Raw genomic sequence first — 133,769 nt, forward strand, 5'->3', positions numbered from 1 at the left:
TCCTGGATCCTGTACCCCTCAACGGCCGTGAAGCTCTTGTTTTATGTTTTCACCTAAAAGTGTTATGATTTTGTCTTTCTGACCTCGGTTTTCAATCAATTGAAATGGATTTATGGGTATCATTTCCTTTTTATTTCATATGGAATAAAATATGCAACGTACAATTAACACAGTTCTTCCTGGTCAAATATGCACAGATACATTTTTTTTTTCCTGTTCCATAACTTCACTTGATGAAAATTAATTCTGCCAATTTTTGGTGTATGAATTTTCTGGTGCTTTTAGGTTATCTGAGTTCTCTGTGGTGCCGACCAAAATATCCGTAAGCGTCCACTTCCGTCTCTGGGTTTTCAAGACACCTGTCCAGGGTTCTCCGTGGCTCTGAGGGAATGATCAACAGCTGGATCAAGACAGAATCCTGGTACCCCCCACCGCACACACATAGTGTTTCTCTAGGCTGAATTCTATCTACAAATCAGAATTCTAGATGTGCACATTTCAAAGCACCTGCAGAGGCACTAATCAGTATCAATATATATATATATATTTTCTAGGTAATCTGTTGTAGAGATTAAATCCAGTTTCCCCCCTGCATCACACGTGCCTGGCTACATCCCTCCTCCAGCCCGCAGGAACTCCAGATGTCTCTGAATATTCGCAGAGCCAGGGAGGAGAGCTGAAGGAGCCGTAGGCCGTGGGAATTACGTGTGCTGCTGCCGCCAATACTTTTTCTATTTGTAAATGTCACGGAGGGGTGTGTGTGTGTGTGTGTGTGTGTGTGTGTGTGTGTGTGTTTGTGTGAGCATCTCTGTCATATTTTTTTATTTATGCAGAAACAGATTGGTATTTGGTTAAGATTTTAGGCTCTGGAGAAAAACTTCCTGGAATCAAATTCTGACTTGTCTACTATGTGCTTGTGACCTTGGGCAGGTAACCTAGCCTCCTCACCCTTCGTTTCTCTGCCGGAACGACAGACACCAAAATTGTTCCCATCCGCAGGGCTGTGGCTGGGCCTGGAGAATCCCCGAAAAGTCAGGAGGATGCCCCTTCTCCCTCTCAGCTTCCCCACATCGGCTGTCTGTATCCCCAGGCCCCATGTGATCCTCCCGCCAGAAAAGAACCTCGGCCTGGTCCCGTCTGATGCTGTGGGGCAGGCGAGTTGCTAATCTGTGTAATGGTGGGGCATGTTCATGGAGTTTAATTTCTGCCCAGTTAGGGTGGAAACTACTACGTGCCGTCCAGCGCTTGCGGCATATATATGCCCAGAACGTAGGTCATCTCGTGTACGGCACCGAGTGACTTCCTGTTTTCAGATCACACAGGACACGGGTCCCTGTGTCACATTCCTCTTCAGTGACCTTTGGTGGTTGGACTCTCAGTTCTGCAGGTCGCGTTTTCAGTGTTGACTGTTCAGCTTGGCTTAGGATGAGTAGTCACTTACGCTAGGTCTGAGTTCACTCACGTGCTCCCTCGGTGATGTGCCGGCAAGGGCGTCGCTGTGTTATGGCGCTTGCTCTCTCTTTTCCAGCACCTTTAAGTCACCGTAAGGTCCCGGCAAATCTAAGGACGTCACGTCGGTCGTGTCCTTCCTTCGTTTGTGAGCAGAATCAAGGCTCTCTCGAGAGGGTGTGTGTCTTTGGACACACACCCTCTTTGCCTCCTCTGCCCCCCGTTCCCTTGCGAAACTCCAAGGACACCATTCCCTCCTGTTCCCTGTGTCCCGTGTGCCCTTGAAACCCCCTTCGTGACAGAACGTCTTTGTAGATGACATGGGTTTAGATATCCACCCCTTTATGACGGGTTTTCCAATGGAGAGGGACAAAGACACTTCTTGTGGTTTGGTTTGGAAATTGCAGGCATTTTGATGAACACACACACACACACACACACACACACGGCACGTGGTAACACTTCATTGGCATTGCAGCCCTCCCGAGTGCAAAAGGACCAGAGAGGAAACCTTGAGCTGGTTGCCTTGATTCACGTTATCCTCCAGGCTGCTCCCGCGACAGAGATGATGAGGACGCACGGGACACCGGTATCTTCCATGGGTGCAGTGTTGTTCATTGTCCTCGGCGACACGCTGTTTGCCCCCAAACATACAGGGTGGTCTCGCGACTTGTGAGTCATCAGGGATCACGGGAGTTCCTCCTCCCCTTCCCCAGAGGGCACACGGGAAGGAACCCAACCTATAAAATGAAAATGGAAAGACAGGGTCCCCCAGGCCCGTGTGACAAGTGTGTCACTGTGTGCTGACTCAGCCCTGCTCTTTTCAGGGGCCTTCCAAGCATGCATGGTTATAATCCCATTGAAGTCCTGTCCTCCATGCTAGTGAGTAAAATTTATCTCACAAATTTTTTCAACTATGTTACTTACATTGCTTTATCTTTTCCTGAGTTTTTTTGTTTTGTTTTGTTTTGTTTTGTTTTGTTTTGTTTTTTCCCTGCTCTCCTAGGGCAGAAGAGGACCTCGCAAGCGGAGTTCTGCAAGGCTTCGGACTAAAATTTCTCACTCAGCTGATTCGTCTTTCCCACCGTTCCAGCCTGCGTTTCCATTTGAAGAAGCAGCTCAGGGAAGGAAGGTTGGTGGGAAGTTACCCCAGAAGAGCTTGAGTCTTTGTGGCCAAGACCCTTCCGGCTCACGTGGTTGAGCAGAGCGTTTCCTAGTGAACATCTTCAGCATCCTCTGGAAAGAGAGCTTTACCCCAGAAGGGGATCAAGACTCGCTGGCTCAGAGGTTTCCTCGAGCCGCTCCACGCCTTACCCACATCTGATGCAGGCGCTGGCGGAAAGACCCCAGACTCGCGTCACACCTGAGAGCATCAGATGCTCAGCTCAGGGCAAAAACAAAACAAAAGTAACCTTCATACGACCTCGTAGGAAAGACAGAGGTTTCATTAGGAAGATTTAAGATGAAGTTTTGGACTCAGCCTAGAGTGCGCGTAGAGAATATCTAACTAGTCTAGAGATGAGACACCTGGAGGTCAGGGAGTTCAAGGGGCACAAAGTGCTGAAACGTGAGGCCAGGCCCCCTCTGGTGGGACGAGGCAGGGGCAGGGCTCCTTGCCTGACTTCCAGTTCACGAGTTCTTTCTACCTCAGGCAGGTGCCCTTCTGGTAAAGACCTTCCCCGGGGCCCCTGGACTCCACATAAAGGGACAGCGTTTGTCACACGCCCGTTGTGGGGGCTGAGTGTTGTCTCAGGTTGGCCCCCCAAGAAACAGACGAGATTGGCCTGTGGGGTGGCTCTGGGAGGGTGCTCTCGGGAGCCCCTGAAAGGAGCCGGAGGCGGGGCAGACTGGGCAAAGGGTGAAGTGGACATAAGGTGCGGCGGGCCTCAGCCCATCTCCCGGGGTCTCTGGAGTCGGGGGGCCTGCAGTTGTCCCAGCCAGGTGAGCGGGCTGGGATTGTGAGCCTCTGCTAGACCCCTGGCGAGGGTGCACCCTCAAGTCGGCAGCCCTCTTCGGCTCTCCGGGCAGCCACTGCTCCAAGGGGCCTCCGGCACGCGTGGGGCACTCTGCAGCTTCCAGACAGGCGCAGTCAGGATTTGGGATTTGGAGGCTCGGGGAAATGCCTTTGGGCTGCTCCAGACCCTGAAGAACCAAGCTGAGTGGCCCTGCGCTTTGTGCAGCATTCCAGCTGCCCCAAGAGCAAAGGAATGAAACTGGGAGGTGTCTTTGTGAAGGAAGAACCAGAGAAAGAGACTGAGTAGGGAAGCCGGCTGCAGCTGGGCAGGACGAACAGCCCCAGACAGAAGCCTCCGGAACCTAGAGGCGCCTCTGGGTCTCCCACCTGCTCCTCCTGCCGTCTTGCCGGTTAGAGTGTAGTTGTGTGCGCTGCTGCCGGGCGCCAGTGTTGTGCCACCTGCAGGGGCCGGGGTTCGAAGGCTGGAGAGGACACTGCTTGCAGCGTCCTTCCAAGAACACCAATCTGCCTGACGGGGTTCCTAACCTCTGCTTCCTTATCTACAGGAGTGGGTAGAGCTCCTGCTCCCTTGGCACGGGTTAGCAGCCTTAACGGAAACATATGTGAAGCACCTGGGCAGGTGGCCGGTCACCCAGGCCGGGAGCTGCTGTGCAAACCTGTCCACCTCCCATGCGGGACGGTCCTTTCTTAGCAAGACCACTGTGCTTTCTCTGACTAAAAGACAGAGGAGGGGAGCGAGACTCAGTGGGTTGGATGATGACGAAAATCCAGCTGATAAATGGAGATAGCTCAGGCACAGGTACTCTGAGCCGTGCACACGGAGGGAACAGCACTGGGGCACGAGTGGAGCCCACAGTGTCCAGGCGTCTGGGCTCCATCGATGACCAGCAGTTGCCTCCTCAGGGGCGTGTGCTTTGGGATGTCCCTGGGAAAGCCAGCCCGAAGTTGTAGGTCGTGCCCAGACCCAGGCCTGCGTGACTCCCGGGGCTCCCGGAGTCTCCTCGCCTCCACCCAGGAAGCAAGGTCCTGGCCCTGTGGTCAGGAGAGGGACAATCCAGGCGTCCCAGACACAGCTTCCGAGTCTGCCCCACACGGCCGTGACGCCGTGCAGCCAATTCCATCACCCCCGACAGTCGGTGGACTGAGGACGATAATGTCAAAGTCTCCTGTGCTGTTCTGTCCCTCTGTTGCCCACCTGGTGTCCCCAATGTCCGGCTCTCCCAGCTGGTTACAGGCTGCCTTCCCGCTGGTAAATGAGAAACAGGTAAGTTTCCGATGATCCAGAAAGCCTGAGGGAGCCCAGAGCCCTTTGGCTCTGCGGGCATCTCCCCGACGGCGTGACTTGTCAAGATGAAATTCAGCACTGAGCCGCCTGGGGTGGTCTTTCATAGCACACATGGTGTGGCAGACGCTCATCATTAAAGATCCATTAACACACGATGGATACAGATGTTGAGATTTAAATGCCCACATCGCCGTCCTGGTCCCCCCTCCCCCCTTCTTAAGTCAGGGCTGCTCCCGTCGCTCCCTGCGCGGGTGGGTTCCTCCAGGGGGCTTCCTGGTGGGGGCGCTGGAAGGGTAACCTAGCTTCAAGTATGGGGGTCACCCTGAGTTTTCATCACAGCGTCGCCTGGCTGCTGTCATTCCTGCCCTCCTGCCGTCTCAGCCGAGTGGCTAGTTGTCTGAGGACGGACACTGGCCAGCGGTGGGGGCCCAGGCGGGGCGAGGCTGGGGGGTGGGAGACTTGCTCCCTGCGGGAAAGGAGGCTCCACCTGCAGGGTCAGGAGGCGAAGCCCGGGAGAGGCTCAGCCATGCTGCTTCAGGTGCACCGAGGCTGGGTTTGGTCCTCCACTGGAGGGAAATGGGCAGCGTGAGGTGGGCACGCACGCCCGGAGTTTCAGGCCAGCTGGGGAGGGGGGAATCGTGGTCATTTGGGCGAATCCTTCTTTACACGCAGCACGAGAGAATCGAGTACCTAACCCGTGGCAGTCTTGCTGCATTCCGGTCCCTGTGCTGAGATTTTACTCGTGTTTTTCAACACGATAGATTCAGCTTCTGCCCCTACAGAGTTTCCGTTTCAGCGGATGCGGCGGACAAGACATGGGGCTTTGTAAGTGGGTACATGACAGTCACGGTGCAGGTGTCCCTGAGTGCGTGGTGGCTGTGGGGTGCCGGCTCTCTCCGATCCTTCGCTTCGTGCTTTAAGCGCATCGACTCGTAATACCGTGTGGAGTCGGCGCTCGGCCCTGGACGGGTTAAGAAATGGGCCCCAGGTCACACGGTGGGTGGGGTGGGGCTTCGCACGCCTGCGGCAGGTGTCAGAGCCTGTGCCCATCTTGGCACAGGATCGGCCTTGAAGAAGTCCTGGGTGGGATGAGAATGAACCGTAGGAGCCCAGAACCTGGACTCAGGCTGGCAGGACTTGAAAATACTTTTGGAGAAAGTGAACTATGAAGAGTGAGCGGAAATTTGTGCAGTGCAGGAGGGCGAAGTGCCAGGGGTGCGGAGTGGCCTGGAGCTTAGCACCTGGGGCCAGAGGGAGGTGGGGAAAAGCCTGACCACGGCACTCGGAGAAGGTGGCGACCACACCCCCCAGCCAGGCCCTGCACTAGCCAGGAAGAGGCACCGAGAACTCACGCAAACATGTATGTGGTCCCGGGGCTGGGAAGCTTGAGGATCGGCTCAAGGGTCTACTCCGTCCTTCACTGGCTCTGCGTCAGTAGGTGGGGAGGCAGCGGCCGCAGAGCAAACCAGCCGGAATCCCAGGCCCGCCCCCTCCTTACTGGCGAGCCCTGTCCTGGTGCGCTCCCCTGCTCTACGCCATGGACACCATCTGTATTCTGATGGGACCCACGGCATTACCTGCAGTGTCACCCTTCATCTCAGCTCCAGGCTCCTGGAGGCCATGAAGCATTTGTTCCTTGTTACTCTTTTGCTTGAATGATTTATTCCATTTCAGTGAGGGGGGTGTTAAAGTCCCCTACTATTATTGTATTATTGTCAATGGATTTGTTTGATTTTGTTATTTGTTGGTTTATATAATTGGCTGCTCCCATGGTAGGGACAGAGATACTTGAAATTGTTAGACCTTCTTGTTGGACAGACCCCTTAAGTATGATATAGTGTCCTTCTTCATCTCTTATAATAGTCTTTGGTTTAAAATCTAATTTGTCTGATATAAGGATTGCCACCCCAGCTTTCTCTGCAGTTATGTCTGCTATTGATGTAATATTTCTACCATTGTATGTTATAGACCTTTCGTCCAAGTTGTTTTCAGGATTTTCTCTTTGTCATTAAAACTTGTAAGTTTTACCATTAGATGATGGGGTGTGGGCCTATTTTTTTATTGATTTTGAGGGGGGTTCTCTGTGCCTCCTGGATTTTGATGCTTGTTCCCTTTGCCATATTAGGGCAACAATTCTCTATTATAATTTGCTCCAATGTAACTTCTGCTCCCCTCTCTCTTTCTTCTTCTTCTGGGATCCCAATTATTCTAATATGGTTTCATCTTCTGGTGTCACTTATCTCTCGAATTCTCCCCTCGTGGTCCAGAGGTGGTTTGTCTCCCCTTAGCTCAGCTTCTTCACTCTCCATCATTTGGTCTGCTATATCACTAATTCTCTCTTCTGCCTCATTATCCCAGCAGTAAGAGCCTCCATTTTTAATTGTACCTCATTAATAGCTTTTTAAAATTTCAACTTGGTTAGATTTTAGTTCTTTTATTTCTCCAGAAAGGAATTTTATTTCTCCAGAGATGGATTCTCTAATATCTTCCATGCTTTTTTCAAGCCCAGCTAGCACCTTGATAACCATCATTCTGAACTCTAGTTCTGACATGTTACCAATGTCCGTATTGATTAGGTCCTAACGGTCAGTACTGCCTCTTGTTCTTTTTTTTTTTTTTTTTTTTTGTGTGAGTTTTCCCACCTTGTCATTTTATCCAGATAAGAATATATGAATGAGAGAGTAAAATACTAAAAGGTTGGAAAAGACCCCAGAAAACTATATGCTAACCAAATCAGAAGAGAACCAAAACTGGGGGGAAAAGAAAGGGGGAAAAAATAAAAAATTATATATATATATGTATATGTATATACACACACACATATATTAGACTGGTGAATAGAACATTGCCACCCACTTGATTTTGGGTGTATTCTGGTCTCTTAGAAGGAACTACCTCACAAAAATTATAACGAAAGAAAAACTTATATATATATACACAAAAATAAAGGTAAAAGTGATAAAGGGATGATATGACTGTAAAGATGAAAATTTTTAAAAATTCTAAAAAAGGAATTGATATGATAAGTTGGTTGGAAAAGAAAAAAAAAGAGGAGAGAATGTGATCAGGCTGGAGCTAGATTTAGGGTGTATTTTGATCTATTAGAAGATATTATACCTCAAAATTTTAAGGAAAAAAACCCTATATGTATACAAAAAATATGGTTAAATACAATGAAGGGATAAAATGTGACTATAACAATGAAAATTTTAAAAGATTTTTTTTAAATGGTATTGATAAGATAAAATAATTAAATAACATTAAAAGAGGAAAGACGAAAAGTTAAAAAATAGAATAAGAAAATAATAAAATTTAAAAAAAAACACCATTAACTTTGCAAGACTATAGGATCATGGGGAAAAAAGCCATGAGTTCTATGTGTTGCTTTCCCCTAGCTCTGGAGTTCCACAGTTCCCACCTATTAGTGAACTTGGTCTTGGCTGGATGCTCTTGCTGATCTTCTGGAGGCAGGCCCTGTTGTCCTGATTCTCAAATGTCTTTGCCTAAAGAGAAATTGCACCCCCCTTGCCAGGCGCCAGGCTAAGTAATCTGCACAGTTTTGGTCTCAGTATCTTTTGTTCCCTGAACACTTTCCATACAGCTTTGGAGGACAGAAATGAAGATTGCAGCCTCCCAGTCTCCAGCCCATAAGAGCTGAGAACTCAGGGCCGCACTCCTCAGTGCACCCTCAGAGAAAAGCAGTTAATCCCTCCTGTCTCCCTGATCTCTGGCTGCACTCTGAGCTCACCCGGCGTGTGATGCTAGTGGTTCTAGCTCTAGTGCACAGCCCCATTTGGAGTCTCCAAACCCAGCAGATATCTGCAGTGCACTCCTGTGCTGCTCATCCTCATGGAAGTTGAGTCTCCCCACAACTGCTACTTATGGAATCCCTGCTTGAAGACCAGTGGCCTGGCTGTGCCTTGGATCATGGTTTAAGGTAACCTTGAGCTGACAGCCCCTCCTTGGCTCCATCTCTGCCACTGGCTTCCCTGCTCTGATACCTGGCATTTCTGCCACACTCAGACATCCCTGATCTTTCTGTGACCACGCTGGTCCTGAGCCCACACTGTCCTGAGCCCACACCGTCCCCATGAGGGCTCCACACCCTGCTGAGCTCCCTCAGTGGAGCAGACTTCTAAAAGTTCTGATCTTCTGCTCCCTGCTCTACCGCTTGCCAGGAACCATCCCTCCCCCCGCCATGGTCTATCTTCCCTTCACTCAGATTCACTTCTCATGTCCTACCTTCCAGAAAGTGGTTGATTTTCTGTCCCTGGAATTGCTGCTCTTCTTCCTGTCTATCTCCGGCTGAGTCTGTAGGTGTTCAGAATGGTTTGATGACCAGCTGAACTCCTGGGACCTGATGCTATTTCAGAGTCCTACTCCTCTTCCATTTTGCTTCCTCCAAGAGGAGTGTTTTAACTTGCACATTTCCATCCAAGGTATTTTTATATCCTTGGACATGTGTTTATTTTCAGTTCCTCTTCCAGCAAAGAGACTGTAAGCAGAGATTCTCTTTTCTGCCTTTGCTTATTCACTTATTCACGGTGCCCCAAACGATATCATAGATATGGTATTTGTTAAATATTTGTTGAATTAAAAAAAAAAAAAGAAAAGAAAAGATGGAGAAAGGAGCCTCTCTTAGAAGCTTGCAGAAACAGGCAGTGATTGAATGTCTTGAGTGATGTGTGAGTAATAACAGTCGGACATCATGGTTGGAGAGAATATTTTTCAGCTCCATCACTGAGGGAAGCCTGACATTCACTTGCAAATTCTAGCCTTTGCTATTGTCATTTGCTCCAGATGCTAAAACCCACTGAATCTCTAAGCCCGTCCTGGCCTATGACATGAAGAGCCACGCTTGCAGAGGAGTCTAACATTTGTCTTGCTGCCACAGAGCCAGTAAGACGCATGTAACTGGACATTTTCTGTTCGCTCCCTTGACCTCCTGTCACCAAATTGCTTGGGTTTGCTGCCTCTGTTTCCCGATGGACAATTCATCCTCCTGAGAGTGAGATTCTCTGACGCTTAACTTGCTTGGCCAGTTCGACACTCCAAGCCCCTCGCCTACAGCCTGGATTCACATACACCTGCTGCTAAGTAAGGTCATTCCATGAAAGGTCAGATGGCTTGAAGCCTGGCCCCGATTTCCACCTGACCCTGAGTTCTCCATCCTGTGTAAAACTCTTGGTTTAAATCACCATGCCTTCCTGCCACATGGGAAGGTCTCAGTTACTGATATATCCTGAGCCAAACTCCTTTTCACTGAGGGGAGATTGAGCTTCGTGTGAGACAAGGGCCCTGAACACTAAATGGACTGAGTTGGCAGCCTGGGCAGATGTTCCAGGTGAGGAGAGGTAGATGGTTCAGGCAAAGAAAAGAATGGCCAGTAATGATCCCGGAGAGTGTAGGACCTATCCCTCGGGCCCCTGAGGGCACAGCCGTATTCTGTTGGCAAGACCACTCCAAAGCAGTTAGTCAGCCCAGTCTCACTAGATTCCCGGACCCCAGGAAATGGCGAGATCTCAAGGAAACGTCTTTTATTAAGTATGAGGTGAAAAGAGTAGCTGTTCTTTTCAAAGAAGTAACTTCACAAGTCAAACCTTCTATCTGAGTATTTTGACTCTTCTTTATATTTGTTATGTGTTTATGAGGATCAAAAACTGTCAAAAAGTGTTCATATATTTACTTTTGAATCACAGGGGTGTTTTCTAGAGACACACTGCATATTTGCAAACATAAGTCTCCTTAAATACAGGTTCATGTTTATGTAAATACATGTATGCAATCAGAAATTATTTTATTGGGTCATCTATTTATGACCCAACATATTGTCGTATATTGTGACAGTCTTACCAAGTCATTCTCCAACATACGACCATAATTTATATGCTGTTTATGAGTCCCATTTTGTCATCGCCTAACCTAAACTCCGTATTATAAAACCTTTATATGCAGTTTTTACGAATGAAAGGATGACAAGGCATGAACTCACTATTGTCTTACTTTGTATTTCTCTGAATGAGAATAAACACCTTGTACACATTTTTAAAAACGCCAGAATTTCAAGAGGGCTAGATGTTGCGTATGTGTGTCGGGGGGAGATGACAGGTTCCTTCCAAATCACAGCCAGTAGCACCAGCTTTTTAATGTATGTATGTATTTTACACAAGGAATCATTTGAAGTAGGAGAGGGAGGTTCTTGTCTCATGGAGTTGAAGAACAAATCTGTGAATCTTGTGGACGAAGGAGAGTGAGTAAAGCGGTAGTTTTAAGCAAGGATACAGAAAAAAATCCGGAGTGAGGGGGGTCCCGACAGGGTTGCCCCTGAGGGCTTTTAGGGTTGGTCTATTATTGAAGACAAGCAGGGAACATCTCTACTGATAAGTAGCATCTGTTGGTCAAGACCAGTGATAACACCTTTAATGGGTTGCTTCCTTTTTAGGGCCTGGTAATGCTTTGTTGGTCACAAGTGACTCTTAGAACAAGACCCCACCTCTGACACCTGGGGCAGGTGGTCTGGTTTGTTCCCTTTTCTCTGGTTTCTTTACTCCTCTGCCTTTTTGGGATTTCCCTGAACCTGATCCCATAGCTCCCTCCTATCTCTCCCGACCTAGCCCTGCCCATCCCTTATTCAGCTGGACACGTTTGCCCAATAAAAAAGCAGCTGCCGATAGAAAGCGCAGAGCGCCTGGATTCAGAAACCTGGGATGTTGTGAACTTGTACTTCCCTTTACTGTCTGTGTGGCCTTGGTCCGTCATTCCACTTCAGACACCGAATTTAATCTGTAGTAACTGGTGTAATCAATGAAACTGGGTACCAGGCACACAACGCTGAGTATTTATAGCCCCTGTTTTCCAAGCACCCCTGAAAGGTAGGAGTTAACATCCCCATCTCAGAGGGAAGCAGCAGGTTGTCCTCCTGCCCACCTGCCAGAAGCCGTGTGAAGGCTCTGGGGACGGAAGGGAGCCAGTGTGATCAGCCACATGCGGGGCGCGGTGCCAGCATGTGCCCCCTGCAGTCCCGGGGCTCTAAGAGAGAAGAGATCCGAATGCGTTTTCTTAGGGCATAAATATTACCATGCGACAAATACTTTAAAACATTTTTTAGGTCAACAAATCTTCTGCAGTAAAATGCAAATTTTACATTTACAAGATAAAAGCAGATCTTCAGAGAAGCAGCCAAGCCTTTATTTTCTTTTACGGTAGGTAAAATGTATCAAAACGCCATTGCCATTATGTAAGTGGCTTATACAAGAAGAAATTCTTACAAAGTGGTGGGAAGCATGCTGACCGGACGGCTTACATGTTGTAGATACTCAGCCAATGTCAGCTCCCCTTCCTCCTTCCCTAGACAGGACAGGGGGCACTTGGGTGACTTTGTTACTCCTAGAATTTCAGATGGATTTGTTAATTGGAAAATAGTTCTGATAATAGCTGGAGTTTTTACTCACGAACGTGATGCGTGGAGGTAGTTTTTCCCATCGTTACCAGTCTGCAGGAAAAACATCCCGAGGCTACGGTGATAGTGGTCTCTGGGGCCCATCGGCTCTGACCCCACTGACGGGGGCACTCGGGCTCCCACACATGCCCTCGGTGATTCTCAGCTCATGACTATTCTCTCTTGTTCTTTGGCTTATGTCTTCCATCCCACAGACTTGCTCTGAAAGTCACTAGCGCCTCGTGAGGACAGACATCCTCTTTTTAATGTTTATCAGACATGTGAATAAATTGCTTATCCAAATCTTTTGTGCACTTTTCAGACAGACTGATTATCTTTTTCCTTATTAATAGGCGGTTCAGCATGTGTTCTGAATTCGAAACTTCTACTCGTTCTACACATTGCGCACATTTTCTCCGCTTGAGCCTTGCACTTTCACTTTGAGCGTGTGTGTGCGGTTCTTCCCACAAAGAGCGTCAGAATTCACACACATGTAACCAAATATCTCTCTCTGGCCTGTCCTCTTGTACCTTGCTGGAGAAGTCCTCCCCACCCCAATGAGAGATTCCGCTGTGAGTTTCTCTGCAGCACACTTTCCTATTTAGGTAGTCGATAGATGTATTTCTGTATGATGTGGGGTATTATCTGTCTCCGCATGGATTGCCATTCGTCCCAACCTGCCTGTTCTTTCCGTGTGATGGGTACCGCCACCTCGTTAGAGACCATGTTCATGAACATGTGAGTCTAGACTCAGCTTCTCTATTCATTGGTTGATTTTTCTCTGTGCCACTATCAAATTACTTTAAGTGTCATGTATTCATCGAAAGTGCTGATATCTAGTAGGAATGGTCCTTCCTAACACATCTCTTCAACTTGGAGTGTTTTTGTCCTTATTTTCTTGTGGAGGTTTTAGGCTCAGCCTGAAGAGCACTCCAGAAAGCCCCTTGAGGCTCTGTGTGGAGTTTATAGGTTAATTTGACAAGTGGCCATTTTCATTGCATTGAATCTTTATTGATTAAAAATTCATAGATATCCTTGTTTGCTTACATCTTCTTATAAATCTTTCAATAAAGTTTTAAAATTTACTCTTTAAAGAACTTTCAGATCTTTTGGGAGGTGCTCTTAGGTATGTCGTAATTTATTTGTTACTGGAAATTGTACTTTTTTATTCAAATTTTTTTATTTTTTATGGAGTCTTCTTGAAATAATACAATTTTCATATGTTCATCTTAATATCTAGAAGCATTGCTGAGTTGTTATTTTTAATATTTTGTATTTGGGGTATCCCACATAGTAAAATTATGATAAAGGGGTATTGGCAACACGACAGAAAAATGCATGGCACAAAATAAAGAATCCAGAAATGGACCCACTTACATATGGACAACTGATTTTCAGCAAAGGGGCAAAGATGAGTGAGTGAAATCTGTTTTTAAAATACCTGTAGAAGGTGTGCTGTTCCCTGGGAATCACAGAGGTGTTGGGTGATCTCCGAAGACTTCCTTTCTTGGATGTGGAGTCCGTACATCACCACAAGTTCTTTTTTTTTTTTTTTTTTAATTTGACAGACAGAGATCACAAGTAGGCAGAGAGCCTGGCAGAGAGAGAGGGGAAAGCAGGCTCCCTGCCAAGCAGAGAGACCGATGCAGGGCTCGATCCCAGGACCCCAGGATCATGACCTGAGCTGAAGGCAGAGGCTTAACCCACTGAGTCACCCAGGTGTCCTTCACCACAAGTTCTTAAAGCACCATTTACACAAATATATAGTGTTCTGAACCTTTGCAACAGGCCTGACATAATAGCACGATGAGACGATAGCCCCAAATACCACAGCGTGGGTTGTCAACCCATTTCCCCTCCACATGCCCTGCCTGCCCCCTTCCTGGTCCCCAGCCTGTGTGTGACTTTTCCCTTCTGACTCAGGGGTTCCTTCTTCTATCTCTTGGCACTGATGACAATATCAATATCCCACAAGAGACTACCTTTTTAAAAAAAAAATTATTTATTTATTTGAGATAGCACAAGAGACAGTGAAAGCACAAGGAGGGGAGGGGCAGAGGGAGACAGAAGCAGGCTCTCCGCTGAGCAGGGAGCCCAGCTGGGGTTAGGACTCAATCTTGGGACCCTGGGATTCTCTCCTGAGCCGAAGGCAGATGCTTCGCCGGCTGAGCCCCCCAGGTGCCCAACACTTTTTATATCATTCAGAAAATCACGAACGTCTCCATCTCAAGTACCTACAGTTCTTTACATCCCTGATTTTGTTCCCTAAGAACAGTGGATACATCTGGCTTTATATCTGGATGAGGATGAGAGCCAGCAAAGGAGCATCTCACACAAAGACCTCTCCCAAGGAGAGTCTCCAAATGCAACAATTCTAGGATTCTACATACAATGTCCATAGCAAAAATCACAACAGCTTTTATATAATATTTGTGCATGTTCAGGATTCTCCAGTCGGTGCACGGCGAATTCAGATGACGATGTGAGCACATCGGGCTACCCAGGACACTTAACTGAAGTCTCCCTGTGTCCTGCGTGTTCTTCTCCCTGGCCCTGTGAGGGTAGAAGGTGTAGGTCTTACAGTTGGCCCCAAGAGGGCAGTAACTACACGTAATTGCTCCCAGAAGCGAGAGTGCTAGGTTTTTCTGATTCTGAGCTGGGAATCTAGAAGTTTGGACTGTCATCGGTTGACAACATTTAGAACTGTCTTTCACCTTTTCTCTCAAATCAAGAATTCCTTCTTCTCTCTGTCTGGGATAGCACCCAATTTCCCCTCCTGCAGCCTTTCTCAATTTTGCTGTGGTGATAAGGACCCTAGGATTTTATTACCCCAAGTAAGTAAAAGTGATCCACTTTGGGACCCGGTGGGAAACAGGGGTGACTGGTAACTCTGTAGCCCCTAGAAGAACTCAGCTAGGTTCCTGTTTTGTAACTCTAACATTCCTTCCTAGGTCATTCTTAGGCCAACTTTGGATGGGAACGTTTATCCAAGCTGCCCTGAACTATTCCGCTAGGAAACCAGGTTTTGTTCTGTTTCCTGTGGGTTTCACTTTTCCTTTGTGGAATGTTCTCCCTGCCTAGCCACTGCCTGTCCACACTCAGAGTGCTGCGCTCTGTTCTGCCCACGACCTCAACTCGTGGAAGGTGGAGGAGACCTGGGCGAACCGTGAGTGGAGTCGGAGTCCATAGTCAACAGAGGGGACAGACTGCTACGGGGAGGGAGCTGAAAAACAGGAGGGCGTGGAGCTCAGAGGAGGTGTGATCAGGGCTGAGAGAGCTCTGTAAGAGGAAAGCCGGAGGCTGGAATGATAAGGAGATCACACAGGGAAATGTGCCCCTGACTGATTGTCCGGGAGAGCGAGATCCTGGGTACACGAATGCTCCCTGGGTACCGCTGAGTGGGAGCTACAGTGGCTGCCGTGCTGGGGGTCACGTGGTGGTGATGCCCTCCTCTCTCTGGAGTCTGTGTCTCTCCCATGCTCTCAACACGGAAGGGAGACTTGACCTGCATACCTCCTGAGAACCCTGTTTCATGGACCTAACTTTCCTGGGGAGGGCGAGTTTCTCTTCTTCGGAGGGCAGAGATCTTTCTGTATTCTCCTGATAGACCGCCGACCACTTTCTGCTCTGAGAGGGAGTGTCAGAGAGCACACTGTCCCCTGAGACAGCTCATTCTACTCTGAACAGCTCTAATAACTAAATCATTCCTCTTTCTAGAAAATTCAAAGTTTAAATTCAAAGATTGTTATTTTTAGCTCAGAGCTACTCATTTAAAAAAATATATTTTATTTATTTACTGAGAGAGAAAGAGCGAGAGAGAGCATGAACGGGGAGAGGGTCAGAGGGACAAGCAGACTCCCTGCCGAGCAGGAAGCCCGATGTGGGACTCGATCCTGGGACTCCAGGGTCATGACCTGAGCCAAAGGCAGTCGCTTAACCAACTGAGTCACCCAGGGGCCCAGGACTACGCATTTCTAACAGAAACAACACTGAATAACTCTTCACCCCTTCTTCTGTGCGAGAGTATCTCAAATAATTGACGATGACCACCTTGGTATTTTAAAAATCATGATTGAACTTTGGTGTTTCATGATGAAGTAGAACTTGGCCATTGGCCTGGGGCACCCAAGCTGGATTTTACAACTGCATGATCGTGGCCTTGGTGAGAAGTCAGCACGTCACCCATCCACCTCTCCATGCGTCCTTTCAGTAAATACGCATTGAGCTCCTAAGAGACAACAGGAACTCTCTTCTGGTGATTCAACAGGGAATCAAAAAGAAATCCAAGTTTTGGAGAGCTTATACTCTAATGAAGGATGTAGATATTTTTCTGATTGATGGAGATTAATGAATTAATAAGCTGAGATACAGACTTGCATGAAGAAGATAGTCCTTTGCGAGCAAGTGTCAAGGGAACATAAAAAAATCCAGGACTGAGAAGTGGAGTCAGAGGAGGCTTCTTGGGACAGGTGAAACTTGAGCTCAACTCTGAGAAATGAATAGGAGTGGACAGTGCCTTCAGTCAGAGGGAACGCGGCGTGGCAAAGCCCTGTGGTAGACATCATTGACTTACTTAAGGACTTGAGAGAAAACCAGCATGGCTGGAGCACAGAGTATCACGAGGATGATGAAGATGCCCTTTGAGAGACACCCGCGGGCTGGCTGGGTGGAGCGTATCAGAATCTCTTTGGTTGAAGAGAAATCAGACCTGATCAAAAGGATTTAGGCATGGGAATGACAACAGGTTTGCTTTTTGAGGCCATGCTTCTGAGACTGTTGGGGAAAATGTGATGGGCCAGTTTGACTGTGGGAAGAGTAATTGTTAAGTCAGGAAGAGTAAGTCGTAGCTTTGATTAGGTTATAAAATGGAAACGGAGGAAAACACACCAAACTGAAGGAGATTTGGGACGAAGGATTAGGGTTCCTGACACACTGGGAGTGGGAGGCTAACAGACGCGCACTCTCAGAGAGGCTGCTTTGGTTTTCACGCAAACAATTTCGTTTCCCAGGGTGAAATGTACACGTGCCGCAAGAGGCTAAGGCAGTCAGATCTCTTTTGTGGACGGTTTTCGTAAGAGCTAAAAATAAATTCCCTCCCAAAATAATTATAATATCCAGATATTATTGACGCTGTCATTTCCTGGAAGAGAATGGTGCCTCATTTGTGTCTGATGCAGATCTGTGTCCCAAAGCACATTATCTGAGACGCTGGTGAAGCCCCAAAGATCAATGAGCTTCCAACCCAGCCCCGTGGAATAACTGCGAAGGGGCTGTTTGCAGTCCCGAAGGCACGTTTTTATGCATGATTTTATACTGCTTACTAAGACTAGCTTATTCTCCACTAGGAGCTTGCAGAGGATTTAGAAATCATTCATTTCCAAGTCTCTTTATATAAAATAAAACCAAAAGTAATAACCTCTCTTCCAGAACCAAGAGCTGCAGCGTGAATACGCTAGAAGAGTTTTTATTCTCAAGAGGCTGCCACAGTCCTCTTCCAACTTCCTCTCATCCTCGTAGCCTCTGAAAGAGGGATTACCTCCCACACAAGCAGTGTTTGCCCTCTGGGTGATTTCTGCCTCTTATCTATCCGATCTGTATTTTAGGTGACTTTTGTGAATACAAAGTCACGGTAGTGGAGTGATAAACCAGAGTAATTGACTGGGAAGACCAACAAGTAGAGCAGGCCACAGAGGTGGGGGGCGGGGGAGAAGGGGAAGGGGAAGGGAAGGAGAATGAAGAGGGGAAGGAGGGGAAGACAGTAGGGGGAGGGGGAGGAGGGGGAAGAGTAGGAGGAGGGGGAGGAGGGGACACTGTAGGGGGAGGGGGAGGAGGGGACACTGTAGGGGGAGGGGGAGGAGGGGGAAGAGTAGGGGGAGGGGGAGGAGGGGAAACAGGAGGAGGAGGGGGAGGAGGGGACACTGTAGGGGGAGGGGGAGGAGGGGGAAGAGTAGGGGGAGGGGGAGGAGGGGAAAGAGTAGGAGGAGGGGGAGGAGGGGACACTGTAGGGGGAGGGGGAGGAGGGGAAACTGTAGGGGGAGGGGGAGGAGGGGGAAGAGTAGGGGGAGGGGGAGGAGGGGACACTGTAGGGGGAGGGGGAGGAGGGGACACTGTAGGGGGAGGGGGAGGAGGGGGAAGAGTAGGGGGAGGGGGAGGAGGGGAAACAGGAGGAGGAGGGGGAGGAGGGGACACTGTAGGGGGAGGGGGAGGAGGGGGAAGAGTAGGGGGAGGGGGAGGAGGGGAAAGAGTAGGAGGAGGGGGAGGAGGGGACACTGTAGGGGGAGGGGGAGGAGGGGAAACTGTAGGGGGAGGGGGAGGAGGGGGAAGAGTAGGGGGAGGGGGAGGAGGGGAAACAGGAGGAGGAGGGGGAGGAGGGGACACTGTAGGGGGAGGGGGAGGAGGGGGAAGAGTAGGGGGAGGGGGAGGAGGGGAAAGAGTAGGAGGAGGGGGAGGAGGGGACACTGTAGGGGGAGGGGGAGGAGGGGACACTGTAGGGGGAGGGGGAGGAGGGGGAAGAGTAGGGGGAGGGGGAGGAGGGGAAAGAGTAGGAGGAGGGGGAGGAGGGGACACTGTAGGGGAGGGGGAGGAGGGAGAAGAGTAGGGGGAGGGGGAGGAGGGGAAAGAGTAGGAGGAGGGGGAGGAGGGGACACTGTAGGGGGAGGGGGAGGAGGGGAAACAGGAGGAGGAGGGGGAGGAGGGGACACTGTAGGGGGAGGGGGAGGAGGGGAAACAGGAGGAGGAGGGGGAGGAGGGGACACTGTAGGGGGAGGGGGAGGAGGGGAAACTGTAGGGGGAGGGGGAGGAGGGGGAAGAGTAGGGGGAGGGGGAGGAGGGGAAACAGGAGGAGGAGGGGGAGGAGGGGACACTGTAGGGGGAGGGGGAGGAGGGGAAAGAGTAGGAGGAGGGGGAGGAGGGGGAACAGTAGGAGGAGGGGGAGGAGGGGAAACTGTAGGGGGAGGGGGAGGAGGGGGAACAGTAGGAGGAGGGGGAGGAGGGGAAACTGTAGGGGGAGGGGGAGGAGGGGAAACTGTAGGGGGAGGGGGAGGAGGGGGAAGAGTAGGAGGACGGGGAGGAGGGGGAACAGTAGGAGGAGGGGGAGGAGGGGGAAGAAGAGGAGAGGAGGAAGAGCAGAAGAGCGAGGGCGAGGAGAGCCCTGGATGTGAGGACTCATCACCTATTGGCCTTGGAGCCTCAGAGGGACTGGCTGTGACTGCTTCCCTGGTCTGGGGTCAGACCTGAAGGACCACAGGGAGGGACCCCACTCACCCTGCCTCCAGGACCCTTAGATGAGCCCTGCTGTCTAGGGTTATTGGTAGAGGAACTGATAGGGTGAATCTGTCCTCCTGGAAAATTCAAGCCAAAAAGGACCTTGGATAAGAAGGCCATATTCTCCATCCCAGTTTTGAGCCTTCAATCTGGTCAGTCACTCTCAAACATACTCATTTAGCGCATTAAATTAAACCGACATACTAGGATCTTCTGCGTCAGTGATCAACACGCGGCTCCGCTTCGACTTGTGCTTCTCTTGTCGGCGATTCTGTAGGAGTGGCAGACTTTCCCCTTCTTCCCTTCTAGGTTCTTTGGCTGATCTAATAATTAAGTTGACATAAGACAGATAAATAGGAGAAAAACTTAATTTTGTATGAACTGGGGCCTCTTAAAAAACACAGAGATAGTCAGGCAGTTGAGGCTTATTTAGCATCGGGAGCTAAGGAGAAAGGGACAGGGCTCTGGAGCTCTGGAGAGGGGCAAGGTGGTTCACAGGAAGATGAGAAGATCAATGTTTGGTACACAGATGTTTCCCCTGCCATGCCACCAAGTCTGTCTTATATAAACAGCTGTTTTGGGTAATAGCTCTTTACTGGCTCACTGGCCATCTTGGCCTCCCAAAGGAAGGGATCTCTGGACTGGAAAGATGGACACAGGAGGGAATGTCTTCTAAGTAAGACAGTTCTGTCTATCTGAATTTGCTGACATCTGTTACGTATGTACCTGACTCTTTCAAAGCTGAATTTGTTCCCTTCTACAGACCTATGATGGTTTGACTTACCATTTTTAGACTTTATGATGGTGCAAAAACCATATGCATTCAGTAGAAACTGTACTTTGAGTTTTGAATTTGGATCTTTTCCTGGGCTAGTGGTGTGTGAATGGTCCTCTCTCATGATGCTGGGTAGCAGCCGTGACCCCTTGGGCAGCCCAGTGATCACCAGGGTCAATGATTGACAAATAACACTTCTGCCCATATAACCACCCCATTTTTCACTTTCAGGATGGGATTCAATAAATTACATGAGATACGCAACACTTTACTATCAAGCAGGCTTTATGTTTAATGATTTTACCCAACTGTAGGTTCTGAGCGTTCTGAGCACAATTAAGGTAAGTGTGGCTAAGCTGTGATATTTTGTAAGTGAGATGCATTCATGAAAATGAAATGCATTTTCAACCTATGATGTTTTCAACTTATGTTGGGTTTATCAGGATGTAAACCCCCATGATAAGCAGAGGAAGATCTAGATTTCCTTCTGGAGACTGTTGTTAGCACTTTTGGTATCTGACTGATGAATTTAATTAGACTCTCAGCGGTTGGGTGTTGATTTATTTTTGCTGCAGACAGAAAAACCATATGTTATTTGACCTAAATGACTACACAGGGAGCATGGAGGCATTGGTGTTTGGAAAACAGAACAAAGTCAATGTGAGGAAGGGGATATACTTTGGCTTACATTCTTCAGGCTGTCAAAAACTGGAGAAAAATTATAGTTGAAATCTGGGGATCAGTTTCATTGAGGTGGGTGTTCCATGGAGACAAGTCTCTCCTCTGAGGAGATAATATTTTGTCTTTATATTCAGAAAGTGGGACAGGTGCTCTAGAACAGGATATGTTGTGAAATTCCATGATATTTAGTACATCTGCATCTCACAGAACTTAGGAAACTCCCTTTTCTGAAACACGCATCCTACACACACAGTCAAGAGGACACGGGTTTCATAAGGCAGAGACATACATGAAGGTGCCCACACAGTCCCACAAAGTTTGTTGATGACACTGGAAGTCTAATGCAGACAGCTTGCCCAAATTTGGAAAAATTATTCTGAGTGATGTACATAAAAATAGGCAAAGTCCAAGACATCTTGAGGACATTTTTCAGAGTCAAGCCAGACATCCCTGCACTTACCATACTCTAGGGCAATTGAGTCAGGATAAAGGCCTTCCCTCTTCCTGTCCTTTGCCTCTTTTTCATACTGGTGCATGCTGCTGCCACCAGTTGGCGCTCTTCCCCATGCCCCAACAGTGTTTCCACTGGCTCCTGTCTTTGTAATGGGAGTGCAGACAGGAGACAGTGACATGGTCTTGTTAAGCAAGAGTGTGCATCTCAGTCCAAATATACCTTAAGGAGAGAGACTCAAGAGTGAAAAAACGTACTTGAAGGAAGGGAAGGAGAAAATTTTATAAGAAGTAAAAGAAAGACACACTTTACCAGGATGGAGTCCTACAGGCAGCAGAGGGCTTAAGGATCAGCTTCTTCTTAGAATATAGGTATTTTTTCTTAATGCAGGTTTTTAAGCCCAAAAACTGCAATGAAAGGAGCAATTCAGATCAACTGGTCTAAACAGCATTTAACTGAAGAATCTCTGATTTACCCTCTTCAGCCAAACTGAGCTGCCTGAGAACAGAAGTGTACAGACTCCCCCACATTTCCAGATTAGCCAGGAGGGGGTCATTGCTGAATAAATAACTACAAAATCACAACATATTGTCAATAAAAGTTTATTTCCCATTCACTGCAGCCCTGTGTCAGGTTTAGTTTGAGGTAAGGGTAGGACTCAACTCTAGGTGGACATTCTGGGAGATTGTTGCTCAATAAATACCCATTGAATGAATAAAATTGAAGCAAAAGTCTGCCATCTTTAGGACACAGATGAAAACCTATTAAAACAGAAGGAAGAAAAAGTTGTTCTACTTCTGTGGAAAGAGTAGAAATTCGTTCTGGGAACAGAATATAGTGGGTTCTTTTACATCTGAGGGAGGGACAAGATCAGGGGTGAAAATCTCATCCAGAAGACTAAGGATATAATACCTGCCAAAGGCCAATGCTGAGTGAGGAACTCCCCCATTGCTTCACAACCTGCTAATGACTCCAAGACTAAATAAGCTCCAGATAACAAGCCCATTATTAGGGGATGATCAAGAGCATGTAAAAAGTATATCTTCTTAGGTTTAGGTGTAAGGGAAGACCCAAAGCTAATGGTGTAGCACTGGGGGAAATTTAAACATGTGGTGTCCTCAGAGCAAATAGCACCAGTAAATCTCAAAGCCAGCTCTACTCCTGACCAGATTAATTCAACCACTATGGTAAAAGTCATAGCAAAAGATAATCTGTGCTCATTTCCAGGTAGAAATACTGTCTACCTTGGTCTCTACCATCATGGATAGCTTTTGATAAAATGTGTGAGACAAATAAAGAAGTAGAAGAAAAAAAGATCTGTCAAGAGACAAATCAGTTTTGGGGCACCTAGGTGGCTCAGTTGGTTAAGCCTCTGATTTCAGCCGAGGTCATGTTCTCAGGGTCCTGGGACTAGGTCCCATGTCAGTCTCCATGCTCAGTGGGGAGTCTGCTTCTCCCTCTCCCCTTCCCCCTGCTCTCTCTCTCTCTCTCTCCCCCTTCCACATAAGTAAATAATATCTTTTTTTTTTCTTTTAAAGACACAAATAAACCAAAACAAACAAAGACAGATAGGATTCAGATGTTGAAACAATCAGGTCGGGTATTTAAAATAGATGGAAAACATGAATCATTAGATGGACAATTTCAGTACAAAATGGAAAATAAGAAAAAGAATGAATTAGAAATACTAGAAATGAAAAAAAAAACAGTTATAGAGGTGATGAAAGTCTAGAATAGAATTATCAGTAAATTTGACACAGCACAAGAAAGAATCAATATCTTAGAGATGGATTAACAAAATACATGGAAACATCAAAAAGAAAAAAAGAAGAAAAAAAGGAAAAGATTAGAGTATCTAAAAGATGTGGGGGCAATATCAAGCGTTTAAAATACCAACAGCTAGAATCCCATAAAGAGAACAGAGATTGAGGCATAAGAAATACATGAAAATAGATAAAGGCAAAGAATTTTTTTTAAAATAATTACAGAAAAATCACCAGAGATCCAAGAATCTCAGAGAACATCAGGCAGAATAAACAATAATAGTGAGATACTAGTAACGAACCACGCACACTTAGGTATACTATATTCAAACGGTTAAAAGACAAAGCAAAAATCCTCAAGGCAGCACAGGCAAGGGAGAGAAACATAGACGCAGGCAGAAGAATGACAGCAGATTTTTCTTCAGAAATTATCAAAGCCAGAAGCCCATGTACTGACATCTTTAAGGTTCTGAAAGATAAAGACAACTTTCAAATCAGAATTCTAAACCAGCAAAAATATCCAAACATGGAGGAGAAATAGACATTTTCAGACCCATGACATTGAGGTAATTTATGCAGTGGGAGACTGAATTAAAGGAAACTTTAAGAAATGTTAGGCAAAGGAATTTACTTATTATTATTTTTAAAAGATTTATGAGAGAGAGAGCGAGCATAAGAGAGAGAATGAGAGACAGCATAATCGGGGGGAGGGGCAGAGGGAGAAGCAGACTGCCCACTGAGCAGGGAGACCAACACAGGACCCAATCCCAAGACCCCAGGATCTGAGCTGAAGGCAGACCCCTAACCACCTGAGCCACCCAGATGTCCCAGGCAAAGGAACTTGTGGAAGTTCTGTGGGAATTTAAATCTATACAAAGAAAAGTACCCTAAAGGTATTATAAAATTTGCTCTTCTTATTTTTAAGTACTCTAAAAGATAATGGATATTCAAAATGCGGAGTTCACAAAATGTTTCTGTAAAGGGCCAAACATTTATTTTAAACTATACATTCCCTACAGTCTCTGTCACAGCTGCTGACCTCTGCACTGGCCACAAAAGTATTCTTGGACAATTTGTTAATGAACAAACAAGCTTATGTTCCAGTAAAACTGTATTATGGATGCTGAAATTGGAATTTTTTAATAATCTTCATGTGTCATACGATCTTCTTTTGATCTCCCCGCAAACACCAAAAACATGTACAAACCATCCTTTGCTTAAGGGCTACCAAAAACAGGTGGATTCTCAACAAAACAGGCAATGGGTGGGGTGAAGCCTATGGGCCATCCTTTGTCAATTCCTAGTCTAACGCAAAAATATTAGCAAAGTATTATGTTCATAGGATCAATAAAAGTAAAGTATTTGGCATTAAAAGCACAAAATAGGAGAGGGAGGAATTAGGAGCATACTACTGGAAGACCCTTACACAACGTGCCAAGTAGCAAAATGATATTAGAAGAGACATTCTGATTGAAGACATGTTTTGTAAACTCTAAGGCACCGGATGAAGAAATATTTTTAAGAGACATAAATAATAAGACAGCTTGTCATATCAGAGAAAGGATAGGCACACAGACCCAATGGAAATGACAGTTCTGAAATAGACCCACACATACACAATCTGTTGATTTTCTACAAAAGTACAACCACAACTCAATGGAGAAAGGATCATTTTTGAACAAAGAGTACCAGAATGAAATATTTATATTTTTAAAAATGAGCCTGATTCATACCTTGCTCTCTGCATAAAAATTAATGCAAATGGATCCTAGACTTAAATGCAGAAATTAAAACTGTAAAACTAGATGAAACACAAGAGAAAATCAGTAATGTTAGTTTAGGCAAAGATTTCTTAGATATAACTCCAAAAGCACAGAGGATACCTTTGTTGATAACTTTATCAACATAAAAAAATTGTCTTGAAAAGATACCTTTAAGGCATAGAAAAGTATGTCATAATTTGAGGCTTAGTATTCAATAGTCACACAGCTGTTAACGACCCTGTTCCCAGAACTTATAAAGAACTCTCAAAACCCTGTAAGTAAGAACAAACAGCTGAACTTTTAAAAAGGAAAAAAAAAAAAAAAAGGTACACAGGTGGAAAATGAGCATCTAACAAACTGCTCAAAATAATTCGTCTTTAGGGAAATTCACATTAAAGTGTGGTGAGATGCCAGTATGCACCAACTCAATGGGCTGAAACTGAAAAAGATTGGCCACACCAAGGACTGACGGGGTCAGGAAAGAACTGGAACTGTGGGAGCGTCCAATGCCACAAACACTTAGCAAATCGTTCTGCAGGCTTGTTAAGAAGTTAACATGTGTGCAAGGCGGGGCCCGGGGAAGGTGCAGGGCCAGCGAGATGGTCAAACACAGCTGCTGGGAATGGACCATGTCACAGTCACCTTAGAAAACGGTGTGGAGATTTCGTGTAAATTTAAGCATATGCTTGTATAAAGCTGCGTCTTGACCCAAGCTTTTCCATGTGACATGCTAACCTGTGTCGACACAAGCATCTGAATGTGAATATTTATAGATGTTTGATGTGTATTAGGCCAAAATGTACACAACTCAGTGTTCCTTACCTGGGGAATGGATACACAAGCTTGGCAGATCCCCACAATCGAATTCCATACAACAGGACAAGAAAAAACTACAGATACCCACAACAGCAGATGAATCCTAAATGCATCCGACTAAGTGAAAGAAGCAGGCTTAGAATTCTACACATATTTTTATTTTATCTTATTTTTGAGAGAGAGAGAGAGAGAGAGAGAGAGCTCACAAGCCAGGGGTGGGGCAGAGAGAGAGAGAAAGGGAATCTCAAGCAGGTTTCATGACCCATGGGGAGCCCATCGCAGGACTCAGGCTCATGATGATGAGATCATGTCCTGAGCCAAAGTTAAGCATAGGCCGCTTAGCCAACTGAGCCACACAGGTGCCCCACGTATACATTTTTAGTTCCACTTTGTGAAATTCTGGAACAGGCAAAATTATGAATTAATAAGTCATGGAGATGGAAAGTGCAGTATAGGGAACATGGTTGATGATATTGTAACCACGAATGGTGACAGAGGCGGGCTGCACTTCTGGTGGGTACTGAATGATGGACAGAATCGCTGAGTCAGTGTATTGTACGCCTAAAACTAATATAACATCATACATCGATAAGACTTTAATAATAAACTTAAATTTAACTTAAAAAACAGAAATTGTATCAGTGGTTGTCAGGAGCCTGGAATGGGGAAAGGGTTAGTAATAAGGCTGCATGAAGGAAATTTTGGCTACAGTGGAACTGTTCTAGATCTTGCTCAAGATCTAGAACTGTTCAAAATCTAGATCTAGATCTTGACTGAGGCATGCATGTGTAAAAACTCAAAGAACTTTGGGTGTCTGGTGGCTCGGTTGGTTAAAACATCTGACTCTTGATTTGGGCTCAGGTCATGATCTCAGGGTCATGAGACTGAACCCCATGTCAGGCTCCTCAGTCAGTATGGAGTCTGCTTCAGATTCTTTCTCTTCCCCCCATCACTTTACCCCTTCCCCTGCTCATGCGTACTCTATAAATAAATCTTTAAAAAAAAAAAGCCTCAAAGAACTTTGCAGTAATAACAGTGAATTCTACTGTATGTGTATTAAACCTTAATTTAAAAAATGGAAAATATGTATACCATATAGGAAGAAAAATTGTAGCTGTTTTTAATACTCTTTTTAAAATTTAATTAAATTTAATTAATTTATTTATCAGAGAGAGAGAGAGGGAGAACACAAGTAGGCAGAGTGGCAGTCAAAGGCAGAGAGAGAAGCAGGCTCCCTGCTGAGCAAGGAGCCTAATGCGGGACTTGATCCCTGGACCCTGGGATCATGACCTGAGCTGAAGGCAGCTGCTTAACCAACTGAGCCACGCAGGTGTCCCTGTTTTTAATACTCTTGATTGTGCTTTTTGATCTCTGTAGAATAAACATCCATTGCTTCTGTAATTAATCAGATAAAACTATTTTTTAAAAGATTCACAAAAACTGGATCAAGGATTTTATTATGACTTTCATTATTATTATTTAAATGATCTCTATGCCCAGTGTGGGGTTTGAACTCATAGCTCCAAGATCAAGAAGTCACATGACTGAGGTAGCTAGGTTACCCTGGATCAAGGATTTTAAAACAATTAGTGTTTCTTATCCATTTGATTAATAATATTTAGTTTATAAATGTGATAATGATATAATTACTAGGAATAGTGTTCTTAGAAGTATTTAATTGGGACATCAATTTGGCAATATTATTAACACATATATTCATATTCCTTGATCCACTTATAGGTATTTAACCTAGAAAATCTTGACTTATGGCATTACATAAATATTGCTTTAAATAAAAAAAATCAAAATAATTGAAGTAAACAATGAATTAAATTAGTCATGATAAATTTATTATTGAATATGATTAGATTTATGACTATGTTCTGACACATAAAAATTTATAACACATACCATTAGATAAGAAATGTAAGTTACAAACAGCAGTGTAATATCTTTCTTTACTAAGTATTATAGGCTAGTTAATTATTAAGTGCTTTATATAGATGCCTTGTTTAATGGCCACCACAGATATAACTGTTATATTTCCACCATCATTAGCTCTGTTTTTATAAATGAAAAAAATGAGGCATTCAGTTTGGATGTATATCTTCTAATCAGAGCCATACGGCGACACTTTGAGATCCCTGGAGATATTTCTCTGCCTCTTGCATACCTTAAGACCACTTAAGACCACTTGGCACAACTATAGCAATGAGGGGTTTGTGATGAGAGATGTGTCTCTGAATTGTGAATTTCTCTTGGATCCCACACTTCAGATCTAGGGGAAGTTCTAGCTTCTCACCTACTTCATGCTGGGGTAGAGGAGAAACTCCAAAAGGTACAAAGTGCAAAAAGAGACAAGGTCTATGGTGTTAGAGGATGAAGCTATTTATTTCAATACAAAATCAAAGACCCAAATTCTTTTGTGTCCCTCAAGTTGACCTCCTTTGGAGACACAGTATGCTTGGAAATACCAAGCTCATTGAGGGAATCAAGACTACAGTAAGGGAAGTCAAGTCATGGACTGGGCAGGTCCCTGGAAGAACTCATTCTTAATCACCATTGTCTACATACCATAGAATAGTCAATCACAGAAAGTTTGTATAAAGTAATAAGAATACGAGTAATAAGAGCAAGAACATAAAGACTATGAGTAGATAGCTCAGAATACACATCATTTCTGTGGGACACCACGTATATCCTGAGGGTCCATAAATCAAATCTGATTTGGAGGAAGTTTTAGCAGTCAGTGACATCTTCTTAGCATGGAATCTCTTCCCTAACTAGCTGAGTGATGTTATGATCTTGACGACTTTTCTCAATTTCTCTAAACTTCCCTTTTTTCATTGCAGATGAAAAAACTGGACTCAGTATTTGTATGTTCCCTCACTGTCCGGTTTCCCACAATGACCAAAATTACCTTGAATGTATATGTACTTAAATACTATGTATATTCTATATTTAATATATATTATAGATCTATCCTAATAATATATATTATTAATATATTCATGCATATTATTACTTATATATGTTATTGGAATGGTATCAGGCAAGGAAGAAACATAAGTCTCTATTTTACTCTTGGCATCTAAGCCTCCGGAATAAAAGATACACCTCAGAAAGAAAGCAGTACAAGTGAGAACAACTCATTCTTTTTCCACGCACCCTGGCCCTGAACCACGAAGGCAGATCTGTAATGCTGCTTTTCCTTAGATTAGTTGCACATGAACAGCCTTGGACCTTCCCAGAGGGAGACATCCCATTCTGTCCTTCACAGCTTCCTCCTCATCCACCTTCCATCCCCCTCACACACCCACCCCAAAGCAGGACCACAGCCTGATTCTCAACCGAGGACTGGGATTGACCATTTGAGCATCATTAGGAAAGTGATTTCACCTTCTGTTCCTTGCTTTTCTCAGAGTAGGAGAGTAAAGAGGAGAAAACTATCAACCATCTCCAGCAAGGCTGGAGACTGACACACGGTAATTGCAAAAGATCAGGTAGTAAATATGGGATCAATAAATATACTGTAAATGTCAGCTTGGGGATACCTATGTTCTGCCATTGGGCTCTATAGTAAATTAAGGATTCTTCAGTGCTTGCTTGATGTAGATCTTTGCCTGCGGCAACTTCCTGATGGAGTCCACCTTTGAGGAGCATGAGAACCAGGAAATATGTTCTGAGCTAAAGCAATCCTTCCCTAAGACACAGCTCTTGGCAAGCAAAGCACAGAGGGTTTCTGGGCTGATGTGGGCTCTCAGCTGGCCTTCTCTGAGCAGGGCACAGCCCGTCCAACATGCCTATTCTTGATCCCAGCCTCAACTTGTTAAGATCACACCCAGAGTATAAATGCAAATACTGCTTGGGATTTGGGGGGCTCAGCCTGATCTGCAAGCCACAGATGATTTGCTTTGAAGCAACACACCGAAGAGTTAGACTCCTGTTATAGAATTCCTTTACAATAAAAAAAGTTTATTATTTTTTCCAAGTTATAAAAATTATACATGCAAAATATGGTCACAGACACCAGAAAGTATAAAAGTATAAAAAATAAAATAAAAAGTACCCATTACCACTCTATTCCCCAGAATTAATGCTGGTATATCTTGAACTTCTCTCAGATATATGTATGTATTTTTTTTTCTATACTTAGATTTTACCTCCATAGCATCATTGTTAATGGCATCCAGGTTTTTAGAAGGATATTACAGTGAGATTTCCGTATGTGAATCAGGACCGAGTGGTTGTTTCTTGTTTTTCCTGGGCTTGATGACCTTAAAGAGGAAAGAGATGGTGATAAAACAGTTGAGATGCAACTGATTCTATCTTTCTCCCTGCACTGACTCTTTCTCCCTGCCACTGGCTACATTCCTTCTCTCCTTTTCCTGTAAGGCTCTTGCTCTCACTTCTCTCCTTCAGTGAATTCTGTCCTTTGAGCCACCCCACCCACCTTGGTTGAGACCATGAAATGAGGAGGTAGTCACTCACACGCAGCATGAGTGCATGTGGGCGGGGCCGAAGAGAGGAGGGAGCAGGTGTACTCAAGGCCAAGAGCTGAGGGGAAGGTTCTCACTGGGAAAATGAGTAGGAGGAAAGTGAGGCTATGAGGGAAAGGCTGGAGGTTTGAGGGCCTCAGAACTGGAGAGACCTAAGAGTGTGGACCTGCTGTGTGTCTAGAGGCATCAACTTTTGTATTGACCTGTTTCATTCCAGTATTATTCTTTGGTGATCTTCCCACAATCCCTCATGCATGTGTGTGATGAAGAGCGTGGACTTAATCCTGTAGTACCAATGCCCTCTGTCTGTGTACACCGGTCTGTATATCTCACTAAAGGCTGGTCACTTTGTGTTTTGAGATATTCAGGGCACTCTTGATCATTTAGGTCTGGTATGAGCTCTGTTTAACATCCTCTGGGATAGAGGATATTCTCCCCATATCATAGATGATGAACATAAGGTTCCTGGTATTTAAGTTCACTAGCCAGTTAGGAAATCACAGAGCCAGGATTTGAAACAAATCTGCCTTAATGAAGCCCAAATTTACTAAATAATCTCCCTGCTTTGATACATTCAACCACCTCTATAATACTTAGCTAATTTTCTATACTTTGAAGGCCTCTCTGGGGCTTCTCTCTTCAAAGTGATTAAAAATCTCTCTCTCTCTCTTTCTCTCTCTCTCTCTCTTAAAGAAAGAATGATGGAAAGGACATCAATCTGGTTTTCGTAAAGTCTTCTATATTGGAAAAATGATGTTCTCCAGAAGTTCCCACCTTGATGAAACTGTGAATTACAGATCTCAGCTGTCTTGGATCCATGCTGAGTTCAAAGCAGATGAGTCTGAGTTTATCGCCTTCCTCACAGTTGACGTTGGTCAGTCGTCCATACACCAAGACCTCTATCTTCCCCGTATTATCTTGTATTTCATACAAAATGATGTTCTCACTCAACACGTTTTTCTACAAAAGAAAAGCAATGCCCTTCTCCTGAGAACTGGATCAGATTTCCACATCTATGAGAAACTCAGGGTGTGGGTGTACACTTTTGTCTCTGACAGGGGTCCAGAAGGAGGGGTAAAAAATAGCTTAAATTATTTTGTCCAGAGAATTCTCCTTATGAGTCTGAGGATTTCCACTAGTCATCATTAAGTAGATTATATCATTTCTGTAATTCTTCTCCATTCTCTATTTATTCACTCCTCCAATTCTGCCCGAATCTTGAATCTAGATCATCTAGTCCCATTGTTCTAGGTTTCTTCTCACTCACTACTCACTAATTCTGCATATGCACCTGTGTGCACAGCCACTTACACAGAAGGCACAGGAAAGAACAGGGGTAGAAGGAAAGAGCCACCCTAGAAGACACCTTTAATGGAATATGGAATAAAACTTCCCATAGAAAAGTAAGGTTGGCCCCACTTAGTATTTCCATGATGTGTTGGGACAGAAATACCTTCACTAATTCTAAGAATAAACCCAAATTATGCATTTTATTGACCATATTAATAAACTGAGTAGTTAAAAAAATTTGGGGGGGAGGGACCATCAGAGAGGGAGAGAGAATCTTAAACATACTCCACACCCAGCATGGAGCCCAATGTGGGGCCCAATCTCATAATCCTGAGATCATGACCTGAGCTGAAATCAAGTTAGATGCTTAACCACCCAGGTGCCCCATAAATTGAGTATTAAACAACATGACTTCTCTAGTGTTTTCAATATCCATAATTCCTATTAGATAATGCCAGAATCAGTTGCCCAACAATTTTGATGAGCGATTGTGAAGAGAAGAGCACTTTAAGATTCAGATGATCAGAATCTGAGCTAACTATTGGAAACAGCTGCATTTTAGGGCAGAGTCATCTCTTTAGTTTTTACTCTGGTTGTCACAACTAGCATCCAAATTTGAGAGGATAACTATTCACAGTTAACTTAACCTGCTACTGAAATGGGATGAAACAGAACTTAAACAAAATCATAAGAGTATGTATACAAATAGAAAGTCTGCACTCTACTGGACCAGGATACTTGTGACTGGATCATTATATCTGATAAATGCCAAGGATTCTGGGAAATATCTTTCTGTAGAGTTTGCATGGCATTACCTTGGGAAGCAGATCATGAGGAGTTTTTCTAGCCCATATCCTGAAGCGGGAAGCTTCTACCCAACTACACTGGTCAGTGACCTCTTGAGTTAGTGTATTTCAGAAGTTAACCAGACTCTACTTGGCAAATCCAGATCTTCAAACTCTGGGGTTGCAGAAGAAATAGTACAAATCAATGGTGTTGGGCTTACCTTATGCACCTGATATATCCCACTCACAAATGTTCCTGGCTTTTGTGAGTAAAGAGTATTGATTTTAGGAGTTGCTTTTGCATTTTGGATTAGTCTGCTTGAGATTTCCATCTTTTGGTCAGAATTGACATCAGACACACGAGAGGTACCATACAGCTCCAGGAACCCATTGCGACCATGGTAATCTGATATGGCGATGATATTCTTTGGGATGAACTTATTCTTCAGGCTGACATGAAAAACCTTTACTTGGAAGAATTGGCTCTCAGTAGCCACGGTGGCATGGAACATCTTTTTCTCTGCTTTCATGGGATCATATGAAAATGGTTCTGTTGCTTTCAACACCATCACTTCCTTGGGGCCCTTCTGGAAACCCTCTTCTATGGAAGCTTCTGTGGGTACAGCCTTCAATCTTGGTTTCTACTTGGAAGTACACACCAAAAAAAGGCACCGTTAGGAAAGGGAAAACAGTCACTTTCTAGCGAGAGCCACCTACGCTCAATTTTGAGACTCCAGAAATACCTGATTGGATGGGTTTGGGAGAAAAATGAGCTAGGCAGAAATGGCCGATCTGCTATGATGTAGCCCAAGAAAGGCATGGAGAAGAGTTAAACATAGTTTTTTTTTTTTCATCCTTTTATGAGTTTGAGAGGAATAATATTTTTCTCTAAAAGTGATTAACCCACGATGAAATGTATTTCTCCTAGGAGAGTTCTGTCATGTGTAGAGGAAGTAGGCAATAGCCATGTTGTCATGAAGGGGTTCCCAGTAGAGATGACGATGAATATATCATCTTAATTTATTAATCAACTCAGTTTAGTGAGCACAGTATATATATTTATAGCACAGCTATAAATAGGGAAGAAAATAAATCATCTTAGCAGCATTGGCAGTGGGAAGGGCTCTAGTCAGAAACCACTGATTTCATCTGGAATCAGTTCCAGTAGATGTCGCAATAAAAGACAGAAACCACTAATCCGTTTCCAAGAAGTGCTGGGCTAAAAAGAGGTTAAACAAGTACTGGAGAATCTCATGAACTTTCCTAATTTGGAAATGTCCTGGCTCCAGGCTCTTGAAGAGTAGCAGAATTCGCCATCTGAAAATATGCTTCCTTGGCATAGAATTATATTGAACTGATTATTTAGAAAAATAGCAGATTTAGAAAAAGCTCTCCAAAGAGAATAGAAATTGCCCTTCTGTAAGGAACATGCATTTATAAGAGTGTCTCTCTCTCTCTCCACCAGGAAGAGGACACCTCTAAACCACAAGAAAATTTTATGAGGAAAAACAACCTACCGAAATCTGCATAACAAACACTCTCGTTTATCCCCTATCCTGGTAATCTCCCTATGTGGTCTCCACACCTTCCTTTCTCTTGTCTTTAGATGAAGATGGTATTTCAGTGGGTAGTTTCGGCCACCTCAGGGAGTTACTACTTTTCCCCTGGTTTCTCCCAGGTATATATGAAGCATATTTATTATAACAAACTTCTGCTTGCTTTTCTCTTATTAATCTGTCTCCTATTAAAGGGGTCTCAGCCAAGCGCACAGAAGGGTGATCGTACCACACTGTTCTGTTGGAATCATGGCAGGACCCTGAGGTGCATGTCAGTGGAGAAGCCAAGTGTCAGGGGAATTTCTCTGACATCCTGTCTCCCGAGTGGCCTGAATCACGTCAGAGTTTCAGGAGAGCGCTTGGAATGAGAGGGTATTATCGATCTGTAAACGGAAGTTTGAAGGCAAGGACCAAGGTAGGAGTGCCAGGATTGCCTACAAAGCCGCGAGCTGGCTGTACCACAGACCAGCAATGCTTCTTGGGCTCTGACCTGGAAAACGATTATGGATCTACCCTGGCGCAGGCATATCTAATGGAAACGTGTTCTTTTGCTCATTGCAGGTCTGAGGAATTCTGGAAATAACCTAAAGTCAGATAATACAGTTATTTTTCTAATTTATGGAATAACCATGTAATTTTTCTTATACGTTAAAATAAGAATTTAAATCTACATTCGTTGAGTTAAATAGCACTTTAAAGCATATTAAGTGACAAAAAAAACTCATCAAATTGGATTATAGAAAAATATATGTCATGTGACAAAATGATATTCTTTGTGCATACATAACAAAGGGTAAAATCAGAAAGACTATTTTTAAAATGTGACATTTGATGTAAGAGAGATCAGATAATAAAATTTTACTTATTTTTGTCTGTGCATCTTGGTTTCCTAAATTTCCTAAGATAATATTATTTATGTAATAAAAACGGGAGAGGAAGAATGGGTGATAGTGCTCTGACTCTGTATTTCTACACTCTTTTCCACAATAAGTGGTCTCTGTTATGTATTGAGGAAAACACAAAAATAAAATCAAACAAATGACCAATTATATCCCATGTGGAATAAGGATGCTGTGGAGGGAATTGAGTTATGGGTGCTGGCAACAGCAGGAATAAGAAGACAGACTTGAGGGACAACTGGGTGTCTTAGGCAGTTAAGGATCAACCTTTGGCTTAGTTCAAGATCCCAGGGTCCTGGGATTGAGCCCCTACAGGGTCCCTGTTCAGTGGGGAGACCGAGTCTCCCTTTACCCCTGTTGTTCCCACTTCTTACACACTCTTTCTCAAAAAAATAAATAAAATCTTAAAAAAAAGAAAAAAGACAGAAGTTGAGAAAATGTGTCCATAGGAAGCTGCCTTTAGCTGTTATGTGTGTACTGGGGGCAGGGGACAGCCTGGGTCAGGGGACAGCTTGGGAGAGGTAATAAACCACACTAGAGGTCAGTGACTGATATGCTGCTGTGCCATTCCTTTAGGTTGCCTGTGTATTCGACACAGAATGGGCATTGTACCCCTGAGTGCTGGCGGCCACTGGGGCTATGTCAGGGCAACACACAGGCAGGCCAGGGAAGAATTGATGCTCACACATCTCCACCTGCCTTTCCCTATCATCCTCAGTTATTGTCCAAGATGAAAGGAGAGGACAGGCTCATTATAATATTCTTGAAAGCTGGGCGGGAAAAATAAAGGGATTCATGAAAAGGAGCCGTGGGAAGATGTGACATATTGTTGTCAGGGCATCGGGGAAGGCTTGCCAGAGGAAAGCAGTCAGGCTGGTGTCTAAAGAGTGGGTGTCTCTGGGCCAGGAAAAGATAGGAAGAATGAATTCCAAATGTCAGAAATAGCATGTGGTCACACAGCTGACATGGGAGGGAGCACTGAAGGCTGGACATGAGTCCAGAAGAGTGCTCAGGAGGCTCAGAGGAAATGGCTGAATGGAGAACTTAGGGGATAAACATTCTCTTATACTCATCTCCAATTGCCTGCCCACTTCCCACCCCTACTCCTGGACCAAGCTGGTAGACCTCTTGAGATCAGGAATTATGTCAAAATGCATACTTTGTAAGTAACAATGGACTTCTAATACAACAAAATCCCAGTGTCGGCATTTGGCAAGCTAACGGGTGGTTGTTGGTATTTGGAGAATTTATACATAGTACGGAAGTTTGAGAAGCTCTCTCAAGGTCATGGTGAGTCTGGTAGCATGTTGTGGAGGGGTACAAGTGGTGGGAAGAGGGTGGCGGTACCTTGGTTGTGGAACTGCTGCCTGGGGTCGGTGCAGGCATCTGCAGAGTCTGAGGGTAGCTACAAGTGGACTGTGTGCTCGTTGCAGAAGGTCCTGGAAGCGGACTCTGTCCCTGGGTTGGCGGGGTCCTCATAGATTCATCATTTTGTGTAGTTTCCATTTTCTTTTTCTGAAAGTAGATTTTTCCCCCCTGGTTAATGGTTTTCAGTATCAGATAACCCAGAACACATCTCTCTCTCTCTCTCTCTCTGTTCCTGTCTCTCCTCCCTCACTTTCCCTCCTTGTCTGTCTGTCTGTCTCTCCCCTTCTCTGCCTCACACAGAGCAGTATCTTCACTCTGGAATTACAGCACATAGGCAGATATCTCCAACATCCGCCCAGCTCAGAAACCAACAAGGATTTCCCATGTCACTCTGCAAATTTAAATAAGTCAGATAATTCAAATTTCCTTGCTCTGTAGTGGAATTCTGTTCTACTTCTGCAGCCGACTGGCCTATCTATGCTCTTCCTCAGGAGAACACTGGATTCATGGACTGAGAGAAAGTCCTCCCAGGTTCTAAGGGAAGCAGGTCTCAGAAGAACATCGGCTGGGGTGAAGGATGTTCTATTAGCCAGGTCTTTATTTCCTTGCATCTGTGGCAAATAAGTCTATCAGTTTCCATCCCCCGTTCTTCGGGTCTAGAAAACCCCATGTTCATCCATTTGATGCTTTTTTTTTTTTTAATCATTCCAAAAGATTCCCTTGGATTCATATTTCTAGAGGCAGAATCCTGACCAAGCAACCAAATCCCTCAGAGATCTCAACAACACAAGGCTGATGCAGGAATTCACCCAGGCCATTCCTAGGACCTGGGATTTTGTAATTGTTTAGCAAGTGCACAAGTGTCAGTAAAATCTTTGCTCTTGACTACCGCTACTTTTGCTAATGAAAGCCCCTGTGTACCATTCTACATCCAATCTAAGTTTGCCACAGTTCTACCACTTCTGGGATTCATTGGTCTAATTCATAAGGTGTCACTTGTTGATGAAGCTGTGGATGGGGGAGCTCTTGGAAATAGCTTCCTCTTCCATTAAGCTTCCGGATTAGAGCAAACACAGACCCCCCGCCCCACCTCCCTGAACCTCATTCCTCAGTAGATGGCATTCAGAGCCTGGGTTCTGGAAACAACATCCAACCATGACAGCGTCTATTCATCAACTTAAAAAACATAAGTTAAAAAATATTATAACATCCACACACCTACCATGTACTCAGTTCCCGATAAGTGTTCAAGTGTAGAATTCTGAATTTCTCTCTCGGGGTGACCCTTGCAGAAAGCTGTGAACCTCTGCAAACCTCACTTTTCTCATTGGTGAAGTGGGACTAGCAATAGCTAGGGTTTTTATAAGGAAGAATGGAATCACATGCACGAAGCACACAGATTTTAGAATCCAGTCCCTAAATGTTTGATACACAGAAATGTCATTACTGTTATTAGCATATCCTGTCTGGGCAGGGAGCTTGTATTTCCACATATTTCAGCCTGTGTATGTGACCCTCTCAAAGGCGTGGGGACTGCTTTACTAAAGAAGCTGCTCCATTTCTTTCTGCCACATGCAGTCATTTAAATTCTTTGTGCGGAACATTGTGAGCTTCTCCCCAAATCAGTTAAACCAAATGCTTCTATCTTAATGGCAAGATATGGATACTGAAATATGCTTTCTGATTGGATAGTGTTTAAAAATCATAAATGAATTATTTTCTCAGAGCTTACTTCCCTCATCTCCCTGCCCCATTCAGCAGAGAGGATGGTCTGAGTTGTTCATGTTAGGAGAGACAGAGAAGCAGGTCTCAAGGATGATACTGGCTTGTGTCTTGTTTTAAGAGAACAGAACAAACAACCCACACCTTAGAGAAAATCTTTGAGAGACCCCATGACGAGCTAGAGCAAGGCTTTCCTGCTCACCTAATGAAGCATAGAGTGAACAGTCAGACATCCTTTTTACAGTTGTCTCTTGCAGGTGGCCGGATCCCAGAAGAGGAATGGCAGCTCAGGGGTGTGTAGGTGTAAGAGGCTGAGGAGATGGAGGGACCTCCCTGAGGTCCTTGTTCTCCAAGGATGTTTCAGGGCAGTAGAAGGATTCTTATATGAGAAGATATGACCATGTCACCTGTACAGGCAGATGGGGACATGGAAAGTGTCACTTCTAACCCAGTATGCATGGCCAAAGTAGAGTTTTCCTGAAATGGGCAGCTATGCCGTTGTCATAGCAGAGAGATGGGGGCTGAAGTTTCAACGACCAGATAAGGTCTCGGGCATCGCCCCCTGGCCTGGAGGCCAATGGGTGCTGGTTGCTAGCTGCATCCCACAAGTGTGGAGGGAAGACTGTGGAGGGAATATGAATTATGGGTGCTGACATCAGGAAGAATAAGAAGACAGAACCTGAGAGAAACCTTGTCCCTAGAGAGTCTGTCCTCAACTGCTATGTGTGTGTGTTGGGGGCTGATTATAGTCTGGGTCAGGGGGCACCTGGGTGGGGAACCGTACTCTACTAGAAGACAGACAGTGAGTAATATGCTGCTTTGCCATCCCTCGGGTTGGCTGCGTGTTCACCACAGAATGGACATTGTACCTCAGATCTCCGGCAGCCTCTCGGTCCATGTCATGGTGCCACAGAGGCACTGTGAAGGAGTTGATTCACTTACATCTCCACTTGTCTTTCTCTATCATCTCTTATATAGCCAACCTGGGGTTTTTGTCCCAGAAGAAAGGAGAACATAGGCTCATTATAGTGGCTGAAAGTGGAGGCAGGAAAAATAAAGGGACCCATGAAAGGGAGAAGTGAGAAGAAGTGATGTATTGTGGTTGGGGTGTCGGAGTGGACTTGCCCGAGGAAAGCAGTCAGGCTGGTGTCTGAAGGGGGGTGTCACTTGGCCAGTGTAAAGATAGGAGCAATGAATTCCAAGTCACAGAAATAGCATATATGCACACAGCTAACATGGCAGGGAGCACTGACGGCTGGACATGAACCCAGAAGAGTGGTCAGTAAGTCAAGAAGAAAGAGAGGAATGGAAGGCAAAGTAGGATCATGAAGGAGCTCCTGTTGTGATGAGCACTGGGTTTTCTACACAACAATGAGTCACTTAACACTAGATAAAAAACTAACCATGTACTCTATGTTGGCTAACCAACGTAACAATAACTTTAAAAACTATTCTCTTATGTTCATCTCCAATTGTCTGCCACTTCTCACCCTTACTCCTGGACATCCTGAGATGAGGAATTATGTCAAAATGCATACTTTGCAAGTAGCAAAGGATGTGTAATACAACAAAACCTCAGTGTCTGCATTTGATAAACTAATGAGTGGGAGTTGTTTTTTAGGGAATTTTTACAGAGTACAGAAGTACTGAGAAACTCTCTCAAGGTCATGGTGAGTTTGGTAGCATGTTGTGGAGGGGTACAAGTGGTGGGAAGAAGGTGGTGGTACCTTGGTTGTGGAACTGCTGCCTGGGGTCGGTGCAGGCATCTGCAGAGTCTGAGAGTAGCTACAAGTGGACTGTGTGCTCGTTGCAGAAGGTCCTGGAAGCGGACTCTGTCCCTGGGTTGGCGGGGTCCTCATAGGTCCATCATTTTGTGTAGTTTCCATTTTCTTTTTCTGAAAGTAGATTTTCCCCCCGGTTAATGGTTTTCAGTATCAGATAACCCAGAACACATCTCTCTCTCTCTCTCTCTCTCTGTTCCTGTCTCTCCTCCCTCACTTTCCCTCCTTGTCTGTCTGTCTGTCTCTCCCCTTCTCTGCCTCACACAGAGCAGTATCTTCACTCTGGAATTACAGCACATAGGCAGATATCTCCAACATCCGCCCAGCTCAGAAGCCAACAAGGATTTCCCATGTCACTCTGCAAATTTAAACAAGTCAGATAATTCAAATTTCCTTGCTCTGTAGTGGAATTCTGTTCTACTTCTGCAGCCGACTGGCCTATCTATGCTCTTCCTCAGGAGAACACTGGATTCATGGACTGAGAGAAAGTCCTCCCAGGTTCTAAGGGAAGCAGGTCTCAGAAGAACATCGGCTGGGATGAAGGATGTTCTATTAACCAGGTCTTTATTTCCTTGTACCTGTTGCAGATCAGCATATTGGTTTCCATCCCCTGTTCTTTGGGTCTAGAACATCCCAACTTCATCCATTTAGATGCTTTGTTTATCATCCCAGAAAGATTCCCTTGGATTCATAATTCTAGAGGCAGGATCCTGACCAAGCAACCAAATCCCTCAGAGATCTCAACAACACACAGGCTCATGCAGGAATTCACCCAGGCCGTTCCCAGTACCTGGGATTTCATAATTGTTTAGTAAGTGCACAAGTGTCAGTAAAATCTTTGCCCTTGACTACCATTACTTTTACTAACGAAAGCCCTTTTGTACCATTCTACGTCCAATAGAAGTTTGCCACATCTCTGCCACTTTTAGGATTCATTTGTCTAATTCACAAGGCGTAACCAGTTGATGAAGCTGTGCATGGGGGAGCTCCTGGAAATAGCTTCCTCTTCTGTACAGCTTCCTGATTAGAGAAACCTCAGACCATTCACCATGCACAACCAGCCATTCCCCCCATGCTGTCAAGACCTCTTTCCTCATTAGAAGGCTTTCAGAGCCTGGGCTATAGAAACAATGTCCAGACATGCCCCTGTCTATTCATCAGTTTTAAAAAATAACTTCAAAAATATTGTAACACCCACCCACCTACCATGGGCTCAGTCATGACCACTAAGTGTTCAAGTGTTGAGTTCTGACATTCACTGCCTGGGTGGTCCTTCCAGAAAGCTGTGAACCTCTACAATCCTCATTTTTCCCATTGGTGAATCAGGACTAGCAATAGCATCCGAGTGACAAATGATAAGTGGTCCATCAAGGAAAGATGAGTTCACAGACAGGAAGCACAATTTCTAGAATCCAGTCACTAAATTTTCTATACAAAGGTGTGTCAAGATTGTTGTTAGCACTTCATGCCTATGCAGGGAGCTTGTATTTCCATTGAGATCCGCAAATTTTTCATGCTTTGTGTGTGACCCTCTCTATGCATGAGAAATACTTTCCTAATACAAATAAAATCCCGAAGAGATATTACCTCATACCAGTGAGAATGGCTAAAATTAACAAGTCAGGAAACAAGAAATGTTGGTGAGGATGCAGAGAAAGGGAAGCCCTCGCGTGCTATTGAGAGGAATGCAAGCCGAGGCAGCCACTCTGGAAAACAGTCTGGAGGTTTCTCCAGAAGTTGAAAATAGAACTACTCCATGACTCAGCAGTTGTACTCCTAGGTATTTACCCCAAAGATACAAATGTAGTGATCTGAAGGGGCACGTGCACCCCAATGTTTATAGAAACAATATCCATAATAGCCAACCTGTAGAAAGAGCCAAGATACTTATCAATAGATGAATGGATAAAGAAGATGTGGCATAGAAATATACAATGGAATATTATTCAGCCATCACAAAAGATAAATTCTTAATATTTACATCAAAATGGATGGAATGGGTGGGTATTATGCTGAACAAAATAAGTCAATCAGAAAAAGGCAAGTATCTTATGGTTTCATTCATATGTGGGATACAGGAAACAGCACAGATGCTCATAGTGGAAGGCGGGGGGGGGGAATGGAATGGAAAAAAAAAGTATAGAGGGGATCAAACCATGAGATGCTGTTAAAAAAAGAAAGGAAGAAACTGAGGGTTGCTGTAAAGGAGGTGGGGGAGGGGCTGGGGAGCACTGGCTGATGGGCCTGAAGGAAGGCATAAGATGTGATGAGTACTTGTTGTTGTACTTGTAGGTACAACTGGTAGGTACAGTTGTACTTGTGGGTACAACTGATGAGTTGTTGAAGTCTATATATGAAAGTAATGAGGTAGCAAATGTTGGCTAATCAAATTTAAATTAAAAAAGAAGCTTCTCTATTTCTGTCACATGTAGTAATTTAAATTCGTGGAGAAGAACTTTTGGAAGCGTCTCCTAAAATTATTTATACTGAAAGCTTCTAAATCTGAATAATAGATTTGGATGCTGAGTTATACTTTCTGATTGGACAATGTTTAAAAATCATAACTGTTCGTTTTCCCAGAACTTACTTCCCTCATCTCCCTGTCCCATTCAGCAGAGAGGATGGTCTGAGCTGTTTGCTTCAGGAGAGACAGAGCAGCAGGTCTCAAGGGCAATATTGGTCTGTGTCTTGTTTTGAGGCAACAGAATAAAGAGAGCCCACACCTTAGAGAAAATCCTTGACCCCGTGATGAGCCACAGCAAGACTTTCCTGCTCATCTAGTGAAGCATAGAGTGAAGAGTCAGATACCTTTTTACAGGCATCCCGTGCAGGAGGCTGGACCCCAGAGGAGGAATGGCAGCTCTAGGGTGTGTAGGTGTAAGAGCCTGAGAGGGTGGAAGAGGCCCCTGGGGTCCCTGTGCTCCAAGGCGGTTTCAGGGCAGCAGGAGGATTCTTATGTGTGAAGAAATGACCTTGTCACCTATATAGGCAGATGGGGACATATAAAGTGTCCTTTCCAAGCCAATATGTATGGCCAAAGTGGAGTTGTCCTAAGATGGGCATCTATGCCATTGTCATAGCAGAGAAAATGGGGAGCTGAGGTTCCAATGACTTGATAAGGTCACAGGCACAAGTGTCTAGCTCCATCCCGTAAGTTGTGGAGAGACTGTAGGGGGAGTAGGAGTCATAGGGGCTGACAACAGCAAGAATAAGAAGACAGAATTTGAAAAATCTTGTCCATAGGGAGTCTGCCCTCAACTACATGTGTGTGTAATGGGAGCGGGCTACCAGCTCGGTCAGGGACAGCTTGGGGGCAGGTCACAAACTATTCGAGAGGACAGTGATTACGATACTACTTTGTCCATCCCTCAGGTTGCGTGTGCACTTGTCACAGAATGGACATTGTACATCTGAGTGCTGGCAACCACAGGGGCCCTGTCATGGCGGCGCAGAGGCAGATGCGGAGGAGGGGATGCATGTTTGTAGCACTCACCTGCCTACCCTTGTCCTGCGTTTCTGAGGTTATTGTCCAGGAAGAAAAGAGAGCGTAAGACTCATATAATGATTGCAAATGCTGGGTGGGAAAGGTAAAAGGACCCACGAACGGGAGCAGTAGGAAGATGTGATGTATCGTCCTCGGGCACTGGGGAAGTCTTGCCAGAGGAAAGCAGGCAGGCTGGTGTCTGAAAGGAGCTGTCCCTGGGCCAGTGCAAAGATAGGAGCAATGAATTCCAAATCACAGAAGTAGCACGCATTCGCATAGCTAACATGGGAAGGAGCACCGCATGTAGGACACGAGTCCAGAAGAATGGCCAGCAAGTCAAGAAGAAATGGTTGAATGAAGAACAGAAGGGATAAGCATCCTCTCATGTTCATCTCCAATTGTCTGTCCACTTCCCACTCCTACTACTGGACCAAGCCAGTAGACCTCTTGAGGTCCGGAATTATGTCAAAATGCATACCTTGCAAGTAGCAAAGGACGTGCAATACAACAAAATCTCAGTGGCTGCACTTGGTAAACTAAGGGGTGATTTTTGGTATTTTGGGAATTTATACATAGTAGAGAATGACTGAGAAGGTCTCTCAAGGTCATGGAGAGTCTTGTAGCATGTTGTGAAGGTGTATAAGCATGGGAAGAGGGGGATGGTACCTTCGTTGCAGAACTGCTGCCTGGGGTCGGTGGGGGCATCTGAGGAGTCTGAGGGTAGCTACAAGTGGACTGTGTGCTGGTTGCAGATGGTCCTGGAAGCGGACTCTGTTCCTGGGTTGGCTGGGTCCTCATAGATTCATCTTGTTGTGTTGTTTTGATTTTCTTTTTCTGAAAGTAAGTTTCACCCCTGGTTAATGGTTTCCAATATTAGATGAGACACATCATTACTACTGAGCAAATCAAGTTTTTATTACTAGTTTCTAATTATGTCAAAATTTCTGTGTTCCTGAAATCCAGGAGGTACTTGGATTCAATCCCGCTAAGAGATGATGGCAAAGCAAGCAGCCCACACATATAATTGATTCACACAAGAGCCTGGGAACCCTCCTCATCCCTGGGAAGAATGCTGTACCGGAATTTATAAAATTTATGCTTGAATTTTTGTCTCTTTGAGCAGGCTTGGCAAGCTACTCTCCTAGTGTGACTTCCAATTTTGTGCACATGTAAGGAGGGGTCACGACTTCACATCTCCTTCATGGGGACTTATCCGCACTTGTGATGTGCACACAGTTCCGAAACATCATGGGTGATCATAACTAGGGGTGTGCTGCCTCTGAACCTCGTTTTCACTCTGCTCCTGGAATCCCTTTTTCCCGATTCTTGTATTTGCAGGTTGAGGAATGAGTAAAGCACTTGGTGTACGTAAGAAGGTAATAAGTGATAGAACCTAGAAGAAGCTCCTTCCACGGGACCTTCTCCATCCTACCTTGGACATGACTGTGTCATGGACTGATCCCGAAGCTTCGTTCACAGTAGATGTGGATTCATCAGTTCTGGGGGAATCCTGCCTTCTTTTCTTCATGGGTTCTTTCCCTCTTGCTCCGCTTTGCCTCATAACTGAAGCAGTTAAAAAAACAAGATGATGAATCCCAGGAGCTGGCCGAGGGCAGCTGTAGCACTTCCATTCCTGCATCCTCTCAGCTCGTGTTTGTGGGTCTGGGATGCTGGTGTGCTCCCCTCCTGCATCAGCCCGCCGACCAGAGCACAGGCGCAGACTCACAAGGCTAGTTCCCGTTCTCCCCCAGGTACATGAGCACACCCCTCCAATCCCCTGCACTCCCAGGTACCTCAGTCAAACCCTTTTCCCACCTTATCCTATGCGTTCTTTTTAAGAATCTGTAGTTTTAGGACACCTGGGTGGCTCAGTCCGTTAAGCATCTGCCTTTGGCTCAGGTCATGGTCCCAGGGTCCTGGGATCCAGCCCCTCAACAGGCTCCCTGCTCAGAGGGAAGCCTGCTTCTCGCTCTGCTCCTCCCCCTGCTTTGCTCCCTCTCCCATTGTCAAATAAATACATAAAATCTTGGGAAAAAAAAAAAGAATCTGCAGCTTTCATAATTCATGTGGTGGGTTAACTCCTATGGAACGTCTGTTTGAATTACAGAAACCAGAGAAGGAAAATCTGATCTAATTGGTGATATGACGAGTTGGTGATACTGGACTTAACGTTTTAAAATATTTTTAGAGGAGGCAAAATCTTCACATCTCTGAGAATTAGCTTTTTCTTTTAAAAAAGTTATGTTCTTTAGCAAGAAACTTTTAGTCATATTTCATAACTTTTAGTAACTTTTAGTCATGTTTCTTGCTAAGGAACATAGTAATGATGGCATAAATAATGTAACAGAGCACCAAACGGACTGAACGAAGAATTTTTAAATCTTACGATTTTTCCTAATTTTTCTTTGTCCCTCTTCAACGTTTTGTAATATGCAGAAGCCTCTGCCTTTCCTCATCAACTCTTTCTGCTTTTTTCTTTACCCACACCCCCAAAATACACCCTGTAAAATATAGTGGACCTCTTTATAGTAAAGGGATTGTCTAAACTGTCTACTTGTTGGTGTCTGAAGGGCTACCTCGTCTCAGCTACCCACTTGGAAATTGGGAAAGGGATCACTCAGCTATGCCAATTCCAGGGCTCCCTCCGATGTGGGGGACCCGGACCCTGACAGTGAGGGCTCCTGCCCATTACCTTTTTTCTTCTCATTTTTAAGAATTTTAACAACGTCTCCAAGCTCTTCTATGTCTTTGAACAGTTTTACTAGCTTGTCCACACAGGCAGGCCCTGGGAACTTTCTTTCCATCAGGTCAGCAATCTGGACCTTGTTATACTCTTCTTGCATTTTTCTGGTGAGTCTCAGATCGCGGGCCAGCAGGGACTTGACGATGCTGAACTGGTACTCGTTGATGGCCTCCAGTCCCTTCAGCAGAATAATCCTCTTGTAGTCACTCCCCATCGCTCCGGGTGCAGCTGAGCCTGAAAGAGACAAATACCGTCCGGTGTTATACCTTCATCCGGATGGTTTAAAAGTTCGGTTGTGTCTGTGTGAGGGAGGCACCCCTGCCAAGGTGTTGTCCTTCAGTGTGTGTGACAAAGAGGAACTTAATTTCCAGGTGTGTCACTGTGGGAACTGGGTTGAGAACTGCTACATTCGGGACTTCTAAGAAATTCTTTCCTTTTAGTAATGATAGTTGAGTTGAGTGGGGTTGGGGGTGGGTGTGGTGGCAGGAGGTCTGGAAAGAGGCAGTTGATGCCCTGTGTGGAGCGAGGGCTGTCGGGGGTCGGAGTCACAGTCCTAATAGATCAGGACTATTTGGTAGTTGTTTTGCTGGAGTTCTACTTTCTTGCTAGAGCAGGCACCCAGCAGTTATTGGCTGAAGTTATTTCTACAGTTGCTTGATTTTACCTTTCTAGGCTGAATTCCTCTTACTAGTTCTTCTTGGAGAGCCGGCTCCCCCGTACAGAGCCCCGTTTTGATCTCAGTCAACATCCTCCAATAGTTCCCCATTTTGGTTTAAAAAAATTTCTTGCTTTTTAGCCTAACTTGGAAAGCCTTGAATAATCTGCATCATTTTTACATCTGTAACTTTTGTATTTTGCATGTCATATGTTGCAGAAATACACAATATACCTTGTCTTCCCAAGTTTCATGACTTTGCTAATTCCCTCCCTGCTTCCCAAAGAGCCAGCCTCACTTTTCTTCCTCCCACCACCTTCTTACAGCCTTCAAGGCTCCACTGAGGCTTTGTCTCCTGAAACCCACCAGAGTCCCCTTTTGGGCCTGGGTGTCGTCCTCTGGGTCTCCTTATCACCGTGTGTACTTCCCCCATGGGACTCAGTACATGGTAGGGATTCCAATTTTCTTTTCAAAGTCATAAATTCTTTTCATTTACGGACAGCGTGTTTGGGTGATTTTTGTATAATTAGCATGTTCAGATTCCCAGGGCTAAGAATTATTCCTCTTTGAGAGAATGTGAGCATTTCCAGATTCATCAGGCCCATAGAGTGAAGGATAAAACCCCAAGATATATTATGGGGGAATTGAAGATTATTAAAAGCAAAGTTAAAAACTCTGAAAGCTTCCAGAGATAAAGAGTGGGTCACCTGTAAAGCCTCAAGGATGAGATTGAAACTGATGTTCAAAGCAAAGCTGCCCACCACAGGAAAATAAGGTCAATTTTCATGTAGTTCTCATCCAAATTCCGTTATCCATTTCAAAATCGAGCAATTTTTAAAATGAAATTTTTGTGTTTTGTGTGTGTCTGTGTGTGTGTGTGTGTGTGACAACATAATTTATTTGCAAAATAAAACCAGATATGAGGTGACAGGAGACAATGTTTATTCTTCATTCATTCCACCTAACTGAACATTCCTAAGTTTTACTGTTAAAATATTAGTGTATTTGGGGCACCTAGGTGGCTCAGGGGGTTAAAGATTCTGCCTTTGGCTCAGGTCGTGATCTCAGGGTCCTGGGATCAAGCCCCACATCAGTCTCTCTACTCAGCGGGGAGCCTGCTTCCTCCTCTCTCTCCACCTGCCTCTCTGCCTGCTTGTGATCGCTCTCTTAAAAAAAAAAAAAATATATATATATATACATATATATACACACACATACATATACATATACATATACATATGCATATACATATGTATTTATTGTGTCTAGTATTACAGTATTTAAAGTAGGTGTGTTAAATAGCCTTTCCTTTCTAAAATGCCCCTATTCTGAATTCCAAAACATATGTAGCCCCAGGGGTATCAGAAGATGTATTGTCTATGTATCTTGAGGGCAAAATAATTTTAAGAGGTGAATTTTAAGCTAGCCCAAATCATATTTAAATGTGAGGGTCTCAGAAACTATTCTCTGATATTCAAGGCCTTGGTAGTTTAGAAGATAAAGTCCTATACAGAGACATCTATTGGAGGAAATATTCGACACCAAAAATAACACAAAGAGCCAAGAAATACCACAAGCCCAGAGGTAAGTAAGAGCTGGAACCGAGCCTGATCTGGTGTACCTAGGCCTTCCACACGAATACAGCCCTGACCCAAGACAAGAGAGACAACACCTCCATAAATGGCCCACCCAGGGAAGTGACAAATTGCATTTGTGGAGGAAAATGCATTTATGCAATCTGCCAATAGAGTATTAACAAAAGATCATTTAAATGTGGGAAAATGAAAGAAAAATACTTGATCATGCAAAGAGTAACTAAAAGAAAACCCAGTTTATCTATACTAGTGTTGCTTGAAATAGACCTGAAGATGAAAAGCATCCCCAGAGTGCAAGACAACCATAAAGGCTGACCTCCTAGGGAAACAAAACAGTTGTCATTATGCATTTACCTGCTAATAGTAAATATATGTTATTGATACTTTATATTCCTTTCTAATGCTACAAATATTACATAATATGTCTTATAACATGATTGACATATTATAATATAGAAATTGCATTTGTAGTATTAGGTAGCATGTTTCTCCTCACTCATCCACACACACTTTTATATACATGTGTACATCTATACATAATTACATAAGTAATGTACATTATGTTATTGTATATATAAATTTGAGGGAACTATAGGACAAAAACCTCACAATTTTATGGTAGGAGATTTCTTTTTTTAAGACTTTATTTATCTATTTGACAGAGATCACAAGTAGGCAGAGAGGCAGGCAGAGAGAGGGGGAAGGAAGCAGGCTCCCCAAGGAGTAGAGAGCCTGATGCAGGGGTCGATCCCAGGACCCTAAGATCATGACCTGAGCAGAAGGCAAAGGCTTTCACCCACGGAGCCACCCAGGAGCCCCTATGGTAGGAGATTTTAACATATCTCTTAATTATTAAATAAACAAGGTAAAAAATTCAGTAGAGGCTTAGGAACTAGGACTAACATTATTAATAAGCATAACTGACAGGTTTACATAACATACATAAGATTCCAAAATCAGCATTAAAAATCTCACACTCTGATCAAGCACATAGGAACTATTGTTATGCAGGTCGCACAGAAAGTCGCTCAACAGTTCTGAAACTCTGTTTGTGGCGAAATCTCCTCCTCTTTCTCCTATACTTTTCCACTAGGAAAAAAATCAGTAATTTTCAGGAAGGCAGACAGTAATACTAAAAGGAACTGGAAAACCAGCTCTGGTGGTATCATCTGGAGTATAATATGAAGATTAAACTGCCTTACTAGAGGTAAACATGTTTTTGCATAACTGTGTCTGGGGAAGTGAAACTTTTTCTGCTCTGTGCATGTATATGGGTGTGTGAGTGTCTTCTAAAATCAGGATAAGACCACAATGCAGCTTTTTTTTTTTTTTTTAAGATTTATTTATTTATTTAACAGAGATCACAAGTAGGCAGAGTGGCAGGCAGAGAGAGAGGAGGAAGCAGGCTCCCTGCCGAGCAGAGAGCCTGATGTGGGGCTCAATCCAAGGACCCCAGGATCATGACCCGAGCTGAAGGCAGAGGCTTAACCCACTGAGCCACTCACGTGCCCCCACAATGCAGCTTAAATCCAGATGTATTTTTTTACTTATTATTATGTTCTGATAGTTTCCTTGTGCTCCTAACTTGACTTCTGACCAGAACTGTACAAGATTACCAAGAGTTTCCTGAACACCACCGAGGGAAGAAAACCAGACCCTTTTTCTAAGGTAACTGGTGCCAGTAGTCACCTGCGGAATAGATTTTAAAGTTTTCCACAGTCAAAATGCACCTCCTTTCGTTCAGGTGTCAGCTGTGGTGATAAACATGCCTGCTCCTTGTCTAGGTAGTAAAGGATTAGAATCAAGCTACTCATGTTTTCATGTCCCCAACTATAGTTGATACCAGCCCCCTACCCCAATTCTTCATACACTAACCCCTGCCTACTCCCCGGTTGTCTTGGGTTCAGCCAGCAGGTGCCCACAGCTGTCTGCAGAAAGCCACAAGCCTCACCTTGCTGAAAATCTCCAGGAGTCTGGATCCTGATGTCTTCTTCAGAAATTCAGGAATCTCTGCTTATGTTGTTTGAGGAGGAAGATAAGTCGACAAAGCCTTCAGAGGATGAACTGCAGGGTGTGATGACCTCCTGGAGGGCGGAGGGAAAAGAAGTATTTGGAAAGCTAGCAAGCGCAGATGGCTCTAGTAGAGTCCCAGAAAACTCGGCGGGCGGGGGTTTCCTCACTGGGCACAGCCCCCTGGATGGAGAAGTTGCAACACAATGTCGAGACTCCTCCCTCCGAGGCTCTTAGCTTTCGATTTCCTTAGTCAGAGAAGATCAACAGTTTCCTTCCTGTATGTGCCTAATCAAAATGAAAGATTATAGCAAAGGTATAATTGAGTGTTTTGTTACAAATGTCAGTAGATGGCCGAGTGCCAACATTACAACTCCAGCACACTGGTGGGTGGGTCCTCAGAGACCTGTATTCCCGTGGATGATGCTCAAATGTAAGAAAAGTTAGGATGAGTCACGGGACTGCTTATCCCTCTCTTCCTGTTCTCAGAGTGGCAGGAGGAGATGCTGGAAGAGGCATGTCTCTCTGCTCACCCTTGACTGTACCTCCTGGAAGAGGGTAGGTCGGCTATGGAATCACTCTCGGTTTAACTAGTGCCTGAAGCATTCACCCAGCTAGTAACTGACATACCCGGAGCTTGGCAGAAGTAGAAGGTCATTACCGATGTGTGAGTTCTTAGTCAGAGAGGCGGCCCTCTCAGCTGAGACTAGGCTACTTTACTTCATTGGTCAAATTAATGATCACTCACACTTCCTGCACTCTTCGTGGAAAAGACACAGGTGGGTAGTCAGCTCCTATCTCGACAGCATAAGCCCTTGCAGTTTCTGGAAAACACTGAACCTCTGGACTGTGGGACTTGGTAAACCTCTCGCTGTGCAGTGCTGTTTCCGTGAAGGACAGTGGATGGACTCCCGAGCACCGTGAACCCTCACGTGTTGAATAACTGGTGCCAGTTGGCTGACCTGATGGTTGTAACCCACCGGCTGGTCTGCAGGCAGGATGGAGCCATGGCTGGAAAAGGGTCCCAAAGGACTGCTGGTTCTGGGGGGTGATCCGAGGTCATCTCAAGGGAAGAAAGTGATTGTTTTAATTCAATCGACAGTCGTGGAGGGCATAGCTGAAGTCTAGAGGTGGGAGCGTCGGAAAACTCCACCAAAGTGTGAGTAAGTCGTGGGGAGGCAAGGGGACCTGGCGAGATGTCCACAAACACACGTGGTGTCCCTCCTTCTTTGCTGCAGGTGGAAGCTTTTATGGATCCGTGGAGCTGCTCTTAAGGTAATGCGTGAAGAGGGACATTAGGGAGGTCAGAGAGGTCCCCATCCCAGAGATCAGAGATCATACGGGAATGACCATATCAGGCTATTTTCCTGCTCTTTTTCTTGTCATCAGGTGGAATAATGTCCTTGGTTGGGCTCCGGTGTGCAAACACGGATCATGTCTTCAATAAGGACAGTTCAGAGCAATGCCCCATAATTCATACAGTGCAATTGGAATTTTAATAGATGAAGCAAAGGAATGCTAAAATGTGCATTTTTCCTAATAGGCAGTAGTCAAACAATTGATGATTTGTGGCGTCGTGCAGAAAGCTCCCTAGTAGAACATACATAGAAGAACTCTTGATACAGAGAACAGATACACTCACATGACTCTTCATTACCTGAAGGATTAATTCACATAGTCCAAATCTTCAGGAGAGGTCCCCACTGGATTGGAGTCCTGTGTGCCAAAGCTAACACACTCTCTGTATTTGTGAGTAAAGCTTTATTGCAATACGGACATGCTCATTTACTTATGCATTTTCTATGCCTGTCTTCATGGTGCCACTGTGGAGCAGACCAGCCACAGAACCTAGGGTTCACTCGATGGCTCTTTATAGAAAAACAAAAATGTTAGTCAACCTGCACCCTAAGCTATCAATCTAGGAGACAGCAGAGCGAATCTAAGGAGAAAAGCAGAAGTAAGCAAAAGAACAATTACATCAGAAAACCACAATTAGGCCTTCTCAAATCCACACTGGGCTCATGGAGGAAAGCTTAGTGACAAAGTTTGCATCTCAGAGAAAAAAACAGAAAGGGAGGGTATAGGCTGAACTGTGTTCCCCCAAATTCATGTGTTGAAGTCTCCCCCCCCACCCCGCCCTGTGACTGTATTTGGTCAGAGATCGGGCTTTTAAGGAGGCAGGTAAGTTAAGGTGATGTCCTAAGGGAGGGGCATTAATCCAATGGGACTGGTGCTTTTCTAAAAAGAGGAGGTTTTAACCTACCCAGAGAGTAGGGAACACCGTGTGAGGACACAGTGAGAAGGTGATGGCCTGCGAACTGGAACTCAGGAGGAAGCAAACCTTTGACAATTTGATATTGGATTTCCAGCCTCAAGAACACTGAGGAAATAGATTTCTGCTGTGTAAGCAGCCCCCCACCCCCAACCCTCAGTCTGTATATTTTGTTAGGGCAGCTGTAGCCAAGGAGCCCGGGAGGAGCGGCGGTATCCTGATCTTCAAGAGCTGGAAGGAAGCCTGCCAGAGTGGAAGCGTTGGCCGGCTTGATTTATGAATTTACAGGACCACTGGTCACCCACATAGCTTGCTGTCCTGGGGCAGTCAGTGTCTCCTTCCACGGAAACGCAAAGCATGATAGAGGTTTACATGCGGCATCAGTGCTGCATCCCTGAGTTCACGCACAGGGTCCCAGGGCTCCCTATCGCTTATTACATATTGCTAGATTCAATTTTTAAGGGTTTAAGAAAGTATGTTTACATTTACTTTCATGAGGGATATTGGCTTCTATGTCTCTTTTTGCTTGATCTTTATCTGATTTGGGTATGATGGTGATATTGGCATTTCTAAATGCATGTGTCTAAGATCAGTAATAAATACGTCCTCCTAAGTCGCTTGATAGAATCATCAATTGTTTATTCCCAGAGCTTTTACTGTGGAAAGATTTTTATTACAAATGAATTTCCTTGTGTAGATATAGGGACATTCCGATGTTCCGTTTCTTTATGAGGCAGTTTCAGTAAGTTGTGTTTTATAGGAATTTTGGCCATTGGATCTTAGTAACCAAACCTACTGTCCTCAAGTTGTTTAAGTATTATTATTATTATTATTATTATATTTTAAGTATCTGTAGGAGCTGCAGTGTCCCTGGAAAGTGGTCATTTCCATCATCTCCGTATTGGACACCATGTGCAGTCCCACTAGACAGACCATCTTTGAGGAAGGATATGCGGGAAAGCCTCACTACCTCACTCCCGGAGCAGAAAACAAGAGTCTGGCGTTTAACCAGCTGTGCCCTACAGGCGCCCCCAAATAATTTATTTTACAGAAAACCTCTCAGTTATTTACCCACTTTTTACAGTGAAGACCCAATTTCTTTCTGATGTAAAGTAGGTTACTGTGAAACACGTTTTTTCCCTCTGCAGCCAAATTTCCCCATCCCCTCTCCTGTACATCAAGCCTCCGCGGGAGGGACCCATTCACACTGCCCCATGCTTCCAGCATCTGCTCGTGATGCTTCCTCTACCCACCGACAGCTCCCATTCCTCCACTCTGCCAAGAACAATACTACTGTGCCCTGATGAGCCACAAGGACTGTGATAAGTGATGTGTATGTATTCTCCTACTGACCTTTCCAATCGACCTGTGAGCGAGAGACTTTCTCCACGTGAGAGAAGTCCATCCAAGCTCTTTACCCCACACAACACAACCAGGGAATGATGGAGCTAGAGCTGAGCCAGGCCTATCTGACTCCAGAGCCCTCGCTTTTAACCCCCAGCCATGTCCTTCCTGACACTGCTCATGTCTACAAATCTTCTATCACTTAGCACAAGTTTCATATCCTTTTAAAACCTAATATTAACCACTCTGAAAAGAGCATGTTGGCAAATATGCAGAGAAAGGGGAACCCTTGTACACTGTTGGTGGGAAAGCAAACTGGTGAGCCACTTCTCAAAACCTTCCTCAAAAAGTTAAAAAGAGAACTACCCTATGACCCAGCAATAGCACTACTATGTGTTTATCTAAAGATACAAACATAGTGGTTCGAAGGGGCACCTGCACCCCGAAGCTTATGGCAGCAATGGCCACAATCGCTAAAATATAGAGAGTCCAGATGTCCATTGGCAGATGAATGGATAAAGAAGATGTGATTTTATATATATATATATATATCCCCCAGCCATCAAAAAGAATGAAATCTTGCCATTTGCAACAATGTGGATTAAACTAGAGTGTATTATGCTAAGTGAAGTAAGTCACTCAGAGAAAGACAAATACCATATGATTTCACTTATATACAGAATTTAAGAAACAGAATAGATGAACATAACGGAAGGGAAGGAAAAAGAAATAAGATGAAATCAAAGAGGAGGGAAACTCTAAGAGATTCTTTACTACAGGGGATCTTAATTGAGGGTTGCCGGAGGGGAGATGGTTGGGGGTGGAGTAAATGAGTGATGCGTTAAGCAGGACACTCATGATGAAACCGTGTGTTGTATGCAAGTGATGAATCACTAAATTCTACCCCTGAAACCAAAACTACACTAGATGTTAACTAACTAGAATTTAAATAAAATCTTGAGGGGAAAAAAATAAAGTCCATATGAAGGTAAGCTTACATATCCTTACTTAATATATCCTAATAAAACTCTTCGTCTAATTTATTAGCACATTGTTGACACTCTCATACTTCTGGTGTCAGCTGAATTCCTGTGGTGTAAAACCACAGGAATGTAGTTTTCCCAAAGTCTACACCTTTTTTTTTTTTTTTTTTTTGTCTCTTTGGAAAACTAAGGTTGGTCTATAAGGCTCCCACCTGTATGGAACTATAAATTCCATATATAAACTTTGACCTCTGGCTTGTTGCTTTCAGTTAAAAGCAAAAGAGGGGATGCTTGTCTACTACATCACACTTGAGATTGTACCATTTTCTTTCCCTCACTCCATATATCTTTTCTATATCATTCTCTGTTTCATCGTGTTCTTATTCCTCTACAAAATATGACTATCTTGATATCTAATATGGCTACAGGAAAATTAGATGTTATGGACACATTCGGAAGAGGGGGCGTTGGGGCACAAGCACCAAGTAGGAATTCATTTGAATTATCAGGTGACATTCTTTCCTCTCCCACTTGAATTCTTCTTCTACTAAGCTCTTCTTCCCTGGCATTTGCAATCCGTGTCTCAGTTTTAACATTCTGTGTTCTTTCTTCTGCCCCCAAACAATGCTCTAACACGCAAACAAATTCTGGTGGCAGAAAGGGCATCTGTATGCCTGTGGGTGATTTCTCTACTTTGACTGGAATAAAAATGAGGCTCTGCGGAGCAGAAGAAAGGAGTGATCTGTCCTACGTGCCTGAAACGGACACCTTTAATCTCATCTTTAGAGCACGACGCAGGGAAAGTGCATGAACGTATCAGCTTCTGACTCACCTGAGCTCCTATCCTCTGACCCTCAATTTAATGGGACAAGGTGTATGTTCCCACCTCTCTGTCTTTATCTCTGCTACTCCCATTCTTTATTTGATCACTTCATCTCAGATAGACCATCTTCTGGGAAGGTTTCTCTGATGATCCTTCTGGAATGAAAGTTCCTTTACTCTGCTTTATTTGAAGGCTTCACTTTGCTCTCAAGATCTCCCCGATACGATTCCATTCTAAAATGGAGATGAGATTCTTTACTGTTGCTAATATTGAGCTTCCAACCCACCATAAATACCTAATTTTGCGAGATTCTTACCACAAATTACTAAAACCACAATTTATGCACATTTACTTAGCAATAAGGACAAATGAATTGGAATTTTGAAAAAAGCATAATAATTTACAACTGATGGCAGGGCTTGACCTCAGAGTTGGATTCCCTTTTAGTTTCAGGCGAGGGCTTAAGACTCTTTGGCCCAAGAGAAGAGGCTCTGTGGACCCGAGTCAATGTTTCTGTGTTCCTGAAGTCTTTACGATATCACCTCATGAGCATCAGAAGGGAAAGAAACAAAAGGTATTATTGACGTGCAAGATGGTAGAAAGTTTGTGGATGGAATACTCCCTAGCATGGTCTCTCTCCTGCCTCAGCAATGACAAATGTATCAAATTTAAGATTCTGAGTTCAGTTCTAAATTACAGCAAAAACCGTGAACACTTTTATATAGTACTGTGTCTGTGTGTCTGTGTGTGGGTGGGTGGGAGCATGCGTATCTGTGTGTGTGTCTGTGTGTATCAGTGTGTGTGACTGTGTGCCTGTGTATGGCCTGAATAATATGGCTTCTCTCTGATGATTTCTATGAAGGCCAAATGAAACCATGTAAGTGATGGTATAAGCCCACGGTGCTGTGCACCTGTAGACGCCTGGCAGTGTCTACGGCACTTTTGAGAAGGAACCAGTTGTGTCTTGCACTGTATTTTCTACCTGAAGTTAGAAGCTGTAGCTCTTAGAGATGGTTTCAGGGTGGCAGTAATTACGCAGAACTGCACGAAGTTACCAACGCCATGTATAGGAAGTCAATTACATTTCTACACGACACTAACATTCCTCCTGGTCATTCTTACATCAGCTTTGGATGGGAACGTTTATCCAAGCTGCCCTGAACTATTCCGCTAGGAAACCAGGTTTTGTTCTGTTTCCTGTGGGTTTCACTTTTCCTTTGTGGAATGTTCTCCCTGCCTAGCCACTGCCTGTCCACACTCAGAGTGCTGCGCTCTGTTCTGCCCACGACCTCAACTCGTGGAAGGTGGAGGAGACCTGGGCAAACCGTGAGTGGAGTCGGAGTCCATAGTCAACAGAGGGGACAGACTGCTACGGGGAGGGAGCTGAAAAACAGGAGGGCGTGGAGCTCAGAGGAGGTGTGATCAGGGCTGAGAGAGCTCTGTAAGAGGAAAGCCAGAGGCTGGAATGATAAGGAGATCACACAGGGAAATGTGCCCCTGACTGATTGTCCGGGAGAGCGAGATCCTGGGTACACGAATGCTCCCTGGGTACCGCTGAGTGGGAGCTACAGTGGCTGCCGTGCTGGGGGTCACGTGGTGGTGATGCCCTCCTCTCTCTGGAGTCTGTGTCTCTCCCATGCTCTCAACACGGAAGGGAGACTTGACCTGCATACCTCCTGAGAACCCTGTTTCATGGACCTAACTTTCCTGGGGAGGCCGAGTTTCTCTTCTTCGGAGGGCAGAGATCTCTCTGTATTCTCCTGACAGGCCGCCGACCACTTTCTGCTCTGAGAGGGAGTGTCAGAGAGCACACTGTCCCCTGAGACAGCTCATTCTACTCTGAACAGCTCTAGTAACTAAATCATTCTTCTTTCTAGAAAATTCAAAGTTTAAATTCAAACATTGTCTGTTATTTTTAGCCCAGAACGACTCATTTTTAAAGAATATTTTATTTATTTACTTGAGAGAGAGCATGAGGGGGGAGAGGGTCAGAGGGACAAGCAGACTCCCCACTAAGCAGGGAGCCCGATGCAGGATTCTGGGACTCCAAGATCATGACCTGAGCTGAAGGCAGTCGCTTAACCAACTGAGCCACCCAGACACCCAGGACTACTCATTTCTATCAGAAACAACATTGAATAACTTTTCACCCCTTCTGTGCGAGAGTGTCTCAAATAATTGACCATGACCATCTTGGCATTTTAAAAATCATGATGGGACTTTGGTGTTTCATGATGAAGTAGAACTTGGCCATCAGCCTAGGGCACCCAAGCCAGATTTTACAACTGCATGATGGTGGCCTTGGTGAGAAGCCAGCACGTCACCCATCCACCTATCCATGCGTCCGTTCAGTAAATACACATTGAGCTCCTAAGAAACAACAGGAAATTTTCTACTGGTGTGAAACGGCAGCAACAATACCGTGCTCACGGGGACATGTAACAAAGAGAAAAACGAGGTGTGTAAAGAAAGAACACTGGTCCTGGAGTTCTCCCCTTCCCCACCTTAGGTGCTCAATAAATGCAAATAACATTATTGTCATTGTCATTTTAAGGCAGATAAGAGTTTGTGTGTCTTCTCTGATGCACAGTGTTTTATGGTTTATGATGACCCCATTGACAAAAATCTCAGAAGCACCTTATAAAGAAAAGTCTCTGTATTCACATCAGTCATCCGTAGTAATGCAATCCCATCAACAGGAATGGCTTGATTATTACCCTTTAAAAATCAGTTAAGTAAAATATTCCCACATTTTAATCAGTTAAGTAAAATATTTCCACAACAATAGAATGTAGAGATCTCAAAGACAAAGTTTGGTTGCATAATATTTCAGAAGGGCAGCTGATTATTTTTCCCTCCAGTGTGATGCCTTGTAGACCACCATCCCTTGTTCCGTGTGTGTTCGTGCACTTCTGTGCTCCTGGTTTGAAGGGAAACATGGCAGAACAGATAAAAGGTACAGGGGGTCTGCTTTCAGTTCTGAATACAAAAGCATCAAGAACCTACATCATCGACAAAATCTTTGGCAGAACCCAGGAAGAATAAGAATACAGGTTCTTGGAACTAACAACAAAATAAAATACACATCTTTTAAACTGAGAAAGCCAGTATACCAGCAGTCTGTCTTTAGCTGGGATGTATGGGGTGGTGGAGGCTGGCGGCTTGAGTCAGAGAGCAACGTGGGTGTGGGTTGGAAACTAGATTATAGGACAGTGACTTAGCGCCCCTCATGCCCGTCTCTCAAGTCCCCTGCCCGTTCCCTCCAGACACAGGCTTCTGTGCCCTGCATGGAGGTAACTGCAGAGTCGATAGCATCGCCCAGCGGAACATGGTCTGGGACAGGATTTAATGCACACAGGAGTGAACTCACTCTTCACATGGCTTCTGTTGCCTCTATAATCTGAATTTATTTCTAATAGGGAAGAAAACCGTAGATTTATTTTAGTTGTGACAAATCCCCTACCAGAAAGGAGGCAGTAAGACGATCTGAGCTGGGTCTTTGGGGTGGCTCAGTCGATTACGTGTCTGACTCTTGATTTGGACTCAGGTCATGATCTCCGCCTGAGTCAGCCTTCACACGCAGTGGAGTCAGCTTGGGGATTTTCTCTCCCTCTGCCCCTCCCCCTGCTTGCACACACCCTTTCTCTAAAATAAATAAGTAAATTAAAAAAAAAAAAGGCTCTGAGTTATTCTGGGTGGGGCATCAGGAAGGACTTAACCCAAAATGGATTGGATCAGCATTGGAAAAGACTGAGACAAAGAGCAGACAAGAGAAAGAGATTCCAAACAAAAGAAAAGTAGTAAGGGAGCACACGTCAAAAGTCATGGTGTGGGAGCAGGAAGAGTACAGCATAAGTGGGAAGCGTGTGGGCGGGCACAAGTGAGAGGTGGGAATGCGCACTGGAACACAAAGAATGAGCCGTCATCTGTGGCCACCTCTACGGGTCGCGTGTCTGGCCATCTCCCCACAGCTTCCCTCTGAACTTGGACCAACCAAAGGCAAGAATCGTCTTGAGATCAGGAGTCACTTAATAAACATATACCTTGTAAAGAGCAAAAGTTGTAGGATCTGGTGGTGTGTCCAACTGCATGTTTGATAAAGGAACAAGAGATGGGGTAAAGGAATTATATTCAGTTTAAGACTGATGAGAAGCTCTTTCAGGATGTGATCGCACCTGTAATTAATTTCAGGGAGGTGTAAGGAGCAGGGACAGAGAGACGGCGCTTTGTTGAAGCAGGTCATGTGTGGGGTTTGTGTAAGTATCTGAAAGTATGGGGGAAGGTGACCTAGCTGGGAATGCACGGATTGCCACCATCCCCAGAGGCTGGCTCTGCTCCTGGGACGGACTCCGTTGTTCTGTCACGTTTCTATGATAGTGTCTGTTATTGTTTGGAGGAAGTAGATTTTTCCCCTACTAATGGTTTTCAATACAAGATGACACTTACTGGTCCTTTATTAGCTGTGCTGACTCATCTGTTAGTACTCAATATTTATTTCTTCATTGAGTAAATATACTTATTGAGAGTCCCTAGGAGGCAGGCACGGAACTAGACTCTGGGTTTCTTTGCTCTGGCAACCTTACCAAGGCAATAAACTGGATGTCGGAGCCCGTTCTCTGTGTCCGTGTGCCACCATCATTCTCTTGCTGGACTTCTCCTTGCTCCCAAGAGCAGGATCGAATATTTATGGAATGGGATTGCTTTAGTGGCTTTACATGTTTTGTTGTACAAGTATCAGTACGTTCGATTCGGGGCCATAACCTAGACCCCGCTGAGCCATCTACATCATATACTACGTATAGTGTATGAATTAAATACCCCTTCTTAAGTTACTCAAAATATGAATTCCAAACCCTATGGAACCCTAATGGCTTCAGGGAGGTGTCCCCAACCTACATCAAAGGAAAACTAATTTTGAAAAACTAGAGTTTTATATCTAGCCAAAATTTTATTTTAATGTGAGGACCTAAAAAGTGATTGTCTGGTATTAACCAGCACAGCTAACAACCAGGAGATTTGGGGGGGGGGGGGAAGACATCCACCAAAACACTATTTTGGAAATCACATTTAATAAGAAAACACATAAATAACGCCAGGAAATGATTCGGGATAAAAGGTAGGTAAGAATGAATAACCATCTTAATTAGGTCTGTCACTGTCTCAAACAAACCACACCAGGACTGAAGAGAAACAAAATGGAGAGGAGATGACCCGCGGCTGAGGAGTGAGGAGAGGACACTCACAAGCTCCCCAAGTCACCTGTCCTGAGGGGACGATGGGAACATCATCCCCTTCGGGGAACGCATGTTAAAATGTTGACAAAAAAGGGAAGTAGGAAGCATAGAATAAAGGTACAGATTGAAATAATGATTTCCACAGAGACTGCATCATTAACTAAGTAGAATCAAAATGAAAACTTAATAGGGGGCACCTGGGAGGCTCCGTTGGTTGAACGTCCATCTGACTTGATTTGGGCTCAGGTCATGATCTCAGGGTCGTGCAATCCAGCCTGCGTCAGGCTCTGCACTGGGCATGGAGTCTGCTTGAGGTTCTCGCTCTCTCTCTCTCTCTCTCTCCCTCTGCCTCTCACCCCACTCACATTCTCTCCCTTTCTCTCTCAAAAAATAAATAAGCAAATAAATAAAACACATAAAGGGCAAAACCAGAAGACACAAAGTACTTTCTCTTCATCTACCTATGTGTTGTTGACAAAAGGTCTTTTCAGTGTTGAAGAAGAGTTGGGGGAGTTTTGTCACACGAACTGTGATCTAATCGGACAAGTTCATCTCAGTCGTTAATTAGAAATTGACTGGAAGACAGAGAGCCTCGGCAGAAGTGGGATTTCATTGCTGAAGGTCCGCGGGATGCCCACCCCTCAGGGGCCACTTGGCCGTGTGTGGAGCTGGAGCTGCTCAGGAGAGGTCCTTCTCCTCCCTTCGACCTGCCTAAAAGAATTTAGAGAGCGGGCCTGCGCCGGGGGGAGAGATGACCGGAGATAACCAGGACACTCCTCTGCCTGACAGGGCGAAGCTTGGGTACCAGACATCTCTGCTCATCTGCCTGTGAATCACCTACCTTCGGGACCTCAGACCTCTGCCCCCTGCTTGGCTCAGAACGGTCCACCGGCCTCCGGCTGCCGCTGTGGCTCGTTTCTTGGTGGGGTCCTCACACTCTGCACCCAAAGTTGTTCTGCTCCCGTTAATCTGTCTTTTGATTACAGGGGTCCTCAGCCTAAAAATTTGAAGACCCTGAAATGTACAATAGTTGTAATTATGTATTTCCTAATAGTAATAAAAATCTATTATTTGTTATCATTTTATATTCCTTCATATTACTAAAAATAGCTATAGCTTATTTTTCTCTCTCTATATGCATATATAAATACACACATATATATACGTGCAATATTTATATTAGAAATTGGGAAAACTGAATGGAAAATTGGACAAAGTCCTTGTTACGTTTCAAGATTTTAGCATTTTTCACTTATTAAACAGACAAAATAAAGAAAAAAATCTCAGAAAATATTTTTTTAAGCTGACCCCAGACTTAAAGAGGTTAAATGAAAAACTGCATGTACTACTTGGGAAATTCTAAGACCTACATTTCAATGTTCTCTTCCTCTCGAGCACACCTGGAGCCGTTGTGTACCAGGCTATGCAGAAAGACTAAAGCGTTTCACAACGTAGATAACAGATGAACTCCCGCCACTTCCTTCCTGCAAACCTTCAGCAGACTTGCCTCTGCCTCTGAGGAGCCCGGGGAGCCTGTCTGCCATGACCTGAAATGCTGTCCGCCACCCGTGGTAGCGCGGCCCCGCGGCACTTAGGACAACACTACGGCGCTATGCGCTTGAGTGAGCGTGCCCGTGAACTTGCGAAGCATTCTGCTGTGTGTGTGCGCGTGTGTTCTCTTGTTTTGTGAAACTGGGATAATACCACAGAATATAGTTTGTGTCCAGATATGTTTTCTTACTTCATATCACTGCCTAATACTTTTCTCTTCCCACCCCGCTGTGCCCTACCCCAGCGCCCACCCCAGCCGGCAAGTTCCCTGAGCCTCCTCCAGGCAGGAGAGCCAAAGCCCGCTTCTCGACATCAGCACGCTGCCCCCAGGATGCATTCTAAAATCCGCAACAGCCAAATGCTGTCTTCAGGCCTCAGTGGTGGTACAGTACAGGGTAACTCTTCTATTTACAGGTACATGAAGGTTTAGGATGAAACCACTGCGGTTTCCACTTTCCTGAACACAGTCGGTCCCTCTCCCCGACTCCAAGAACCAGACTGAATTCTGTCCCTTGTGAACTTAGGGTGACGAGCTAAGCACTGGGTTCCATCCGTTCGGAGAATGTCCCAGGGCACAACCAAGGCTAATCCACTACCCTGGTATGTAGCTCTTGAGGCCTCCAGGAAAAATAAAGAATCACCGCTTGTAGCAGCAAGAGAGAAATCAGTAAAGATCTCACACTCAGACCTACAGGATGTTAGGGTCGCCTGAAGGGCAGAGGAGAATGAAATGTTTTGAAGCATGACGAGGCAAAGGCAACAGCGAGAGCCACTGGACGAGGGCCGGCTGTGTCCAGCTTTGCTGTCCTTCAGGCCCGAAGTGTGTCCCTATGAAATCATTCGAAACTCCTCCTGCCATCAACATCTATGACTTTCGGTTTCATCAGCCAGAGAAACTGAACAGTTTTCTTCCTGTAAACATCTGAGTCACAAAGAAAAATTACAGCCAAGTTTTTTTTTTTTTTCTTAATTTTTTTTGTTGTTGTTATTGTTAAAAAAAAAAAAAAAATGTCTGTAGCTGCCAGGAGTTGCAGCGCTGAACTTTTCTTACCCGGTGGGCAGACTTAAGCGTGGATCAGCGGATGCCAACACCCTTAGTCGGGCTCCAGTTTCAAAGGGGAGCCCTGAGTCCCCCAGACACTCCTCCCCCTTTCTTTCTCCTTCGAGCCTCGAGCCCCGGTGGCAGCGGGAGAGGACGGTAGAGGCCTGTCGTTACCAGCACGTGAGTGCACCTCCTGGATGGAGGCAGGTCCTTTGATTTCAATGCCGCGGACACACAGACCAGGGGCCTGATGAAGGGACAGAATCCTCACAAGCACGGGGATCCTTCCTGGAGCATTTGTAAATGAATCGGGCACTGCGCTTCTCCCCACCCCTGCCTGGGATCCTTGCCTTCAGCGGATGGATGGATTCCAGTTTTAGTCTTGCCTTTCTCAGTTATAGAGAGAACAAGTGTGTAAAGTGTGTAATCGGCTTCTGTAAGTATGATAATGGAGACTTCCAGAATTTGAAAAAACACCAACCTCTAAAAGGGTTGAAGTCCTTAAAAATGCTTTTCCTTGTTTTTTTTTTTTGTTTTGTTTTTTTTTGTTTTGTTTTTTTTCTATGAAGGGCATGGGAGACACCCTGGAGAATCTCAAGATGTCAAATAAACGGAAGGAACCCGGAGGCGGTGTTGCTGTGACCTGCTCTGTGGTCTTCAGGGAGGAGGGGAACCTGGCTGGAAGGGAGGGGCTCGGAGACCAGCTGCATTTGGCATATGACGGACGTGAAGTCATCTAAAGGGGAAAAAACCTACTGCATGGATCTGCACGAGGGGGATGGAGAAGTTGCAGCCTGAATTTGGAAGCCGTCTGGATAATTCCACCAAAGCAGCCGTAAGTTAGCAAAAACCTAGGAAGACCTGCCAGGGAGACCCAGACCTCTGTGGGTTTGCACGGTTCCTTATGGCAGACTTCAACCCTGCTGAGATGGGTGCATCAGGCTGGTCTTCCGGTAAGGATAGAGAGGAACCCTAGGGGACCTATCCTCAGCAGTTAGAGCATTGCTCTGTATGAAGGATCTCCTGAGAGACTGCACACAGAATAATAAAGGTAAAGTGGAGGGACTATCCCAGGAGACCAACATGGCAGGGTCAAGAAGCTGCTGATTATGTAAGAGTTAGCTGAGATGACAGCAGCGTGCAAATAGTTTTATGAATTGAAATATTCCTTCCAACTATAATTAAGCAGCGGCAACAGTCCTGAATGTTTAATCACTTGCTTAACTGTTGAATGTACTTCCAACCCAGGCAATAGCAGCCAGTCTATTTCTTATTCTGACAGCACGTCACAACCAGAATCCAAACTTGGTTGGAAATGCATTATTTAAATGAAAATAAATTGACTATTGATACAATTCAGTTGGGCTTGAGAAGATTGTATCTCACAGACACAAATATCGACTGTTCTTCTTTTGTCATTGATCATTGTGGCAAAAAATAGATAATCATCGCTGATTAAATGCCAGGGTTGCCTAATGAATCTTTTTCTGTAGAACTTTCAGGGAGATATCTTGAGAGAATGTGTATTAAGAGGCCTCCAATCCATACCCTGCCAAGTGGGAAGACTTCACCATCATCGGGAGAGTGTCAGAGATAGTCCTGGTTTTTTATATTCAATTACCAGCTAAAGCTCCCTCTGGCAAGTCAAGACTTCTAATTCCATGTGTTGGAGAAGACAACTGAGCAAGCATTGGACGTCTTGCCGTATTAACTTGAACAACCCGTTCACAATTGTCCCTGAAGTTTATAATATTGATCTTGGAAATCTTGTTGGCTCTCTAGAGAAAAGAATAATACATTTAAATAGACTTTTAACCACTTAAGTGGCCAAGGAAAATAAAATCAGTAAAATAAATAATTAAATAAAGGAAAGAAAAAGAAAAACAAAGCCCACCTTGCGTAGCCTTGAAATTGGAGACTGAAGACCACGGCAAGACACAAACAGCAACTGCTTTTCCTTGTCAGGAGTGTGCACGGGGCTGAGAGGCCACCTCGCAGTGTCCATTTCCAAACAACGAGCGCCGTGTTGCAAGGCCTGAGAAAGACGCGCCGGCAGCCCCCCCTGCGGCCCCGAGTGCCTCCGTCTCAGGGCTGTTCTTACAGCCGTGGCCTTGAGCGTGAGTGAACAGGACTTCTCAAGGCCACGGCTGTAGGAGCCAGCGTGCCAACAGACAGCCTGGGAGCAGACCGGCTCGCCTTCCTCGTCCTCTCTCCACAGTGGCCTCGGCTCACGTGGGCTGCTTCAGGATGCTTTAGGAAGAGAAAGTCGCCTCATCTTGAGAAGGAATCGTGAGCAGCAAGCACGGGAAGTAAGTCCACGGAGACGGGGGGCCACCTCCTCAGACCAGAGACACTTGGGAGTGCTGTGAGCTTGGGGTGCCCGGGGGGTGTGGTCTGTTCAGCATCCGACTCTTAGTTTCAGCTCAGGCTGGGATCTCAGGGTCCTGAGATCGAGTCCCGCGCCGGGCTCTGCGCTCAACATGGGTCTGACTGACATTCTCTCTCTCTCCCTCTGCCCCTCCTGCTCATTCTCTCTCTCTCTCTCTCTCTCTAATAAATGAATCTTCAGGAAAAGAAAAAAAAAAAAAAAGAGTGGTGGGAGCTGGAGACCACTAAGGGCAGTCACCTGTGTGATTGGACCTTACTTGTGTCTGAGTGCTCACTGATGTGACCCATCTACCAGAACCCAGGAAAACACTTTCCCAGGGAAGTGAATCAGCAGTACTGATTTCTATATGAAAGTAACAGGAGTAACAGTGGAATGCAGCCTGGAGGAAATTGTACAGCTCCTCGGGGTGAGGGAATAGGACAGTGGAGAATGTCAGTTCGTGCATGACAGACATAACTGTAACACAGGGTTTGAAAAGTCATACTCCGTGAGATTACCATCGTTCCAAATGCACTTCAAGACATCTATGCATTTTACATTTTACTCCTTAAATCTTTTGCTCCCTCTCCAGTGCACTCATAAGATGATCATAAGGTCTTAAAAAATAAAATGGGCTACAGATGATTGATTAATGTAGGATGCCATTTTCATAAAAAGTTATGTGTATCCTATGCCGTGAGAATTGGAAAGGGCGCACATGAGGTTACCCAGATGTTGGGATTTCAGGTAAGTTACATTTTGCTTCAGTGACTTGTGGTCTGGATTTTGTCATTTTTTGCTAAGATAATTATGTATTAATTGCAACGAAAGAAAGTTAAAAAAAAGAAAAAGAAGGAAAGATAAAAGATCGTAGCTGATACAGTTTTGCCATTCTGGCCCCTGTAAGCTTGCCCCTTTTTCTTGTATGGAATATAATTCTCTTCTTCTACACGAGGGGTCATTGGTATTTCCATGACCTTTTAGACCAGCTTTCACATTTATGGGACAGAGCAAGAGTCTGGCAAATCCAGGTTTCAGGGTAATATAATCAGAACTAATAAAATCATGCAAGTATAAAATGCAGCTTACTCTTTTTCATTTCCAGGTGTTTGTGTATGGTTTTCCTTCTGCTTACATTTCCCTAGACCCTTAGACGCTTGGCTTTTCCCCTGTACTTTTGTATATGTCTCTGGGTATGTGGATGGACATCTTTGATCTCAGCTTATATATTACTTCTTGCCTCAATTAGATGACTCTCGTCTATGCTCCATTGGACCCTGTGAAATTCTTAGTTTGGTATGTGGTGCTATTTTGTTGGGCAACTGTATTTATTGAGAGCACACTCTGAGGAGGTCCTGAGTTAGTCACTTGGATAAACCTACCTTAAAAGACAGAAAGGGCACGTCTACTCTTGAAGCTTATAGTGCCGGTGAAATGACAACTGATAATTACAGTTGTCACAAGTGGTAGAAAAGGGGAAAAAAAGATCCAATGCCAGTGAACACAAAGAAGACTTCTCCTAGCCTAAGACAGGACCTACAAGAGGATTTCCTGGGAAGGAGACACTAAATTGGGAACCAGGGGATGAAAAAGTTTGTGTGAGTCCTTCAGTAGAAGGAAGTAGGGTATTGAAGAGACTCTGGGTAGAAAGCAAAGAGAAAAACCTCAAGAGACTGAGTCAGTAGACAACGAACCCAGTGCGGTGTTCACATGTATTCTTGTGAAAGCTGCATAGTTCTCTCCTTCTGCCAGGAAAGCAAAAGACAGAAAACTTCTTGAGGTCAGAAATGTCAAATTCGCCAAGGGATGATACTCAGTATATGCATTTGATTAAAGTGACAGTTAGCGTTATTTTTGTGGAAGACAAAATGAGATGCTATTTTAAGACTCAAACACAATAATATGGGTTTTTTTTTTTTTTTACTTTTAAAAAAAAATTTCTTTTCAGCATAACAGAATTCATTGTTTTTGCACCACACCCAGTGCTCCGTGCAATCTATGCCCTCCTTAATACCCACCACCTGGCTCCCCCAACCTCCCACCGCCCCTCCCTGCCCCTTCAAAAACCTCAGGTTGTTTTTCAGATTCCTCAGTCTCTCATGGTTCATTTCCCCTTCCAATTTTCCCCAACTCCCTTCTCCTCTCCATCTCCCCTTGTCCTCCATGCTATTTGTTATGCTCCACAAATAAGTGAAACCATATGATAATTGACTCTCTCTGCTTGACTTATTTCACTCAGCAGAATCTCTTCCAGTCCCGTCCATGTTGCTACAAAAGTTGGGTATTCATCCTTGCTGATGGAGGCATCATACTCCATCGTGTATATGGACCACATCTTCCTTATCCATTCATCCGTTGAAGGGCATCTTGGTTCTTTCCACAGTTTGGCGACCGTGGTCATTGTTGCTATAAATATTGGAGTACAGATGGCCCTTCTTTTCACTACATCTATATCTTTGGGGTAAATACCCAGGTGTGCAATTGCAGGGTCATAGGGAAGCTCTATTTTTAATTTCTTGAGGAATCTCCACACTGTTTTCCAAAGTGGCTGTATCAGCTTGCATTCCCACCAACAGTGTAAGTAGGTTCCCCTTTCTCCACATCCCCTCCAACACATGTTGTTTCCTGTCTTGCTAATTTTGGTCATTCTAACTGGTATAAGGTAGTATCTCAATGTGGTTTGAATTTGAATCTCCCTGATGGCTAGTGATGATGAACATTTTTTCATGTGTCTGTTAGCCATTTGTAGGTCTTCATTGGAGAAGTGTCTGTTCATATCTTCTGCCCATTTTTTGATATGATTGTCTGTTTTGTGTGTGTTGAGTTTGAGGAGTTCTTTATAGATCCTGGATATCAACCTTTTGTCTGTACTGTCATTTGCAAATATCTTCTCCCATTCCGTGGGTTGCCTCCTTGTTTTGGTGACTGTTTCCTGTGCTGTGCAGAAGCTTTTGATCTTGATAAAGTCACAGAAGTCCATTTTCACTTTTGTTTCCTTTGCTTTTGGAGACATATCTTGAAAGAAGTTGCTGTGGCTGATATCAAAGAGGTTACTGCCTATGTTCTCCTCTAGGATTCTGATGGATTCCTGTCTCACATTGAGGTCTTTTATCCATTTCGAGTTTATCTTTGTTTTAACAAAAATGGAGCAAAGGAAGAACAAGAAGAAAATATCTTATTTAAGAGAAAATGCCCTTTTGTACATGTGATCTTTAACCTGGCTCTTTCTCTACGAAATCCCTAATGGTCTTACCACACGGAGCTTTGTATAGGTGTCTAGACCTTGAGATAGTCTTTAGAAATGGCAGAAATCGCTATTTGCTTTTAAGAGTAGAAAGATAAATTAGTGAAAACCTCTGGAAACTGAAGTGCAGAATGTTAAAATCTTGTGAAATCCTGAGAGAATGAAGTATTTTGAAAAATTACAATGGAAAATCATACTAGTTGGACTGATTTAAAAGTTGGCTAGTGCTGGCTCTGTCATAGAGTGCTGTGAGATTGTTTTCTCCCAGAAAAAGAGTTTTGGTCTTTTAGTTTTGATCTTTTAGGAGGTGATTTGGAGACTGCATCCACCAATGTTCACAGTTTTAGATATTATTAGGAAAACCCCAATTTCCTTCCTGAAAGTATCTTATTCAAAATGAATGAAATGATAGCATAAATACCCTCTTTTGTCTTGAAACATATTCATAGCTGAAGAGTTACACCATTAGACCTTTCTCATCCAGGAACCTTAATATGAGTCAGTGGAAATCAAGTCCCTTATATTAGACCCAAATGGGAAGGTGAGTCACCCAATTGCTTGTCTCTCCTTCCTTGTTCTCAGAGTGGCTGTGGCAGGAGGAGGTCTTGGGAGAAGCATGTATCATCGTCCTCCCTTGATGGCACCTCCTGGGTAGAGGAAGGTCTGCTCTGAACTCCTTGAGGTTTCAGTAATGTGTGACACATTCTCCTAATTATTAACAGCTGGCATTCCTGGAAACTAACAGAGGCACAGCACCAAGAACATGTGAACCCTCCTGGAATATTTATAAATGTCTTTTTCAGTGGATGCCTTCTTGACTATGCCTAGGATCCATTACTTCAGTGATTGAATTTTATTATTAGCCTTGCTTTTCTCAATTACACACAGAAAACACAAGTGAGTAATGAGCTTCATATGACCACAACAATAAAGCTTTCATATTCCCAAAGAGCACTGAGCTTGTGAGAGGGCGGAGGCTCTGATAAACACTTTACTTCTCTGTCAGGGATAAGGAATGCACTTTGGTGAACTGTAAGCCAAGAAGTCAAGTGAACGGAACCCACTGGGAGTGGGTATTGTAGTAAGCTGTTATCTGGGCTACAGGGATCAGGTCACAACTGGAAATAGGGTCCCCACATGACAGCTAATCACAGAGATTGCAGTCATCTGAAGGAAGAAATGGATTGTGTTAATTCAGGCTCATGACATGGAAGAGAAGACGAAGTAGTATTTGCAAAATGTTTTACTTTACTAGAGTGTGGATAAGTCAGCAGAAATCAAGGGCGATTGGCATGAGTCCTACAAAAATCTGTGGGTTTTCATGATTCTTTATCACAGACTTTAGTATTCCTTATGAGGATGCACTGGGCCAGTCGTAAGAGTAGAGAGGAATAGGGCTATCTGGTAGCTCAGTGCGTTAAGCGTCTGACCCTTGATTTGAGCTCAGGTTATGATCTCAGGGTCATGATATTGAGCCCTGAATAAGGCTCCAAAGTCAGTGAGGGGTCTGCTCGAGATTCTCTCTCCATCTCCACCTGCCTCTCTGCACTGCTCCCCCACACCCGTTTTCTCTCCAAAACATACAGATCTTTAAAAAAAAAAAAGTAGAGTAGAGAGGAACATTAAGGACCTCAGAAAGGGTCCAGTGGAAAGACCTATTCAGTCAGGTTGAGGCTTGGTTTCAGTCTTGGCAGGATGGGTCTGGAGCTGTCCACTCTGCTGCTTACCCCTAATGTGCAGCCTCCTTGTCTGGTCAGTTGGTTGCCCAGATTGGAAAGATAAGTCTTACTGGGGTAACACTCACCAGCCAGCACTGTGTCATCCTTCTGCTCTGGGCTCAACCCCACAGCAGCTGCTGGGCCTCCCCTGATCCCAGCCCCAGTGAGGGCAACCAGGGCTCAGCCAGTCAGTGAGGCCCCCTATGCGGAGCTCTCGTCTCTCCGGATGCCAGCTGTGTAGGTGCCACGCAAAGTGATGTTTACCGAGTGGCCGGCGTGGCTCCCAGGCTCGGCTCGGACACCTGCTCCCTGGCTGCGGTCAGGAACCCCTCCCAGGTAAGCCCCGCCCCCCCGGGGCCTCTGGGGTACTTACCTGAGTCTGCTTTCTCTCACCCCATCCCAGGATAGAGTCACGCTGTTGCTTCTGGGGGGTAGGCTTCTCGGCAATCCCCTGAACCCGAGTCAACTGCGTACTTATTATATATGGATTTTAGGAATTTAATTTCTTTAGGTGATATGTGCCGGCACTTCGAGTAGATGCCTGTCACTATTTTATAACTTTTTGTTCTTTTCATGTCCCTCCTTGGGTCACATGGTCTGGAATCCACACACCTAAAATGTGAGAATTAAGAAACCACCACTGAAGGGAGATAGCGTGGTGTGTCCCCAGATCGGGGGGGGGGGGGGACCCGGCACGTCACCGCGGCTGGAGAGGGGGAAGCGTCTTGAAAATATTGGCCTCTCTGTGTAAAACAGCGATCATGCTTCTTCCAGAGAAACCAGCGACACAGATGCTCCCCTTCAGAGAGCATAAGTGCAGAAAGGAGTTATTTTTTGTGGGGGGAGGAAACAGACTAAACTTTTCTCCAGGGCCCAGGATTCACTGATCTTCAGATAGGCTGTGGGACCAACCTGCGCCACCTGAGGTGACCCCAGTGAGGGCCTTGCCCTCTGGAAGCCACCGTCTGCACGCAGACCCCATGTTGGTGAGGTCCGGAGCCACCCCGCTACCCCCAGTGGCTCACAGCACACAGACCCACCACCGTCACACAGCTCACTGCTGGTTTAGAGAGACTTCGGCAGACGATGCCCGTTGTAAAAGGAAGTTTTATTTTTTTTTACACTATAACTGTGTTAGATACGAAATGTAATATTCTTAGAAAATACAGAAAAATATAAGTAAATTTTATGAAAATAAAGAAATATAATCTACAACGCAGATATAAAAAGCCCTTAATGTGCTGGGCTACTCCTGCTGCATCTCTCTTTAATAGAAATCCTCAGTCTTGACCAGACCACTGTTAAAACCCATGAACTGATCCAGAGGCGAGTTCATCATATCAAATTCCACCTTTACACCAAAATTGACTGGATCCTTCTTGCTTTTCTTAGCCTTGACGACCTTAGAGGAGAGAGGAGAAAGACGTGGTGAGACCCTAGGGGCTGCTGCAAAGGTGTGCAGCTCTTCCTCCCACAGGCACTGGGTCTCCGGCTCTGTCAATGGCTCCGTCCATCCCCCATCCCCTTGGAGGCTCCTTCTCTCTCTCTCCTGAGTCCTGCACTGTACCAAGGAGGGCTGTTGTCTTCCTTTCAATGATAATGACATCTGTCAGGGTCTCTATCAATGAAACGGTTAGTACGGCTGTGTCTTCGTCACTGTCTCAGTTCCCAGCACACAGTGAGCCCTCAGCCAGGTGGTTTCTTATTCATATGAATATATACTTATTCATATGAATATACACTTATCATAGTATTATTTCTCTTGTGCAATAAGTCGCACCCATGACTTTAAGAATTATCCTTAAACTGGCAAGTGCTGCTGCTGCTTGCTGTCCCTGCCGCCAAACCCGGCCTCTCCCTAATGCATCTCTCCAGAGAATTACTAGAGTACTTTGTGCTACAATGTCAAAGTCATCAGGCATTCTTCTGCATGAAATTTTTCAAGTGGTTACTTACTTTCACAATGAATGTTCCATTTCCGTTTATTTCTCAAAAAAGAAAGACCCCATCTGCTTCCTGACCCGTTCTCCCCCCCTGGCCTCATCTTGCCACTGTCTCCACATCATGCATGGCATTTCTGTTGTACGGAAACTGTGTTGTCTCTCAGTTTGGAGGATATGCGTCCATCATGGCCTTTGCCTAGAACTCTTTCCAGTGCCTACTTTGCTGGGGAAAACTACCTGGTGCAGACGGATTTCCATTTTTGTGTAGGGCAGTCAGATGTGTATGGTCTCCCCTAACCATGTACGGTCTTACATCAACCCTATGACGCAGAAACTGTGACCCTTGCAGAGGACCCCAAGCTCCTTCTCCAGCGTCGGGCAAGTGGTGACTCCTGAAGCCAGGACGCTAATCACGTCCATCCTGTTCAAAGCTCTGCTCTCAACTATTATGAGAAGTTGCCTCCCTGCCTTCCTAACGTCTTCAAATATTTCCTTGTTTAGCTTAAGCGTCCTATCTTTTTGAACTCTATGTGAATGTCATTTCCTCGCAGCCTTTTAAAAATCCTCCACTTAAAATGAATGCAAGGTATGGCTGTGTTCTCCCCCCCACCTGCTGGACCCTACGTGTCTGAAAACAGGAACCTGGCGCCCTCAAAACCTGAACAAAATTATTTGCCTCTTTTGGCAAACTAACATTCCTCTGTCCCGATCCCACCTGGATGAAGCTGTGAGTCCCACACGTGAGTTTCAGCTTCTGATCCATCATCTTCAGCTGGAAGCAGAAGAGTCGAAGCTTGTCTCCTCTCTCACACTTGATGTCGTGCCACCTCTCGGTCCCCACGACCTCCATCGTTCCTGTGTTATCCTGGATCTCGTACACTGTCGTCTTCCGATTCACTTTTTTCTGTAACAGAAACGCAGTGTTCAGAGTCTGAGGTCATTGCAGTGATTTCCACGTGGACGAGGCGGCACCTGGTGGCTCAGGAAATGCTGGACCTGAGGAAGCAATCACAGACGCGACGCACACACCGCTGCGGCAAGGGCTTCTCGGGGGAACTTGCCTTTGATTATCCTGCTTTTGTCTGTTCTTCCCCTTTCTCATTCTAGCTATTTTCTTTCTGCAATTCTAGAACAATGAGGTTTCTTCCTATTTTCTGCTGCTTCACCACAAGGGAAGCGTTGATTGCTTAAGGTAACTGGAATCAGAGGAGCTGAACTCTGGCGGGCTCCTTTAGCTCCTGTCCTTAGGCAGAAAGGAACCGACACGACCATGACTATTCGTTCAGTCGGTTATAAGAAACTGATATAACAAGTAAGTTTCCAGTACCTCACTCTCTTTTTGAACCTTCTTCCTGTACCCACTCTTCTCCAAATCTTATCTCCACTGACCAGGATCCTACAGTTCACGGTCTATGGCTTCTCACTTTCTTAAGTTATAACTTCTCAATTCTCTAAATGCATTTCTCTGGTCTCTTAAAGACAGTGTAAGACAGGAATGGGAGTAAACTAAGGGGCCATCTCGGAAGAGAGGCATTTAGGATCATGAAGCATGTAAGATCGTATGAGATCCTCTGGGATACCAGGGGAGTTCGGAACAGTTTGGGGATTACTGAATGCATCACATCAACTAGTCCTCATGGACATGCCATAGCAGTAAAACTCTCCAGCCATCCCTCCGCCTTTTGGGGAAATAATGGAATTAGACTGCCACGTCTTCCAAATATCATGCAATATGAACGCTTCGTCTTCAACTCTTTATAAATAATGTATTATAATAAACAGGCTAGGGGGCACAGCCTTGAATGATTATATTATCTGCCTACATGTTGAAAGTATCCCCGTTCAGGAGAATAGAAGCCAATAATATTTATCGCTCTGAATGTGTGCGATAAATCTTGGTTAGGGCAGTCTGTTATTCAAAGTAAAAAGAAAAAGAAAAAAAAAAAGATTTATACAGTCATGGAGGAGCTCAGCGATATAATTATGATTTATACCCTGTGCTGTCCTTGCTCATGGAGGGTTAAAATAATTACTACTGGTAAAATGACAAGGTTTCTAGGGACTCCTTTTCAAAGAATTTGCATGAAGGTATCTCGGTTAGCAGACGAGCAGGCTCCTCGTCCTGTTTCCTGTCATGGGGCACACTCGACCTCCTATCTGCAGTCGGGTCACAGGCCGGAGCCAGGCTCCATCCCCGGGTCCATGGGCAGAACCTGGCCAGTGAAAACACTCAATTTCAGGTACGGATGGAGAGGAAAAAAAACATTTTAAGGGATTTACCTCATGCAGCAGAAATAATCCATACACAAATGTTCCTGATGCTTGCTTATAAAGATTATCGATCTTGGGGGTTTCACTTGCTCTTTTGATGATGCTGTTTGGGACCACGATCAACTGGGAAGGGTCCGCTTGGTACACGGATGAGGTTTTGTTGATCTCCAGGATTCCTCTGCACTCGTAGTAATCTAATATAGTAATGATATTCTCTTTTGTGAATTTCTCCTTCAGGCTGCTGTTCAAAACCTTCACATGGAAAAACTGAGTGGGAGTGGCCACCGTAGCATGAAACATTCTGGTTTTGCCCTCTTCCGGGGACTCGTATTCAAATGGCTCCATTGCCTTCAGTACCAGGACCGTCAGGGGGCCCTGCTGAAGGACACGTCCTCTAGGAGCAGCCTGATGTGGGGCCTTCACCGTCTGGCTCTGTGTTGGAGAGAAACAGGGAAACAGACTTATATGTCTGGGCAGGGAATTCCAAGCAGGTCACTTTCTCACATGCAAAGCCTTCATGGTAGCCGGGGGACCGCAGCGACCCTCAAAGGTATTTGGAGCTGGAGCCAAGCTAGAAGGGAACTGCCTGACAGAAAGGAAAAGCTGACAAGCCGGTGGCTTCTCTAACAGATGTACGAGGTAGCAGACAGCAGCCCAGGAGCCCGAACACCCGCATTTCGACAGAATCTTTCTGAATGAAAGCCTGATCCTCATGGAATCGGGGACGACCAGAGCCTCGCCCAGAAGGAAGATTCAAGTATTTTATTCAAATCTATCCCCCACCCATTTAGTGTTCAACGACTCAAGAAAACAAAGTGTGAAGAACAGACAACAGGGACAGCCCTGGAGGGGGGAACTGACGTCCACAGAAGCCATGGAGATTCCAGGTTCTCGGTGTATCTGGGGCCCTGCTGAGGGTCCAGCTCATGTCATCCCCGCTCGAGAAACAGGGCTGTTAGGGGCTCCCAGGTCCCCATTCTCCATGGCTCCGGGGGGGATATGGGCTGGAACCATGAGTCCACAGCAGTCCTGGGTGACAACAGGAAGACAGCCGTGTTCCCCTCTAGACCCCTTGCTCCCTGTGTCCTGGTCTGCATGAGGAGCCGGCGAATCAGGTCATGAAGAGGAAACCACCTGTCTGGCCGTGAGTACGGCGGGCTAGGCTGGGTCTTGGGTTCGTGGCACACGGAGCCCAACCATTCACCCCCACAGCCGCGACGTACTTAGACTGGTCTGGCCCGGGGTAGGCCCCGCGGCGACTGCCACCATCCTTTCTGCGGCTGTGGCTTCTCCTCCTGTGACCCACCCACCCACAGCACGGGGAGCCCCTTGGCCCAAGCGAGCTGGGATGCCTGCGGCGGCCGCGGCGGCGGCTCCCGGGTGCGGGAAGACTTGGCAAGGAGAAGCGGGGAGCGGTACCTGGGGAAGCGCGGGGAAGACCGGAGCGGCCGCGGGGGCCGGGGGCGGTGGAAGCCAGGCGGCTGCTGCGGACATGCTGCCCCCCAGACCGCAGGCCGGCCCAGTCTGCGGCGGGGCCACCTTATTCTTTTTGCTCGCGGCCGTCCCTCTGGCGGCAGTTTTTCTTTTCTGAAAGTAGTTTAATGCTCCTGTTAGCGGTTTTCAGGATTAAAAGAAGCACAACACAGTTCGTTACTTTGCTGCAGATTCTTCTCACAGGGAGCGTGGTGTCCGGAGAAACACCAGGCGTCCCCGGCTGTCACCTAGAGTGACAGGCCACAGGTGAGGGCGGGTGAGGGCGGGCAGAGCGGACAGCCCGGGAGGGCGATGCTCACGGATGCAGACGGGTCGCTCCTGGGGCCGCCCCCGAGTCGGGATGGGGAGAGCTCCAGACTCCAGAACATCTGCACAGACGAGGCGACGCCATCACATTTATGTGCCTCCCTTGGCCGGGCACGAGGCACTAAGCACGTGGCCCACAAGGCCTCCACTGGGCAAATCGGCGCTGCTAGGAAACTGGGGAGTCCTGTGGCAGAGCCCCCGCCTGGGCCCAGAGGCCCCTGGTCCTCCTCCCGCTTACCTGGGCCGCGGCGGTCGCCTCCTGGGTCCCGCCCATCAGAGCGCTGCTGCTCGTGGTGGTGGTGGCGGCGGCGGCTGGCTCGGCGCCCGCTCCGCCCTGCTGCTGCTTCTTCTTCTTGGGAGTTTCTTCTGTTTTCGTTTTCTTTGCGACTGACACAAAAACAAGGAGGACGCGCTGAACCGGGAGCGGGGGCAGTTTCAAAGCCAAGTCCTCTCAGCTCCCGCTTGGGATCTAGGTACCCTGGAGTGTGCGCCTGCCCTGCCGGAGCCAGCCTGGCCCTGGGGGACCGACGGCCCCACCGCAGGCCCGGGACTGTGTCCTGCTCTGTGGTGGCTTCCGAACTCCGAACTCGCTCCCCATGCGCTGAGCACGTCCTCCCCATCCTCCGGCTTCCCAGGTGCCTCCAGCCCACCCGTTCCCAGGCCCGTTCTCCCATCATTTCCTTAAAAATCCAAGGTCTTCACACACTCACTGCTCGGTCCTGTTCTTCAAAGGATCTATTACAATAGCAGAAACCAATGAAAGGACATAAGGTACAGGTTGGTGAGGTGACAAAATGGGGACATCGGCCTTTGGATTTTTTTTTTTTTTTTAATTTTGTTTCACTGTGTTGCCTACCAGAGGCAAGTAGTCCATCTCCCTGAGAAGTAGGTTTTATGTTAAGAACACTGCACCCTTGTTACCAGAGGGCAGATGATCACGTGGCAAACAGTGTTAGTAGAAGAGGCACATTCAGGGGCATCTGGGTGGCTCAGTGGGTTAAAACCTCTGCCTTTGGCTCAGATCATGATCTCAAGGTCCTGGGATCGAGCCCCACATCAGCTCTCTGCTTGGCAGGGAGCTTGCTCCCCCCCCGCTCTCTCTGCCTACTTGTGATCTCTGTCAAATAAATAAAAATCTTTAAAAAGAAAAAGGCACATTCATTGGTCGAATGTAATTATTTTAAAATTAGTGATTATTTTGTGATTTGCTAACATTTCCAAGGCACGGGAAGCCTCGCGCTCTCATGCACTCCCTCTATCTTTCATTCTTGTCCCAACACACCCTCCAGGGCAGATCCCAGGAAAGGGGACACCCAGGGCTGTCAGCATGTTGGTCCCTGCGCCCTGTGTGGTCCCAGCCGTGAGTCATGCCCTAGGAAAGGGTATGCCAGCCCCAACCAAGTACTCTTCTACTCAGTTTGGGGAAGGGGGCCCGGGGGGAGCAGTCGGTGTGGGGTCTTCCTTATTACCTTTCATCTTCTCATTTCTGAGTTGCTTAACAATGTCCTTAAGTGGTGGCATGTCCTTGAATAGGTCTATTAGCTTGTCCACGCAGGCAGGTCCTGGGAACTTCTTTTCCATCAGGTCAGCAATCCTGACCTTGTTATACTCTTCTTGCATGTTGGCGGTGAGTCCCAGATCGCGGGCCAGCAGGGACTTGACGATGCTGAACTGGTACTCGTTGATGGCCTCCAGTCCCTTCAGCAGAATAATCCTCTTGTAGTCACTCCCCATCGCTCCGGGTGCGGCTGAGCCTGAAAGAGAAAAATACCGTCCGGTGTTATACCTTCATCCGGATGGTTTAAAAGTTCGGTTGTGTCTGTGTGAGGGAGGCACCCATGCCAAGGTGTTGTCCTTCAGTGTGTGTGACAAAGAGGAACTTAATTTCCAGGTGTGTCACTGTGGGAACTGGGTTGAGAACTGCTACATTCGGGACTTCTAAGAAATTCTTTCCTTTTAGTAATGATAGTTGAGTTGGGTGGGGTTGGGGGTGGGTGTGGTGGCAGGAGGTCTGGAAAGAGGCAGTTGATGCCCTGTGTGGAGTGTGAGCTGTCGGGGGTCGGAGTCCCCACTGCCTCCTGCCATCCCCTGTTGGGGCTGCAGTGGGCCCCTGGATGTGGGCCTGCTGGCTCCTGACTCTGCAGCCTCTCACTCCCAGTGACCGTCTCCCCGCCCCCCCACTCCCCACTGGGTGCCTGCCCAGCGCACCTGGCTCTCCCTTAGTCATACCTTCTCACATCCTCTCTCCCTGAGGCTCGGGCCATGTGCCCCATGTTTTCTGTGCCCTGGCCCCCGGCTCTCTTGTGCAGAATCACAGCCCTGATTGGCCAGAATTACGTAAGAGTTGCTTGAATTTCTTCCTTTTGGGCTACTTTGTCTATTCAGTTATCTCTCCATACCCTACACTTCTAGCCATCTTGAAATCCTTCAGTAGTTCTCTATTTTCTTTGGGAAGTACTCCTTGATCTTTAGCACGGGTTGGAGGCCTTGAATACTGTGTCTTCCTGACTTCTCCCCTTTCCATTTTTCATATTTAAGCTCAAGAAATTTGCATGGCATTTTCATTGTCAGGCTGTCTGCATGAAATGTACTTCTTACCTTTTCTTGGTTTCTTCTTCTTCTTTTTTTTCCTGAAAAGTAAATCTAGAGAATATATGGTCTTCACGAAACTAGTATAATGCATCTTCAAATTCTGCCAAGTTATGTGCATGTGCAGACATGTTCAGCCTGAATCCAATTGTATTCTTATGTTGGATATTTTTACATCGTGTCCTAAACTCAGAATCTAACTCAGCTTATGAAAATCACTACGTGTGAAAAATGCCGCTTTTGTCATTATTTTTTCCTCTCATATCTTCCCTCAACACATGGCTCTGATTGTTAACAGCTTAGACTTAGGAGTTCAGAAGACTTAGCTCCTAGATCATAATCATGCGACCACATACCTCAACAGACAGACTCGGATGTGAGTGAGCGACCTGTACGATGAGACTGAAGCCTGTCCCACAAGCAGACAGAATGGATTCAGAAACAGAAGATAGAAAATGCATGTGGGACCTCTCAGGGTACAAGGTCGAAGTGTCCACACCCACATGCTGTTACTTGTTAAAAGAATAAAATATAAAATGAAAAGGAGAAAATATTTAAAGAAATAATGAGATATACTTCTTGGGATTAAAATAACATGAACATCCTTGAGGAACTGACCAGCAGAGAGCCAAATAGGAAAGGACAGGAAAAACCCACATCAGGACATAATGTAGGGAAACTGAAAAATATCCAAAATAGCAAGAAATATTTGACATCCAGAGAAAAAGAGTGGATCATTTACAAAGTTTCAGAATCACATTTTCAACAGCAAACTGGCATGGAGTACCTACATATCGTATTTCACCCAAATTCTAAATCCACACTTTTGAAATTTCCCAAAATTGTGAAGACAAAAAGTTGTGTGGGTACATGTCGATTTGATGACAAAATTTGTTAGAAAAATATCTGATGTGAGATCTCAGGAGCCTATGTAGATTTTTTTTTTCTTTTTAAAAAATTCCACCTTAAAGCAGGTGCTCACATGTCCAGCTGATGTGGTTTTGAGCGGCATTGTTGGGGCCTGCAGCCGAGGGCCAAGAAAGAATTTTTGAGACATCTTTGGTGCAAAAAGGCGGTTTTATTAAAGCCTGGGGCCAGGAGGACTCAGGGGCAGAAAGAGCTGCTGCTGCACTGGGGTTGAGGGGTGACTGAAGGCAGACTTGGGGTTTGTGGGAAGTAAAGATAAGGGAAGTTTGAAAAGGACTTTCATATGCTAAAGAAGAGGCACAGGCTACTGAAGGCTTAGCTTCAGCCTAACTAAGGTTGTTTTTCCCTCTGGCAAAGCATTACCACTGAGACAGCAAGGAGCTTAAACAACAAAAGCAAAAACAAAAACCCAGACAGCTAGGAGCTTCCTGGAGGAAGGTTATCTTCTGCTGGCCTCAAGTCCTGCTCAACGGGCTGCAGGCTACAAGCACATTTAATCGTATCTACATACATTTCTTTTTGTCCCTGTTTCCCGCAGCATTGCCCTACAACTGGCGGCACCTGTGGGCTGAGAGCCAGGACTCAGGTCTTACTACAAAATCCCTGAGATGTGGTATGGGCCCCAGACGCCCTTCCTAGGCCACTCAAATTCCAAATTTCAAAACATATGTGAACCCAGATGTTTCAGAGAGGTGTTGCCAACATACACTGAAGAAAAAAATAATTTTGAAACCAGAATTCTGTGTCTGGGTCCAATGGCACTGAAATGCAACACAACAAGATGAATCTGTGATACTGACCCACACAATAGATAGAAGACTTGGAACAAGAAGACGCCAAGCAAGCAGTGTTTTGGAAAGTGTTCCCCCAAGAAAATACATGAGGTCAGGGGAAAAAAAAAAAAAAAAGCTACCAACTAAAAAGAGAGAACAAGACCTTGGTAGGCTCTTCCAATATTTTAAAAATAAATAAGGCCCCAACCGAAGAGAAACAAAACAGGAAGTAGATCAGCATGGTGGGGTAGATAGGAACAGGATGTGTGCCCACACCGCTATGGCCTGTTAGGCGAGGTCGAAGATACAAATTTTAAAGTATTGCGAAGAAGCAGCAAGCACAGGATGAACAGTACAGATGCGTGTTACAAGTTAGTCAACACGCAGCAATTCACCTGATGCACATCAAGTGATAAGACCACTAAAAGGCAACATGTCTAAACGGGTTTAAAAAAAATCTACGTGTGTGTCATGGACAAAAACTAACTAAAAGTTTATTAAAAAGTTGCTGCTAGAAGCTGTAGGTGGAAACATTCAAGACAGCAATCAATCTGTCAGTACAGCCTTCAACAGACCTTACGGCGAAGATTTCAATAAGAACCGGAGTTCTAGGGCCCAACAAAGGCTCTACCTTTCAGAAAGACAGAACAGTTTTAACTGCGTATTGGTCCAACAGTCATAATATACATTTTTTATTATGAGCTTCTATTATTCATATTATAAATAGTGTCACAGAGCATATTTCTCACCATATATCCATATACACGTGTTAACAATTGAGAGAACTACAAGGAAGAAATGGACAAAATCTTGATTCTAGTTTGATTCTAGCATATGTTAGTGACTGAACAAAGCAAGAAAAAAAATCAGAAAATACTTAGAGAAGTTGACCAACACTGCTCAGCTTAAAAAAAAAGCTGATCTAACACTTAGGAAATTCCGAAACTTGTATTTAAGATGTTACATTTGTCTCCAATGTACATGAAATGTCTGTGTACTGAGCCCTACAGAACGACCAAAGCATCTTCCGAAATGTGGCTACAGATTTGTCTCCAACCTCCTGTTTTCAAAAAACTCCACCATTTCCACAAACTTGACCATTTGCCTCTGCATCAGAGGAGCCCCGGGAGCCTGCCTGTCCGCCACCCCTGGAAGAGCAGACCCACAGCACAGGCTAGGGCGCCATGTGCTTGAGTGAGCGTGCCCATGAACTTGAGAAACGTTCTGTGCTCTGTGTGTGTGTGTGTGTGTCTTCTCTTTTGTGAAACTGGGATAATACCACAGAATATAGTTTGTGTCCAGACGTGTTTTCTTGCTTCATATCATTGCCTAATACTTTTTTCATACCACACCCATGTGCCCTACCCCAGCGCCCACCATAGCCAGCAAGTTCCCTGGGCCCCCTCCAGGCAAGAAAGCCCAAGCCCGCTTCCCCACATCAGCGCACGCTGTGAACACCCGCAGGACGGATTCTAAAATCCGCAACAGCCCAGATACCTATTGTCCCAGGTAGTGGGACGATTAGGATGAAGGCTCTGAGATTTTCACTTTGCAGAATACACTTGATGCCGGTCCCTCCCCGCTCCCCAAAGTTTCAAACACTCGCTGGCCTCGGGTGATCCTGAGCTGGAGGGACGACCCACAGGTCCTCTACACAAAGCCTGACCGGACTCACCTCACTGAGGATTCTCCTGTATTCCAGATCCCGAGATCTTCCTCAGAGATGTAGCAACCACTATTTGTTCGGCTTGAGGAAGAAGATAAATCGGCCAAGCTCTCAGAATCTGCACTTGAGGGTGCTGCAAACTCCTGAAAGCGGAGAAAATAATTTCTGGGATGAGACAATGGCAGCGGGGAGCGTCACAGAGGAGCCCGCCTCGGCTGCCTCCCCGGAGCTCGGCCCCCCCGAGGCAGATTACGAAACGCAGCGGAGTCGGAGACTCCTCCCAGCCAGGCCTTCAGTCCCATGTGGCCCTGTCAGAGGGGCTGGGCGGCTTTCTCAACAGCGTCCTCATCTGAGGGAAATTATCACTTATTTTGTTTTATTGTATTTTTTTTTTTAACAAATATCTGAAAGGAATTGCAACATTATAACTTTTTTAACAGGCAGGCTTCGGTGTGGGTCAGAAGACACCAGAGCCCGTTCGGTGAGACTGAGACCGTGAAGGAAGAGTGAGTCACCAACCCAACTTCCTCTCCGCTCACATAGCAACCCGGGCAGGAGGAGATCGTGGGGGATTTTTCGTGGGTAAACAAGAGTGACTAACCGGCTCATATCGCAGCAATAACTGCTTTGATATTTCGCAGGGCTAGAAGCTTCTAGAAGAGTTGAGGGCTCAATAAAGACTGTTGTCTACAGTGGTTTTTTTCTGTATCTGACAACGGATTCCGTGTGGACAGTTGTCATCCTGAGACGTCGGATAAGAGGAGCCGTCAGCACGCGGGGCGCTGGTGACCTACCGTCTGACTTCCAAGGAGGAAGGGGCCGGGAAACGAAAGGGGTCCCAAAGACCAGGGCACGTGAAGGGAGAAGAAAACCGATTGAGTTCATTGGAACCAAGTTTGCGAAGGAGGAGTGTTGCCGTCTGGGTTTGAAAACCTTTGAATGTGCAGGAGTGAGTCAGGCGGAATCAGGGGGGTCTGGCTGGTGCCCAGAATATCGTTGGCGTGTTGTCAGGACTCTTGATGACAGACTTGGGTTCTGCGTACCGGGGCGCACTGGGTGCTCTTAATGATGAAGTTCTAGAACCTAGGTGAGGTTCGGTGGGCTGAGGTCTGGAGCCGATGATCAAGAAAGAATTCTTGAGAGCAAAATGGTGGTTTATTAAAGCTCGGGGAAGGACCAGTGGGCCGGAAGAGCTGCTGCCCCGGGTAGTGAGGGGTGGCGGTTGGGGGAAGGTGAGCGGAAGGGAGGCTTCAATGGAGCTTTCATACGCTAAAGAGGCCCTACCGGGTGTGGGGATACCGGCCTCGGGCTTGACGGTTGTTGTCTTTTGGCCGGCCATTAACATCCACATCCTTGGGAGATTCCTGGTGGGCTGTCACAATCCTGCTATCAAGCGTCTTTGTTAGTGAGATTTAGGTTTGGAAGAGATTTAACTGTATTTACGTTCCCTTCTACTTCAGCCTCCTTCAGTTTTGTTTATGGTGGGGAGGATGACATTAGGGTTTGAGGAACTGAGTTATTTGCCTCTGGAAATTGTGCTATTGATAAGGTAACTTCTTTGTTTGTAGATCTCTAAGACATTTGTAAGCCAAGGGAGACTCAGGTCTTGCAGGACTGTGCTCTCAGCAAGTTAACTCTTTGTTTTTCTTTTAGGGCCGTCAGGGGTGCCTGAGGAATGTCACCTGTATTACCGAGGGGAGGAGGGGAGGGCAGCAGGTGGAGAGGGGGTGCCAGGTGCCAGCCTTTGCTCCCTCATCATTAACATGAGGAGTGGAGGGATGCTGGGGAGGTCAGAGGGCCCCAAACCAGAGGCCAGGAGGCAGAGGACAGGAATATCCATAATTCAGGATGTTTTCTTTTCCCTGTACTAGAAACTAACTTCCGTGGGGGTGATGCCGTCCATTGTTTCTCCAGTGAAAACACACAGGCTACTGGCCCAAAGGGAAGGCAGAACAAGACTCCTACATCCTTATGATGTAGGTTCACAATCTTCATAAAAGCTCTGGAAGCCGCAGCCAGCAAAGGATTCTTGAGACATCTTTGGAGCAAAAAGGTGATTTTTATTAAAGCACAGGGACCGGACCCCTGGGCAGAAAGAGCCCTGCGCTGGGGTTGTGAGGAATGGTGGATTATATACTAGGGAGTTGGGGGAGGTAAGACAAAAGGGAGGCGTCCAAAAGGACTTTGAAATGTTCAAGACCCTCAGGATACTGGAGGCCTGGCTGTTGGCAAGCTAAAGCAGTTTTCCCGTCTAGCAAAGCAATCACGTGGGGATGGTTGGGAGTTTCCCAGTGGAAGCATTCTATCCTCTCCCGTCTCTAGTCCTTGTCTGCAGGCTACAGGTCAGGAAGAAATTTAACTTTGTTTACGTTTCCTTCTGCCTCAGTTTCCCACATCACTTGTGGAAGGGAGGGTGATGTTAGGGCTCTAGGAAATGGAGTTAAGGGTCTCTGAAACTTAGCCTATTGATGTGTAAATGAGTAAGACATCAGGAAGACGGAGGGAGCCTCCTGTCTTGCTAGACTGTGATCTCCATTAGTTAATCAGTTCCCCCCCCCCCCTTCCCTGAGCTTTAGGGCAGCTGGGAGTGTCTGAGGAATGGCACACGTGTCCAAGGGTGGGGACATGTCACACATATCCAAAGGTGGGGCTGGGTGGTCGCGGGGTGTAGCTAGTGCTCTGTCCTCCGCTTGCTTTCTGCTCCCTCATCACATCGGTGCACTTAGAAGGATAAAAGCAAACCAAAGAGTGAAAAACAGATGCACCTTTGCCCTGACTCCTAGTCAGTGGTCCAGCAGTTGGTGACTTGGGTCATTCTAGAAATCCACGTTGATTTATCAGGCCCTCAACCCAGTGAAAGATCAGTGTTCCAGAATTTGCAAGGCTTCCTTGTAATGATACCAGCCCACTGGGAGATGGAAGAACTCTTAATATTGGGGGTGGGAATGTCTGGGAAATGTGCGTGACCTCCTGTCATCTCAAGTCCTCTTCCCAAGTGCTGACTGAGAAGACCCCTTAAAATCCTCAGGCAAGAGTCACCACCAGGTTGATGCCCTTTGTCTGTGTTGCTGACAGAGAGGTCTCCTACGGGGAGGAGCTAGAGCAGGGAGAGGGCATCCGCACCGAGAAATAACGGGCAGGTCCTTAAATTCCGTCTTAGACCTGGGGCTGCAGATGAAGGTCTAGCGAGCTGGAGTTTCAGAGACGAAAACTGGAGGGCGGGTGGCGGGCATCGGGCCGAGCACCGTCCAATCGGAACTCCCCACCTCTGGTACTTCAGGGCCCGAACAAAACCTGTTCCTGAGCCAACCAAGCTATTTACATGTTTACCAAGTTATCCGGCACAGGAATTAGTATCTTGTAAGAACCAACACTTGGCTGTATTAATTTTCGTTGTGTTTTGTGTCTATTTTACTGTTTGTTTGCTGTTTACTCCTTTGTTTTGTCTGTTTACCTCTGTTTCACAATATACAAAATCAGATTTGTGCATCGACTTCTGTTTATAGCTTTGTTACTTCTATATACTACTTATCATTTGCTTTGCTCCTTTTTTCCCCTAATGTTGGAAGACGTCAATTTCTATCAATTAGATTAGTACTCTCTTCTTTTAAATTAAAACACTTGAAAAGTAATGTTTTTTCTCTTAGCACTACTTTTGCCTGGCTCCCTACGTCTTAAGGGATGTGATTTTATCATCCCCGATCATCTTTGGCATTAAGTAATGGCTTATTATGAAATGTGCTACATGATCTCAAGCAAGTTGAAAATGTTCTAGATATTGTAATATTGATTTCTAATTTAGTCTTGTTGCGGTCATGAAATATGCTCTTAAGATTTCAGAGGTGAGCTTTAATGAGACTCACTTTAAGTCCCTGCCTATGTCTTACTTTGATGAGCAGAAAGGTGTTTTTCTTCTTGTTCTATCAGTTACTGTGTCAGAGTTTTTAAGTATCCATGATTGTTGATTTATCTTATACTGTATTAATGCTATTAAGTTTTGCTTTCTAATTGGAAGCTTTAATTAGATGCATTTTATGAGTGGCTATAAATTTCTGATAAATTGGCCAAGATAATTCTCAAGCTTCTCTTTTTGTCCTGTCTCTAACCTGCTTTCTCTGACTCATGTCAGAGCTTGGCTTAGCCTTAGTTAAAGTGGATTTGTGTAACTCCCACGCTGTTTTCCTGCTCCTGCTTATTTGTCATGACTCAAACTCAGACTCATGTCAGGGATTGGTCTGGGTTTTCTTGGGGTGTGTTTCATAACAGCCCCTGCTCTGGTGCTTGGGCCTTCTTCCCAGGATTCAGGCTCTCGGGTGTCAAGCTGGATGACAAGAGTTTCTGTCTCCGCTTCAGCCATCTGATATGTTCCCCAGCACTGTTGGCCATCTTGTGCCTCGACTGCTTTTCAGCTTTATTGACATGTCACAGACACATAACGCTGTGTACCTTTAAGGCATATGTGTTGATTTGATACACTTACATGTTGCAAAAGGATTGACCTGAGCCTTATCTAATACCTCCTTCATATCACTTAATTGCCATCCTCGCTTGTGCTGAGAACATTCGAGGTTTGCTCCCTCAAATATGTGATCTGCGTTGTTGACTGCAATCATGATGCTGTGTATCACACCCCCAGAACCCGCTCAGTTTATACCTGCCAGTTTGAGACTTGACCAATATCTCCTCATTTCTCTGCACCTACCCAGCTCCTGGTAAGCTACACTCTACTCTTTCAGTGAGTTCAGCTTTCTTTCTTTCTTTTTTTTTTTTTGGATTCTACATAGAAGTGAGATCATCCAGCATTTGTCTTCCTCTGTCTGAATTATTTCGCTTAGCTTAATGCTTTCTAAATCCATCCATCCATGTGGTCACAGATAGCAAGATTTCCTTCTTCATGGCTGACTAATATTCTACTGTGCATAGACATCGCATTTTCTTTATCCATACACCACTGATGGACACGTATGTTGTTTCCATATTTTACCTATTGTGAATAATGCTCCAATAAACATGGAGGTGACGTATATCTCTTTGATATCCTGTAGTCCCCTTTGGATATATACCCAGAAGTCGGATTGCTGGGTCATATAGTAGTTCCATTTTCAGTTTTTTGAGGAACCTCTATCCTGTTTCTGACCATGGCTACACCAGTTTGCATTCCACTGACAGTGCACGAAGGTTCCCTTTTCTACAACTTTGCCAGCATGATTATCTCTCATATCTTTGATAATGGCCATTCTAACAGGCATGAGGGGACAGCTCATTGTAGTTTTTGGTTTGCATTCCCTGATGACTGATGTTGAGCATTTTGTCATGTACCTGTTGGTTATTAATATGTCTCCCTTGGAAAAATGTCTGTTTAGTTCAACTGCCCATCTTTGAATGGGCAGATCTGGGGATGGAACTCAGTATTTCCCTGCAGCTGGAGATGGGGAAGCATCTTCCAAAATATTGGCCTCTCTGTATAAAACAGCGATCGTGCTTCTTCCAGAGAAACCAGTGACACAAATGCTCCCCTTCAGAGAGCATAAGTGCAGAAAGGAGTTATTTTTTGTGGGGGGAGGAAACTGAATAAAACTTTCTCCAGGGCCCAGGATTCACTGATCTTCAGATAGGCTGTGGTATACACAGTGTACCGGGAACAGAAGAGACAGGTGACTTGGAGCCCATCAAAATGAGAAACTTGAGTGCATCAAACTACGAGAGCAACAGAGTGAAAAGGAAACCTTTTCCTTTGGAAAGACAGAAACTGTTTGTGAATTCTGTATCCGCCTGTGAGGAATTAATGCAGAAACACCACTACTAATCAGTGAAACACAGATTGTAAGGACCTATTTTATATTTTTATTTTAGCCAGAGGCTTCCCCTGAGGTTCAACAATAACTTTGTGGTTTAACCCCTAGACTGTCCCTGCTCCCCTTCCCCCAGGGGACTTAAAAACGAGTCCTGGAAACCAGCTCCAGGTGTGGAGGCCAAGAAAAGCAAGGCTGTACCCACCTCGGGTCTGGCCCTGACATAAGCACAGCCATCCTGGCAAAGCAAAGCCAGCACCTTGCGCTGTAAGAGTGGGTTAGCATCAGAATGGCCACCCTGAGGACCGGGAAGCCATTTGACTGAGCGTCCCTAACCAGCCCACAGGGTGCCCATAACTTGAGATAAGAGAAAGTAGCTAAAACCTAAGAAACAAGTTAACCATATACCACCACAGGGACCAAATGTTGAAGAAAAACAAATAGTTCACTTGCAGAGGTCACAATCCTGCTAGACTGGAGTCTCCCTTGGTTTGCAAATGTCCCGGTGATTTACAACAAAAAGGGCCATCTCTTGAATGGCCCAATTTCCAGAGACAGATTGCTCAGTTCCTCAAGGCCTACGGTCGCCCTCCCCACCATAAAACTGAAGGAGGCTGAGGCAGAAGGAAATGTAAATAAAGTTAAATTTCTTCTAAACCTAAATCTCACTTATTCTAAACCTAAGTCTCACTTAACCGCCAGGAGGGCGCCAGGGTGACGCTGGGGTGGCAAAAGGTTAAACAAAGTTAAACTGTCAAAGGGGGGCACAAGAGATGTATGTAGCTGTGAAGAAGTGCCTTGAAAATGCTACATCAACCCTTGGCTTGGAGTGCTCGGGGGCCTTGTTGAAACCCGCTGCGCTGGGCGGATACTTGGACCCCAGCGAGCTGGAAATAAACCTCACTGTGTGACTTGCATTGTCGAGAGTGTTCTCTGTCTAACTGAGGGTGGTCAACTCCATACCCTAACAAGGTGACCGACCTGGTTTAAAAATGGGCAAAGACTTTGAATAGACTTTTTTTCAAAAACGCTCTACGAATGGACAATGATCATAGGAGAAAATGGGCCCTAATACTTGATACTCATTGAATAGTCCTTATGGAAATGAAAGTCAACACAGTGAGCTACCACAACAGGCCCGCCAGGACCGCTGCTCCCAAACAGAAAACAGCAAGAACCATCAGGATTCAGACAAGTCACAACAACCCTTGTGCACTGTGGCTGGACATGTAGAACAAGGCAGCCATTATGCAGAGAATATGAAGCCTCGTAGAAATTAGAAATAGAATCATTGCGATCCAGGAATTCCAGTGCTAGGCTCAGAGCCACAAAGTGAGAGCAGAATCCGAAAGGAACAGCGACAGACCTTGGATATCCCAGCAGCCTTCGCAGGAACCCAGACATTGGAGCAACGCAAGTGTCCGTGAACGGGTGAGTGGGTTAATAAAGCGCGGTGTGTGATGCAATGGAATATCAATAATTCCACCTTAAAAAGGAAGGAAATTCTCATTACGGTCAGTGCATTCCTCATCCCACCCCCAACCTCCCCCACGCCCTTCCCATCTCCCCTCTGACAACCACCACTTTGTTCTTTGTATCTAAGAGTCTCCTTTTTCTTGTACATCTGAAACTGCTGTACCACCATATACTATGATACTTGAATGAAAATAAATAAATACATAAATGTGATCATTTATAGGAGAAAGGAAAAAAAAAAAAGAAAGAAAGAAAATTCTGGCACCTGATCAACCTGGATAAACTTTGAGGACATTATGCTCAGTGAAGTATGACAGTCACAAAAAGACGAATACTGTATGATTGCGGTTGTATGAGGTACGTAGAGCATTCCCATTCACAGAGACAGAAAGCAGTGTTTCTGGTGTTTGCTGGGAGCTGCGGGAGGGAGACTGGGGACCTTGCGGCTTGTCAGGGACAGAGTTTCCGTTTTGCAAGGTGCAAAGAGGTCTGGGAGTGGTCACACAACCCTATCAATGCCCTCCACACTACTGAGCAGTAGACTCAACAGTGGTGAAGATGGTGAATTTTATGTGAGATGCGTTTTTCCACAATGAAAATTAATCTCGGATTAATTTGCAATTAATTAATTGCAAGTGGGCAGTGCAAAGAGCCACATGGACAACCCTTTGGCAACAGCTATTCAGTAGAAAAGAGTAAGTCTAAGAAGCGCTGGGGGCCCCGAGGGAAGTAAGTGAACATGTGCCTGCACCGGCAGTCTTACAAAAATACACCCCAGGCAGAACCACAGAGAAGAAAACAGAAAGTCTGTCACATAGTAACAGGAGGTTAGGAGCCGGAGGCTATGAGAGTTTGCTTAAGGCATTTGTCTTTAAGGAGAAGAGACATAAAAAATTGTTAAAAGAAACTTGGTAAGAAGGGAGAAAAAGAAAGCAAACTGAAATGAACAAAGATGGTAGAATCAAATTAAAACATATTCACAGAATAGGTGCATAAACAGACCAAATTCCCCAGCTCAGAGACAAGGGTTTTCAATTTGGATTAAATACACATCCACCTATATGTCCGCGACCAAATCCACATAAAGCGTTAAGTTGCTTAACAAAAACTTAGAAAAAGTGATATTATTCAAAGCTTAACTTGAAGAAAGCCAGTTTAGTAGTGTAGCTTATAATAAGGTTTTAGGGAAAAAAAATGTCAGTACGGATGGAATTCACTACATATAGATGAAATATTCAATCCCCAAGAAAGCAAAAGTTTAATTATGTATTTATATAATAATAAAAATGTATATAATTTGTTATCATTTTACTCAATACAGAACCATACAGTAATTTTTTCTTTATTTTCACATGTGCACACGTAGTACATATACTTGCACAGATGGGCAAGCTATCTGTAAAATACACCACTGAAATCAAGAGAATGACAATGAGAAATGGACACACTCACCCTCAGAAGGGGTGGTTTCACCGTCTCCACTGCTGAAAGAACAAGGTAAAAAATAGTGAAGATTTAGGCTTAGATTCGATCAACACAAGTCACAAGCTTAAGAACCTTTATCTGAATTTACAGGATGTGGAATCCCAGGCTGGTAAACTCTTCGCAAGCACACATGGAATAGTAACAGAATGTTCTCCACGTGCCAGGCCACACAAAGTCAACGTGTACCCCCAAGCCGGGTCATGTGTTTAAAACTCTCTCTTCCTTACCCCTTGGCACCAGGGCAAGTTGTCTGTGACGCAGTGAAGGAGGAACCATCCAAAAAGGGTTGAGAATGCCTCTGTCCCTTGTAGTAGAATGAAACTCAAAACAAAATTAAAGACTCGAGAAAAAGTAAAGAAGCTACATTTTGGTGCAACTGTGTTTGTGGAGGTGAGAGGTTGTCTCCTGAGGGGCACTCTAAAATTGGGCTAGCCCCTTAGTATTAATGCCCACAATACGGCGTTGTATCATGATTCCTGGATATTAGCTCATGATGATTTTCCCACGCTACTGTCTTGTCTTTTAGCCAGGCCCAACAGCAGTCACCAGATTTCCTTCTCAACCTCCAGGGGACAAAAACAAAGCTTTCCTCTAAATGCCCACTTATGCCAGCAGACGTGTGACAATTAATGTTACATTTCCACGAGTCCGAACGCATTTCCCGTTGCTCAGGCCCCAGGGTGGCAGAATGAAAGATGTCTGTTTGCCATCTAGAGAGGGAAGGACTAGAATCAGTTTTGACTTTTCCGAACACGGCTGATACATCCCTTTGCCTCCCAGACAATCCCATAATTCGTTCTCCACGGTGATGGTGTAGTTGCCCACTGGGTACCCTGGGGCTTTCCTAGAGAGATTCGCACAGGTCTCACCTCCCCGGCTACGTCCTCCACTTGGATCCTCGGATATGCAGGTATCACCGTCTTGTCTGAATGGGAAAACAAAATAAAACAAAACAGAAAAGCTCTGCCAAGGCTACTTTACGAGGTTACAATCTCATGAAGGACAGAGCAGATGACGCTTTCTGAAACATAACAAGGAAAAATGTCAGTGGTGAGAGTCCCTCAAAGAGGTGGTCGTTGACATCCATCTCACACTGTGCTAACATTAAGGGGGAAAGAGGTATGTATTTAGGGAGCAATTTTGAGGCCCCACCTCTCAAACTTGTAGGTTTCTATTCAGCAGCCCGAGAGACTGAAGTTTCCTGTCTGTAAATAGTAATCTTGCACAAGAGAAACGAAAGTTAAGTAATCCCTCTTTGCTTTTTTTGACTTAAAAGTATCAGTGGCTCGGGCGCCTGGGCGGCTCAGGGGGTTAAGGCCTCTGCCTTCAGCTTGGGTCATGCTCCCAGGGTCCTGGGATCGAGCCCCACGTTGGGCTCTTTGCTCAGCAGGGAGCCTGCTTCCTCCTCTCTCTCTGCCTGCCTCTCTGCCTGCTTGTGATCTCTGTCAAATAAATAAATAAAATCTTAAAAAAAATACCAGTGGCTGAAGTGAGTTTGAACATTAGAATTTTCTTTTTCGGCTCACTTACAGGTCGGTCATTAGAAACCTATAGGCCCTTGAATGAAGCTCAGCATATCACATGGGAACGGTGTGCCCCCTAGCTACGTTCCCCTAGGCTCCTGTCCACGGACCAGCTATGGCAGGAGAGCTTGGTAAAAGCTTCTCTTTTTGCTAGTGCCCAACGGGATCTTCTAGAATCCGGGTGGGCCTTCTGGGACACTGTTTTGGTTTAAACGGTTCCTAAGCGTTCACCCAGTTTTTAATAATTGGCAAACCTGAAGCTTCACAGAGATAGAAGTTCATTATAAATATACGTCCTGACTCAAATTTATGAAAGGGGCTGGACACTACTGCCTTTGGACTAGGCTGCATTACCCCAGTGATTAAACTCATGGTATGCGTGCTTTCTGCCCTAGCCAGTACAAATGGGTGATGGGCTTATTAAAGCCTCAGAAAGTCTGGAAGAGCACAGAGCTTCTGGAAAGTTAGGGGGCCCGACAGACCCTTTGCTCTGCAGTGCTTTCCAAAGTGGGTACACTCTGGAGTTCCATACCCCTGAGATGTCAAGTAAATGACAGCAGTCAGCCGACGGATTGTGGTAACCCACCATCTGGTCTGCTAGAAGGAGAAGGCTTTCCCAAAGCTAATGCAGGAGAATGTTCTGAGACCATCTACAGAAACGAAGGAAGCCCACTTGTCTTAATCCAAACCCACATCACACAGACATTTGGACCATTATTCAATGCTGCAGAGAAACAAGCTTCAAGCCATGAAGAGACATGGAGGTCCCTTAACTGCACATTATTAAGTAAGAGAAGCCAATCTGAAAAGACCGCAAATGGAGTAATTCCAACTATGCGGCATTCTGGAAAAGGCGAACGGGTGGCCACAGGAACAAGAGTGGTTGTCAGGGAGTAGGGGAGAAAGCGGTGGAAATCAGGGCTCCGAGGGCAGGGAAACTAGACAGGGTGACACCAAAAAGGACGCGTGCCATCACACCTTTGTGCAAACCCATGGAACGTGCAGCCCCCAGACCGAAGCCCCACGCAGCTGCGGACGTTGGGTGGTAACGGTGCGTCAGTCAGTGTGGGCTCATCCGTGGTTGTGAACGGACCCTTTGGTACTGCATGTTGAGGGCAGGGGGAGCCGGGCACGTGTGGGGGCAGGAGGGAGAGGGAAACCCTGTAATTTTTGCTCAGTTTTGTTGTGAATCTAAAAAGATCATAAAAAATAAAGTCTATTTAAAAAATGAAAAAGGGTGTGTTATGGTGCTTAAAGGCAGCGGAAGCAGTCTCTGCACCAGAACACACAGGAGGACCGAAGCTGGTAGAAAGCCCCGTGGGCAAAAGGATGAGTGACCCCATGTTGGGGGGGTTTCAGCAGCCGGGGCACTTCTAAAAGGGAAGAAGACAGGGACTTTCATTAACTAAACGTCTCCCTGTACCAGGCGTTGGTCAGGTTCCTTTCCCAGGTCCCTCGATTCCTGCCGGTAACTCGTGAAGGCTGGTTCGGCTCAGCTGAGAACTCCCTCCCTTCTAGACGGGATCTCTGGTGTGCTTTGCCCCTTGTCAGAAGGAGTTCAGATCCTTGAAGGGAACCGTCTGGCTCAGTGTCCTAAGTGACCACTTCTAATTAGTGCGGACGTGGTCACAGGGCTTCTGAAGAGACCTGGGGACTCCACAGACCTACAGCTTGATCGGGGTTATGCCCTTTCTTGAGCCTTTCCATGGACTGGGGTCATCGCTCTGGTTCTGTTTGGAATTAGGGGCGTCCCTGTAACGGATCACAACAGCCATCCGCAGAGGTAGATTTTATTCTTGAACCACTCACTCCGTGCCAGCAGAAATTAGCTCAATTCTTGCAGTCACCTGAGAAGTCGATACGATTCGCATTCTCAGTTCTGAAAACAGGGCAGGAAGGGCTTAGCTAAACTGCACTACGTCCCCTAACTGCCGATTTGTGGAAGGGAATTCAGATGCCAGGTTTTCTGACTGATGCGCCAGCTCGCCGCTGACAGCTCTGGCGGCCAGGAGACACAGCGCCCTGTACGTGTGGATAGACAGACGCAGAGAAACGGATGTGCGGACAGGCAGGTGATCAGCACCCACTTTATTATTTTTTTTCTAGAAGGAAATGATCTTTTTTTTTTTTTTTCTTAAAAAGGAAATGAGAGTTTAAAAAAATAATCTGAAAGAACAATGTGGCAGCACCTTCCCTTGTTGGAACTCAGATGGTGTACGCCCCTCTTTGTGGGGGCTGGGCACACCGTGGTCTGTCGAGCTGTTCCTATTTCCTTCTCACTTCCTTCAGTCTCAAGAATTTTTTTTTTTTTAAGGCATAAGTTAGTCTACTACTCTAGATCCTTGATGCTGTTTTCCTGAGTACCAGAATGAAAAACGCATTATTTATCATAGTTCAAAAAATTAGAGTTCAAAGAAATCATGGAATTCACAAAATCCAATCTCTGTATTTCAGTACTACAAAAATAGGGGTCAGGGAAAGTGTTAGACTGACTCTGAGTCTGTTAGTTGGTGGCAGAGCCTAGATTCATACTCAGGCCTATTGGCCCCCAGCCCTGCACACCCACAGCTCCTCCCGTGAGCACAGGGAACAGATAGTGGCTCCGAGGACACTGGGACCCTGCTGTCTCCTGACGGGGCCTGGGGAAGGGACTCTAAGAAGTTGGGTGTACTACAGCTGCTTCCTTGACATCCTGGTCTGCATCCCCATGTTCCCAATTAGTACAAAATGAGGGAGGCAAGCAGAGGAGACAGGAGCCTCCCCAAAGTGCCCGCTCCCCAACTCTGGCAGGGGGAGGTCTCTGCAGGCGTCATGCTGATAATTACCGAAGTCGAGACTGTGCCTCATTAAGCAGGCAGAGCCCCTGGGAGCACTACCCTTGCCTCACCCTCTCGCTTGCCCAGCTTAATTAAGCAGCTTGTTTGCCTTCTCATTAGCAAACTTGTTAGTGCCTTTCTCTGTCCCCTGAGCTGCTCAGAAGAAAAGTTTTGCAGGAGGGATTCCTTGGCTGCATGGGTCTGGCCGTCCTGCTTCCCTACGGGAAATCTGTGTGTGGCATGAAGGTTCAGTGTTAGGTCCAAGGTGCCTTTGTTTGACCCATGTGGAGTGGAAGCAAAGCCTGATCTGGTTAAGGATATGACAGTTCAGTCCTACTGTCTGAGATCCACTGAGGACCAGGGTACCAGCTAAGGCTTGTTTTGGACATGCTGTTCAGAGACTGGCAGCCCCGTCTCTGCTAGGTGTGAGCTGGGAGTCTCTCCATGCACCCAGGCTCTGTGTTACACACGACAGAAACAGAAGACTCGGTGTATCCGAGGTCTCGGACCCTGCCCTGCCCCCCCATCCTCGCCGTCCCCCACCATTCGTAGGGATTTTTTACTAAGTTAGATCATCACTCCATCCTTGGATGTTTTCTAGGCTCCCCACCCCCACCCAGAAGGACTCTCTCAGCTCTGTACCGTCCACCACACATTCCCCCGTCTCAGGAGTGCCTCTGCACCAAGCAAGGCAGGACAGGACACGCGCTGACTCCCCATGTAGCAAGCAGAGGTCCAGGCCTCTGGGACTTTACCCAGAAGGGACACTGACTATGCAAGATGGGGGGGGGGGGTTGTAGCCCTTGTGAAGGAAGGTCACGTGAAATGACACTCAAAGTTGCCAGATCTTTCATCCCCTTCAGACCGGCCATCAGTAATTTTATTCAATACCTATATGTCTATCACCAACACATTAGTAGGGACAGCAGAAATATGATTTGAGAGTCCACTGAAGTGGTATGTACACTTACACTAGGGAAACTGAGGCTCAGAATGTTCCACGACTAGTCTAGGAAAAGGATGGATCTGGTACTCATGCCCAGGTCGGGGGGCGCGGAGAAGATTTTAGGTGAAGGACCGATACAGGTAGGAAGGAGGTGGGTTCCACGATGAGGGACAGCCCAGAATGGATGGACAGGAAAGCACACAAGCAGGGGGTAACTTGGAGACACAATTAAAGACAATAGATTCAGAAAATACTGGAGCTCTGAGTTACTGCGGTTCCACCTGCCCTGACCTGTGGCTCCGGAGCGGCTGAAAAAACTCATCCTTGGCCTCTTAATGCACCCAGGTTCCGTGCCAGGCATGGCAGAAATGAAAGAGTCACTACTGTGTCAGTCTCAGACCTGCCTGCCTCCCTGCCAGTAGGAGTTTGAATCCAGTTAGACTATCATCCAGCCCTTGGTTCCTGGACCCCAATGCCTGAGGCATCTGGATTTGTTCTGATGGGGACGCTGCATTGTCTCACCGTTCAGGACGCACCCTGGCCAGAGTCCCCCACAGGTGGGCAGGCACCGGGCCCGGGGATGCTCGCTCCTTCTTTGTGTCCATTCAGCAATTGTAGCCTCGCCTAGCAAGAAGCAGACCCTCTTGGAGAGTCAGCCAGGACACCCAGGAAATCATCTGGTCCCATATTTTCAAACAAACAAACAATATTAGAACCATAATATATGAAGCAGATATGCACAAAGTAGAAAACAGACTCAGGAGAAAGTAGAAGTGGGGACCGGAAGGCCCGGCCACTCCTGACCTCCCTCACTCGTTTCCCCTCCTCTGAGGTCATAGAGTCCTGCCTTCTCGCTCTTCAGACCAGTGAACTGAGGGCCCAGGAGGTGACCGGCCTTCCTGAGGATGCATGTCTTGTTGGTGACAAAGACAGGACTGTGGCACGGCAGAGACAGGTCTCGGTCCTCATAAAATTGTTTTTAATTGTTTTTCTGTAAAGATTAAAAAAATTAACAAAGAGTCCTAGAGCTGGAGAAACATGGACCCAACCCCAGGTCCTGGTCCACTGCAGCAGGTTTGACCTTGGCGACACCTGGGGCCTCGTCAGCGCGAGGCTGCTCATTCCCTCCTGCCCAGGGAGCTTTGATTCTGTGATTGTGATACTTCCTAGAGAAAGCAGGGCCTGAGAACTGCATGTCCAGGACAGAGGCGGGGAGGTACTGGTCTAAACCCCAGTTTGCCACCTCTATGCCCGTAAAACACTTAACCCCTCGCAAACACCCGTTCTCTCATGTTATACGTCTGTATAATGATCTCCACACAGTTCTACAAGGATTAAAGGAAACAACACATAGAAGGGGCCTAACCCTGAGCTCTCCCAACAGTGCACAGGTGTTTCATAAATAACAAAGCACCTTACTATCCGGGAGGCAGGGCAATGGGGTGGTTCCGGAAGGGCCTTTGAAGCCCGGATTCCTGATTCAATATCATGATCTCTACCAGTTTCTTGTTCCATGACCTTGCACGAGGCACTCAATCCCATCTGGAAAATGAAAATTCCACCACAGTGGAATCTTACTTAAGTAAACCCTGTGAGGGCTCCATTATTTTATACCTGGAAAGCATATAGACTAATAAACCCTACATGCGAGATGGTCAATATTATTTCAGATTGGCCACATAGGTTTCTGCTGTGGGAATTCCTCTCCCCGAGTGAGCCCCGTTTTATAACCTCTCATGGCCATCACGTGTGGGTCAGTGAATTGGTAAGACTCCAAATCAAGCATCTTCTGTGGGTCTAGGTTTCCAAAATCGCCCTGGAGCCTCTTGTGGGTTCTCCCTACCCTTACAAAATTAACCTTTTGCTCTAATGCATGGCTCTGGGGTCCTTATCTTTGCCTGCACTGTGCTCTCGCAGAATCTCTTACTGAGGGGAGCTCGCGGGTCAGGGCACTCCTCGGTGGCAGGCCAAAAACACCCCCGGTGAATGTTCGGGTCCTACTCTTCAGTACTGCACGGTGAGCCGCAGAGATTGTCCCGCCGTGGGGACAGACGTGCTGACCTAACAACTCGGGCAAGTCCACATCTACCCGACTCATCATATGCAGCCTATGTGTGTGTCCATTGACAGTAAATGAAAAAGGAATGAATGAGTGATTAGACTTCCTGAAGCCCTAGTGAGGAGGACGGGGAGGAGGTCCCCTTCCCAACCCCACCAGCAATCATTCCTCCCTTGGACCTCAGTGCAGTGTGCTGGATTCACCCTCCCACGTAATTCATGGACTTTTCAAGGTCTTTCCATTCTGGTCGTCCCTAGAGCAGGGCTTCCTGCCAGATGCAGACACGAGGGGAGAGGCTGCCTCCTCTCCCTGCACCTCTCCCTTTGAGCGGGAAGCGAGAGCCCCAGGAAATCAGCCCCCTGGGCCAGGTGCATGGGTCAGCAGGCAGCCTTTCTGTGCACCTCATTGCATCTTACAAATACTGCTTTTTTTCTTCCGCTATGAGGCGGAAAGAAGTCAGAAGCCACACATCCATGCGACTCATTGGGGGGATAGAAGAGAGGATGTGCAGTGAGCCTGAGGATTGCTAGATTTTCCTCCAAATGAATCAAGCTTTTCTGTCCTCCTATGATCAAAGCACCAGAATGTTTGCCCGCAGCCCAGCCGGCAAAGGGTGTGTTTAAACTTCTGAATCTTTGTCAATCTGAAGGTGAGGAAAGCACCTCAATGTATTTAAATTTGTATGAATCTTACTATGAGTCAGGTTGAATATCTCTTCATACATTTAAGTGCCCCTGTTGTTTTATAAATGCCTATTCTGGGGTGTGTCTTACTCACTCCAAATTAAGCATCTTGGGGAAAGAGATTGTATTTTATACATCTCATACTTTTCTTAATAGTGTGGAAAATTTAAAAAAAAAACACTTAATAAAAACATTTAATTCATGAAGAACAGAATCACTGTGGTTTTCCCTCTCCTCGTACCATTTAAGCTACTTTTATAACACCTTTTTTTAACCTTTGGATTCCTTTTTTCCTCCCCATGCAGAACAATATTATATATAAATAATGTCCATAATACAGGATATTTAGTTGAATAAAAATGAAAACTCACTTATACAATTGTTTTTAAACAATTACTCATCTCTTATTTCGGACTGCTTCCCATACATAGGCTTTTTTTCTCTTCAAATATTAACAGTCATATTGTAAAATGTTGACACTTTGGAAATCTTACTTTCTTCACTTAACACCCTGGCCCAGTCCTCAGTTGCTACATTGTTCTCTTTTGCTACACTGTAAATGCTTGATGGAGGCATCGGAAGGTACCTCCTGGTCTTGCTCTGCTGCTAATACAGAACAAATGTTAGGTGAGCACAGCCGGCTCGGGGAGGATGACCTGGAGAAAACAAGTGTCTTCCTTAGCCAAGAAAAGCGTACACTTGGAACACTCCAACTTTCATATCTTTCTTCTTGCTACTTTTAACTTAATCACTGCCAAATCTTTAGCACAAATCATTGCATCGATCTGGGTTTGTGTATAAGCTTCTTATAAACGCATGTGCATGGCTCATGGATTGCTTTCTGAAGGCAAATGCAGTCAATATAATATACTCCATTGCCCAGCCAGTAGCTTTAGAATCAGGCACTACAGAGCATGGGGAAGTCCGTCTGAGAATCTCACAGATCCATAAATGAGGCTGCAAATTCAGGGTGTTGGTGTTTGGGACTGTGGGGGATACAGCAACATTGCCAAACGTCCATCCTGGAGGAAGGGCAGGTGTTCCGGTGACAGGGAGCATAGGGTCAGGCCTAGAAATGACTGAATGAGAACCTCTAACTGTCCAACCATCTGAGAAATATTTACTCTGGTAGAGATTCATCTGATCTCGAGGTTACATAGTTTTCTAAAGTAAATTTGTCAAAACCAAGTAAACTACTGTAGCTCTCGCAGGAAGATTTTCTCGGTTGACCCGAAGACATACGATGGTTGGTTCTAAGTCTATGTAGTCTATGTGCAAATCTCTCATGGTTAATGTCTTGAGGGCCCATTCAGTTTTGCTACGATCTTATCCCGTGTCTCTGATTCCTCAATGTTAAACCACACTTGCATCTACAAGTGAGAATCTGTTATTCTCCAATGGGTTAATGATTTCTGTCTGTTATTTATATGGACTTTATATCCACCCAGGGCACATACATGTATGGTATCCCGTTGAGGTCAGGGTTCAGATGCTGACTGCAGGACGTTTATGAAGGTGATACTGACGGCCATAACCTGAGGGGGATGACCGGAAGCTGGATCAGGAGTGCATAGGTGTCCCGCCTAGCAGTAATGGTGGTGGTGGGCTAAGGGGGGTGACAGGGGTGGGGGAGGTGGTGGTGGTGATCTGGGCCAGCACTTGGCACATGATGATGAGTGCTTCGGTGAATGGGTGATAGCGGACGTGGACAGCCATTGCTGGTGGTCATCATGGTCATCACGGACAGGAAGGGAGCCAAAGAAGAATGTTGAGGCTATTGACCTTTCTCAAACCATGGCAAGACTAATTGAGGACAAACTGAAGTCTTCCTGGGTCATCCAGTTCTTGTCTTTGGTGGCAATGAAGCTGATCAAGAAGTCTTACAAAGCAATATTTAGAAAGATGACACTCACTTCTCATACCGTCCCCATGTGCACAGGATTATGTGAGGCGGGCTGTCTCTCCTCAGAGGAAGCTACAGGGAACTCGCACAGACTTGTAGTGGCCCACCGAGGCAACGTCCCTGAGACTGGATTCTGAGCCCTACATCCAAGGGTGCAGGGTTGAGAAAAATTGCTTGAGAAATGGAGAAGATCTGCCTCATCTCCCTGCACCCAACTTCCTGCCTCAGAGGGACCCCGGGGGAGATCCAGTCACACCCAGCAACCCCGGGGAGCACACAGCAAGGAGCCGAGGGAGACTCGTGTGTCTGGGTACATGAGCTATAAGTAGGGGAGAGTCTTGGGGAAGAAAGGATGCTGAGGAGGACGCTGTGAGTGTTAATGTCATCCCAACAGACAGGTAATGGCAGGGGCGGGGCAGCAGACGTGAACGTCAGGAAGCGGAGGACGAAGGAAGGGCACTGACCTTTCCTAGGAGAGACCATTAGGGTGTTGGGGGTGGAGAAGTCTGGGACCTTAGTGTAGGTCACTTACCTCAACCCTCACCCCCAAAACTTTTTTCGGTGACTTTAGGGAACCATACAGTTTCTGTGTTGTAAGAGTCTTAGAAAACATCTGCTCAAACTTTTTTTTTTTTTTTTAATTTTATTTTAGAGAAGAAGTGGAGCATATGTGAGAAGTTGCTCAGCTCTGTGTGTGTCGCCGTCAGTGACAGAGCACGCACCAAAGCCAAATCCCCGATTCAGAGATGCCTCTTCTTTTTATACCACAAGACTTCTTGCTTGCGACTTTTGACCTCACGGTTTTCCTCCATGAGAATTCCTGTTGCATTTCTCCTGCGGAGATCATCTTTCAAAAGACACAGCGTGTCTGCTGAAGGAGCCACCTCCGGGCACCACGGACCCGAGATGTCAGGGCCTGTTCCCGGAGCCCCCGCAGCTCTGTCCTACCGCACCTCTCCCTCCAGAGCTTGTGGGCACAGTCCATAAGCACCAGCGGGGCTTCCAGAATCTCTGACAGTCACATTTGGGGGATGACTCCTTTCTTTCCCACACCCCAGTTCTGCTGGTCTTTTCATCATTGGAAAGTGTAGGAAGGATACAGGTAGGAATTTTCCCATATGTCCTATTTCCTGATGGTGGAATGGATACAAAATCCAGGTGCCTGGCTCTCTAGAACCCAATCTTATAAATTAGGAAAGGATCGGGCTGGGACTGGGGGCCTTGGCTTCTAGTTCCTAGGAGTCATGGACCCGCTGAACCGCACCTGGACCCCGAGTTTCCTTCTTGCTGGTTTCGCGGCCCCCAGGACGCTGCGGCCCCTGGCGTTCCTGGGCACCCTGTGCATCTACGTCCTCACGCTGGCCGGGAACTTGTTCGTCATCGTGCTGGTGCGGGCAGACGCGGCACTGTCCACACCCATGTACTTCTTCCTCAGCGTCCTCTCCTTCCTGGAGCTCTGGTACGTCAGCACCACGGCGCCCACGCTGCTGCACACGTGGCTCCACGGGCGCTCACCCGTCCCGGCCGCCGCGTGTTTCATCCAGCTGTACGTCTTCCACTCCCTGGGCATGACCGAGTGCTACCTGCTGGGGGTCATGGCGCTGGACCGCTACCTGGCCATCTGCCGCCCGCTGCACTACCACGCCCTCATGAGCAGAAAGGTGCGGTTGTGGCTGGCGGGGGCCTCGTGGGGGGCCGGCTTCTCTGCGGCACTGGTGCCGGCCGGCCTCACGGCCAGTCTGCCCTTCTGCTGGAAAGAGGTGGCCCACTACTTTTGTGACCTGGCCCCGCTGATGCGGCTGGCGTGTGTGGACACAGGCTGGCACGCTCGAGTCCACGGAGCAGTGATTGGTGTGGCCACTGGCTGCAACTTTGTGCTCATTTTAGGACTCTACGGCGGTATCCTGAGGGCTGTGCTGAAGCTGCCGTCGGCGGCCAGCCGGGCCAAGGCCTTCTCCACCTGCTCCTCCCACATGACCGTGGTGGCTCTCTTTTATGCCTCTGCTTTCACGGTGTATGTGGGGCCGCCTGAGAGCCGCTCCAAGGGCACTGACTCGCATATAGCCCTGGTGTATGCCCTTCTCACCCCTTTCCTCAACCCCATCATCTACACACTCCGCAACAAGGAGGTGCAGGAGGCCGTCAGAAGGGTCACCCAGAGGATCAGGGCTCTGTTGGAGGGACCCTGAGGATCTCTATTGTCAAAGCCCTGCTGCCTGGCCACAGCGGGAAGCAGCTGATGACTTAGTCATCTGGTCAGAGTGACAGTCAACACCGGGGAACAAATCGGTCTATTTGTCAAACATGCAGCCAACGGCCGACTCAGGAGGACGTAGTCCGGGATGATCAGACCTGGAAGATGTTGAGGGAAAGGAGATGGGTCTGATTCCGTTCCAGTCTCCCGGGGGGGGGGGGGGGGAACGCCACGAAAGAGAAGCGGGGGAAGAACAGGGTCCCAATGTAAATGGTTTTGCTGAACCCCTGCGCTGGGGAGAGAGCACAGCCCGGGGGGGGAGACAATCTGAAGCCAAGGGGGAGCGTGTCCCAGAGCGTGTCCCAGAGGAAGGAATTCACGGCAGAAAGCACGGCCCGAAGCTCTGACCCCGATGTGAGGCGGTGAGCACGGGCAGAGCGGGCGGCCCGTGGGCGAGGCTGGGAGCCGGACGCCAGGGCTTGCTGTCCCCTGGGGCACGAGCGCGGTGGGGACGGTGAGGGTGTTGTTGGCCTTCTCACCGAGCATCGTGTTTCTAAGCAGAAAGAGAAACCAAGCAGCAAAGAGCCTTGCCTGTCTGGTACGCTGGGCACACACGTGCCAAGTAGAAAACCGGTCGAAATAGAAAGTCGGTTCCATTCTGCGCCCTCTTCCCGGCCCTGCCCTCCCACCCCCACCCACGTCTTCTGCTGAGCCAAGTTGGAGAACGAACACTCGGGCTCAGCTGCGGGACTTGGCGATGCGTGAATTGTTGGTCCAGTGGCAAATGGTGTCAGAGGCCTGGGGAGAGAGACGGCCCCGGTGGAGACCAGGCCACTGAATGGGTCTTGAATACCCTCTCTCCTTTTCAGTTTCATACAAATCACTGCTGAAAAAGTCAAGCCAGTGACTTTTTGTTACGGCTGCCCTGGGCCGGAGAACAGTGACAGCTGCTTTGAGATGTTTTCTTTCCTCTTTGTGAGATCCCCCTGAAGAAGGAAGAATCACCCCAACAGTTATGCCAGGAAGATAGAAACGTTCCTGGAGCGGCTGTGAGGAGTCAGAGACCCTGCCCAGGTCTCGGGTCTGACAGTTGATGGGTCCCCTCTGGTGGGCACGACCTTGGCGAGACCGGTGGTCTCTTCCTCTCTGACCAATGAGAGCCACAGCATCGGCTCCTCACATGCCGTCCTGCCCAGGGAGCTTTGATCCTGTGATTGTGACACTTCCTAGAGACAGGAGGGCCTGAGATTTGCATATCCAAATGGGGGGGCGGGGTATTGGCCCAAACCCCAGTTTTGCTGGCTTTTTGACTAAGATCCTAAAATTAAAAACAAAACAAACAAACAAAAAAAGTAACTGCTCTTGGACTTCTTTTGTTTTCTTAAAAAAAAGAAAAGAAATCCTATAACAAAGATTTCCGGGGCACCTGAGTGGCTCAGTGGGTTAAAGCCTCTGCCTTCGGCTCAGGTCATGATCTCAGGGTCCTGGGATCGAGTCCCGCATCGGGCTCTCTGCTCAGCGGGGAGCCTGCTACCTCCTTTCTCTCTGCCTGCATCTCTGCCTACTTGTGATCTCTGTCTGTCAAATAAATAAATAAAATCTTTAAAACAAAACAAAACAAAGAGTTCCTTTACGAGCCGTCTGCCTGGGCTCGAACATTAATTCTACCATTTGCTTCCTGTGGCCTTCGACGATGCACTTAACTTCCCTGTGCCTCCGTCTCCTGATCTGTAATACGAGGACAGTCATAGAACTCTGAGCACTGTATAAACATTGTCACCACTTCAGAGATCTCCCAGTCCATTCTGCAGTGGAAATTTCTTCTTGTGAAAATGCTTCGTTTCCCAAGTAGCTCCCATTTTTTTGTGTGTGAAGCCAGTAGAACAGGTCACATTCCAAAGGAAGCATCTTCTTTTGATCCGTGTCCAGCGCCCACCGGGCACAACCTGAGGAGTCGCCCTGCCTGCGTGAAGTCCACGTGGCCTCCCACATGGAAGAGGCAGCACCCCGCTCTGCGGACGGGCTCTGCTCTTTCAACTCTCTCCTCACCCGGACAGCCGTGTGCGGGGTGGTGGCAGGTGCAATGGAAGCGACTTTGTTCTCTGTGGGGACAGCACCAAGGAATGGCGCGGGGCTGCGTGTCCTTGCCATGGCTCGAGTCATACTAAGTCAAAGCCCCGTGGATCCCGTCTCTGTGGGTTAAGTGTGTGGCGCACCTCGGGACTCACCATTGCATTTTGGAGACACAAGTTGTTAACGAACAACTCAATGCAGCCCCATTGGTTTTTAGTACTTGGTATTCCAGCGGACTTAGGAACAAAGACACGAGCAAGGAATGAACTCTTGAGACTCAGATGCGTGTCACAGAGATCGGCGCCCGCTTCTAACCCCGGGAGACAGGATCTTACGTAGGTCTCGTCACTGCTCCAATCCCCCTCACCTTCACTGTACAACCTTTCCCTCTCCCGCTCTCCTAAACTAGACAGTTTAGGTCTCCCTCCGTGTAGTTTCCCAACGGATACAAATGACTGGGGTGCTGAGGGGCTGCCTCCCACCCAGACACCTGCCCAGCAGAAGTAGCCTTTCTGTTCACCGAAGGGCTTTCTCCAGATGTTGCCAATCTTTCTGTGTGCTGCCATGTGAGAAACATGGTTGAGAGGCAATGTCTTGCTGGGGTGAGGCTCAAGGCAAGGCCTGGCTTTGTCTGTCTCTCCCCTGCTGACATACTAGCCACCAGGAGAGACTAGTGGGTGACAACGAGCCAGCACTCCCACCGTAACCGGGCTGTCGGCTCTGTACGGGCATCAGGGCTGACATTCTATCCCGCAGATGGTTTTTCCTACCCGCTAAATGCACCATAAGGGAAAGGACTGTGTTCCATGCATCTCGTTTTGCCGACTTCCTACGTGAGGCCCAGGAATCAAGGATGTCTGAAAGACGCATTAAATAAAGGAATATAATGAATGACTATCATTTCCCAAATTTCTCACATTGTTTTTGTGATACTTGACACCATTTTCCAACTTTTAAATCATGCTTTTTAAGAAGGCCTTATACAGGGGCACCTGGGTAGCTCAGCGGGTTAAAGCCTCTGCCTTCGGCTCAGGTCATGATCCCAGGGTCCTGGGATCGAGCCCCACATCGGGGTGTCTGCTAGATGAGGAGCCTGCTTCCTCCTCTCTCTCTCTCTCTCTCTCTCTCTCTGCCTACTTGTGATCTCTGTCTGAAATAAATAAATAAAATCTTTAAAAAAAAAAAAAAAAGAAGAAGGCCTTATACAGGAATACGGCACATAAAAATGTTTAGACGAATGAAATTTTTAAATCACTTCCAATGCCATCACCTTAAAATGATTAGTCACGGTTCACTATCAGTTTCTAATAAGCAGACACTTTTTCCAAATATTAACATGACACTGTGAGTTTTTCACACATTGAGTCCTACTTTCTTCACTGGTGTTTTAAGCATAAGTAACTTTGGATGTCATCTCCCTGCCTGAGTCATGAACGACTTAAGGGGGTCAGGAGTTCTTGTGTCTTTCTGTCCTTCTGTCCCTGATGCACAGTCGGTGCGGAAGAGGCGTTCTCGACTCGGAGAGGACAGACAAGAGCAGGAACAGCGTTCTTGGCTTGGCAAGGCCACGTGGAAGCCTTTGGCCCTTTTATAGGTATTTTTATTTCTTTGCTACTGATTCCAGGTAATGTCTGCAAGTCCTATACCTGGGTCCTTACTTCCCACGGACCGCCTTCTAATCCTGAGTTAATGCCAAGACATCCCGGCGTACAACTGGGCTCTGCGAGTGAACATGCACGTCGGTTTCAGAGTCGGGCTCCTGAAAGCGGAGGTAGAGATGCCATCGTGATGTGATACAGAGACAGCAAAGAAACGAGCAGTAATAGGACCGCTCGGGTACAGCAGGATCATTCATTTGGAGAGACTAGAGAGATGCTGGTCGATATGGACCCAAGAAATGAGGATAACAGCGAAGAGCATTTTCATATCTGGGGCTGCAGAGGAAGCAAAACCTTAGTAAAAGGCCAGTTGCAAAACTCTGTACCCAGAGAAAGGTCAGTCCTTCTCCGAAGTGGGATGCACGTTCCGTGCTGGCTGATTTAATTTTTATTCATCAGAGATTAGGTTTCTCGTGTTGGCTTGTTGTTTGTCGGTTTATTAAACCACGATACGGGGAGATATCAGGTTCACCTTTTTTTTTTTTTTTAAAGATTTTATTTATTTATTTGTCAGAGACAGAGAGAGCAAGAGAGAGCGAGCACACAGGCAGACAGACTGGAACAGGGAGAAGCAGGTTCCCTGCGGAACAGGGAGCCCGATGTGGGACTCGATCCCAGGATGCTAGGATCATGACCTGAGCTGAAGGCAGCTGCTTAACCAACTGCGCCACCCAGGTGTCCCTCAGGTTCACCTTTTCAGTAATGCTTCAATGCTCCCTTGTTGGCTTTTAAGCCTATCACCAAACCAGTGATTGGGAAGTGATCGGCATTTATTAAATATTATAAACGAATGAATGAATGATAAATAAAGTAATTAAATGCGTATTTACTGCAATTCATGTATAATTTCTTTGTACTTGTTTCTGGATGTGATTTAGTGGACAAAACAAAAAATAATTATATTAAAATGAGTTTGAATTTATTTTCCAAACGATGTGGATTCACGGAGAAGTTGTTTGTGCTCAAGGTGTTACCGTCCATGTGTGCACGGGATTATGGTTTCTTTGCTTTCTCAGAACCTTTATGCAAAGATACTCCCTCTTGTGTTATATGCTGTACTTTGATAGTCAGAAGTGGTTGTATTTCACTTATTTTATTAATTAATTAATATCACACATTCTATTTATTAATGTGATGCATGTATTAATGTCATTTTTTTTGTGGTCCAAGAGACCCTATGTCACTTGATAAGCTCAAGGTGTTACCGTCCATGTGTGCACAGGTTTATGTGAAAGGGGCTGTCTTTCCTCAGAGAAAGCTTCCAGGAACTCGCACAGACTTGTGGTGGCCCACCGAAGACAACGTCCCTGACTGGATTCCAAGCCCAGCAGCCAGGGGTGCAGAGTTGAGAAAAATCGTTTGAGAATCAGAGAAGATCTGCCTCATCTCCCTGCACCCAACTTCCTGCCCCAGAGGAACCCCGGGGGGGGGGGGAATCCAGTCACACCCAGCAACCCTGGGGAGCACACAGCAAGTGCCCAGGGACACTTAGTGTGTCTGGGTACATGAGCTATAAGTAGGGGAGAGGATGAGGAGAACGCTGTGAGTGTTAATGTCATCCCAACAGACAGGTAACGGGCAGGGGTGGGGCAGCAGACGTGAACGTCGGGACGCGGAGGACGAAGGGAAGGCACTGGTGTTTGCCAGGGGAGACTCATTAGGAGGCGGGGTGTGGGAGGAGAAGTCCGGGGACCTAAGTGTAGGTCACCTAGCTCTATCCTCACCCCCAAAATATTTTTCAGTAGCTTTATGGGATCACAGATACCAGGGCTGTAAGGTCCTTATAAGACATCTCTTTAAACCTTTTCATTTTAGAGAAGAGGACGTTGAGGAGAAATGGCCAGACTCAATGTTCATTTTGAGTTGGTGGCAACACGAGTTTAGAAAGCCAATTCCCCAAAAAAAAGAACGAGTTCTATCTTACACCACAGCTCTTCTAGACTGATACCATAGAGCCCCGACTTCATCTGCTCACAGGCACCCTCCTTAGGGACCTCCTGGTACAGAATTCTCTGTGGCAGCCCTTCCTCAGAACGCACCGCGTCTACTCACTGATTCCCCTTCTGGCCTTACCATTCTGAGCTCTGAGGGTGCTCTCAGCGAACACTTCTCTCACTGCTTCCTCCTCCAGCCTCTGCTGAGGGCATCCCTGAACTCCAGAGAGGTCCCCCCAGCAGACCCAGCAGGCACTTTCAAGAAGGTGTGTTCTCTTCTTGCACAGGTTAGCACGACTGACTGCTGGGTACCAGGGGGGGCGGGCGTCAGGTGTGGATGCTTTTAAGGATCGAGGGACGTTTCATCTGGACCATAAGGGGATGACCGTGAGGATTTCTTGTCTCTGCTGTTTCCTGGCGGGGAGTGTGGGAGGAAGCCCTGGGTCCTGACTCTAGGGTCACATTCTGTCCATCTGAAAAGAACGGATGGCCGCAGGACTGGGACTCCACTCCGGCTGTCAGCAAGCCTGTGACTTGCAGACTTCTATTGCCTTCCAGCCTTTAGTTCCGCTTTTGAAGAATGAGGGGTTGAAAAGTGTTCTTGATGACATTTCATTTATTGTCAGGTTGATTCATTCCATACTTTTGGCTTGGGGAAATTTTTCAAAAGAAGAATTCCGAAGTTAGTGAATCTTCTGTCTTTGTCCCTTATTCTTAGGAGTCATGGACCCGCTGAACCGCACCTGGACCCCGAGTTTCCTTCTTGCTGGTTTCGCGGCCCCCAGGACGCTGCGGACCCTGGCGTTCCTGGGCACCCTGTGCATCTACGTCCTCACGCTGGCCGGGAACTTGTTCATCATCGTGCTGGTGCGGGCAGATGCAGCGCTGTCCACACCCATGTACTTCTTCCTCAGCGTCCTCTCCTTCCTGGAGCTCTGGTACGTCAGCACCACGGCGCCCACGCTGCTGCACACGTGGCTCCACGGGCGCTCACCCGTCCCGGCCGCCGCGTGTTTCATCCAGCTGTACGTCTTCCACTCCCTGGGCATGACCGAGTGCTACCTGCTGGGGGTCATGGCGCTGGACCGCTACCTGGCCATCTGCCGCCCGCTGCACTACCACGCCCTCATGAGCAGAAAGGTGCGGTTGTGGCTGGCGGGGGCCTCGTGGGGGGCCGGCTTCTCTGCGGCACTGGTGCTGGCCGGCCTCACGGCCAGTCTGCCCTTCTGCTGGAAAGAGGTGGCCCACTACTTTTGTGACCTGGCCCCGCTGATGCGGCTGGCATGTGTGGACACAGGCTGGCACGCTCAAGTGTATATTGTAGTGATTGGAATGATCAACATATGCAACCTTGTGCTCATTTTAGGACTCTATGGCGGTATCCTGAGGGCTGTGCTGAAGCTGCCGTCGGCGGCCAGCCGGGCCAAGGCCTTCTCCACCTGCTCCTCCCACATGATTGTGGTGGCCCTTTTCTTTGGTTCTGCCTTTGTTGTCTATGTCGGGTCAGCTGGGAGTCATGCTGAAGGCACAGATAAGCGTATTGCCCTGCTGTATACCATTCTCACCCCTTTCCTCAACCCCATCATCTATACCCTCCGCAACAAGGAGGTACAGGAGGCCGTCAGAAGGGTCACTCAGAGGATCAGGGCTCTGTTGGAGGGACCCTGAGGATCTATAGCATCATTTGGTGACTGTAGAATTTAGTTGCTCAGTTGATCAAAAAATCAATTGAATAATTTTTTCAAACACACTCCATATTCCAATTCAAGTGGACTGATTCTTGGATTGAGAAAAGCTGGGAAAGTTGTGGAGATCGGAGAGACATGGCCTCTAAATCCATATCTACCTAACATGGGTGAAAGGATGCAGATGAGAAAAACAAACACAAAAACAAAAAAAGTAAGGATGCAGGTGCAGATATTTGGGCAAACTCAGAGCAATGGAACTATGTTTGAAAGAATTTGGAAGAACCAAAGCTTGCTGTGGAATTATGCTCAGGACGGGATTCCTGGGGAAGCTCTGAGAAAGGAGGGACATGTCATTAGCAAACAAAAAAACAAAAGGACTCTCTGATGAATGTTCAGATGTGGATTGGAAAACCATGGGGAAATGACTTGTAGAAGCGCGTCTCCATGTTCCCAGAATCCTACAGTACAAGAGAGTTTGAAGCTGGAGCTGGGAATTTCTTCTTTAAAGGGGAAGATTGGGGGTTAGAGGTGAGGGTGCTGGGGCTGCTGATGGTTAGAAGTGAGTCATAGAAATATGCCTGGCACTGTAAGCTTGAGATCGCGAGTTAGTCGTCAGGGTGACATCATGGCAGGAGTCCTGTGAGTTTGGTGCTAGCTCTGGGAAGCAAGAGGAGATAATAAAAAGAAGGCATGATTTCTGTTTTCAGAGAATTTTTAGTTTTGTTTTGAAGGTTTGGTCTTCCATCCCTCTTTCACTCTCCCACCCTCCCCTTCCCTTTCCTGTCATACCACCACCATCACCACCACCATCACCACCATTACCATCACCATCATCATCACCACCATCACCGCCATCACCACCACCATTGCCATCATCATCATCACCATCATCATCACCATCACCACTGTCACCACCACCATCACCACTTCCATCACTAACAGTGACATACGGACTAATATCAAGAAATAAACATTTGTGTTTTGCTTTATGTGTCTCTGTGGTGGTGGGAGGTCATGAAAGGGAGAGAAGTAGTGCCTGCGTTGGCAGAAAGGGACTGAGGAAATGTAAAGTAGCTTCATAGACGTTGATTCTGATATTTCCCCAACCCTCAGACCTCAGAATCCTAATCCCTTGAGGATCTAGATGGGACTTCAGACCAGATGTGGAACTGTAGGATCTTCTAGGAGATGTCTTGTCTCAGGATAACATGGCAGCAGCTCTACTGAAAATACAAAAAGAAAATTTGTTTTTAAAGTAATTCTGGGGGAGCATTTTAAAAAAAACAATAAGAGTAAATGAGTTTTGGATTTCCTATTTTGTTGATGTGGATGTTGAGATACTTTATCTCTAATGCAAGGATGACTTGGTTTTTATTTTAACTTATTTTCCTGGAAGGAAAATGTGTGTGGGGTGACATAGCATAGCACTGACCTCATTCCCTAATCAGTAATCCTCACTAGAGCTATAGAACGTTTAAGAACCCCCACTTAGTAAATGAAGATGGATGGTCCAATTTGAGGTTTTTCTAAAGACAATTTAGCCTTGGTCTCAGGTCAATTTTCCATGACCATCCAGCCCACATATGGACTACATTTTCTGCTCTGAGCTTTGGATGTGGGGTCTCCTAAGTAAGAAGAAACTAATTTTAATATTATTAAACCATGAAGGTTAATCTTATAGGAGTTACAACATCAGATATTGAACCTGTGACCCTATCCCATCCCTAGTCAAAGTGATTGTTGCTTTCTTGCGGGAGTGGATGGGGTAGTGGAGGGGTCTATCCTGTTGAGATAGGGACAAAGTTCAAGTCCAGGTTAAGCCAACATAGGATGTTTGAAGACTTACTTGAAACGGATATTGCCTGCAAGTAGGTGAGCTTCTAGGTTAGGCAGGGCCTACCCTCCCTCTGTCAAAATCCCTCTATCTTTACAGAAGTTAAGAATGAAGTCAGTAGGTGGGAAATAACCTGACCAGGTTACATGGGAATTTAGAAACAGGCTGGGAATGGACAGTACCAAGGGCTTCTAACCCTTCCCACCGTATCACCAGGGCACAGTCTCTACATTGCCATGTTGACCTGAAGCAGAAGGTCTGTGGCCTTGACTGAGCACCACATGGCAGGAGAAATGGTTGGTGGCGTGTGAATTTGGTGGGTCGTGGTGGTCAGTGGAGGACCTACTTGTCTGTCCCACAGAGTGAATGTCCTACTTACAGAGAACGTGGCCTGCCACGGGGCACATATGAAGATTTCTCTGGCCAGATTTCGGCCTCAGGCTTCCTGCCATTTTTACTTTCCCTTGAAGAGGTAGGAGTGGGTTCCCTTCTCCGTAGAACTATCCCAGACTCCTGTCTAACCCCACAGTCTCTTACACAGACATGCCATTTTTACTGGCGTATTTTGTCTCCGTTTTCTCATTACATTTCCTATAGCAGGAAAATGAATCCATTTTCTTTCCAAGATCAATTAGTAGATGAAGAGTCTGAACTCATTTCAAATGTGTTACCTCTCCCAAGCAAGAGGAAAGAACAGCATTGCCACAGATTGGAAGGGGACTGTCCCTATGGAGGAAGTCCTACCATCAGGTGGGAGAACCATCAACAAAATGATCACACTCACCGCCAAAGTAAGATATCCACCCCCCCAAGTAAATAATACTCCAGAGAGATAAAATCATAAGTAAGGAAATAAAACATTTAAGGATACTACTTGTCACGACCCACGCACTGAAGGCATGTAAAATACGGATCGACTGGAAGCACGCATGGCATCAAACACACCCTAGGTTGTAAAATAAGGTTCACTGGAGCTGTGTGTCCCTTGTCCCAAAGACCTAACATAGAGTTTGGTGGCCAAAGTGAAGATACTGTATTGTCTATTTGACGTTTGCAGAGAGGGTAAATCTTCCTAGTTCTCTTAAAAAAAAAAAGAAAGAAAGAACGAAAAAGAAAATGAAGTATGTGAGATGGTGGATAGTTTATCAGCTTGATGGTGGCAATCATTTCACAGTGAGCCGTTCTCCCCAGAAATCCACGGTTACCCCCGGCTGCAAGCAGAGGCGCCTCCTTCTGACGCATCTCCATGAGGTCAGGGTAGCCCCACGCTCCGCCTCTTGCCTCCTTCCCCCGCCGCTGGGCAGGAGTTTTACCATCTCACACCAGCACAAGGAGAGTGAGTGCAGGACAACCAGGTACGCTGGAAGCAGGAGAGCGAGCACACTCACGCAGCTTTTACCACAGTACCTCCTCATCTTTGTCTCATTTTAGTATTAGTACTGTTATTTATTTTTTTCAAAGATTTTACTTAAATGCGAATCAGTCAACATACAGTGTATTATTAGTTTCAGGGGTGGAATTTCGTAATTGGTCCCTTGCATAGAACGCCAGTGCTCATCACCTCCCGGGCCCTCCTTAATGTCCATCCCCAGTTACCCCATCCCCCGCACACCTCCCCTCCAGCCACCCTCAGTTTGTTCCCTGGAGTTAAGTCTCTTACTGTAATTTGAGAATCGAACTTGTTCATAGGTATGTATGTACTGGAAAAAATATAATATGTATGTATTTCCACAGTTTGGGGCATCCACGGGAGGGCTTGGAACACATTGCCTACACACAGGAAGGGACTACTGCATACGTAAATCAAAGCCTCAAATTGTACACCTTGAATACATACAATTTCTCTTTGTCAATCATTACTCAAAATAAAACAAGCCTCAACACGTTAAGAGAATTAATATTGTATAGACTGGCTTTTAACTCATCATATAATTACATTTATAATAAATAACTAAATGATAAACTTAAAATGTCCATATTTTGATATTAAAAGAGCATTTCTAAACAATTTATGGATTTAAGAAGAAATTGGAAACGAAAATAGAAAATATTTAGATCTGAACAATAATAAAAAATCGCGATTTTGAACTTCTGGGTAAGGCGAAAGTGGTTCTTAGAGAGAAATTCATAACCTTAAATGTTTGCATCATTAGAGAAGGAATGTGCAAAATTAATTTAAAGTAAGAACTTAGAAAAATAATATCAGAGAAAAAATGAAGAAGTTTGAAGAAAAGAAAGTATGCACAGGGGAGCAGAAATTAATATAATAAAAATACAACAAAGAAGACATAGAAATTAAAAAGTTCATTCTACAGAAAAAAAAGAACAAACTCCTTACAAGAGTAATAAACAAGAGGAAGAGAGAGGTAAGAAATACAAAGAATGAAAAATAAACTATCAGTTTAAGTCACAAAGTTTAAAATGATGAGATGATAACTATAAACAGCATTACTCATTAATTAAAATTTAGCTAGCCAGATTCATTCCCAGGAAATTTAAAATTACCAATGTCAAGTTCGGAAGCAGTGGAAAATATTAATAGCAGATTAGTTCAAAATTTTCCTGTAAATAAAACTGAGAACCCCAATAGCTTAGCAAGTGAGTTCTTGAGTTCTACCAAGATTTTTTCAATTTAATTTTATTTTTTCAGTGTTCCAAAATTCATTGTTTATATACCACACCCAGTGCTCCATGCAAAATGTCCCCCGTTAATACCTACCACCAGGCTCTACCAGGTATTAAAGAAAAAGGTAAGTCCTGTGTTTAGCCCCTCCAGAGAACAGAATTCCTGGAAATACCACTCAATGATGCATTTTAAGAAGCTCTCTTGACGCTGATTCCAAAATAAATAAAACCAGTGTAAGAAGAAAGACTTGGAGGCCCGTCTCACTCGTCAACATCAAGGCGAACTTTGCCCTCCACTTCGCCCTGAGCCCAGTTCAGTCATCTGTACTAAGTGGCTGTGACTGAGATTGGTTTATCTCAGGAATGCAAGGTTGACCTAGCATTTGAAAAGTGAATAAAACAAGTTATCATATTAATGGATTAAAAAATAAAAAATCCCTGATGAGAATCTCTTTTGATGCAGGAATAAAAATGCATTCAATAATCATTCATAATTTAAAAATGAGAAACTATAACAAAACTCCAAAAAGGCTTCCTGATAAGGCATTTTTTAAAAAAAGATTTTATTTATTTGAGAGAGAGAGAGAGAGACAGAAATAGAGAGAACAGGAGGGAGGAGAGGAAGGAGCACGGAGGAGAGGGAGAAGCAGGCTCCCCACTGAGCAGGGGCCAGACAGGGGCTCCCAGGACCCCGGGATCATGATCTGAGCTGAAGGCAGATACATAACTAAGTGAGCCATCCAGGCGCTCCTGATAAGGCACTTTTAAAAATCGGGACGCCTGGGTGGCTCAGTTGGTTGAGCCGCTGCCTTCGGTTCGGGTCGTGATCCCGGGGTCCTGGGATCGAGTCCCACATCGGGCTCCTTGCTCGGCAGGGTGCCTGCTTCTCTTGCTGCTTCTGCCTGCCTCTCTGCCTGCTTGAGTGTTCTCTGTCTCTCTCTCTCGCAAATAAATAAAATCTTAAAAAAAAAAAATCATGCAGCCGACCTCATAGTGAATTATGAAAAGCCTTTCCTTTAAGATCGAGAGTGAACCGAGATTAATGGCTAACACAGTTCCCGTTCAATGTTGCCAGAGGTACTGGTTATCACAGCGAAAAGCACAAGGAATAAAGAAGTTAAAAGAATCAACAATGGGAAAAGCTGTATTTATTTTTAGATTTATTCTTACTTATGTTGAAGTACAGACAAATTATTAAAATTGACATGGAGGGTTGACCAGCCTGCTGGTCACAGTTCAATTGCATAATTATATAACAACAGCTATCATAAAATATAATTAAAGAGAAATTGTGTGTATGTTAGGCATTGTATATCTTCTTTCACGTACATGAATTTAAATAAAATCTTAAGAAAAGAGAATTCATTATAGCAACAAAAATATATATAAAGTACTTAACAAAAGACGTTCAAGGCTTTTGGAGCCTCTCTTACAAATTTGTATTCAAGGTCATTATCTAACACTTATAAATGATAATAAGATAGAACACATTCGTGCTTCAGGAAATCGATATGAGGAAAACATCTCTGCACCCTGAATTGGCCTTTTGATAAAAACAATATGTCATACAGTTTCCAAATGTGGTATTCATGGGATTTGACAATCTTCCCCAAAGTTAAGAATAGTCACAACGTTCAAGAAGAAAAGGGGCACGGGGGGTAGAGTGGGGAGCGGCGGCTGGTGGCAGGGTTTCCACCAGACATCAGGTTGTCGGGAGCCAGTACAGGAGGCCTACTCTAAGAGCTGTAAGGGACTGAATATGATTGGCTGTTCATTTAGGTCCACTCTCGCCGGAGGTGCATGAGCGCTGCATTTTGATTGGTTAACACTGCCTGTATAAAAACGCATGCGCCGAGGGTAGAGGAGAAAGAAAAAAGCGATTAAAGAAGAAGGTTCGCTGCTACGTGAGTCTCCGAGTCGTTCTTGCGGGCCGAGAGCGACGAGTGGTGCTGAGACCCGGGAATCTCATCGTGAGAGACGCACGGAGTCGGCGACGATCAGGTAAAGAGTGCACCTATTTCTGTCTAGTGGCAGGGAAAGTTCCTCAAGTCGGGGACGAGCGTAGAAAGCTTTCCGGGATGGGAAACGAGATGGCTGCAAAGTTCCTAGGATAAGGACGAGAGTAAAGCTTTCCGGGATGGGAAACAAGATGGCCACATATAAAATGCTGGGGCCGCTTTCTGATATCCTTAAGGCAATTGGTATTTCTTTAAAAAATAAAACAGCTCGTTTGTTTTTGAGAGAAGTGGGACAAATGGTTCCCTAGTTTTTGGAAAGGAGCAGAGGAGGGAAATCGCCCAAAAGCCAAAAGGTGAGCAAGATGCAAAAGGAGCTTGCAAAAAAGGAGGAAAAGCTAAAGAAGGCTATGGTGCAGCTCAAAATGCAGGGGGAAGTTATGGTGCAGCTGAAATTAAAAGCGGAAGAAGGAGCTATGGCGCAGTTACAAACAAAGACGGAAGTGGTAGATAACTTAGATCCTGTGGCCACGCGCCCAGCCCCAACAGCGCCACCCGACGAGGGGCCTCCTCCGTATAAACCTTGCTGCACCAAGGCTTGCTATTGTGCGAGCTGCACCGCACGAGTGGCTGCCATAGTAGCCTCTCAGGAGTTTGGGTGGGAACAGGATTCTCCTTCAGTCCTAAAATCCCCACTTACTCTAACTCCACCTTTTTTGGCTATAATTATACCTACCAAGACCCAGCGCAAGGCGCGTCAGCTCACCTTCTAGATAGGTGGCTGCTCTGCAACGCTGCACAGGCATGTACAGGCTTGGAAAGCCTTCACTTTATTAATGGGTCTACATGGCGTAACTGTATGTACAACTATCACGTAGGCTCTCGATTTGAAACAAATGTTACTTGCAATTGCACCTCAGCTAAGCACATAAGTTACTCACCAACGCCCGTCTGTGTTAGAGCTCCCTTTCTCTTCATAGTTTTTAATGCTTCTACTATTAACAAGTCATCTAGTCTCTCTTGTGAGTCCCAGAATTGTCTGCTATCAGAATGTTGGAACGCCACGGTGGGAGACTCAGCAGTAATAGCCAAGATACCGACGTATATCCCGATACCAGTACAGGTGAACCCCGACAACCTGCCGGTGCTGCTTTGACATAAACGAGACTTTGGAATAACAGCAGCCATTATTGCAGCTATCGCAGCATCTGCCGCCGCTGCTACTGCTACCGCGGTAGCGTTGACAACCTCGGTACAGACAGCAGCTGCGCTCAACAACATCACAGGAATGGTCGCTGAAGCATTGGCTACGCAAGAACAAATTAATGGACATTTGCATGCTGGGATCCTTATTGTAAATCAAAGGGTTGATCTTGTACAGGAACAACTTGATATCCTAGAGTCAATTGTGTCGATAGGATGCATACATAATATGGCCGGACTTTGTATCACCCCTATAGCTCATAACAACTTATCCTTAGCAGCTAACCTCTCTAGACAGTTGGGAAAAATGCTTAATGGTACCTGGAACTGTCAATTTCAAAATTTAACTAGGCAATTACGAGCTCAAATTATATCCATAAATTCTACCAAAGTAACTATTGCACCTGTTAGTGAGTGGAAAAAAATGTTACAGCAATCTGTTTCGTTCCTCAAATAGTGGGCCGGACTTGGTGCCATGGCTGTTCTCTTAATCACAGCTAACGTACTAATGTTACGTTGGGTGTGTGGCCGTGTCCGTCGCAATCAATGACAATAACACCTCATGGTTCAAGCCATGATGGCTCTTGAAGCTGGTACCTCCCCCCAGATATGGCTAAGCATGCTAGATCGGTAGTCAAAGACGAGTAAGACTGATCCCACACCATAGCAACCTAAGACAGGGGCTCTTCGACCAGGGAGAGTACCCGATGATGGGTAAGCATGTGTGCTGAGGATTGGCAACCTAAGACAGGCATGATCTCAGCCATTACAAATAAATAAAAAAGGGGGAGATGTCGGGAGCCAGTACAGGAGGCCTACTCTAAGAGCTGTAAGGGACTGAATATGATTGGCTGTTCATTTAGGTCCACTCTCGCCGGAGGTGCATGAGCGCTGCATTTTGATTGGTTAACACTGCCTGTATAAAAACGCATGCGCCGAGGGTAGAGGAGGGGGAAAGAAAAAAGCGATTAAAGAAGAAGGTTCGCTGCTACGTGAGTCTCCGAGTCGTTCTTGCCGGCGAGAGCGACATCAGGTGGGTCAGATTATAAAATAGTTCAGGTACACTCAGTGGCCTCTGAAAGTGACAGCATTAGAAGAAATTATCACTGAGACTTTGGTTTATACAACAAAGTACATCTTTTCTCTAATGGCTTTTTAAAAGCAGAACTAAAATGTGCCACGTGGGGGAGTATTAAATCCACACGAGAAGCCAAACAACATTCAGCATTTGGAACCCTCAACAGGAGGCTGTAGGGCGCCTGCCACCATTTATAAAAAGATGCATATAATTTTAGCTTCAAAATTGCCAAAAGGACTTTTATTTTTATTTTTTATTCTTTTTTAGATTCGTACACAGGCATACCGAAGGGGGGGAAGAAAGTGATTGTGATTATCACTTTAGAAATCGAGAGCTGTTCTGCATTTCCATAATTTTTTGTCTCAGGAAACAAAGGCCTTTTTTGGGGGGCTGTGGTGGAGAACTGACACTTCCCGATCTAGCAGAGATGATTAATGGCAAGTCCAAGTCAGGAACCATTTGTCCTCTCTCGCAGTAGACACGACTATGACGCCCTTGGGGTCGACGAGGTAATTTGCATAGTGAAAATTAAGGTGGAAACCAAACAGATGTGCTCTGTGCCTGTGGCAGACTGCAGGCAGCGTCAGGTGCAACTCAGCTCGGCTTGCTTCCGCGTGATTCCTGCGCACGACCGTCTAGTTTCCAGGGGCTTATAGAATTATATTTTTATGCTACTCATATTAATATTAATCAAGAGATTTATTTAAATTCTAAACAAACTTTGAGGCCCCAGTGATGGCTTGATAGTCCGTTTAATTATAGCTTATTTCCTTCCTCGTGGGCTGGCTCTTCTGAAATTTTCATTTGTCTTCTTCAGAGGGGGTTTATATGACACTCCCGCTGGCACCGCTGCTCTCCTCGGGGCCTGTGGGTGTCATCTCTGCCTTCCACCTGTCACACGAAGGGCTCCATCTACGAGTTCTGAGTGACAGGGTGTGGGGTGGATGTGTGCTCCCCAAGGTGTGACAAGTGACAGGAAATGTCAGGGTTGACGGTGGAGTTGGGGGGCCATTAGAGAGGTGGGTCTCAGGCATGTCCTCAGAGTTTGTATGTATAGATTGATTTGAAGCTCAAATAATAGAAAACTGGTCAAAGAATATCTATTTGCTTGACACACAAATTTTAGGCTGGATGGAGGCTTTTGGGGATGCGGAGAGACATCTTCTAGGGTTCATGACACGTGGAAGCCGTGTCGAAACACTAGAGGTAGAAAAATGTTAATCAAAGCAAAGTGTGTATGCCTGTGTGTGTGAGTGCGTGTGTGTGCATGCGCACATGGAAGGGGGTTCTGAACTAAATCCCAATCCAGCTATGGTCCATGGTCCTAATCAGATCTGTAGCCTGTTTTGGAAATAGACTTCGGCTGGAGCCCAGCCCCGCCGGGTCCCTTCAGCTGCTGTCTGTGGCCGCTTGCCCTCCACGACAGCAGAGTGAATAGTTGTGACACAGCCTAAGGGCTTGCAAAGCCTGAAGTGTTCACCCTGTGGCTCTCATAAACAGTTGGCCCTCTCCTTCCTCCATATTTACATGTCACCTACAAAGTAGAGACTGGGACACTCTAACAAAGGAACTCATCACCGCAGGACAAACTCTGTGCTCAGGACAAGTTAATAAAGCGGCGACTCCTGTTCTCTGCTTGTCTGTAATTTGGCACCTCCCCGCCGACGGCTCTGGCTCGGAGACAGCATCCTTAGAAGCTTTTGCAGAACACTTTCCTCTTTTCAGCTTCTCCTCAAGGCTTCTTACCCTCTGCCTCTCTCTGCCTGCGTGGCCCCATCCCATGAACATGTCCTGGACACAAGGGAAGGTGTGGGTTGGGTGACAGCGTTGTTGGGAGGGCTTCTTGTTAGAGGAACAACTTTTCTCAAAGTACATGCGTTTTATAATAACTTTGAAGAAAAAGATCTAGGGGTCTGCCCCAGGCGTCTCAGTCAGCAGTGACACTCGAAAGTTGCAGGAATAACCTCACAGGAGACCTAGAGTATACTCGTCAACAGTATAGGTGACCTGAAGTTGGCAGATGGTAGAGCCAGACTCTATCTGGTGATGAGAACCAGACTCAAGCAGCCTCCGAAAGCTCATCGGAAATAGACTGAATGTCACAAGAGGAGCCACCGAGGGGATAAGGAAGGGTCTTGGGTCCGGGCAGAGGAACAAAGTGAGCAAGTATGACAACACACAAAGCTGTCCAGGCACGTAAGGACAGGGAGGCGCGTGTCTCTCTATCGGTTAACACATGACTAGGGTCTTCTCGACGCTGGCACTGGGTCAGACAAGAGGCGTCTGTGTGGAACACAGACACCGAATAGAGAGCCCCAGTCCCTGCCGTTATGAAGCCTACAGTTCAGTATGGGAACGGACATGGCTCACAAGTTATTAGAAATGAGACTAATTCGTAAGTACAGAGCTCTCTATTCTCACAGAATAGCAGCGTCAGCCTAGGCCCCTCGGTGATTGTGGCGATGTGAGGAAGAGAAAGGCCACCTCATCATCATGTAGAAGCACGTACAAAAATGGCATCACCACATAGACGATAAAGAAAGGATCTCCCTCTCCCAGTGAATGTGAGTGACTGCTTCTTCATCACTGACCGCTCTCACCGACCTTCTGGGTAAGATTCATTAAGACGCCCCATCATAGTTCACACCAAGCCCGGCTCCCCGGCGCCGTCCGCAGACCGCCTTCATGAATCCTTTAGGAATTCCGCTCGAACACGCCCTTACTCAACCCTGCACGGTGCCCGTGATGTGCGACCCCGCATGGCCGGGAGTCATTGGGACAGACGCCGTGAAACAACAGGTGTGGTCCCGTCCTTCGGCTGGAAGAGAAGTGACTTCGATGTGGTTGCGGAGTTATTTGGGGGAGTTTAATTAACACGCATTTACCTCTACAACAGGAAGCCGGGAGGTACACAGACACGTTCTGGAATGAAGGGGTGACTTTGTGTGTTCATCGCACTTAACCTCACGGCACACACCTACGCAGGGACGACACGGACTGGAAGACACGCAGGAATGTCTGAGGCCGCGTGGCCGTGAGCGGGGCTCAGCAGGACAGCCCGACCACGACCGGCATTTCTGAGCTTGGTGTTGAGCACGGTTCTGCGGTCAGAGCAGGGGCACTTTCAGTGCATGACCTGGGACACATTACACTCTCTTTGCCTTGGTTTCCCCACATGGGAAATGGAAATCACCCTGGCACCCACCTCACAGAGTAACTGCAAAAATCGTATCCATGTGTGTGCTGTGCTCAGAAAGACACACGTGACCTAGTAGAGCCTTCGTAATTGGGTATTTTGGTAGAGCTAGGGTTGAAATAAAGGTTTCTGAGGCTCTACGACCCATACTTCTCCCCACCCCCAGAACTGCCTGCTCCTATCAGGGAGGCTTCCCGAAGGAAGAGAGAAGTAGGGCTGGGTCAGGCACACGATCAGGTGGAGTATCTGGCTGGAAAGATGCAGGGAAATACAAAGTCTTTGGATTTGTGAGGCCAGACAGGAAATGGGAGGGAGCGTGTGATTTTGGGAAGAGGAGTAGGAGAGTGGGGCCCTGTTTCAGAGCCGGAGTCCAGGAGTCTGTGTTAAGAAGCTGGTGGTGATAGGGGAGGGGTAGGTGTGAAGGAAGGGATGGTGAGACAGGAGCATTTGGGAGAGCTTCTCGGAGCCCGGGTGGGGAAGGTGACATGGCATCCGTCCAAGTGCCCTCCCAGGAGGAGGGCCCTGATCCCCACTGCCTCTGGGGTTGGAGGTCTCTTCCTTGTCTGTGCCCCTTGTGGCCTGAAACAGGCTGGCTCAGGGGACCCTGCCCCATGGGGATGGCCTCTCTACAGAGAGAAAAGTCTCCTAGATCCAGTCTCAGTCTCCCACATACGTCTGAGCCCAGCAAGACAGAAACAGATGCAGGAGACGCGCAGCTGCTGGTAGGTGATCCGAGGGCCACACTAGTGATGCAGACTGGGGGTCTGGAAGGTGGGACCGGTACTGAGGGATTTGAAAACAGCTGATATTCTGACATTGGAGAGGTGGCTCAGTGGAAAGATGACTCCCGTGAGGACTTGGAATGTCTGGCTCTGAGAGTCATAGACAACCAGACGAGAAAGACCCTCTCCATGGTCCTGAGCCCCCGTTCAATACGTGAATTCAGTCCACAACTGAGAGTGGCTAACGGGGCTCACACCTGCTCCGAAAATGTGGAGAGACAGGAAGCTGCCGCATGTGCGGCCACAGACTGGCCATGTGCCGTCAGGAGGGTCGAGAGTGGGGTCTTCAGAGACGATCCCTCATGACCCAGGAGCCGTGAATACAAAGATCTCGTGAGATGGGTCATCCCGGGAGCAGCTGCAGTGGGAAGGAGTCACCTAGAGAGGCCGGGACGCAGGCTCTCCAGCTGCGGGGTGAAGGACACTTGTTGAGGCTAGAATCGGAGATCCAGAGGGTGGGCCCTTCTGGAATCATTCCCTGTTTGTCTTGACCTACACTTGCAGCTGGCTTCAGGACAGCTAACTGGTGAGAAGAGCAAATGTTGTCAGTCACAGTTACTACACACCGAAGGTGATCAGAAAAACCTGTGGAATTTAATTCCCGTGGAAGAGCAAGGAATGGGCTCTTGAACAGGACTAGGGGAAGGGAAGCAAGCCCAGATCTTCCAGGCTAAGTTCCTGTAGGTACACTGAGCTTGAGATGCCACGGGAACGGCAGGAAGGAAGTGTTCAGGTGCAACTAAAAATATAACTTAAATTCAGGCTACAGGAAGGTTGAGGTACATTCACAAAGCCTTCACTGAGCTCACAGCTCTGAGCTTGTCGCTCTGGGTACTGGCGGGATGCACAGTCGTTAATGAAGCTCTGCCTCTCCGAGATCTTGCCAGGTCCCGGGGAAGACAGACTTCTCACGAAGGTGATGCTGTGTGCTAAGTGGGCACTGCACGTGGAAGAAGGAATCAGTCACGTTTTCCAACGGAACCAGGAAAGGCTTCACCAGAGAGCTCCCGTTTGGTCTAATTTTGAAGGATGAGAAGCGGTTGTCGGACGGGGGGAAAAGAAAGAGGGTAGAAGCAAGAGGTTAAGGGGGCACAGATGACAGAATGCAGTGAAGCCAAGATTTCTGTTCTAACCTCATTTGTCTCCTGTACTTGGAGTGGAGAGTGCACAGCTCCTATAGATACAAGAGGTTCACAAGGACCTCCTTACACACAAAGTGCTCTGAGACCATCCAGCATTTTAAAACATCAAACTCGAAATTTTTCAGTACTGCAGGGTGCTCGGGTTTGGGAGCCACGTTGGGGTTTGGGTGGGTGGTATGAGCCGAGGGGAAAGTGTGGGGAGCCCTACCAGTTATTAAATTAACTAGTTTTATTAAAACATTGGAATACTTTGAATGTGAAAGCCGTTGTATCAAGTATTAGAATTGCAAAATAAGTAAGAGACGGCAGATGGTCAGCATGGAATCTAGAATTTGGACAGCCCTCTCCAGATGCACCAAGACCTCTACAGGGTGTGGTGTCGCTGTCTCCAGCTGCCGTGTTCGTATTCATACTCTCTGTGATGTTTTGTGTCTGTGGTTCAGTGGTTTCTCTCTCTCCCTTTTTGCATTTGCTTCTCACAGTGCTTGAAAATAATTAGAATATGCAACACTTTTTTTTTTGGTGTGAAATTTTGCCAAGCCAGCTATGATTTCCCCACCTCTACTTATAACCATCGATTTTCTGACATGCAGAATGTGTGCTTCTTGACTCTTGGTGGGGTTGTTGTGTGAACCACCCACTTGGCTTTCCACCAGAAACACCCACAAGGCAAATTCACACCTTTGTGTCTGAGCTGGAGGTCAGGATAGTTGACTATCAGTGATGTTTTAAAAACTGATCATGCCGTCCCTCTGGCTAACATTCCTCCTAAGGGGCTAAGGTCCCAGCTGTCTCACCACAGAGGGGAACGTGCATTTCTTGAGGTCCTGCTCTTCCTCTCCTGCACCTACACATGTGCTTTTTGTCTGAAGTGTTTGTTTTCTTCTTTTAGCTAACTAACTGCCACTGTTTCTGGAAAATTCAGTCCGAGAGGTTCTCCCTCTGAGAAGCTTCTCAGTCAGCCTGGGCTGAGGAACCAGCCCCTTCCTCAGCGCTCCGTGGCTCTGCACTTCTCAGGTGATACCAGGAGGACTGACTGCTGTGCTGCTTTCCCTTCGAGGCCGTCAGCTGTCTGGGGGCAGGGACTGCACCTTGCTGAGGTCAGATTCTGGATGCCGGACATCTGTGCATTCGAGAAGTGTTTGTGTTAGTCAACGGGAACAATAGACTTGCCTCTGCCTTCATCTCATTCACAAATCTCACCTTTTGAATTTGACTGAAGGAAACATTAAGACCCGAGGAAGTGGATAGAATGTTTGGGGAAGGGCACACAGTGTGGAGAGCATGAAGGGCAGGGGTTCAAGTCCTGTTTTTGTCACATGGTGTCTCTAAGAAATGAGTTTTATCATCTCACCCTTCTATCTGTTCTCGAACTTTCCCAGCTGTAAAATGTGTATAACAAGGATATTCATCACTTGTGTGAAAATGAAGTAAAATACAAACCACGTGTAAAAATGCTTGTTGCGTCATAAGCGTTAGCGGTTGTTAACTTTAGAGTAGTATCCCCAGAAGTGGCAGTTGGAGTAATGAAATGCTGCCTTTAAATTTAAAAAAAAAAAAAAAACAATAAATACAAATGAAGTTTTGAGTTGGGTTTGGCAGTCACCTGTCCCCATGTTTGTCTCCCTTCCTCCCTCCCCCACCTCAGCCTTCCATGGAATCTCACAACCACTCGAGCTTGGCTGAGTTCGTGCTCCTTGGTTTCCCCAAAGTGGGCCACATCAAGGGCTGGCTTTTTGTCCTGCTGCTGTCAGCATACCTGTTCACTATCTGTGGGAACACACTCATCTTCTTAGTCATACGACTGGACGCAGCCCTACACACCCCCATGTACCATTTCATCAGTATACTTTCCTTCCTGGAACTTTGGTATACAGCCACCACCATCCCCAAGATGCTGGCCAATCTGCTCAGTGAGAAGAAGACCATTTCCTTTGCAGGGTGTCTCCTTCAGACCTACTTCTTTCACTCCCTAGGGGCCTCTGAATGCTACCTTCTAACAGCCATGGCCTACGACCGATACCTGGCCATCTGCCGGCCCCTCCACTACCCTGCAATCATGACCCCGGCACTCTGTGGCAAGATGGCTGCTGCTTGTTGGACTTGTGGCTTCCTGTGTCCCATTTCTGAAGTCATCCTGGTGTCCCAGCTCCCCTTCTGTGGCTATAATGAAATTCAACACATCTTCTGTGACTTTCCACCTCTGCTGAGCCTGGCCTGCAAGGACACAGCCATTAATGTCCTCGTGGACTTTGCCATCAACGCCTTCATCATCCTTATAACCTTCCTCTTCATTATGGTTTCCTACGGAAGAATCATTGGTGCTGTCCTGAAAATAAAAACAGCTGCAGGGAGAAAGAAGGCCTTCTCCACGTGTGCCTCACATCTCACTGTGGTTCTCATCTTCTTTGGCTGCATCATCTTCATGTATGTGCGCCTAAGGAAGAGCTATTCTCTGACCCTTGACCGGACACTTGCTGTGGTCTACTCTGTACTGACACCACTGGTCAACCCAATCATCTACAGTCTTCGTAACAAGGAACTCATTAAGGCCATCAGGAGGACCATCTTCCGGAAAGGCGGGGGAGCCAGTCCCACTCACCACTGACCCTTTACCAAGGTCTGTCTTCCACTTCAATGTTGGCTCATTCAAGCTCTATGGGCCTTTGTCTTGACCTTGAGTAATCTTCCCACTATCACACATGCTATGGACCTCATCCCCTTTTGTCTTCTCAAAGGCATAGTTTACGTTTTTCTTTAATTTCCTGTATCTTTACTGTTTTCCATTTTTTACTTGATCAGTGCTTTGAACATTTAAGAATACTTTAGAATTTCCCTTCTTAACAAGCACACATATTTCCTTGGCCTACATTCTCAGCCCGCTAGAGGTCTATGTCTCTCTGCTCCCATTTCCAGTTAAACTTCTCCATGTGATTATTGCAATCTACCCCCTCTTCTTCACTTCCTACCCACTTTACAACCCATTGCCATCTGGAATTGGCTCAGACCTTTCCCAAAAACACTTTGCCAAGATCATGATGATCCCCAGGCTGAATCCATGAGACCGTTTTTGTCTTTCCTCTTTCTTGACCTCTCGACACACGTGACCAGTTCTTCCTTCTCAAAAAGGTTGGTCTCTCAGCTTCAACTGCATCATTATCTCTTCATTTTCTCCTTATTCCTCGAATCCATCTTTTTATCTTTTTGGTCCTATCTTATTAAATGCTTGAGTTATTCTTGGCTCCAAGAATGTTGCACTGTTTCCCCCCAGTGTTTCATTTGGTTCCCTTCTCATCGTGTGAGTGATGTTCTGATGTCACATTCCAGTGACATTATCGTGGAGAGGATAATGTACATGGTCACCTAGTGCATGTTATCTAATGTATGGGACTCCTTTTTCTCTTTGAAGTTATGTTTGTTTCCTTCTAAATATGTATCACAATTTATATGCATATATGCAGATAAAGAGATCAAAATAATATATAATTTGTTGTTCTTTCTTACAATCTATAAATTGCATTTTGTTTGAAATCATGCCAGTTTTGTTACTTGCTATATGTCCAGAATCTAACAAGTGTCTAAACTTGCTGAGTATCAGTAAAAATGTCAAGAGTGAAAAATATAATGAATCTGACCCACTGCTCTCACTAACACATTCTGGTCCCCACTCTAATCACTACTGGAACCCACTCTTTTTTACAGTCCTTTGATCCACTCCGGGTGAACTCACCCACTGTCTCCTGCGCAGCCAGCCTCAGCTTGCTGACCTCCGCCTTTAAATCCCTTTGGATAATACTGACAATTAATCATTAATTACTGCATCCCTTGGTTATCCTCTCTGGATCTCTATTTCTTATTCACAAACTGTGGTGGGCAGGTAAGCTTTCTTTAGGTGATGTTCACTGTTAACATTATGTGGTTCTAAGACCCCATTTAACCCTTTATTTTCTCTTATATCAAAAGATTCTTGAATTCCAAGTCTAGCTATTTGTCACAAAATGATAGGTTTGTTTTTTTTTTTCCTGAGTCACACATTTTCCAGACTCTTTTAAGATTAAGATTTTTATCTTGAAAATTAAGATTTTTATCTTAAAATAGATTTTTTAAATTTTCTAAGTATTCAAGCATTTCCTTCAAACATAAGACTTTTTTTTTTTAAGATTTTATTTACTTATTTGACAGACAGAGATCACAAGTAGCTAGAGAGGCAGGCAGAGAGAAAGGAAAGGAAGCAGGCTCCCCGCTGAGCAGAGAGCCCAATGTGGGACTCGATCCCAGGACCCTGGAATCATGACCTGAGCTGAAGGCAGAGGCTTAACCCACTGAGCCACCCAGGCACCCCAAACATAAGACTTTTTTTTAGCCATGCAGATTAATTAGATGCTGAAACTATTTTTCTTGTGTACAGCATATGCTTATGAAGTTATGAAAGTTCCATATTTGTGTGGACATATGTATACGTGTGTATACGCATATATGTATACGTACATACATACAATATGCAAACATATAAACAAAGAAACCGACAACTTCTGCAGAACAAAGAGGGGAGAAACCATGGTCGTTCTTTATGGATGAGACGGCCCTACTCTTTCTTCACCTATTTTGATTTCTCTCCTTTCTGTTTCTGCATCCATTTTTCTCTCTATATTATTGTACATTACAACTCTTTCTTCTCCATATGGTCCTTAGACGTATGGAGAGCAGAAGGCATTCTCACGATCCCTTGCTACTCCCTACTCTGAGAAAGGCAGCACATTCCTCCTCGCCCATCCGTCTTCTCCGTGCTCACCTGAAATGCAGCAGAACAGGAATCTCTGTGGAAAACAGAGAGCAAAGCATCCCGAGACTACAGAAGGGTGCCCTCGCCTGTCTCTTGGCTTGTCCCCTAGTTTGTTTTACACCCCCCACCTGATTTGTCTTATTCTCCTTCACTCAAATGATGCTCTTTGTGCAGCTGCTGTGTTTGGAACCACAACCTTTTATTACACAGAGCCTACAATTTGGCAGAGAAATGAAAAGGTGCAAGATAGATATCCATAGAGAACTCAGTGATGTGCAGCTCAGTGAACTTCCACAGATTAGACCTTCATGTAAGGAGTGTTCAGAATAGGACAGTGGAAACATCTCCAAAACCTCCCCCAGGCTCCCTGGCAGCCAACACAACTCCTCTCCTGCCCCTCGTGATCAGTACCTGGCATCTGATGCTGGTGGGGGATTTGACATGTTTTGGTAATTCGTTTAAGTTGATTTGTACAGCTTACACTTTTGTTTCTGCTGCTATCACTCAAGATTGCGTTCCTGAGATGCCCCTCTACCGTCTTGTCTTGTTGTATTGCGTTCCTGAGACGCCCCTCTACCGTCTTGTCTTGTTGTAGTTCTTTCCTTCTCAGGGCTGTTGCAGAATACGCCACTGTTTGATGCTATTTATTTACCTTATGCCATTCCTGTGCTCTTCATTCTTTGTGTAGGTTGAAATTTCTATCTAGTCTGATTTCCTTCTGTCTGAAGAGTTTTCTTTAACATTTCTCGTAATGCGTGTCTACGGACAATAATTTTTTTCACTCTTTTCTTGAAAATGTCTTTATTTCACCTCCTTAAAAAGCATTTATTTTCTTTATTGTGATATAATGCACATGCTATGCAGTTCACCTCCTAAACTGTGCAATTCAATGACTTTTGGTAGATTTACAGAGTTGGGCAACTCTCACCACAAGCTACTTTTAGAACATTTGTAGCACCCCATCCTCCCCTAGTCCCTTACTCCTAGGCATCTGCCTATTTTAGCCATTGCATATACATGGAATCATACAATATGTTTTTTTTTTTTTCAACTAGCGTCGGTCATTTAGCATGAGTTCAAAGTTTATCCATACTGTAGCATAGAGTTTAATCCAACCACATCAATACTTATGTTGAATGTTCACATTTAGTACTAAATAATACTCCATTCTATTTATCCATTTGTCCATTGATGGACAATTCGGTCATTTCCACTTTTTGACTATTACGATCAGTGCTTCCATCTACGAGTTCTTCTTCCATTCTCTTGGGTAGACATATGTAGGAGTGGAATTGCCAGGTCGTCTGGTGATGGTAGGTTTAAACTCTTGAGAAACTGTTAAACTGGTTTCCAAAATGACTGCACCATTTTACATTCTCATCAGCAGTACCGGGGTCCTGTATTTTGTATCCTTCCCTCCACTGTCCGTCCTTTGATCCTGGTCATCTCAGTGAGTGTGAGGAGTCCTATGACTCAAGGAGTAGCCTGTCCATAGGAAATCCAGGAAACCTAACACTCCTTTGGGCATCCAGTGTCCCATAAATGGCTGGGAGAGCAACCCAGACTTAAATCCAAAGTCCTGAGACAGGGCTCTTTTCAAGCCAAGAGAACAGGAGAGGAAAGGGGAGGGTCCTGTGTGTGAGAGAAGATAAAACCATTGTAGGAAGGTGCAACAGGTAGGATCAGGAATCTGTATTAACAGTGTTGTGCGCTGGCCTGTCCCTGTCCTCATTCGGGGTCCAAGAGGCCAGTCACATTTTAGAAAGTTCCTATTATCATTGGAAGGTGTACGCTTTCTCACAACACAGGAACCCATTTGAAACTCAGGCTCCCACCCCAATAACTGTGTTGTGCTGAAAAAAAATCATTGCCCTGAGAGGTGTTCTACCTCAACCTGGGCAGGTCGTTACTATTACTGAGGTATGAAGGACCATTGGCTGATGACCTTCCTGTGTCTCGGTCCCCTCCCTGAGAGAGCACTTTGGCAACTCCGGGAGGGCTGCTCCAAAGGCCCAGGGGCTTCTGCCTCTTTGAGGACTTAACAAGGACACAGGCCATGGGAGAGGAGGCTCTCATGGTGTGACTGAACCCCAGGGGCTCCGTCAAAGTGTTGCACTCCCTTCCTGCCCCAGGGGTGCCCCTGTAACTGTAAATGAGGGGAGAAGTGAGCAGGGAGCTCTTGCAGCTCCAGACTCTGAGCGGTGATTGGACTCCCCAGCGTAAGGCCCACTGAGCCCTCCCCACCGTTGAGCTCTGGGTAAGGACATTGTCACTTTGTCATTTTATTCTCCTGTTTTTTCCTGGTTGGAGCACTGGGAAGAAATGGGGCGTTCGGAAATAGGGAGGGGTATAGAATAATCAGGGTCCACAGGCATATCATTCAGAACACACAAAAAATTTTTTAAAATAAAATGAGAAGATATTCTGCTTTCTTGATGCTATCATACAGTCTGGGTGCAGAATCAGCAAATTGGCCGTGTTTTAACCTGTGTGATCCTGAGCAAACCATTTGCCCCGTCTGGGTCCTGGTTTCCTCTTTCGCACAATGAAGACATAGAACGAGATGATCTAAAATTGCATCCCCTCTTAACTCAGGTCTTTGCTTCTGTTCCTAAATAATCAGGTGGTATGGATAATGCAGTGGTGAGAACTAGAAAATAAATGAAAAAGATTTGCTCTCAAAGTGTTTTGCAGTAAAGGGACTTAGTATTGTTGTAAAGGACCCAAGTAAGATGGATGCTAATTTATACATGTGTTAGGTTTTATAAGAGCCCTGATTCCAATATCAGGAGACCCATGGGAGGAGTTGAGCAGCTGGTGAACTAAGGGTCTGAACTACTCATCCTGGTTATCATCAGTTTTTTTATTTTTTGCCACAACTCTGAGGCATCAGACATGTGCCACGCACTCTGGGAGGTAGGCCATAAAGTTGAGATTTTAATTTCAGAAACCTCACAGAAAGTTGCCTTGGAATCACAGCACTTATGAAAGGAAAATATTGCAGCTCATGATGGGTTGAAGGTGGAAGCAAATTGAGGAAGGATGGCTGGGAATTCAGATGTGGGAAAGGTTGGTGTTCGCCGCGGACAGGGAAAGAAAGTGGGGAACTTGAGCCCCCCAGTTAGGAGATGTCTATGTGCGGATTTGGGAGGAATTGTGTTCTCAGGAGGGTAGGCTGCCAACAGAAGGGTCAAGACTAAACACAGGGACCAATTTGGCAAACTGAAATTTCTGTGATGATGGTGAAGACAGTGTTTAAAGCATGAATCTGGACCAGAACAACAGGGATTTTCCACAGAGCAGCGCTGGGGATAGTGGGTGAAAGTCAGATGTCAGGTCAATGAGGGGATTCAGTGTATCATGGAGGTTCTTCAGCGACAGAGAGGATTGTCTTATGGAGCCAGGAGCTTCCCTTCCATTTCTTTTTTCTTCCTTTTTCTTTTTCTTTTCTTTTTTCATTTCCTTTCCTTCCTTCCTTTCTTTCTTTTTTTCTTTCTTCTTCTTCTTCTTTTTTTTTTTTTTTTGGTGGTGGTTTGAAACAATTTTCTATTTTTATGAATTGATGGGACTATCTATTACACTTAAAAGACTTTTAATGATCCAGTGAAACCCAAAATCAGGCGACAGACAAATAAACACGAAGGATCTGGTAGGAGCCGATTATAGTGACAGAGGTGAGAGATGTTCCAGCTGGAACCCAGCGAAAATCCTGGATTTGAGAGAAAGACAGAAACAAGGAGCATGGTAAGGATTTGGGTGCGTGAGCCACAAGACCATGACTGTCCAGGCTGGAGAGGGGAGGCCTCCATGGTGGACGCCCACAGGAGTGAGGTTTGAGATGGCTGTTAGTCGTCCCAAGGGAGGTGGGACCAGGGTGTTGAGTCTGGAATTTGGGACACAGTGTTGGCTGAGATTTGATTTGGAAAGTCTTCAACCTATTTGGTGCTTTTGGCCAGGACATTGGATGGCATTGACAAAGCAGGGAGTTCACGAAACAAAGAAGAAGGAAGAATCAACACTGAGCTCTGTGAATTAGAAAGGTAGGGCAGAGAGAAAGAACTGGCAAGGGCGACTGAGGAGAGACCACTCTGGTAGGAAACCTCTGGAGGATGGCACCCGGAGAACCAACGAGGAGAGCCTACCGAGGGGCAGGACCGAGTCCCTGGCCAAGGCTGGCCGACAGCCCAGGCAACCCAAGGACCGGGAACTGGTGGCTCTTACGTAACTGGTGTGAGTGAGGAGGGGCAGGGGTGAGGGTCTGACTGCAATGCTTTAAGAGAAAGCTTGATCCTTGGGGGAACATTGTTGAGGGAACAGGGGAGGAAACAGACCAGTGGCTGTGGGATA

General features: G+C 46.0%; 6 protein-coding genes and 2 long non-coding RNA genes across 13 annotated transcripts; 5 read left to right on the forward strand and 3 right to left on the reverse strand.

Annotated features, from left to right (window-relative positions):
- Positions 1-17,913: 17,913 nt before the first annotated feature.
- On the reverse strand, positions 17,914-19,373 carry LOC131814477 (uncharacterized; the record flags this gene model as incomplete). The annotated part of the gene is given in 2 exon segments (XM_059145404.1): positions 17,914-18,708; positions 18,711-19,373. Coding segments are annotated over 2 exon segments (1,458 nt in total), but the record flags the coding sequence as incomplete, so codon positions are not given.
- Positions 19,374-29,613: 10,240 nt separating this feature from the next.
- On the reverse strand, positions 29,614-50,245 carry LOC131815285 (gamma-interferon-inducible protein 16-like). 2 transcript variants are annotated; one of them, XM_059147020.1, is made up of 9 exons: positions 49,988-50,241; positions 45,736-46,020; positions 44,476-44,606; positions 43,710-43,877; positions 39,506-39,673; positions 36,036-36,203; positions 32,455-32,874; positions 30,933-31,118; positions 29,614-29,936 (listed from the first exon to the last, which is right to left on the reverse strand). In XM_059147020.1, the coding sequence occupies exons 2-9, from the start codon at positions 45,998-46,000 to the stop codon at positions 29,868-29,870; spliced, it is 1,575 nt and encodes a 524-aa protein (XP_059003003.1). In that variant the 5' UTR covers positions 46,001-46,020; positions 49,988-50,241; the 3' UTR covers positions 29,614-29,867. The 2 variants fall into 2 exon arrangements, with proteins under 2 accessions (XP_059003003.1, XP_059003004.1); XM_059147021.1 differs by lacking the exon at positions 32,455-32,874 and having other exon boundaries at positions 49,988-50,245.
- A 12,247-nt stretch (positions 50,246-62,492) lies between these two features.
- LOC131815288 (uncharacterized) lies at positions 62,493-67,259 on the forward strand. Its single transcript, XR_009347643.1, has 3 exons — positions 62,493-63,731; positions 63,865-64,130; positions 64,789-67,259. It is a non-coding gene; the product is annotated as an uncharacterized LOC131815288 (long non-coding RNA).
- Positions 67,260-71,714: 4,455 nt separating this feature from the next.
- Positions 71,715-82,792, reverse strand: MNDA (myeloid cell nuclear differentiation antigen). The gene is made up of 7 exons (XM_059147022.1): positions 82,604-82,792; positions 78,109-78,393; positions 76,878-77,026; positions 76,259-76,426; positions 74,849-75,271; positions 73,284-73,472; positions 71,715-72,027 (listed from the first exon to the last, which is right to left on the reverse strand). The coding sequence occupies exons 2-7, from the start codon at positions 78,371-78,373 to the stop codon at positions 71,893-71,895; spliced, it is 1,329 nt and encodes a 442-aa protein (XP_059003005.1). The 5' UTR covers positions 78,374-78,393; positions 82,604-82,792; the 3' UTR covers positions 71,715-71,892.
- Positions 82,793-82,825: 33 nt separating this feature from the next.
- On the forward strand, positions 82,826-91,710 carry LOC131815287 (uncharacterized). 5 transcript variants are annotated; one of them, XR_009347641.1, is made up of 4 exons: positions 82,826-89,821; positions 90,086-90,219; positions 91,229-91,359; positions 91,438-91,710. It is a non-coding gene; the product is annotated as an uncharacterized LOC131815287 (long non-coding RNA). The 5 variants fall into 5 exon arrangements; XR_009347639.1 differs by having other exon boundaries at positions 90,089-90,219; XR_009347640.1 differs by having other exon boundaries at positions 82,826-89,817.
- A 10,199-nt stretch (positions 91,711-101,909) lies between these two features.
- LOC131814833 (olfactory receptor 10C1-like) lies at positions 101,910-104,152 on the forward strand. Its single transcript, XM_059146201.1, has one exon. It carries the CDS (start codon positions 102,522-102,524, stop codon positions 103,464-103,466), a length of 945 nt encoding a protein of 314 aa, XP_059002184.1. The 5' UTR covers positions 101,910-102,521; the 3' UTR covers positions 103,467-104,152.
- Positions 104,153-109,859: 5,707 nt separating this feature from the next.
- LOC131814374 (olfactory receptor 10C1-like) lies at positions 109,860-110,804 on the forward strand. Its single transcript, XM_059145220.1, has one exon. The coding sequence runs from the start codon at positions 109,860-109,862 to the stop codon at positions 110,802-110,804; it is 945 nt and encodes a 314-aa protein (XP_059001203.1).
- Positions 110,805-126,293: 15,489 nt separating this feature from the next.
- Positions 126,294-127,247, forward strand: LOC131815258 (olfactory receptor 6N2). Its single transcript, XM_059146971.1, has one exon. It carries the CDS (start codon positions 126,294-126,296, stop codon positions 127,245-127,247), a length of 954 nt encoding a protein of 317 aa, XP_059002954.1.
- Positions 127,248-133,769: the final 6,522 nt, after the last annotated feature.

Source organism: Mustela lutreola, chromosome 14 (genome assembly GCF_030435805.1).
Source record: "Mustela lutreola isolate mMusLut2 chromosome 14, mMusLut2.pri, whole genome shotgun sequence".
Classification (NCBI taxonomy): Eukaryota; Metazoa; Chordata; class Mammalia; order Carnivora; family Mustelidae; genus Mustela; species Mustela lutreola.

Excerpts from the sequence above, each read along its gene's own strand:
- LOC131815285 (XM_059147020.1), bottom strand. The coding sequence starts at position 46,000 with ATGGGGAGTGACTACAAGAGGATTATTCTGCTGAAGGGACTGGAGGCC. Across the intron at positions 43,878-44,475 it reads ATGACACAGTCATGTCCAAG|AAAAAGAAAATCAAAACAAC; the intron begins GTAGGATGGAGA and ends ACTTACTTTCAG. Across the intron at positions 36,204-39,505 it reads GCAGCAGTTCCACAACCAAG|AAAAAGAAAATGGAAACTAC; the intron begins GTACCACCACCT and ends ATCTACTTTCAG.
- MNDA (XM_059147022.1), bottom strand. The coding sequence starts at position 78,373 with ATGGGGAGTGACTACAAGAGGATTATTCTGCTGAAGGGACTGGAGGCC. Across the intron at positions 77,027-78,108 it reads CAGAAATGAGAAGATGAAAG|TCGCAAAGAAAACGAAAACA; the intron begins GTAATAAGGAAG and ends TTTTTGTGTCAG. Across the intron at positions 72,028-73,283 it reads GGACTCACAGCTTCATCCAG|GTCGTCAAGGCTAAGAAAAG; the intron begins GTGGGATCGGGA and ends CTCTCCTCTAAG.
- LOC131814833 (XM_059146201.1), top strand. The coding sequence starts at position 102,522 with ATGGACCCGCTGAACCGCACCTGGACCCCGAGTTTCCTTCTTGCTGGT.
- LOC131814374 (XM_059145220.1), top strand. The coding sequence starts at position 109,860 with ATGGACCCGCTGAACCGCACCTGGACCCCGAGTTTCCTTCTTGCTGGT.
- LOC131815258 (XM_059146971.1), top strand. The coding sequence starts at position 126,294 with ATGGAATCTCACAACCACTCGAGCTTGGCTGAGTTCGTGCTCCTTGGT.